The 144,179-nt window shown below is 33.4% G+C and overlaps 1 protein-coding gene and 1 pseudogene across 1 annotated transcript; one reads left to right on the top strand and one right to left on the bottom strand.

Moving 5' to 3' along the window:
- Window positions 1-55,104: 55,104 nt before the first annotated feature.
- Window positions 55,105-59,793, top strand: LOC139867696 (patatin-like protein 7). The gene is made up of 2 exons (XM_071856062.1): window positions 55,105-55,996; window positions 59,288-59,793. Exons 1-2 carry the CDS (start codon window positions 55,139-55,141, stop codon window positions 59,639-59,641), a joined length of 1,212 nt encoding a protein of 403 aa, XP_071712163.1. The 5' UTR covers window positions 55,105-55,138; the 3' UTR covers window positions 59,642-59,793.
- An 11,648-nt stretch (window positions 59,794-71,441) lies between these two features.
- Window positions 71,442-103,761, bottom strand: LOC139868518 (uncharacterized; annotated as a pseudogene).
- Window positions 103,762-144,179: the final 40,418 nt, after the last annotated feature.

Genomic DNA, 144,179 nt, shown 5'->3' with positions numbered 1-144,179 from the left:
CGTGTGAACTTATATCTTCTTGGATTCTTTCCGGTAATCCTTTCACAAATGCGTCGATCTTCTCTTCCTCATCTTCGAATGCTCCCGGACACAATAGGCACAATTCTGTGAATCGTCTTTCGTACGTGGTAATATCAAATCCTTGGGTTCGTAACCCTCTAAGTTCTGTCTTGAGCTTATTGACCTCGGTTCTGGGACGGTACTTCTCGTTCATCAAGTGCTTGAATGCTGACCACGGTAGTGCGTACGCATCATCTTGTCCCACTTGCTCTAGATAGGTATTCCACCATGTTAACGCAGAACCTGTGAAGGTATGCGTAGCGTACTTCACTTTGTCCTCTTCACTACACTTACTTATGGCAAACACCGATTCGACCTTCTCGGTCCACCGTTTCAATCCGATCGGTCCTTCGGTTCCATCAAATTCCAAAGGTTTGCAGGCAGTGAATTCTTTGTAGGTGCATCCTACACGATTTCCTGTACTGCTAGATCCAAGGTTATTGTTGGTATGTAGCGCAACCTGTACTGCGGCTATGTTTGAAGCTAGAAAAGTACGGAATTCCTCTTCATTCATATTCACGGTGTGTCGAGTAGTCGGTGCCATTTCCTTCAAAATAGTCAAATGGAACAAGTTAATCATACAGAATATTAAGAGTAGTTAATAGTATTTTGTAGCATAATATGAACTCATTTATAAAAGCTTTTTCTTCATATTAGCGTTTTATAAGTTTAAATTCGGGTAGTACCTACCCGTTAAGTTCATACTTAGTAGCTAATATACAATTCATCTACTACAATTCTATATGAAAAACTGATTATAATAATATTTCGCGTTCAAACTTTTATACAATATTTTACAAACTTACAATACCGTTTATTTTACATAAAGCATGAAATATAGCACACAATAACTTTGATACAAGATAGTTGTGAAGATAATTCTAGCTAGTACACAAGTCGTTCAGCAAAGGCAATAAAGACACGTAATTCATACGTCCAGAAACAAGTCATGCATTCTGGTTTTACTAGGACTACTTCCCATCCTTGGTCTTGTGGAACATAACCGTTATGGCCGTTGATAAGACAGCGTGTTGTAACATCGTCAAAAGGACGAGGGTTACGTAATGTCTAACAGTCCCGTAACAATCTAAAAACCTCATTTCTTACCCCAATTACCGACTCCGTCACTTGTGGAAACGTTTTGTTTAATAGTTGTAGCCCGATGTTCTTGTTCTCACTTTGGTGAGAAGCGAACATTACTAATCCGTAAGCATAACATGCTTCTTTATGTTGCATGTTAGCCGCTTTTTCTAAATCACGAAGTCCAATATTCGGATATATTGAGTCAAAATAATTTCTTAACCCATTGCGTAAAATAGCATTTGGGTTCCCCGCAATATATGCGTCAAAGTAAACACATCGTAACTTATGGATTTCCCAATGTGATATCCCCCATCTTTCGAACGAAAGCCTTTTATAAACCAAGGCATTCTTGGAACGTTCTTCGAATGTCTTACAAACTGATCTCGCCTTAAATAGTTGTGCCGAAGAATTCTGACCGACTCTAGACAAGATTTCATCAATCATGTCTCCGGGTAGGTCTCTTAAAATATTGGGTTGTCTATCCATTTTGTGTTTTTATACTGTAAAATAGACAAGAGTTAGATTCATAAAAAAAATATACTTATTAATACAAGCAATTTTTACATATATCATAAAGCATAAGCACACTATATTACATATATTACACCACACGAATACAACTATCTTATTCCGACTCGCTTGTTTCTTCTTCTTCGGTTTTGGTTCGTTTTGCCAAGTTTCTAGGGATATATGATGTTCCCCTAATACGAGCCATCGTGATCCACATTGGTTTAGAAAAATCTGGTGGTTTAGAGGTTCCCGGGTCATTGTTACAACTTAAGGACTTCGGGGGTTGACGATACATATAAAGTTCATCGGGGTTGGAATTAGATTTCTCTATTCTTATGCCCTTTCCCTTATTATTTTCTTTTGCCTTTTTAAATTCAGTTGGGGTAATTTCTATAACATCATCGGAATTCTCGTCGGAATCCGATTCATCGGAGAATTGGTAATCCTCCCAATATTTTGCTTCCTTGGCGGAAACACCATTGACCATAATTAACCTTGGTCTGTTGGTTGAGGATTTTCTTTTACTTAACCGTTTTATTATTTCCCCCACCGGTTCTATTTCTTCATCCGGTTCCGATTCTTCTTCCGGTTCCGATTCTTCTTCCGGTTCCGACTCTTCTTCCGGTTCCTCTTCGGGAACTTGTGAATCAGTCCACGAATCATTCCAATTTACATTTGACTCTTCATTATTATTAGGTGAGTCAATGGGACTTGTTCTAGAGGTAGACATCTATCACATAATATCAAACACGTTAAGAGATTAATATATCACATAATATTCACATGTTAAAAATATATAGTTTCCAACAAAATTTGTTAAGCAATCATTTTTCAAGTAAACACGGTCGAAGTCCAGACTCACTAATGCATCCTAACAAACTCGATAAGACACACTAATGCAAAATTCTGGTTCTCTAAGACCAAGGCTCGGATACCAACTGAAATGTCCCGTTCTTATTGATTAAAAACGTTCCATATTAATTGATTTCGTTGCGAGGTTTTGACCTCTATATGAGACGTTTTTCAAAGACTGCATTCATTTTTAAAACAAACCATAACCTTTATTTCATAAATAAAGGTTTAAAAAGCTTTACGTAGATTATCAAATAATGATAATCTAAAATATCCTGTTTACACACGACCATTACATAATGGTTTACAATACAAATATGTTACATCGAAATCAGTTTCTGGAATGCAGTTTTTACACAATATCATACAAACATGGACTCCAAATCTTGTCCTTATTTTAGTATGCAACAGCGGAAGCTCTTAGTATTCACCTGAGAATAAACATGCTTTAAACGTCAACAAAAATGTTGGTGAGTTATAGGTTTAACCTATATATATCAAATCGTAACAATAGACCACAAGATTTCATATTTCAATACACATCCCATACATAGAGATAAAAATCATTCATATGGTGAACACCTGGTAACCGACATTAACAAGATGCATATATATAAGAATATCCCCATCATTCCGGGACACCCTTCGGATATGATATAAATTTCGAAGTACTAAAGCATCCGGTACTTTGGATGGGGTTTGTTAGGCCCAATAGATCTATCTTTAGGATTCGCTTCAATTAGGGTGTCTGTTCCCTAATTCTTAGATTACCAGACTTAATAAAAAGGGGCATATTCGATTTCGATAATTCAACCATAGAATGTAGTTTCACGTACTTGTGTCTATTTTGTAAATCATTTATAAAACCTGCATGTATTCTCATCCCAAAAATATTAGATTTTAAAAGTGGGACTATAACTCACTTTCACAGATTTTTACTTCGTCGGGAAGTAAGACTTGGCCACTGGTTGATTCACGAACCTATAACAATATATACATATATATCAAAGTATGTTCAAAATATATTTACGATACTTTTAATATATTTTGATGTTTTAAGTTTATTAAGTCAGCTGTCCTCGTTAGTAACCTACAACTAGTTGTCCACAGTTAGATGTACAGAAATAAATCGATAAATATTATCTTGAATCAATCCACGACCCAGTGTATACGTATCTCAGTATTGATCACAACTCAAACTATATATATTTTGGAATCAACCTCAACCCTGTATAGCTAACTCCAACATTCACATATAGAGTGTCTATGGTTGTTCCGAAATATATATAGATGTGTCGACATGATAGGTCGAAACATTGTATACGTGTCTATGGTATCTCAAGATTACATAATATACAATACAAGTTGATTAAGTTATGGTTGGAATAGATTTGTTACCAATTTTCACGTAGCTAAAATGAGAAAAATTATCCAATCTTGTTTTACCCATAACTTCTTCATTTTAAATCCGTTTTGAGTGAATCAAATTGCTATGGTTTCATATTGAACTCTATTTTATGAATCTAAACAGAAAAAGTACAGGTTTATAGTCGGAAAAATAAGTTACAAGTCGTTTTTGTAAAGGTAGTCATTTCAGTCGAAAGAACGACGTCTAGATGACCATTTTAGAAAACATACTTCCACTTTGAGTTTAACCATAATTTTTGGATATAGTTTCATGTTCATAATAAAAATCATTTTCTCAGAATAACAACTTTTAAATCAAAGTTTATCATAGTTTTTAATTAACTAACCCAAAACAGCCCGCGGTGTTACTACGACGGCGTAAATCCGGTTTTACGGTGTTTTTCGTGTTTCCAGGTTTTAAATCATTAAGTTAGCATATCATATAGATATAGAACATGTGTTTAGTTGATTTTAAAAGTCAAGTTAGAAGGATTAACTTTTGTTTGCGAACAAGTTTAGAATTAACTAAACTATGTTCTAGTGATTACAAGTTTAAACCTTCGAATAAGATAGCTTCATATATATGAATCGAATGATGTTATGAACATCATTAATACCTTAAGTTCCTTGGATAAACCTACTGGAAAAGAGAAAAATGGATCTAGCTTCAATAGATCCTTGGATGGCTCGAAGTTCTTGAAGCAGAATCATGACACGAAAACAAGTTCAAGTAAGATCATCACTTGAAATAAGATTGTTATAGTTATAGAAATTGAACCAAAGTTTGAATATGATTATTACCTTGTATTAGAATGATAACCTACTGTAAGAAACAAAGATTTCTTAAGGTTGGATGATCACCTTACAAGATTGGAAGTGAGCTAGCAAACTTGAAAGTATTCTTGATTTTATGTAACTAGAACTTGTAAAATATATGAAGAACACTTAGAACTTGAAGATAGAACTTGAGAGAGATCAATTAGATGAAGAAAATTGAAGAATGAAAGTGTTTGTAGGTGTTTTTGGTCATTGGTGTATGGATTAGATATAAAGGATATGTAATTTTGTTTTCATGTAAATAAGTCATGAATGATTACTCATATTTTTGTAATTTTATGAGATATTTCATGCTAGTTGCCAAATGATGGTTCCCACATGTGTTAGGTGACTCACATGGGCTGCTAAGAGCTGATCATTGGAGTGTATATACCAATAGTACATACATCTAAAAGCTGTGTATTGTACGAGTACGAATACGGGTGCATACGAGTAGAATTGTTGATGAAACTGAACGAGGATGTAATTGTAAGCATTTTTGTTAAGTAGAAGTATTTTGATAAGTTTATTGAAGTATTTCAAAAGTGTATAAATACATATTAAAACACTACATGTATATACATTTTAACTGAGTCGTTAAGTCATCGTTAGTCGTTACATGTAAGTGTTGTTTTGAAACCTTTAAGTTAACGATCTCAATTAATGTTGTTAACCCATTGTTTATTATATCTAATGAGATGTTAAATTATTATATTATCATGATATTATGATATATTAATATATCTTAATATGATATATATACATTTAAATGTCGTTACAACGATAATCGTTACATATATGTCTCGTTTCGAAATCCTTAAGTTAGTAGTCTTGTTTATATGTATATAACTCATTGTTAATATACTTATGGAGATACTTACTTATCATAATCTCATGTTAACCATATTTATATCCATATATATGTCATCATATAGTTTTTACAAGTTTTAACGTTCGTGAATCACCGGTCAACTTGGGTGGTCAATTGTCTATATGAAACATATTTCAATTAATCAAGTCTTAACAAGTTTGATTGCTTAACATGTTGGAAACATTTAATCATGTAAATATCAATCTCAATTAATATATATAAACATGGAAAAGTTCGGGTCACTACAGTACCTACCCGTTAAATAAATTTCGTCCCGAAATTTTAAGCTGTTGAAGGTGTTGACGAATCTTCTGGAAATAGATGCGGGTATTTCTTCTTCATCTGATCTTCACGCTCCCAGGTGAACTCGGGTCCTCTACGAGCATTCCATCGAACCTTAACAATTGGTATCTTGTTTTGCTTAAGTCTTTTAACCTCACGATCCATTATTTCGACGGGTTCTTCGATGAATTGAAGTTTTTCGTTGATTTGGATTTCATCTAACGGAATAGTGAGATCTTCTTTAGCAAAACATTTCTTCAAATTCGAGATGTGGAAAGTGTTATGTACAGCCTCGAGTTGTTGAGGTAACTCAAGTCGGTAAGCTACTGGTCCGACACGATCAATAATCTTGAATGGTCCAATATACCTTGGATTTAATTTCCCTCGTTTACCAAATCGAACAATGCCTTTCCAAGGTGCAACTTTAAGCATGACCATCTCTCCAATTTCAAATTCTATATCTTTTCTTTTAATGTCAGCGTAGCTCTTTTGTCGACTTTGGGCGGTTTTCAACCGTTGTTGAATTTGGATGATCTTCTCGGTAGTTTCTTGTATAATCTCCGGACCCGTAATCTGTCTATCCCCCACTTCACTCCAACAAATCGGAGACCTGCACTTTCTACCATAAAGTGCTTCAAACGGCGCCATCTCAATGCTTGAATGGTAGCTATTGTTGTAGGAAAATTCTGCTAACGGTAGATGTCGATCCCAACTGTTTCCGAAATCAATAACACATGCTCGTAGCATGTCTTCAAGCGTTTGTATCGTCCTTTCGCTCTGCCCATCGGTTTGTGGATGATAGGCAGTACTCATGTCTAGACGAGTTCCTAATGCTTGCTGTAATGTCTGCCAGAATCTTGAAATAAATCTGCCATCCCTATCAGAGATAATAGAGATTGGTATTCCATGTCTGGAGACGACTTCCTTCAAATACAGTCGTGCTAACTTCTCCATCTTGTCATCTTCTCTTATTGGCAGGAAGTGTGCTGATTTGGTGAGACGATCAACTATTACCCAAATAGTATCAAAACCACTTGCAGTCCTTGGCAATTTAGTGATGAAATCCATGGTAATGTTTTCCCATTTCCATTCTGGGATTTCGGGTTGTTGAAGTAGACCTGATGGTTTCTGATGCTCAGCTTTGACCTTAGAACACGTTAAACATTCTCCTACGTATTTAGCAACATCGGCTTTCATACCCGGCCACCAAAAATGTTTCTTGAGATCCTTGTACATCTTCCCCGTTCCAGGATGTATTGAGTATCTGGTTTTATGAGCTTCTCTAAGTACCATTTCTCTCATATCTCCAAATTTTGGTACCCAAATCCTTTCAGCCCTATACCGGGTTCCGTCTTCCTGAATATTAAGATGCTTCTCCGATCCTTTGGGTATTTCATCCTTTAAATTTCCCTCTTTTAAAACTCCGTGTTGCGCCTCCTTTATTTGAGTAGTAAGGTTATTATGAATCATTATATTCATAGATTTTACTCGAATGGGTTCTCTGTCCTTCCTGCTCAAGGCATCGGCTACCACATTTGCCTTCCCCGGGTGGTAACGAATCTCAAAGTCGTAATCATTCAATAATTCAATCCACCTACGCTGCCTCATATTCAGTTGTTTCTGATTAAATATGTGTTGAAGACTTTTGTGGTCGGTATATATAATACTTTTGACCCCATATAAGTAGTGCCTCCAAGTCTTTAATGCAAAAACAACCGCGCCTAATTCCAAATCATGCGTCGTATAATTTTGCTCGTGAATCTTCAATTGTCTAGAGGCATAAGCAATCACCTTCGTTCGTTGCATTAATACACAACCGAGACCTTGCTTTGATGCGTCACAATAAATCACAAAATCATCATTCCCTTCAGGCAATGACAATATAGGTGCCGTAGTTAGCTTTTTCTTCAATAACTGAAACGCTTTCTCTTGTTCATCCTTCCATTCAAATTTCTTCCCTTTATGCGTTAATGCAGTCAAGGGTTTTGCTATTCTGGAAAAGTCTTGGATGAACCTTCTGTAGTAACCAGCTAGTCCTAAAAACTGGCGTATGTGTTTCGGAGTTTTCGGGGTTTCCCACTTTTCAACAGTTTCTATCTTTGCCGGATCCACCTTAATACCTTCTTTGTTCACTATGTGACCGAGGAATTGAACTTCTTCCAACCAAAATGCACACTTTGAAAACTTAGCGTACAATTCTTCTTTCCTCAATACTTCTAACACCTTTCTCAAATGTTCACCGTGTTCTTGGTCATTCTTTGAGTAAATAAGTATGTCATCAATGAAAACAATGACAAACTTGTCAAGGTATGGTCCACACACTCGGTTCATAAGGTCCATGAACACAGCTGGTGCATTAGTTAAACCAAACGGCATGACCATAAACTCGTAATGACCGTAACGTGTTCTGAAAGCAGTCTTTGGAATATCATCTTCTTTCACCCGCATTTGATGATACCCGGAACGTAAGTCAATCTTTGAATAAACAGACGAGCCTTGTAGTTGATCAAATAAGTCATCGATTCTCGGTAGTGGGTAGCGGTTCTTGATGGTAAGTTTGTTCAACTCTCGGTAGTCGATACACAACCTGAATGTACCATCTTTCTTCTTGACAAACAAAACAGGAGCTCCCCACGGTGATGTGCTTGGTCGAATGAAACCACGCTCTAAAAGTTCTTGTAATTGGCTTTGCAGTTCTTTCATCTCACTGGGTGCGAGTCTGTAAGGAGCACGAGCTATTGGTGCAGCTCCTGGTACAAGATCTATTTGAAATTCAACGGATCGATGAGGGGGTAATCCCGGTAATTCTTTCGAAAATACATCGGGAAATTCTTTTGCGACGGGAACATCATTGATGTTCTTTTCTTTAGTTTGTACTTTCTCGACGTGTGCTAGAACAGCATAGCAACCTTTTCTTATTAGTTTTTGTGCCTTCAAATTACTAATAAGATGTAGCTTCGTGTTGCCCTTTTCTCCGTACACCATTAAGGGTTTTCCTTTTTCTCGTATAATGCGAATTGCATTTTTGTAACAGACGATCTCTGCTTTCACTTCTTTCAACCAGTCCATACCGATTATCACATCAAAACTCCCTAACTCTACTGGTATCAAATCAATCTTAAATGTTTCGCTAACCAGTTTAATTTCTCGATTCTGACATATATTATCTGCTGAAATTAATTTACCATTTGCTAATTCGAGTAAAAATTTACTATCCAAAGGCGTCAATGGACAACTTAATTTAGCACAAAAATCTCTACTCATATAGCTTCTATCCGCACCCGAAACAAATAAAACATAAGCAGATTTATTGTCAATAAGAAACGTACCCGTAACAAGCTCCGGGTCTTCCTGTGCCTCTGCCGCATTAATATTGAAAACTCTTCCGCGGCCTTGTCCATTCGTGTTCTCCTGGTTCGGGCAATTTCTAATAATGTGGCCCGGTTTTCCACATTTATAACAAACTACATTGGCATAACTTGCTCCGACACTACTTGCTCCGCCATTACTCGTTCCGACACCATTTGTTCCTTTCGTTCTATTAACCCCTGGTCCGTAAACCTCACACTTCGCCGCGCTATGACCATTTCTTTTACACTTGTTGCAAAATTTGGTGCAGAACCCCGAGTGATACTTTTCACACCTTTGGCATAGCTGCTTCTGATTGTTGTTGTTGTTGCGGTTATTATTGTTGTTGGGATGATTGTTGTAGTTGTTGTTGTTGTTGTTGTTGTTGTTGGGCCGTTTGTTGTAGTTGCGATTGATGTTGCGATTGTTGGGGTAATTGTTGCGATTATTGTTGTAATTGCTGTTGTTGTTGTATTGGTGATTCTTATCACCATTTTCCTTCCACTTTCTTTTGACTTGCTTCACATTGGTCTCTTCAGCAGTCTGTTCTTTAATTCTTTCTTCAATCTGGTTCACTAGTTTGTGAGCCATTCTACATGCCTGTTGTATGGAGGCGGGCTCGTGTGAACTTATATCTTCTTGGATTCTTTCCGGTAATCCTTTCACAAATGCGTCGATCTTCTCTTCCTCATCTTCGAATGCTCCCGGACACAATAGGCACAATTCTGTGAATCGTCTTTCGTACGTGGTAATATCAAATCCTTGGGTTCGTAACCCTCTAAGTTCTGTCTTGAGCTTATTGACCTCGGTTCTGGGACGGTACTTCTCATTCATCAAGTGCTTGAATGCTGACCACGGTAGTGCGTACGCATCATCTTGTCCCACTTGCTCTAGATAGGTATTCCACCATGTTAACGCAGAACCTGTGAAGGTATGCGTAGCGTACTTCACTTTGTCCTCTTCACTACACTTACTTATGGCAAACACCGATTCGACCTTCTCGGTCCACCGTTTCAATCCGATCGGTCCTTCGGTTCCATCAAATTCCAAAGGTTTGCAGGTAGTGAATTCTTTGTAGGTGCATCCTACACGATTTCCTGTACTGCTAGATCCAAGGTTATTGTTGGTATGTAGCGCAGCCTGTACTGCGGCTATGTTTGAAGCTAGAAAAGTACGGAATTCCTCTTCATTCATATTCACGGTGTGTCGAGTAGTCGGTGCCATTTCCTTCAAAATAGTCAAATGGAACAAGTTAATCATACAGAATATTAAGAGTAGTTAATAGTATTTCGTAGCATAATATGAACTCATTTATAAAAGCTTTTTCTTCATATTAGCGTTTTATAAGTTTAAATTCGGGTAGTACCTACCCGTTAAGTTCATACTTAGTAGCTAATATACAATTCAACTACTACAATTCTATATGAAAAACTGATTATAATAATATTTTGCGTTCAAACTTTTATACAATATTTTACAAACTTACAATACCGTTTATTTTACATAAAGCATGAAATATAGCACACAATAACTTTGATACAAGATAGTTGTGAAGATAATTCTAGCTAGTACACAAGTCGTTCAGCAAAGGCAATAAAGACACGTAATTCATACGTCCAGAAACAAGTCATGCATTCTGGTTTTACTAGGACTACTTCCCATCCTTGGTCTTGTGGAACATAACCGTTATGGCCGTTGATAAGACAGCGTGTTGTAACATCGTCAAAAGGACGAGGGTTACGTAATGTCCAACAGTCCCGTAACAATCTAGAAACCTCATTTCTTACCCCAATTACCGACTCCGTCACTTGTGGAAACGTTTTGTTTAATAGTTGTAGCCCGATGTTCTTGTTCTCACTTTGGTGAGAAGCGAACATTACTAATCCGTAAGCATAACATGCTTCTTTATGTTGCATGTTAGCCGCTTTTTCTAAATCACGAAGTCCAATATTCGGATATATTGAGTCAAAATAATTTCTTAACCCATTGCGTAAAATAGCATTTGGGTTCCCCGCAATATATGCGTCAAAGTAAACACATCGTAACTTATGGATTTCCCAATGTGATATCCCCCATCTTTCGAACGAAAGCCTTTTATAAACCAAGGCATTCTTGGAACGTTCTTCGAATGTCTTACAAACTGATCTCGTCTTAAATAGTTGTGCCGAAGAATTCTGACCGACTCTAGACAAGATTTCATCAATCATGTCTCCGGGTAGGTCTCTTAAAATATTGGGTTGTCTATCCATTTTGTGTTTTTATACTGTAAAATAGACAAGAGTTAGATTCATAAAAAAAATATACTTATTAATACAAGCAATTTTTACATATATCATAAAGCATAAGCACACTATATTACATATATTACACCACACGAATACAACTATCTTATTCCGACTCGCTTGTTTCTTCTTCTTCGATTTTGGTTCGTTTTGCCAAGTTTCTAGGGATATATGATGTTCCCCTAATACGAGCCGTCGTGATCCACATTGGTTTAGAAAAACCTGGTGGTTTAGAGGTTCCCGGGTCATTGTTACAACTTAAGGACTTCGGGGGTTGACGATACATATAAAGTTCATCGGGGTTGGAATTAGATTTCTCTATTCTTATGCCCTTTCCCTTATTATTTTCTTTTGCCTTTTTAAATTCAGTTGGGGTAATTTCTATAACATCATCGGAATTCTCGTCGGAATCCGATTCATCGGAGAATTGGTAATCCTCCCAATATTTTGCTTCCTTGGCGGAAACACCATTGACCATAATTAACCTTGGTCGGTTGGTTGAGGATTTTCTTTTACTTAACCGTTTTATTATTTCCCCCACCGGTTCTATTTCTTCATCCGGTTCCGATTCTTCTTCCGGTTCCGATTCTTCTTCCGGTTCCGACTCTTCTTCCGGTTCCTCTTCGGGAACTTGTGAATCAGTCCACGAATCATTCCAATTTATATTTGACTCTTCATTATTATTAGGTGAGTCAATGGGACTTGTTCTAGAGGTAGACATCTATCACATAATATCAAACACGTTAAGAGATTAATATATCACATAATATTCACATGTTAAAAATATATAGTTTCCAACAAAATTTGTTAAGCAATCATTTTTCAAGTAAACACGGTCGAAGTCCAGACTCACTAATGCATCCTAACAAACTCGATAAGACACACTAATGCAAAATTCTGGTTCTCTAAGACCAAGGCTCGGATACCAACTGAAATGTCCCGTTCTTATTTATTAAAAACGTTCCATATTAATTGATTTCGTTGCGAGGTTTTGACCTCTATATGAGACGTTTTTCAAAGACTGCATTCATTTTTAAAACAAACCATAACCTTTATTTCATAAATAAAGATTTAAAAAGCTTTACGTAGATTATCAAATAATGATAATCTAAAATATCCTGTTTACACACGACCATTACATAATGGTTTACAATACAAATATGTTACATCGAAATCAGTTTCTGGAATGCAGTTTTTACACAATATCATACAAACATGGACTCCAAATCTTGTCCTTATTTTAGTATGCAACAGCGGAAGCTCTTAGTATTCCCCTGAGAATAAACATGCTTTAAACGTCAACAAAAATGTTGGTGAGTTATAGGTTTAACCTATATATATCAAATCGTAACAATAGACCACAAGATTTCATATTTCAATACACATCCCATACATAGAGATAAAAATCATTCATATGGTGAACACCTGGTAACCGACATTAACAAGATGCATATATATAAGAATATCCCCATCATTCCGGGACACCCTTCGGATATGATATAAATTTCGAAGTACTAAAGCATCCGGTACTTTGGATGGGGTTTGTTAGGCCCAATAGATCTATCTTTAGGATTCGCGTCAATTAGGGTGTCTGTTCCCTAATTCTTAGATTACCAGACTTAATAAAAAGGGGCATATTCGATTTCGATAATTCAACCATAGAATGTAGTTTCACGTACTTGTGTCTATTTTGTAAATCATTTATAAAACCTGCATGTATTCTCATCCCAAAAATATTAGATTTTAAAAGTGGGACTACAACTCACTTTCACAGATTTTTACTTCGTCGGGAAGTAAGACTTGGCCACTGGTTGATTCATGAACCTATAACAATATATACATATATATCAAAGTATGTTCAAAATATATTTACGACACTTTTAATATATTTTGATGTTTTAAGTTTATTAAGTCAGCTGTCCTCGTTAGTAACCTACAACTAGTTGTCCACAGTTAGATGTACAGAAATAAATCGATAAATATTATCTTGAATCAATCCACGACCCAGTGTATACGTATCTCAGTATTGATCACAACTCAAACTATATATATTTTGGAATCAACCTCAACCATGTATAGCTAACTCCAACATTCACATATAGAGTGTCTATGGTTGTTCCGAAATATATATAGATGTGTCGACATGATAGGTCGAAACATTGTATACGTGTCTATGGTATCTCAAGATTACATAATATACAATACAAGTTGATTAAGTTATGGTTGGAATAGATTTGTTACCAATTTTCACGTAGCTAAAATGAGAAAAATTATCCAATCTTGTTTTACCCATAACTTCTTCATTTTAAATCCGTTTTGAGTGAATCAAATTGCTATGGTTTCATATTGAACTCTATTTTATGAATCTAAACAGAAAAAGTACAGGTTTATAGTCAGAAAAATAAGTTACAAGTCGTTTTTGTAAAGGTAGTCATTTCAGTCGAAAGAACGACGTCTAGATGACCATTTTAGAAAACATACTTCCACTTTGAGTTTAACCATAATTTTTGGATATAGTTTCATGTTCATAATAAAAATCATTTTCTCAGAATAACAACTTTTAAATCAAAGTTTATCATAGTTTTTAATTAACTAACCCAAAACAGCCCGCGGTGTTACTACGACGGCGTAAATCCGGTTTTACGGTGTTTTTCGTGTTTCCAGGTTTTAAATCATTAAGTTAGCATATCATATAGATATAGAACATGTGTTTAGTTGATTTTAAAAGTCAAGTTAGAAGGATTAACTTTTGTTTGCGAACAAGTTTAGAATTAACTAAACTATGTTCTAGTGATTACAAGTTTAAACCTTCGAATAAGATAGCTTCATATATATGAATCGAATGATGTTATGAACATCATTACTACCTTAAGTTCCTTGGATAAACCTACTGGAAAAGAGAAAAATGGATCTAGCTTCAATGGATCCTTGGATGGCTCGAAGTTCTTGAAGCAGAATCATGACACGAAAACAAGTTCAAGTAAGATCATCACTTGAAATAAGATTGTTATAGTTATAGAAATTGAACCAAAGTTTGAATATGATTATTACCTTGTATTAGAATGATAACCTACTGTAAGAAACAAAGATTTCTTGAGGTTGGATGATCACCTTACAAGATTGGAAGTGAGCTAGCAAACTTGAAAGTATTCTTGATTTTATGTAACTAGAACTTGTAAAATATATGAAGAACACTTAGAACTTGAAGATAGAACTTGAGAGAGATCAATTAGATGAAGAAAATTGAAGAATGAAAGTGTTTGTAGGTGTTTTTGGTCGTTGGTGTATGGATTAGATATAAAGGATATGTAATTTTGTTTTCATGTAAATAAGTCATGAATGATTACTCATATTTTTGTACTTTTATGAGATATTTCATGCTAGTTGCCAAATGATGGTTCCCACATGTGTTAGGTGACTCACATGGGCTGCTAAGAGCTGATCATTGGAGTGTATATACCAATAGTACATACATCTAAAAGCTGTGTATTGTACGAGTACGAATACGGGTGCATACGAGTAGAATTGTTGATGAAACTGAACGAGGATGTAATTGTAAGCATTTTTGTTAAGTAGAAGTATTTTGATAAGTTTATTGAAGTATTTCAAAAGTGTATAAATACATATTAAAACACTACATGTATATACATTTTAACTGAGTCGTTAAGTCATCGTTAGTCGTTACATGTAAGTGTTGTTTTGAAACCTTTAAGTTAACGATCTCAATTAATGTTGTTAACCCATTGTTTATTATATCTAATGAGATGTTAAATTATTATATTATCATGATATTATGATATATTAATATATCTTAATATGATATATATACATTTAAATGTCGTTACAACGATAATCGTTACATATATGTCTCGTTTCGAAATCCTTAAGTTAGTAGTCTTGTTTATATGTATATAACTCATTGTTAATATACTTATGGAGATACTTACTTATCATAATCTCATGTTAACCATATGTATATCCATATATATGTCATCATATAGTTTTTACAAGTTTTAACGTTCGTGAATCACCGGTCAACTTGGGTGGTCAATTGTCTATATGAAACATATTTCAATTAATCAAGTCTTAACAAGTTTGATTGCTTAACATGTTGGAAACATTTAATCATGTAAATATCAATCTCAATTAATATATATAAACATGGAAAAGTTCGGGTCACTACAGATGCCCCCTTGTACCATGAAATGGCACTTTTCCCAGTTAAGCACAAGATTAGATTTCTCACACCTTACCAACATCCGCTCTAAATTAAGAAGGCATGAATCGAAAGTGTCACCGAAGACCAAAAATTCATCCATGAACACCTCCATGCAATCTTCTATCATATCATGGAATATGGCCATCATGCGCCTTTGAAAAGTGGCCGGAGCGTTACAAAGGCCAAAGGGCATGCGACGGTATGAAAATGTGCCATATGGGCTCGTGAAAGTGGTTTTCTCTTGGTCCTCGGGCGAGATAGGAATTTGAAAATAGCCCCAAAAACCATCAAGAAAACAATAAAAGCTATTTCCCGCCAACCTCTCTAACATTTGATCCATGAAAGGTAACGGGAAGTGGTCTTTGCGTGTGACGTCGTTTAACTTACGATAGTCAATACAAACACGCCACCCCGTGATAGTTCGAGTGAAAATTAACTCGTTTTTATCATTGGTGGTAACAGTCATACCACATTTCTTAGGTACACAGTGTACCGGGCTAATCCACGAACTGTCAGAAATCGGGTAAATTAGACCAGCATCAAGGAGCTTAATGATCTCTTTCTTCACGACATCTTGCATGTGCGGGTTCAACCTCCTTTGACGTTGCATCACAGGTTTGGAGTTATCCTCCATTAAAATTTTGTGGGTGCAATAGGAGGGACTAATACCCTTGATGTCATGAATTTCTCACGCAATGGCTGGTTTGTGGGCCTTTAGCATGGTCACAAGTTCAGTTTTCTGACCTGTAGTAAGAGAAGAAGAAATAATTACCGGGAGCTTAGATTCCTCCTGCAAATAAGCGTATTCCATATGATCTGGAAGTTGCTTCAATTCTAACTCGGGAGGTTCTTCAATTGAAGACTTGCTCCAGTAATCCACATCACGTTCGAGTTCTTTGAACTCCTCCTCAGTCGGCTCATAGCCGTTTTCCATCAAGGCGGTTAAAATATCCACCTCCTCAACCTGCAACTCCTTATCAATTTCAACCAATGAGCATTCTCCTGAACCCTGTAACTCTAGAAATTCCTGCAAAAACTCAGACTGGACATCCACAGTGTTAAGAAAATAACATGTATCATCAGTGTAGGCAACGTACTTTAAAGCATGGTCGATTGAGAATGTTGCACTCAAGTCATCTATCCTAAGAGTCAACTTTTAGCCATAAACGTCGATGATACACCTAGCAGTATTCAAAAATGGCCGACCCAAAATAAGTGGAATCCTTTCATCCACTTCCATATCCAAAACCACGAAATCAGCCGGAAAAACCAACGACCCGGTCTTAACTGGCATATTCTCTATAATTTCACGAGGGAATTTAAAAGAGCGGTTAGCTAGCTGAATAGCCATACGCGTGGGTTTTAACTCCCGGGGGTCTAGCTGTAAATAAATAGAATAAGGCATTAAATTTATGCTAGCCCCCAGATCCGCGAACGCCATCACATAGTCCAAATTACCAAGTAAACAAGGAATGGTAAAACGCCCAGGATCCTCAAGCTTTTTAGGAAGCTTGTTTGCAACTACCGCTGAACATGCGGCATTCAACCTAACTGAAGACACGTTCTCCAGCTTCTTCCTGTTAGTTAGCAAATCCTTCAGAAACCTTGCATACTTTGGCATACCTGCAATCACATCAATAAAAGGCATATTTATATTAACTTTTTTAATCAAGTCCATGAATTTGGACTTTTCCACCTCAAGCTTCTCCAATCTCTGCTTCCTCAGGAATGGGAGCGGTGGTTGATACTCTTTAACTACCGGTTTAGTAGCAACGGTTTTCGGTACCCTCACAACCTTCTCAATCACCTGTTCCGGCTCCTTTTTCCCCTTTGGTTCACTAACAACAACCGGTTCACTATCCTTAGCTAACGGAACTCACAAATCATACTCATCGGGCTTCCGCGGTGAATCATATGCTAAACCACTAAGGGTGGTGATAGCATTAACGTGCACATTCTTCGGGTTAGTATCTGTTTTACTCGGTAACTCCCCCGGTTTCCTCTCATTACTCTGATTAGCAAGCTGACCAATTTGTTTCTCCAGATTCTGAATAGCTGCTTGTTGATTTCGAAACATTTGATCATTCTTCTCATTGTTTTGAGTAACAGTAGTAACAAGCTGAGTTTGAGACATCACAAGCTTTTCGATCATAGCTTCAAGGTTAGACTTTTTCTCTTGGGCTTGAGGTTTCTGAAAATACCCGGGAGCTTGCTGTTGATATCCTCCACTAGATCCTGGCTGGAAACTCGAACCATGATTACCTTGAGGATTATAGGGATTGTTGAAATTCCTATTAAACTGCGCATGTCCCTGAAACTGATTGTTGTTCTGTTGACTAATATAAGTGATCTCTTCTTTCTGGTTCATAGTCAAACCTGCATCACAATCTTTTCCTAAATGTAATCCCCCGCAAAACTCACAACCAACCTTAATACCATGCATGTCCTTTTCCAACTTCTCCAAGTGTCTACCAAATTTATCTAACTTAGCATTAATAGACCCATAATCATCATACGCACCAGTGGTTTCGATTCTCTTAACTGACGCTGAACGGGTTGACTCATGATCTTGATGCCATTCGTGAGTATAGGCAGCTTGCTCTTCAATTATCTCTAACGCCTCTTCTTATGTCTTATCCATTAAAGTACCACCTGCTGCTTGATCAATACTCTGGCGAGTTGGTATGTCACACCCCTTTTAGAAAATCTGGACCTTTTATAAATCATTCAACCCGTGTTGCAGACACGAGCGTAACATATTAGAATAACGGTCCCAAGCATCGTATAATGTCTCACTGCTCTTTTGTCTGAATTGCGATATATCTGCTTGAAGTCTAGCAGCTCGAGACGCAGGGAAAAACTTCGCTAATAACTTATCTACCAAAACTTCCCAAGAGGTAATCGCTCCCTCTGGTTGCTTATCTAACCATCTCTTACCTTCTCCCTTAAGAGTCTAGGGAAAAAGCCTTGTCTTGATCGAAGTATCGGCAACCTCATGCAGCTTGAATAAGTTGCAAACATCATTGAAAATACGAAGATGCTCGTTAGCATCCTCACTATCCTTGCCATGAAATTGGCAATCAGAAGAAATCAAACTCAGAATTAGACCTGTGATTTGAAAAGGCTAAGTGATGTTTGGTTGAGTAATCGAATTGCCTTGGCCAGCTCGGGTGGCCTTCAACTTTTTTTCCATAGTCTGAGGACGAGGTGGTTCATCGGCCATCTCTTCAGTCTTGAAAATATCTAATGAAACGTAAGAGTCTTCTTCTTCGTGGATTTCAGGTGGTGTATCGGGCACCACAGTCTCAGCACTACTATCCAAATTAATTATATTATCACTTGAAGAAGCTGATGAATCCACTGTAGATTGTTTCACTTGACTTAACGCTTTAAATAACTCTCTTTCAGGTTCGTCAAATGGTTGAAGAATAGGAGAATTAGAAGAACGCGTATGTGGCATGCTCTACCTGTTATCTGCGAAATCACAACTAACAACTGCTAAACGCACTGATTCAACTGAAAATAAATGAAAAGTAATAATAAACTAGGATTAAAACTAAACTAAGAACAGTTAGATAATAATCTTAATTTTCGACACAACTGTCCCCGGCAGCGGCGCCAAAAACTTGATGTGTGAAATCTAGTATATAATTTATCTTGGAAAATGCCGGTTTAAAGATTACCACACACTAACGGGCAGTGTACCCGATCATGCAATAGTATAAAGTTGGTAATTCCGAAATCGTTCCAAGGACAGTTTAAACGTGAGAATTAATATTGCAACTAATGAAAATAAACTAAGTTAATCTATGAAAATTGAAAGTATGAGATAATTTGTTTTGTGGCTATTTAACAATTAGCCAAATCAAGGATAGATTAAAAGTAAAAGACAATATTTTTGTGTTTTTAAGTTTATAGAAAATAAATGCAGATTCAACGAAAAGTAAAGATATTTGAATTCAATAGATAAAAGAATGTTCGCCTAGATCTCCTATTCGCAGTATCGGATGATTTTGTTATTAAGCACTAGTTCAATTTATCAATACATGCAACTACACAGTCGGTTTACCCAGAGTTCTCTTTTAGAAAACATGTCAAACTAGGATTTATTGGCTTAGGGTTTCCTTTCACCAAAGACCTCTTTTGTTTGTGACTTAGTAATTAACTAATTATAAGATTAAGATTCAATTAGTTACGCGTTCGCTCCACATAATTCACCCCTATTTTGTTCAATCTATGTTACCCGGTTTACCCCCTTGGTCCAGTAAGCACCCAATTGGTTAAGACAAAGCAATTGGAAACTAATGCACTAAATTGAAACAGGGTTCCCTTTTGTTCAAACAAGTACACTAATCAACTTAGTAACAATAATCAACACCCACTAGAATGGTTCTTAATCAAAACTCATAATTATCATGCATTAATCAAATTAAACATTAAAGTATCATCCAAACACATACGAATATTCAATCTAGACAAACATTAAAGTGCTTAGCCAACAATCATAGCTAAAGTCAAAATCACAAATAAACAATTAAGAGTATTCATTATGATGATAAGAATAAAACCAAATGAAAATTGTGTTCTTGAATGATAAACGGATCGAGACGCGTTTCCGGAATGATTGATGTGTTAGAATGATCTTGGGATTCCCCAAAAATCACCCTTTTTCATCAAAAAGCTGCTGGAATTCGTCTGGATGCAAGAATGATTAATTAGGGTAAAAATTCGGGCTTTAAATAGGTAAATTCTGAACCCAGCTGAAGGTGGAGCGGCGCTCCATATGTTGAGCGGCGCTCCATATCACTGAAACCTGATCTGTTAACTTCCAAAACCCCTCGAACTAATTTTCATTACTGCTGGAGCGGCGCTCCACCTTTTTGAGCGGCGCTCCAGACCCCTTTTTGCTGATTCCGAGATGAAAACTCACTAAATTCATCCAAACTGGCATCGAACCAATCTCTTTCACTCGTTTCCATACAAAATCCCTAAAACCATCAAATAACTTCAAATTTCATCTCCTTGGTCTTAGAACTCGAACTTTCACAACACTTATCGAAATAACACTAAATCGTATCCAAAAGGACCAAAATGTGATCGATATCGCTAAGGAAAACGTGTATTACATATGCGATATCAAACAACCCCACACTAGAGTTTTGCTTGTCCTCAAGAAATTAAACTCGAAAATAATCTTCTACCATAAAGTAACATCTTCAAAAGTATATGTAGAACCAAACGAACAACCAACAAACCATCATCTAGCATTGGCACGATTTAGAGTAATTACCAACCATACCTTCCACTTGCATTCCCCCGAAATTAACTTCCCAATCCTCAAGCAATCAAATATGAACTAAGTAGCTAAATATAGTCTTGAATAGCGTACCAAATAAAATGAGGCAAAGAATCTCTAACCATAATGTAAGTCTTCAAAGGAACCGGGAATCAAGTGGGAGCCAAACACCAAAGATATGACAATCGAACGCATGTGCCAAAAAGAACGAACGGGCGACCCGCAATTGGTCAAACCAATGCCTCCCACAGTACCTAACATCGTGAGATGTCGGTAAGAAAATAATGTGCTTATGAGGATACACATTATGTCCAGATATCATCGATAATCATGAGGTAATCATCTAATCCGTTAATTCAATCATAAAGATTGAAGCTCATCAGGCTTAAAAGCTGATATCTTACCTTTCCGGAGGTTATCCAACTGGGAATCTGATCAATCACAGAATTGTGTATCATGGTGCGCTTCCCATTTGACGAAATTTCGGGACGAAATTTATTTAACGGGTAGGTACTGTAGTGACCCGAACTTTTCCATGATTATATATTAAATGAAAACTATATTTGCATGATTAAATGTTTCCAACATGTTTAGAAATCAAACTTGTTAAGACTTGATTAATTGAAATGAGTTTCATGTAGACATTTGACCACCCAAGTTGACAGGCGATTCACGAACGTTAAAAACTTGTAAAAACTACATGATGATATATATATATGGTTAACATGAGATTATGATAAGTAAGTATCTTACTAACTGTATTAACAATGAGTGATATACATAAAAATGAGATTATTGAATTAAGAAACTCGAAACGATATATATAACGATTATCGTTATAACAACGTCTTAATAAATACATATGAATCATATTAAGATATAGATACACTATGTTTAACGTGATAAAATGATAATTAAGTATTGATAATGCTAAAAACGAACATATATTTCATAGCATTATTCATCAAGAAAGACAAGCTTTTAGTTGCAATTGTTCTATTTAAAAGTGATATTCGTTTAAATAATAAAAGGCGAAGACAAAAGACAGATTCGACGAATTGAAGACGCAAACGACCAAAAAGCTCAAAAGTACAAGATACAATCAAAGAGGTTCCAATTATTGATAAGAAACATCTCGAAATTACAAGAGTACAAGATTCAGAACGCAAAGTACAAGATATTAAATTGTACGCAAGGACGTTCGAAAATCCGGAACCGGGACCAGAGTCAACTCTCAACGCTCGACGCAACGGACTAAAAATTACAAGTCAACTATGCACATAAATATAATATAATATTTAAATAATTCTTATAATTATTTATATATTATATAAATAAAATAAACCGTCGGCAAGAAAGACTCCAAATTGGAGTGAGCTGTATTTACAAACTCCGCGACTCGCGGAGTTTGAAGGCAAAAAGGGCCGCGAGTCGCGAAAGCCCAAATTCTGAAAGTCCCTATAAAGCCAACCGAATTCTGATCATTTTTCATACTCATATATCCATCTCTCTATCTATATCGTAATATTTATATTTTAATTTTAATTTTAATTTTAATCCTAATAATAAGGGTATGTTAGCGAATATTGTAAGGGTGTAAGTCGAAACTCTGTCCGTGTAACGCTACGCTATTTTTAATCATTGTAAGTTATGTTCAACCTTTTTAATTTAATGTCTCGTAGCTAAGTTAATATTATGCTTATTTAAAACGAAGTAATCATGATGTTGGGCTAATTACTAAAATTGGGTAATTGGGCTTTGTACCATAATTGGGGTTTGGACAAAAGAACGACACTTGTGGAAATTAGACTATGGGCTATTAATGGGCTTTATATTTGTTTAACTAAATGATAGTTTGTTAATGTTAATATAAAGATTTACAATTGGGCGTCCCTATAAATTACCATATACACTCGATCGGACACGATGGGCGGGGTATTTATATGTACGAATAATTGTTCATTTAACCGGACACGGGAATGGATTAATAGCCACTAGAATAATTAAAACAGGGGTGAAATTATGTACAAGGACACTTGGTATAATTGATAACAAAATATTAAAACCTTGGGTTACACTCAGTCGACATCCTGGTGTAATTATTAAACAAAGTATTAAAATCTTGTTACAGTTTAAGTCCCCAATTAGTTGGAATATTTAACTTCGGGTATAAGGATAATTTGACAAGGATACTCGCACTTTATATTTATGACTGATGGACTGTTATGGACAAAAACCAGACGGACATATTAAATAATCCAGGACAAAGGACAATTAACCCATGGGCATAAAACTAAAATCAACACGTCAAACATCATGATTACGAAAGTTTAAATAAGCATAATTCTTTTATTTCATATTTAATTTCTTTATTTTATATTTAATTGCACTTCTAATTATCGCATTTTTATTGTTATTGTATTTAATTGCACTTTTAATTATCGTACTTTTTAATTATCGCAAGTTTATTTTATCGTACTTTTATTATTCGCAATTTCATTATCGTTATTTACTTTACGCTTTAAATTAAGTCTTGTATTTATTTATTATTTTACATTTGGTTTTAACTGCGACTAAAGTTTTAAAATCGACAAACCGGTCATTAAACGGTAAAAACCCCCCTTTATAATAATAATATTACTTATATATATATTTGTATTTTTATAAAAGTAAACTAATATAGCGTTAAGCTTTGTTTAAAGATTTTCCCTTTGGAACGAACCGGACTTACTAAAAACTACACTACTGTACGATTAGGTACACTGCCTATAAGTATTGTAGCAAGGTTTAAGTATATCCATTCTCTAAATAAATAAATATCTTGTGTAAAATTGTAAAGTATTTAATAGTATTTTCCTGCTAAAATTTAATAGGTATTTTATATACACTCCGCTACCACATCAAGTATTTTTGGCGCCGCTGCCGGGGAACTCTTAAACGCCGGAAGCGCAACGCTAATATAAAAAAAAAATTAGTTTACTTTTATTAAAATTTGTTTTTATAAAAATACGTTTTAAATATTTGAAAATATTAAAAGAAAAACAAAAATATAAATATTTTTAGGAGTTTGATAAATATTTAAGTTTTATAAAGTTTCTTTAGTTTGTAAAAATATAAGTTTTATTTAATTTATTTTATAAATATATTTTATAAATATAGAACCGAAAAAAATATATATATATATAAATCTAGTTTTACGATTTTTATTTATAAAATTATAAAATAGTTCTATTTTTATTTTAGTTATTAAATATAAGTTTTTATTATATAAATATTTAGATTTTAAAACAGAAAAATATAAAACAGAAAATAAAAATAAAAAAAAAACGCGTCGAATAAAAAACTGTTCCAGAGTTGAAAACTGGAACCCCGCGACTCGCGGGGTTTGCAGCTTCGGGCACCGCAACCCGCGGAGCCACTCTGACACCGACAGAAACCCTAAACTGCATTTATTATGGATAATTATTAATTATTATTATTATTAACCCTAATTATTATTATTATTATTATTAGTTTTATTTTAAGTTACTTTTTATTTAATTTATATTTTAGTTAAATTAGTTTAATTAAATTGAAAAATTAATAGTTTTAATAAATAAATAATATAAAAATAATATTTTTATAAAAATTGTATTTTTTTTTACAACTTTTTGTATATTTTTATAATTTGTTCCTTTTTAATCGTTTTAGCGTAATATTTGTATTTTTCGCTCATATTTAGTTTTAAACTTAGTTTTTGCCATAGTTATTTTTACTTCTAGATTTTTAGGCTTTGCCGTAGAATCCTTTAAGTGCTTTTTCTTTAGACTAAGATTTAGGTACTTTAGAATTTTGCGACGCCTTTTTAAGTTTTAGTTTCTTTTTAAGTTATTTCCATTTGGGATTTAGTTTTTCCTGTAAGCTTTAATATTTTTAGACGACTTTTACCTATGTATCAATTATCATTCCAATTAGTAATCTCAATTTGCGATTATAATTTTAAGTTAATTGTAGTAATAAGGTTAGGTTAGTCAAGTGTTTTTAAGTGTTATAAGTTTCTTTTATTTTTCCGTCACCTTTTATTTTTCAACCATTTTTCTTTTTCGACCTTTTTCCGACGCGCTCTTTTTCTTTCTTATTTCTCGCTATTCTAGTTTTAGGACATAGATTTTTATTCTACTTCTTATCTAATTTTCTTAAAATTACGAAAATTTATTTTAAGTGGTTAAATTGATAGACATCAAAATTTTCTGGTTCGTAGTAATAGTTGAATTTGTATGTGGACCGGGTTATTGGAGCCAAACAGTCCTCAATTATATTGAGACCAAACGAATCCTGCCCCTCTGCTGCATCTTTTGGCTATTCGAAACGTGGGCAAAATCAGAAAAGTCTATTGATTGGATAACTTAATATAATTTTTCTTTCCTTTTAAAAACTAATAGGATATTCAGTGAATGCACCGAGCAAGACGTTCACCACCATTTGTACGTTCACCACCTTTTGTACGTTCACCACCTGTAACTAGATCAAGACATTTAGCAAATATTACTGCCATTGATTTTTCTTTAGAATCATCATCCAGTCGACCAAGTACTCCAGTTCAAATTTCCGATAATCCATTTTTTGAACCCGACCTCACAATTGAGAATCCGGAGAATATTCAGGAATGATTCGTAGATCCTGAACCACTAAAGTTTCCTCCGGAACCACCAATCATTCAAACAGAGATTGTTGAGGAACGAACCATTAAATCAGAATCCTCTAGTGATTCCGATTCAACAAATTCAATTATGGAGAATCTGGAACCTTTAAGTATGGAAGACCGAATGAGAGTTAAACGCACTGGCCAAGGTCACGCAATTACTCATCCAGACATTAATGCGCCAGATTATGAAATCAAAGGACAAATTCTACACATGGTGACTAATCAATGCCAATTTAGTGGTGCGCCGAAGGAAGATCCAAATGAACATCTACGTACCTTTAATAGGATCTGCACACTATTTAAAATAAGAGAAGTGGAGGATGAACAGATATATCTCATGTTATTTCCCTGGACTTTAAAGGGAGAAGCCAAAGATTGGTTGGAATCGTTACCTGAAGGGGCGATTGATACATGGGGCGTTTTAGTTGAAAAATTTCTTAAACAATTCTTTCCTGCATCTAAAGCCGTAAGACTTCAAGCAGAAATTGTTACGTTTACACAAAAGCCAAATGAAACTCTATATGAGGCGTGGACAAGATTTGGAAAGTTATTAAGAGGATGTCCGCAACATGGTTTAGACACCTGTCAAATAGTACAAATATTCTACCAAGGATGCGACATCACTACAAGGAAAGACATAGATATAGCAGCTGGTGGTTCTATTATGAAGAAAACCGAAACTGATGCTTACAAAATTATTGATAACACTGCTTCCCACTCACATGAGTGGCACCAAGAAAAAGATATCGTTAGATCATCTAAAGCAGCTAGAGCCGATTCTAGCCATGACTTAGATTCCATTTCCGCAAAGATAGATGCTGTCGAGAGACGAATGGAAAAGATGACTAAAGATATTCACTCAATACGAATTAGTTGTGAGCAGTGTGGAGGACCACATTTGACAAAAGATTGTCTCAGTATTGAGTTAACAATGGAACAAAGAGAGAATATTTCATACATAAACCAAAGGCCTGGAAATAATTATCAGAATAATTATCAACCGCCAAGACCTATTTACAATCAAAATCAGAACTATAACCGAAATATTCCATACAACAACCAACAAGGTCCTAGCAATCAACAAGTATCCAATAATACTTACAATCAGCAAAGACCTAATTTTCAAAACAAACCACCACAACAAACCGATGATAAAAAGCCGAATTTAGAAGATATGATGACGAAGCTAGTTGAAACTCAAACGCAGTTTTTCACATCTCAGAAACAAACTAATGAACAAAATGCTCAAGCATTTAGAAATCAACAAGCTTCTATTCAAAATCTGGAACAAGAAGTAAGTAACCTAGCAAGGTTAATAGGTGAAAGAAAATCGGGAAGTCTACCTAGTGATACAAATGCTAACCCCCGGAATGAAACAGCTAAAGCCATTACCACAAGAAGTGGTACAACACTTAAACCACCTGAAATACCTGTAACTTCTGATGAAGCTATTCCTACTCCACAAGAACCACAACCTGATCAAGACAAGGAAAAAGAACCGGTAGTTGAAAAGGTTAATGAAGATAACACAGCTAAGGATAAACCTTATGTTAAACCATACCAACCACCACTTCCTTACCCAAGTAAAATGAAGAAAGAGAAACTTGAAGTCGAGCAATCCAAATTCTTGGATATGTTTAAACAGATAAATTTAAATCTTCCTTTCATTGATGTGATTTTAGGAATGCCTAGATATGCTAAATTCTTGAAAGATCTAATCTCAAATAGAAAGAAAATGGAAGAACTCTCGACTGTTACTATGAATGCTAATTGTTCAGCAGTGCTGTTGAATAAGATACCAGAAAAACTATCTGATCCAGGAAGTTTCACAATTCCATGTTTTCTGGGTAGTCTTAGTTCAATAGAAGCATTAGCAGACTTAGGTGCTAGTATAAATCTAATGCCGTATTCACTATACGCTAAACTAGACCTTGGAGAATTGAAACCAACCAGAATAAGCATACAACTAGCCGATAGATCAATAAAATATCCTAGAGGGATAATGGAGAACATGCTAGTTAAAGTTGGTACTTTAGTATTTCCAGTAGATTTTGTTGTTTTGGACATGGAAGAAGATTCTCAAGTTCCTCTCATATTAGGAAGACCATTCTTAAATACGGCTAAAGCAATGATAGACGTGTTCGGTAAGAAATTGACCCTAAGTATAGAGGATGAGAGTGTTACCTTTTCAGTTGATAGAGCAATGCAACAACCACAATCTGCAGATGATACATGTTATTATATTCAAACTATAGATACACATGCAGAATTATTAGAAGAATTTCCAGAATTACAAGGAACAGGAGAATGTTCTTTAGGAGAAGGTAATGAACCAATTGATGAAGCTGAAATGTTAGCTACACTTATAGCTAATGGATATGAACCAACAACAGAAGAAATTCAAATGCTAAAAGAAGAAGACAGATATCGATACAAATCATCGATAGAAGAACCTCCGAAATTAGAGTTAAAGCCACTTCCAAACCATTTGGAATACGCTTATTTACATGGTGAATCTGAATTACCTGTAATAATATCGTCTTCTCTTACTGAAAATGAGAAATCACAACTCATTTCTGTGTTGAAAGCTCATAAACCAGCCATTGCATGGAACATTCATGATATTAAAGGAATAAGTCCTTCGTATTGCACACATAAAATCCTTATGGAAGAAGGTCATAAAACGTATGTGCAACGCCAACGAAGACTAAATCCTAATATGCAAGATGTAGTTAAGAAAGAGATTATTAAACTGCTAGATGCAGGTCTAATTTATCCAATTTCTGATAGTCCATGGGTAAGCCCAGTTCAATGCGTACCTAAGAAGGGTGGCATGACTGTCATTACAAATGAGAAAAATGAGCTTATTCCTACTAGGACTGTAACAGGATGGCGTGTGTGTATTGATTATAGAAAATTAAATGACGCCACCAGAAAAGATCACTTTCCCTTACCTTTCATAGATCAAATGTTGGAAAGATTAGCCGGAAATAGTTACTATTGTTTTCTAGATGGATTTTCCGAATATTTTCAAATTCCAATAGCACCCGAAGATCAAGAGAAAACCACATTCACATGCCCTTATGGTACTTTTGCTTACAAACGCATGCCATTTGGACTTTGCAACGCCCCTGCAACCTTTCAAAGGTGTATGATGGCGATTTTTCACGACATGATAGAAGAATGCATGGAAGTTTTCATGGATGACTTTTCAGTCTTCGGTGATACATTTGAATCATGTCTAGTTAATCTGGAACGAATGCTTATTAGATGCGAACAATCAAATCTAGTACTTAATTGGGAGAAATGCCATTTTATGGTTAAAGAAGGCATCGTTCTTGGTCATAAAATTTCAAAAGAAGGAATTGAAGTGGATAGAGCTAAAGTAGATGTAATTGCTAAACTTCCACATCCCACCAATGTTAGAGGAGTTAGGAGTTTTCTAGGGCATGCCGGTTTTTACCGACGTTTCATAAAAGATTTTTCTAAAATTGCCACTCCTATGAATAAACTCCTAGAAAAGGATGCTCCATTCATCTTTTCAGATGAATGTATCAAATCTTTTAATATTCTTAAAGAGAAACTCACTAATGCGCCGATCATTATAACACCAAATTGGAATCTATCATTTGAACTAATGTGCGATGCAAGTGATTTTGCAATGGGAGCCGTTTTAGGACAAAGGATTGAAAAATGATTTCAACCTATATATTATGCTAGTAAGAAGTTACAAGGAGCACAAACGAACTATACAACTACTGAAAAAGAACTCCTTGCTATTGTCTTTGCTTTTGACAAATTTCGATCATATCTCGTTCTAGCAAAAACGGTGGTCTATACCGACCATTCTGCTCTTAGATACCTATTTTCAAAACAAGATGCTAAACCAAGATTAATCCGTTGGATCTTACTCTTACAAGAGTTTGATATTGAAATCCGAGATAAAAGAGGAGCAGAAAATCTCGCCGCTGATCATCATTCTCGTCTTGAAAATCCTGAGTTAGAAGTTCTAAATGAATCGGCCATACAAGACAACTTTCCTGATGAATATCTATTGAAGATAGATTATAAAGAAATTCCATGGTTTGCAGACTATGCAAACTACTTAGTTTGCGGATTCCTTGAAAAAGGATTATCGTACCAAAAACGAAAGAAATTCTTCAGTGATATAAAACACTATTTCTGGGAAGATCCACATTTGTTTAAAAGTTGTCCAGATGGAATAATACGCCGATGTGTATTTGGAGATGAAGCTAGTAAAATATTAAACCATTGTCACACAGGACCAACAGGAGGACATTATGGGCCTCAACTAACAGCAAGAAAAGTTTATGATGCTGGATTCTATTGGCCTACAATTTACAAAGACGCACACCTTCTTTGCAAATCCTGTGATGCTTGTCACAGGGCCGGAAAAATAAGTCAACGTGATGAAATGCCACAAAATGTCATCCAAGTATGTGAAATATTTGACATTTGGGGTATTGACTTTATGGGTCCATTTCCAAAATCTCATAATAATCTATATATACTCGTAGCCATTGATTATGTATCTAAATGGGCGGAAGCACAAGCTCTCCTAACTAACGATGCACGAGTTGTAGTCAACTTTTTAAAACATCTTTTTGCAAGGTTTGGAACACCGAAAGCTTTAATAAGTGATCGGGATACTCATTTCTATAATAATCAACTTGAAAAAGTTCTTAAAAGATATAGAGTAACTCATAAAATCTCCACCACATATCATCCACAAACAAGTGGACAAGTTGAAAATACCAACCGAGCTTTAAAACGTATTCTAGAGAAAACCGTAGGATCAAATCCGAAGGAATGGTCCATTAAATTGGAGGATGCACTCTGGGCTTTTAGAACAGCCTACAAAACTTCAATTGGAACCACACCTTTTAGACTTGTTTATGGAAAAGCATGTCATCTTCCAGTAGAAATTGAACACAAAGCATTTTGGGCTTTGAAGACATGTAATCTTGATTTACATGAAGCCGGACGTCTACGATTAAGTCAACTAAACGAATTAGAAGAATTAAGACATGAAGCATACGAAAATTCGTTAATCTATAAAGAAAGAACGAAGAAATGGCATGATAAAAGAATCAGAAGTTCAAAAGAATTTAAAGAAGGAGACAGAGTTCTTCTTTTCAATTCACGATTCAAGCTATTTCCTGGAAAATTGAAATCAAGATGGTCTGGACCATTCATAGTCAAAAGAGTTTTCCCATACGGAACGATAGAATTAATAAATTCAAATGGGATGGAATTTAAAGTTAATGGTCACAGAGTTAAACACTACATAGATAGTCCGATGGAAGTCGACAACGAAGTTAATCACAATTTCGACACCACAGCTAACTAAGTGTGGGGAGAATCAAGTCTTTAAAGGATAATATGTATTTCTGTTAGAGTTAGATTGTCTGTTTTCGTGTAGTTCTCGAAAATGGAACCCGAATGGTCTTTCCCTAGCAGACCCTAAAGAACTAGTCTTCTCCCCCCATTCTGAATTTTTATTTTTTTTAGGTTTTTACAAAATGAAGACTGCCTGTGAACTAAACCATGGTCTAATGCTACACGCTTTGATCACTAAACGTAATAATGACACACTTCCGAGTGAAATAGTATCAGTAATCAGAGAAAGAATGGACGGAGTTAGAAAAGAATCCAGATGCGAAGATAATAAGTTACAATTTGGTAAAGGAAAATCAAAATCCGCAGCGAAAAGAAGAGCACGACACCTAGAAAGATGTCACAAATGCGGAAAATGGTCACATGGAGGTAAATGTTCAAATAATCAAACCTATTCAAACACCGAATTTGTTACTTTATGCAGAGACGGACCGTTCATATGTTTAGAAAAAAAGACACTGAATGCTCGAGGTTACGCCTATGTAGCCATGGAAAACCAATTAAACCGACTATCTTATGAATGGGATAGATCATATAACTAAGAATACTATCTCACAGGTAAGTCTGTACAGTTTTTATTTTTTATTTTTAACCTTTTGATAATAAACGCTAATTTGTTCGCTATAAAGTATTAAATTGGTATTGAATAAAATTAGGTTTGGCGACCGAAATTATTGATATCATTCAAAAATTTATTACATCACTGCGAAATTTAACGTTTATTCTTAAGGTATAAATGTCTTTAATCAATCAACCCAAAATATTTCAAAAATTCGTCATGAGTTAAATTAGGTCTTGGAACCGAAATTACTTTACCGAAAAGAGGGGCGCATATTTTTGATAATATTTGATTGATTAAAGTGGGATAAAAAGCCAAAAAGATTTTTAATTTTATTTTTACCATGTTTTTAAAATTAATATATAAATCTTAAATTAATATTGTAAACTTTGTAAAAACAATATTTTTAAAATTGTAAATATTTAAAAAAATAATATAAGTTTGGTATGAATTTATAATATGAATTTTTAAATTAAGTTTGGTGTGAATTTTTAATTTTTAAAATATGAATTTTAATTTTATGCATTTTAAATTGTAAGTTTGGTGTGAATTTTTAATATTAATTTTAAATTTTATATTTAAGTTGTGTGAATTTAAAAACAAAAATTTACTTTATCTCATTAAGTTAAAAATATGATTTTTAAAATTCGTCGTAAGTTGAAGACTAGGTCTTTGAACCGAAATTGCTTTACCCGAGGAAGGGACGAGAACTTTTATTATCATTATTTTTAATCTTATTGAATTAAAGTATGCCAAAAACATTTAAAAACCCAAAAATCTTAGCTTTTAAAACAATCGCTACAAAAAGACAAATTTTAAAATTTTGTCGAAGGACGGACTAGGACATCGATCCGAAACGACCTCGTCCTAAATAACAAGGGAAACAAAATTTTAAAATTAATTACTTAATTGTTTTAATTAGTATAAGATAAACAAAAAAAAACAAACTCCGCGACTCGCGGAGTTTGAAGGTTTAAAACTCCGCGACTCGCGGAGGGACCTAATTACAGAAAAAAATAAAACGCAAAGAACTGATCAGTCCACACTACCACCCACACATACAGCGAATAACTGCCGAAAAAAATCGCAAAAACACCCCCAAAAATCACAATTTTTAACCGTTAATCATCAAATCTTTTACTAAAATCATGTTGAGAAGGATGCTATCAAGGAATTACTCAAGAAAAATGGTAAATTTCTACACCTAAACACCATTTAATCCGAAAATTAGTGTTCTTGAGCAATTTTTTCCCCAATTTGATTTTGATCCTTTTTAGTGTAATTATTCTTAAATTGTTTATGTATTATGCTTGTATAACCTAGATTGATGCTATTTAACATGATTAGAAGCCTTAAACTTCAAATTTAGAGTAATCTAGGGTTTGTGTTCTTGAGCAAATTTGGGGCTTTTTGATATAAACAGGTTATGACTGATTTTTGTCATGAATTGTTGCTAAATTAAGTAGTGTAACATGTTTAGGTAGTTAAATGATCCAAACTTTGAGCCTAAATATGATTTTGAGAATTAAAGTGAACTTTTTCAAGTCTAAAATTCATGAACTTGATTTTTGAGAGATAATGCCATTTGAAACTTGTTTAATTGCTAGTAATGATTATTTTGACATATTATTTGAGTTGAATGCTTATGAACTTGGCGAACATTTTCGTATGTGCTTATTTGAAAAAGTGTAGATTTGATGAAAATATGAAAATGAGCTTAAGTTTGATATAAATTGATCATGTCATTGCAATTATTTTGATTGATGATTTTGCTGACACTAATGCATATTTGGATGCACAAAAATTGTGTTTGATGTGTTTTGCAGACTGAAAGGGGTGAATCTTCATCCCAAGCTCGCAATGCTCCCGCTGAGAATGCGGAACAACAGGAGGTGGATAACTACTACAAGCAAGATATACCTCATCCAGTCATGACATTTTCTGATATGCACTTGGAAGATTTGCACCCGAACCTGAGATTTGACAGACTTTGGATAGATTATCCAAAGTATCAAAGGGGGTTGCATACTCTTCATTCTAAAGTTGTTGAGGTACCTAGGGTCATAGAATGGGGGCCATTAGAAGCTGTAGAATTGGCCGGGCCAATTAGGGAATTACTTGCACAGAGGTATGGTAATTCTACTTTTAATGACTGGGTACGTTTATTCACCATGCGTAGACCTGTATATAAAGTATGGTGTGAAGAATTATTGTGTAGTATAGAATTAAATGATCGGGTAGCTAGTTTAATCGATCGATCTTTTATTAGATTTTTGTTAGGAGGTTCGATGCACCACATGTCTTTACTAGACATGGCTCAGGCTTTACGTATATATACGCCTGAGGAGTTAGCATCTGCCGATTGTAGAGGGTTGATACTAAATGGTAGAAAGATAGATGAAAATTTTGATACACATGGTGTATGGAGTCAAATGACAAGCCATCACCGATTCAAAGGGGGAAATTACTCTTATTTGGATATAGATAGAGCTGAATTAAGAGTGATTTATAGGTTTTTAGCTAATTCGATTACACAAAGAGGTAAGAACAAGGAAAAGGTAAATGAACAGGATTTGTTTTACCATATGTGTATTCGAGACCCACAAAGCGCTGTAAGTATACCTTATTGTGTGGGTTATTATTTATCAGCTATGGTTAGGGGGATGAGACTGCATAGCATAATAGGAGGTGGTATTTTTATTACTTTGATTGCTGAATATCTCGGTGTGGATATAAGTCGGGGGGGATTATTAGTCGAAGAACCAGAACCCCACGATACTATAGGTTTAAATGTATACCATGGTGCGAAAGTTTTGAAGAGGCGAAATAACGCCGCAGTACAATACCATGGTAGACATCCACAGGTTGAGAGAAACCAACAGCAAGGTAATGTAGGAGGGGGAAATGAAATGCAAGAAATGCAAAGGTTTATAGCTTCACAGGAGTACGAAAATGCTAGACAGAGAGCATTTGAAGATTGGCAAGTTCATCAAAACCAAATCATAGCTCATTGCCAACATATAGGTAGAAACTATATTCCTACTCCAAAACCCATATTCCCTCCCTGGTCTATAGAGATGCAACCACCGTATCCTACGTATAACCCAGCCGAAGCATTCTATAGCACCTATGGTTATGCTTGGAACACCTATTGGTATCAGTATCATCCCTAGTCTACTTAGTTTTATTTATTTTGTAATTTGTAATGTTGATACGTTTAATACTTATGTTAATATTGTAATAGTTTTTATAATTTTCTAACTTTTATTCTTAGATTTTAATAATTTTTGAATGTGGGGTAATATACAAAACTTCAAAAATATGTATATATGTTTGAAGTTTATCTTATGTACACAACAGGGTAAAACAACGCATTTTCAAAGACTGACATTAAGTTCAGCAAAAGCAACTAATTTTGACGACAAGATGCAAAATATATGTGAAATAACAACAAGACGGAATGAACAAATGATGTGCACCATTTATCATTCAGCAAACAAACGCCAATATATTTGGAAACTTTGGTAAAAATTTAATCATTTTCACACAAATCACCCTCAATAATTTAAATTGTTACTGATTTCTTGCAAATGAGGGCATTGCAAGATCTTAAGTGTGGGAAGGGGTTAAATTCTTTCGGATTTTAAAATTTTTATCTTAAACACTGGGTTACCATTAAAAAATACTAGTAAAGCAGTAGTTGTATTAGAATCTAGTGCTCTCTGATAATAAAGAACAGCCCTAGTCTTATATACTGACTACCCAATTCTAGTAAAAATTTTCAAAATTTTCAATTAAATGAACTCAAAATCATGTTTATACATATTTATGAACGATAAAACTAGGTTTTAACACCGAAATTATTGTTACCTCAGAAAGGACATAAATTGAGAAACAAACCAAAATGTTAAAATTCATTTAAAATGGAATAGAGGACGATAAAAAGGAAAATAAAAGCCAAGTGTGGGAAAATTTACCAAGTTATCTTAAACATATGTCACATATATCTGTAACAAATAACTGAAAATACTTTTGCTTTGGACTAAACTAAACTGTTTTACCCGATGAAAGAAAAGAAGAGATGGATCTACACGATGAATCAATTCCATCATTAAAAGGAAGTAAAGTCTTCTGAAAAAGACACGCGCTTCTTGATTTAGGTCAAGAAGTTGTCGTCCAGACCAGCTGTAGGTTGACGAAAAATCTAGAAAAGTCATCACTAAAATCAGCAGGAAATCCACGGACCTCAGCATTAAACAGGGTCGCCAAGTGGTCAGATTTATCCTAACCATGAGAAGGATTTATCTCGTACAATGGGGGGGCACCATGCAAATTAGCTGGATAAGACTAATGAATCAGATCCCCAGAAAGGATAATCTCCTTAAAAGATCAAAAATTAGCTTTTAAGCCTGATATTACTCAATCCTTGAGATTGACCTTAAAGATTGAGAATTACAAACTCATGGAATTCAATGATATCTAAACTCGAGCTTGAACGAGAAAATATTTTGATCAAAATTACAAACCGATTTGTTTTCTGAAAACCCTATTTTCAATGCGTTCATTACCATTGAACGTAAAATCCTAGGAATTCACCTGGAATTCATTAGGTCACCTGAACTAAATTGGGTGTCAACCGTAAGAACGGTGGTTGCATAGTGGTCAAATACAGGACCTTGTACCAGACCGAAAAATCATAAGGGTAAGCTTTACTATTGCTCCTACCAAAGATAGTAATTGCGTCCGACACGTTATAGACCATAATTAAAAGCATGTCAGGGGACATTGCCTTAACAGTTACTTGTTCAACGCTTTCCTTTACAACCGGACGGTAGTTTACCGAAAGGTAATATACGGGACAAGTACAAGATTCAAAACGCAAAGTACAAGATATTAAATTGTACGCAAGGACGTTCGAAAATCCGGAACCGGGACCAGAGTCAACTCTCAACGCTCGACGCAACGGACTAAAAATTACAAGTCAACTATGCACATAAATATAATATAATATTTAAATAATTCTTATAATTATTTATATATTATATAAATAAAATAAACCGTCGGCAAGAAAGACTCAAAATTGGAGTGAGCTGTATTTACAAACTCCGCGACTCGCGGAGTTTGAAGGCAAAAAGGGCTGCGAGTCGCGGAGGCCCAAATTCTGAAAGTCCCTATAAAGCCAACCGAATTCTGATCATTTTTCATACTCATATATCCATCTCTCTATCTATATCGTAATATTTATATTTATAATTTATATTTTAATTTTAATTTTAATTTTAATCCTAATAATAAGGGTATGTTAGCGAATATTGTAAGGGTGTAAGTCGAAACTCTGTCCGTGTAACGCTACGCTATTTTTAATCATTGTAAGTTATGTTCAACCTTTTTAATTTAATGTCTCATAGCTAAGTTATTATTATGCTTATTTAAAACGAAGTAATCATGATGTTGGGCTAATTACTAAAATTGGGTAATTGGGCTTTGTACCATAATTGGGGTTTGGAAAAAAGAACGACACTTGTGGAAATTAGACTATGGGCTATTAATGGGCTTTATATTTGTTTAACTAAATGATAGTTTGTTAATGTTAATATAAAGATTTACAATTGGGCGTCCCTATAAATTACCATATACACTCGATCGGACACGATGGGCGGGGTATTTATATGTACGAATAATTGTTCATTTAACCGGATACGGGAATGGATTAATAGCCACTAGAATAATTAAAACAGGGGTGAAATTATGTACAAGGACACTTGGTATAATTGATAACAAAATATTAAAACCTTGGGTTACACTCAGTCGACATCCTGGTGTAATTATTAAACAACGTATTAAAATCTTGTTACAGTTTAAGTCCCCAATTAGTTGGAATATTTAACTTCGGGTATAAGGATAATTTGACAAGGATACTCGCACTTTATATTTATGACTGATGGACTGTTATGGACAAAAACCAGACGGACATATTAAATAATCCAGGACAAAGGACAATTAACCCATGGGCATAAAACTAAAATCAACACGTCAAACATCATGATTACGGAAGTTTAAATAAGCATAATTCTTTTATTTCATATTTAATTTCCTTTATTTTATATTTAATTGCACTTCTAATTATTGCATTTTTATTGTTATTGTATTTAATTGCACTTTTAATTATCGTACTTTTTAATTATCGCAAGTTTATTTTATCGTACTTTTATTATTCGCAATTTCATTATCGTTATTTACTTTACGCTTTAAATTAAGTCTTGTATTTATTTATTATTTTACATTTGGTTTTAACTGTGACTAAAGTTTTAAAATCGACAAACCGGTCATTAAACGGTAAAAACCCCCCTTTATAATAATAATATTACTTATATATATATTTGTATTTTTATAAAAGTAAACTAATATAGCGTTAAGCTTTGTTTAAAGATTTTCCCTGTGGAACGAACCGGACTTACTAAAAACTACACTACTGTACGATTAGGTACACTGCCTATAAGTGTTGTAGCAAGGTTTAAGTATATCCATTCTCTAAATAAATAAATATCTTGTGTAAAATTGTAAAGTATTTAATAGTATTTTCCTGCTAAAATTTAATAGCTATTTTATATACACTCCGCTACCACATCAAGTATATCATTAAGTGTGTTAACATTGAACTACATATGTAAAAACAAGACTACTAACTTAAGGATTTCGAAACGAGGCATATATGTAACGATTATCGTTGTAACGACATTTTAATGTACATATATCATATTAAGATATATAGATACATCATAATATCATTATAATGTAATAATTTAACATCTCATTAGATATAATAAACAATGGGTTAACAACATTAAATGAGATCGTTAACTTAAAGGTTTCAAAACAACACTTACATGTAACGACTAACGATGACTTAACGACTCAGTTAAAATGTATATACATGTAGTGTATTAAGATGTATTTGTACACTTTTTAAAGACTTCAAGACACATATCAAAGTACTTCTATTTAACAAAAATGCTTACAATTACATCCTCATTCATTTTCATCAACAATTCTACTCGTATGCACCCGTATTCGTACTCGTACAATACACAGCTTCTAGATGTATATACTATTTGTATATACACTTCAATGATCAGCTCCTTAGCAGTCCATGTGAGTCATTAAACATGTGGGAACTATCATTTGGCAACTAGCGTGAAATATCTCACAAAATTACAAAAAATATTATAAATCATTCATGAATTATTTACATGAAAACAAACTTACACATCCTTTATATCTAATCCATATACCAACGACCAAAAACACCTACAAACACTTTCATTCTTAAATTCTCTTCATCTAATTGATCTCTCTCAAGTTCTATCTTCAAGTTCTAAGTGTTCTTCATAAATTCTATAAGTTCTAGTTTCATGAAATCAAGAATACTCTCAAGTTTACAAGTCTACTTCCAAGCTTTCTAATCCATTTCAAGTGATCATCCAATCTCAAGAAATCTTTCTTATTTATAGTAAGATATCTTTCTAATTCAAGGTAATACTCATATTCAAACTTTGGTTCAAATTCTATAACTATAACAATCTTATTTCGAGTGATAATCTTACTTGAACTTATTTTTTTTGTCATGATTCTACTTCAAGAACTTTCAAGCCATCTAAGAATCCTTTGAAGCTAGATCAATTTTTGTCACTTCCAGAAGGTTCACCTACTAAACTTGAGGTAGTAATGATGTTCATAACATCATTCGATTCATATATATAAAACTATCTTATTCGAAGATTTGAACATGTAATCACTAGAACATAGTTTAGTTAATTCTAAACTTGTTCGCAAATAAAGTTAATCCTTCTAACTTAACTTTTAAAATCAACTAAACACATCTTCTATATCTATATAATATGCTAACTTAATGATTTAAAACCTGAAAACACGAAAAACACCGTAAAACCGGACATACGCCGTTGTAGTAACACTGCGGGCTGTAATTAAAGACTATGATAAACTTTGATTTAAAAGTTGTTCTTCTGGGAAAATGATTTTTCTTATGAGCATGAAACTATATCCAAAAAACATGGTTAAACTCAAAGTGGAAGTATGTTTTTCAAAATGGTCATCAAGATGTCGTTCTTTCGACAGGAAATGACTACCTCTTTAAAAAATGACTTGTAACTTGTATTTCTGACTATAAACTTATACTTTTTCTATTTAGTTTCATAAATTTCAGTTCATTATGAAACCATAGGAACTTGAATCACTCAAAACGGATTTGAAACAAAGAAATGACGGGTAAAACAAAATTGGATAAATTTGCTAGTTTTAGCTACGAAAATTTTGTAACAAATCTAGATTAAACATATCCTAACTAATTTATATTGTATTATACATATTATGTAATCTTGGGATACCATAGACACGTATACAATATTTTGACATATCATATCGACCCATCTATATATATATTTCGGAACAACCATAGACACTCTATATGCAGTAATGTTTGAGTTAACTATACAGGGTTGAGGTTGATTCCAAAATAATATATATACTTTGAATTGTTATCTAGCCTGAGACTTGTATACACTGGGTCGTGGATTGATTTGAGATAATATATATTGATTTATTTCAGTACATCTAACTATGGACAACTAGTTGTAGGTTACTAACGAGGACTGCTAACTTAACAAACTTAAATCATAAAAACGTAATAAAAAATGTTGTGAATATATTTAAATCATACTTTGATATATATGTACATATTTTTTATAGGTTCGTGAATCGACCAATGGCCAAGTCTTATTTTCAACGAAGGAAAAATTTATGAAAGTGAGTTATAGTCCCACTTTTAAAATCTAATATTTTTGGGATGAGAATACATGCAGCTTTATAAATGTTTTACAAAATAGACACAAGTATGCGAAACTATATTCTATGGTTGGATTATTAAACCGAATTATTGCCCCTTCAAGTCTGGTAGCCTAAGAATTAGGGAAATGACCCCTAATTGACGCGAATCCTAAAGATAGATCTCTGGGCCTAACAAACCCCATTCTGGAATTTGGAATGCTTTAATACTTTGATTTATATGGTGATTGCGATTGCCAATTTATGACATACTTGTGAGTATGCGGGGAATATTCTATATGCATTATGTTAATGTTGGTTACCAGGTGTTCATCAATGAATGATTTTTATACACTTGTGAGTGTAAGATTATGGAATAAATGAAATCTTGTGGTCTATTATATTAATTTGATAATATATAGGTTAAACCTATAACTCACCAACATTTTTTGTTGACGTTTTAAGCATGTTTATTCTCATGTGATTATTAAGAGCTTTCGCTATTACATACTAAAATAAGGACAAGATTTGGAGTTCATGATTGTATGATATTGTGTAAAAACAGCATTCAAGAAACTTATTTCGATGTAATATATTTTTATTGTAAACCGTTATGTAATGGTCGTGTGTAATCGGTATATTTTAGATTATCATTATTTGATAATCTACGTAATGTTTTTTTTAAAAAAAAACCTTTATTGATAAAATAAAGGTTATGGTTGTTTTAAAAAAGAATGCAGTCTTTGAAAAACGTCTCATATAGAGGTCAAAACCTCGCGACGAAATCAATTAATATGGAACGTTTATAATCAATATGAACGGGACATTTCAGTTGGTATCCGAGCATTGGTCTTAGAGAACCAGAAAATTTGCATTAGTGTGTCTTATCGAGTTTGTTAGGATGCATTAGTGAATCTGGACTTCGACCGTGTTTTCTTTAAAAATGATTACTTAATATTTTTTTGTTGGAAACTACAAATTGTAACATCTAAACATTATGTGATATATTAATCTCTTAATATGTTTGATATTGTGTGATAGATGTCTACCTCTAGTACAAATCTCATCGACTCACCTAATAATAATGAAGAGTCGAATATATATTGGGAAGATTCACAAATTCCCGAAGAGGAACCGGAAGAAGAGGAACAGGAAGAAGAAGAGGTTCCGGAGGAGGAAATATTAGGAACCACAGAAAAACATATAAGTAAAAGAAAACCCTCAATGAATGGACCAAAATTAATAATGGTCAATGGTGTTTCCACCGAGGAAGTAAAATATTAGGAAGATTACCAATTTTCCAATGAATCGGATCCCGATGAGGATTCCGATGATGTTATAGAAATTACCTTAACCCAATTTGAAAAAGCAAAAGAAAATAATAAGGGAAAGGACATCAAAATAGAGAAACCTGATTCCAACCCCGATGAACTTTATATGTATCGTCAACACCCGTATTTCTTAAGTTGTAACAATAACCCGGGAACCTCTAAGCCACCAGGTTTTTCTAAACCATTTGTGAAAACAACGGCTCGTATTAGAGGAACATCATATATCCCTAAAAAATTAGCAAAACGAAACAGGTCCGAAGAGGAAGAAACTAGTGAGTCGGAATAAAGAGTTGTAATCATGAGGTGTAAAATATGTAAAATAAGTGTGCTTGTACTTTTCTTGTTGTATGTGAAAATTGTTTGTATTATTTGATAATTATCTTTTACGAATCTAATTCTCGTCTGTTTTACAGTATAAAAAAACAATGGACGTTAAGGATAGACAACCAAAAATTTTAGAAGACCTACCCGGGGACATGATTGATGAAATTTTGTCTAAAGTCGGTCAGAATTCGTCGGCACAATTATTTATGGCAAAATTAGTTTGTAGAACATTTGAAGAACGTTCCAGTCATGCCTTAATTTATAAAAGGCTTTCATTTGAAAGATGGGGTATATCACATTGGGGACACCGTAAGTTACGCTGTATTTTCTTTAAAGCGTTAAATGCGGGGAACCCAAATGCAATTTTACACTACGGGTTAAAAACCTATTTTGACTCAACATATCCCAACGTAGGACTTCATAAGTTAAAAAGAGCTTCTAACATGCAACATAAAGAAGCATGTTATGCTTACGGGTTAGTGATGTTCGCTTCTCACCAAAGTGAGAAAAACAACATCGGATTACAACTTTTAAATAAAACCTTCCCACAAGTGATGGATTCAGAAGTTGGGGTGAGAAACAAGGTTTTTAGATTATTATGGGGCTGTTGGGCATTACGAAACCCTCGTCCCTTTGACGACGTTACAACATGCTGTCTTGTCAATGGCCACAACGGTTATGTCCCACAAGACCAAGGATGGGAAGTAGTCTTAGTAAAACCAGAATGCATGACTTGTTTCTGGACTTATGAATTACGTGTTTTTATTGCCTTTGCTGAACGACTTGCTTATTAACTAGGATTGTTGTCACAACTGTTTTGTATCAAAGTTATTGTGTGCTATATTTCATGCTATATGTATTATAGCGGTATTGTAAGTTTGTAAAATATTGTATAAAAGTTTGAACGCGAAATATTATTATAATCAGTTTTTCATATAGAATTCTAGTAGTTGAATGGTATATTAGCTACTAAGTATGAACTTAACGGGTAGGTACTACCCGAATTAAAACTATAAAATGCTAATATGAAAAAAAAGATTTTATAAATGAGTTCATATTATGCTACGAAATAATATTGACTACTCTTAATAGTCTATATGATTAACTTAATTCTTTTGGGCTATTTTTGAAGGAAATGGCACCGACGACTCGTCAAAATTTGAACATGAGCGAGGAAGACTTCCATGCTTTCCTTGCAGCAAACATAGCCGCAATACAGGCTGCGATGCAAAATAATGATAACTCTGAATCCAACAATGGAACTATCGCCACGAGAATTCACTGCCTGTAAACCTTTGGAACTCGATGGAACCAAGGGTCCAATCGGATTAAAACGGTGGACTGAGAAGGTTGAATCGGTGTTTGCCATAAGTAAGTGCACTGAAGAAGACAAAGTAAAGTACGCTACGCATATCTTCACGGGTACTGCGTTAACATGGTGGAACACTTAACTAGAACAGGTGGGATAAGATGCTGCTTACGCACTACCGTGGTCAGCATTCAAACACTTAATGAACGAGCAGTACCATTCCAGAAACGTGGTCAATAAGCTCAAGGTAGAGCTTAGAGGGTTACGAACACAAGGGTTTGATATTACCACGTACGAACGACGATTCACAGAGTTGTTCCTATTGTGTCCGGGAGCGTTCGAAGATGAAGAAGAGAAAATTAACGCATTTGTAAAAGGATTACCAGAAAGGATTCAAGAAGATGTGAGTTCACACGAGCCCGCCTCCATACAAAAGGCAAGTCGAATGGCTCACAAACTCATAAATCAGATTGAGGGTAGAATTAAAGTGCAAGCGACCGAAGAAGCCAACACAAAACAAGTCAAGAGGAAGTGGGAAGAAAACAGTGACAAGAGTCACCAATACAACAACAACAACAATAATCGCAATTACAAACGCAATAACTACCACCACAACCGCAACTTTAACCACAACAACAATAACAATCCCAACAACAACTACAACAACTACAATAACCGTTCCAACAATAACAACAACCGCAACAACATCAATCCCAACAATAACAACCAGAGGCAGAAACCATGCCAGAGGTGTGAAGGATACCATCCGACTGGGCTTTGTACGACATCGTGTACTAAGTGTAATAGAAAGGGTCATGGTACGACGGAGTGTGAAGTTTACAGACCAATGGCTAACAAGAATAAAGGAACAAATAATGTCGGAACAAATAATACCGCCATTATTTGTTATGGATGTAGGGAGTCGCGTCATATCAAAAACGAATGCCCAAATCAGGGGAATACTAATGGACAGGGCCGCGGAAGAGTTTTCAATATTAATACGACAGAAGCGCAAGAAGACCCGGAGCTTGTTACGGGTACGTTTCTTATTGATGAAAAACCTGCTTATGTTTTATTTGATTCGAGTGAGGATAGAAGCTATATGAGTAGAGATTTTTGTGATAAATTAAGTAGTCCATTGACACCTATGAATAATAAATTTTTACTCGAATTAGCAAACGGTAAATTAATTTCGGCAGATAAAATATGTCGGAATCGAGAAATTAAACTGGTTAGCGAAAAGTTTAAGATTGATTTGATACCAGTAGAGTTAGGGAGTTTTGATGTGATAATTGGCATGGACTGGTTGAAAAAGGAGAGAGCAGAGATCGTATGTTACAAAAATGCAATTCGTATTGTACGAGAAGAAGGAAAACCCTTAATGGTGTACGGAGAAAAGAGCAACGTGAAGCTAAATCTTATTAGTAATTTGAAGGCGCAAAAGCTAATAAGAAAAGGTTGCTATGCTGTTTTAGCACATGTCGAGAAAGTACAAACCGAAGAAAAGAACATCAATGATGTTCCCGGTGCAAAAGAATTTCCCGATGTATTTCCGAAAGAATTACCGGGACTACCTCCACACCGATCCGTTGAATTTCAAATAGATCTTGTACCAGGAGCTGCACCAATAGCTCGTGCTCGATACAGACTCGTACCCAGTGAAATGAAGGAACTCCAAAGCCAACTACAAGAACTTTTAGAGCGTGGTTTTATACGACCAAGTACATCACCATGGGGAGCTCCTGTTTTGTTTGTCAAAAAGAAGGATGGTACATTCAGGTTGTGTATCGACTACCGAGAGTTGAACAAACTTACCATCAAGAACTGTTATCCACTACCAAGAATCGACGACTTATTTGATCAACTACAAGGCTCGTCAGTTTATTCGAAGATTGATTTACGTTCTGGGTATCATCAAATGCGGGTGAAGGAGGATGATATTCTGAAGACTGCTTTCAGAATGCTTTACAGTCATTACGAGTTTATGGTTATGCCGTTTGGGTTGACTAACGCACCAGCTGTGTTCATGGACCTCATGAACCGAGTGTGTGGACCATACCTTGATAAGTTTGTCATTATTTTCATCGATGACATACTTATTTACTCAAAGAATGATCAAGAGCACGAAGAACATTTGAGAAAAGTGCTAGAGTTGTTGAGGAAAGAAAAACTGTACGCTAAATATTCAAAATGTGCATTTTGGTTGGAAGAAGTTCAATTTCTCGGTCACATAGTGAACAAAGAAGGTATTCAGGTAGATCCGGCAAAGATTGAAACCGTTAAAAAGTGGAAAACCCCGAAAACTCCGAAGCATGTACGTCAATTTTTAGGATTGGCTGGTTACTACAGAAGATTCATCTAAGATTTTTCCAAAATAGCAAAACTCTTGACTACATTAATGCATAACGGGAAGAAATTTGAATGGAAGGATGAGCATGAGAAAGCGTTTCAATTGTTGAAGAAAAAGTTAACTACGACACCTATATTGTCATTGCCTGAAGGGAATAATGATTTTGTGATATATTGTGATGCCTCAAAGCAAGGCCTCGGTTTTGTATTAATGCAACGAACAAAGGTAATTGCTTATGCGTCTATACAATTGAAGATTCACGAGCAAATTTATACGACGCATGATTTGGAATTAGGCACGGTTGTTTTTGCATTAAATACTTGGAGGCACTACTTATATGGGGTCAAAAGTATTATATATACCGATCACAAAAGTCTCAACACATATTTAATCAGAAACAGCTAAACATGAGCCAGCGTAGGTGGATTAAGTTATTGAATGATTACGATTTCGAGATTCGTTACCATCTAGGGAAGGCGAATGTGGTAGCCTACGCTTTGAGTAGAAAAGACAGAGAACCTATGCGGGTAAAAGCTATGAATATAATTATTCGTACTAACCTTACTACTCAAATAAAGGAGGCGCAGCAGGGAGTTGTAAGAGAAGGGAATTTGAAGAATGAAATACTCAAAGGATCGGAGAAACACCTTAATATTCGGGAAGATGAAACCCGATATAGAGCTAAAAGAATTTGGGTGCCAAAGTTTGGAGATGTGAGAGAAATAATACTTAAGGAAGCACATAAAACCAGATATTCAATACATCCCGGAGCGGGAAAGATGTACAAAGATCTCAAGAAACACTTTTGGTGGCCGGGTATGAAAGTCGATATTGCTAAATACGTAGGAAAATGTTTGACGTATTCTAAGGTCCAAGCTGAACATCAGAAACCATCAGGTCTACTTCAGCAACCTGAAATCCCAGAATGAAAATGGGAAAACATTACCATGGATTTCATTACTAAATTGCCAAGGACTGCAAGTGGTTATGATACTATATGGTTAATAGTCGATCGTCTCACCAAATCAGCACATTTTCTGCCAATGAGAGAAGATGACAAAATGGAGAAGTTGGCGCGATTATACTTGAAAGAAGTTGTCTCCAAACATGGAATACCAATCTCTATTATCTCTGATAGGGATGACAGATTTGTTTCAAAGTTTTGGCAGACATTACAGCAAACATTAGGAACTCGTCTAGACATGAGTACTGCCTATTAACCACAGACTGATGGGCAGAGCGAAAGGACGATACAATCGCTTGAAGACATGCTACGAGCATGTGTTATTCATTTTGGAAACAGTTGGGATCGACACCTACCGTTAGCAGAGTTTTCCTACAACAACAGTTACCACTCGAGTATTGAGATGTCACCGTTTGAGGCACTTTATGGTAGAAAGTGCAGGTCTCCGATTTGTTGGAGTGAAGTTGGGGATAGACAAATTACGGGTCCGGATATTATTCAAGAAACTACCGAGAAGATCATTCAAATTCAACAACGGTTAAAAACTGCCCAAAGTCGACAAAAGAGCTACGCGAACATTAAAAGAAAAGATATAGAATTTGAAAAGTGGAGATATGGTCATGTTTAAGGTTTCACCTTGGAAAGGTGTTGTTCGATTTAGTAAACGGGGGAAACTAAATTCAAGATACATCGGGCCATTCAAGATTATAGATCGTGTCGGACCAGTAGCTTACCGACTTGAGTTACCTCAACAACTTGCGGCTGTACATAACACTTTCCACGTCTCGAATTTGAAGAAATATTTTGCTAAATAAAATCTCACTATTCAGCTAGACAAAATCAAAATCAATGAAAAACTTCAATTCATCGAAGAACCCATCGAAATAATAGATCGTGAGGTTAAAAGGCTTAAGCAAAACAAGATACCAATTGTTAAGGTTTGATGGAATGCTCGTAGAGGACCCGAGTTCACATAGGAACATGAAGACCAGATAAAGAAGAAATACCCGCACTTATTTCCAGAAGATGCATCAACACCTTCAACCGCTTAAAATTTCGGGACGAAATTTATTTAACGGGTAGGTACTGTAGTGACCCGAACTTTTCCATGATTATATATTAAATGAAAACTATATTTGCATGATTAAATGTTTCCAACATGTTAAGAAATCAAACTTGTTAAGACTTGATTAATTGAAATGAGTTTCATGTAGACAATTGACCACTCAAGTTGACCGGCGATTCACGAACGTTAAAAACTTGTAAAAACTACATGATGATGATATATATATATATATATATATATATATATATATATATATATATATATATATATATATATATATATATATATATATATATATATATATATATATGGATATATATGGTTAACATGAGATTATGATAAGTAAGTATCTTACTAAGTGTATTAACAATGAGTGATATACATAAAAATGAGATTATTGAATTAAGAAACTCGAAACGATATATATAACGATTATCGTTATAACAACGTCTTACTAAATACATATGAATCATATTAAGATATAGATACACTATATTTAACATGATAAAATGATAATTAATTATATCATTAAGTGTGTTAACATTGAACTACATATGTAAAAACAAGACTACTAACTTAAGGATTTCGAAACGAGGCATATATGTAACGATTATCGTTGTAACGACATTTTAATGTATATATATCATATTAAGATATATTCATACATCATAATATCATTATAATGTAATAATTTAACATCTCATTAGATATAATAAACAATGGGTTAACAACATTAAATGAGATCGTTAACTTAAAAGTTTCAAAACAACACTTACATGTAACGACTAACGATGACTTAACGACTCAGTTAAAATGTATATACATGTAGTGTATTAAGATGTATTTGTACACTTTTGAAAGACTTCAAGACACATATCAAAGTACTTCTATTTAACAAAAATGCTTACAATTACATCCTCATTCATTTTCATCAACAATTCTACTCGTATGCACCCGTATTCGTACTCGTACAATACACAGCTTCTAGATGTATATACTATTTGTATATACACTTCAATGATCAGCTCCTTAGCAGTCCATGTGAGTCATTAAACATGTGGGAACTATCATTTGGCAACTAGCGTGAAATATCTCACAAAATTACAAAAAATATTATAAATCATTCATGAATTATTTACATGAAAACAAACTTACACATCCTTTATATCTAATCCATATACCAACGACCAAAAACACCTATAAACACTTTCATTCTTAAATTCTCTTCATCTAATTGATCTCTCTCAAGTTCTATCTTCAAGTTCTAAGTGTTCTTCATAAATTCTATAAGTTCTAGTTTCATGAAATCAAGAATACTCTCAAGTTTACAAGTCTACTTCCAAGCTTTCTAATCCATTTCAAGTGATCATCCGATCTCAAGAAATCTTTCTTATTTATAGTAAGATATCTTTCTAATTTAAGGTAATACTCATATTCAAACTTTGGTTCAATTTCTATAACTATAACAATCTTATTTCGAGTGATAATCTTACTTGAACTTGTTTTCGTGTCATGATTCTACTTCAAGAACTTTTAAGCCATCCAAGAATCCTTTGAAGCTAGATCAATTTTTATCACTTCCAGTAGGTTTACCTACTAAATTTGAGGTAGTAATGATGTTCATAACATCATTCGATTCATATATATAAAACTATCTTATTCGAATATTTGAACATGTAATCACTAGAACATAGTTTAGTTAATTCTAAACTTGTTCACAAATAAAGTTAATCCTTCTAACTTGACTTTTAAAATCAACTAAACACATGTTCTATATCTATATGATATGCTAACTTAATGATTTAAAACCTGCAAACACGAAAAACACCGTAAAACCGGACATACGCCGTTGTAGTAACACCGCGGGCTGTTTTGGGTTTGATAATTAAAGACTATGATAAACTTTGATTTAAAAGTTGTTCTTCTGGGAAAATGATTTTTCTTATGAACATGAAACTATTTCCAAAAATCATGGTTAAACTCAAAGTGGAAGTATGTTTTTCAAAATGGTCATCAAGATGTCGTTCTTTCGACAAGAAATGACTACCTCTTTAAAAAATGACTTGTAACCTGTATTTCCGACTATAAACTTATACTTTTTATGTTTAGTTTCATAAATTTCAGTTCATTATGAAACCATAGCAACTTGAATCACTCAAAACGGATTTGAAACGAAGAAATGACGGGTAAAACAAAATTGGATAAATTTGCTAGTTTTAGCTACGAAAATTTTGTAACAAATCTAGATTAAACATATCCTAACTAATTTATATTGTATTATACATATTATGTAATCTTGGGATACCATAGACACGTATACAATGTTTTGACATATCATATCGACCCATCTATATATATATATCGGAACAACCATAGACACTCTATATGCAGTAACGTTTGAGTTAGCTATACAGGATTGAAGTTGATTCCAAAATAATATATATACTTTGATTTGTGATCTAGCCTGAGACTTGTATACACTGGTTCGTGGATTGATTCGAGATAATATATATTGATTTATTTCAGTACATCTAACTGTGGACAACTAGTTGTAGGTTACTAACGAGGAATGCTAACTTAACAAACTTAAATCATAAAAACGTAATAAAAAATGTTGTGAATATATTTAAATCATACTTTGATATATATGTACATATTTGTTATAGGTTCGTGAATCGACCAGTGGCTAAGTCTTATTTCCAACGAAGGAAAAATCTGTGAAAGTGAGTTATAGTCCCACTTTTAAAATTTAATATTTTTGGGATGAGAATACATGCAGCTTTATAAATGTTTTACAAAATAGACACAAGTATGCGAAACTACATTCTATGGTTGGATTATTAAACCGAATTATTGCCCCTTCAAGTCTGGTAGCCTAAGAATTAGGGAAATGACCCCTAATTGACGCGAATCCTAAAGATAGATCTATGGGCCTAACAAACCCCATTCTGGAATTTGGAATGCTTTAATACTTCGATTTATATGGTGATTGCGATTGCCAATTTATGACAAACTTATGAGTATGCGGGGAATATTCTATATGCATTATGTTAATGTCGATTACCAGGTGTTCGTCATAGAATGATTTTTATACACTTGAGAGTGTAAGATTATTGAATAAATGAAATCTTGTGGTCTATTATATTAATTTGATAATATATAGGTTAAACCTATAACTCATCAACATTTTTTGTTGACGTTTTAAGCATGTTTATTCTCAGGTGATTATTAAGAGCTTCCGCTATTGCATACTAAAATAAGGACAAGATTTGGAGTCTATGATTGTATGATATTGTGTAAAAACTGCATTCAAGAAACTTATTTCGATGTAATATATTTTTATTGTAAACCGTTATGTAATGGTCGTGTGTAAACGGTATATTTTAGATTATCATTATTTGATAATCTACGTAATGTTTTTTTTTAAAAACCTTTATCGATAAAATAAAGGTTATGGTTGTTTTAAAAAAGAATGCAGTCTTTGAAAAACGTCTCATATAGAAGTCAAAACCTCGCGACGAAATCAATTAATATGGAATGTTTATAATCAATATGAACGGGACATTTCACCTGGTAGATTTCCAGTCGATGTTAGGAATGACTTTTCAAGACTTTTCGTCACCCTACAACTGGTCTGGACTACGACTTCTGAAATAAATCAGCAAGTGTGTCAATTTGGAGACTTTACTCCTCGGGTTATACAAAGTGGTCGGGTGCAACATTGTCCTTGTTAGGAGAAATAATGTGGATCGTCCTATTAAAGTTTTCGATCTAGCGCATGGCCCGGTTTTGACCACACGATACAATCACCGTTCATACGGTTGACACCCGCCTTGGTGCAAGTGACCTACGATTGAATTGTTAAAGAATTCGTAGGATTTCACATTCAATGGTAATAAACGTGGTTGAAATTAATTTCAAATTGCCTACTTCCCACATGACAAGCTTTTCTGCTTGTTTTAAGAAAGGCAGGAAGTAGATACTACCCTTCCGATAAATTCCAAAAACCTTTGGGTGCCATAGCTTTTGACTATGGGTTGTGTTGTCTAAGCAAACACAAGCACGTAGCTATTGTTCCTAAAAAGGACAACACTGGTGAAGCTCAAGGCTCCTCTTCCCACAGTATCACACCATTAGATGATGTAATAATAAAATGGTATAGTTTCGGAAGTCTGCTATACCAAGTAACCAAAAGTTTTTGATCTGGCACGTGATTCGGTCACAATCACGCTATGCAATCACCGCTCTCTCACGGTTTACACCCGTTTTGGTACAGGTGACCTACTATTGAGTTTCCCGAACTCGTAGGATTTCATGTCCAAGAAAATGAACATGTGAAATAATTTTGGCTTCTTTGAAATCATGAAATATGCCATAAAATACCAAACCATATCAAAACCAATTTTCATAACAAAGGTTTTGGCCGAATTTTCAATTGTTTTCTACTTTTTTTTTTTATTTTTAAACTAACTTTTCTATTTTTTTTATTTTTCCCTAATTTTTCAATTTTTTTTTGTTACGACCAAAACCCGTGAAATGTCAAGGCTTTTTAGATTAAAACTACTATGATGATGATTCCGTTAACAACCAACCCGAGAGATTTTACATCCCCGGCAGCGGCGCCAAAAACTTGATGTGTGAAATCTAGTATATAATTTATCTTGAAAAATGCCGATTTAAAGATTACTACACACTAACGGGCAGTGTACCCGATCGTGCAATAGTATAAAGTTGGTAATTTCGAAATCGTTCCAAGGACAGTTTAAACGTGAGAATTAAGATTGCAACTAATGAAAATAAACTAAGTTGATCTATGAAAATTGAAAGTACGAGATAATTTGTTTTGTGGCTATTTAACGATTAGCCAAATCAAGGATAGATTAAAAGTAAAAGACAATATTTTTGTATTTTTAAGTTTATAGAAAATAAATGCAGATTCAACGAAAAGTAAAGATATTAGAATTCAATAGACAAAAGAATGTTCACCTAGATCTCCTATTCGCAGTGTCGGATGATTTTGTTATTAAGCACTAGTTCAATTTATCAATACATGCAACTACAGAGTCGGTTTACCCAGAGTTCTCTTTTAGCAAACACGTCAAATTAGGATTTATTGGCTTAGGTTTTCCTTTCACCAAAGACCTCTTTCGTTTGTGACTTAGTAATTAACTAATTATAAGATTAAGATTCAATTGGTTACGCGTTCGCTCCACACAATTCACCCCTATTTTGTTCAATCTATGTTACCCGGTTTACCCCTTGGTCCAGTAAGCACCCAATTGGTTAAGACAAAGCAATTGGAAACTAATGCACTAAATTGAAACAGGGTTCCCTTTTGTTCAAACAAGTACACTAATCAACTTAGTAACAATAATCAACACCCACAAGAATGGTTCTTAATCAAAACTCATAATTATCATGCATTAATCAAATTAAACATTAAAGTATCATTCAAACACATACGAATATTCAATCTAGACAAACATTAAAGTGCTTAGCCAACAATCATAACTAAAGTCAAAATCACAAATAAACAATTAAGAGTATTCATTATGATGATAAGAATAAAACCTAATGAAAATTGTGTTCTTGAATGATAAACGGATCGAGACGCGTTTCCGGAATGATTGGTGTGTTAGAATGATCTTGGGATTCCCCAAAAATCACCCTTTTTCGTCAAAAAGCTGCTGAAATTCGTCTGGATGCAAGAATGATTAATTAGGGTAAAAATTCGGGCTTTAAATAGGTAAATTCTGAACCCGACTGAAGGTGGAGCGGCGCTCCATATGTTGAGCGGCGCTCCATATCACTGAAACCTGATTTGTTAACTTCCAAAACCCCTCGAACTGATTTTCATGCCTACTGGAGCGGCGCTCCACCTTTCTGAGCGGCGCTCCAGACCCCTTTTTTGCTGATTCCGAGCTGAAAACTCACTAAATTCATCCAAACTCGCATCGAACCAATCTCTTTCACTCGTTTCCATACAAAATCACTAAAACCATCAAATAACTTCAAATTTCATCTCCTTGGTCTTAGAACTTGAACTTTCACAACACTTATCGAAATAACACCAAATCGTATCCAAAAGGACCAATATGTGATCGATATCGCTAAGGAAAACGTGTATTACATATGCGATATCAATACCCCAGCATGTTCCTTTATAATAAGTGAATAATAAATAAAAATAAATAAAGATTAGAGAAAAATAGATGTATACTAGTTTGGGAAATATGTTTCAAGGGACATGCATTTAGTAATGGATACTAAATAATTAATCATCATTATTTATATTTATTTATATATTATCTAATAGACAAAAATGATGAATAGTAACTAGGGGTATTTTCATCTTTTCACATTTTTTTTAATTCGACAAAAATGGTGAATAGCTAACTAGGGGTATTCTCATCTTTTCACCTTTTTTTAATTCTAATTAAATTTTACTACACCAACAAATACCCCACACTTTTTCCAAATATTCAAATCGACCCCCCAACCAGGGGTGTAAAGTGTCAAATATCCATTTTCATAAAAAATCTTAAATAAACTTCACCCAAATATTCAACGGGTCATATCTTCTCGCTCGCAACGAGTTAAATTTTTCCAACAACATTGTTAAACTTGAAATAATTTTAGGAACACAATGTCACTAACTATACGCAAAAAGGACGCTTTTTTAAAAAATGCTAAATATTTGGGGTACTTTTCATACACGTTGATTTTGCGTTAAATTTTTAAAAGTCGATAATTACATAGTTAAACGCGGAGATGAACATATATTGTTAATTTAAAATAAAACATTTAAATCTTTTACGGGTTATACCTTTTAGTTCGACTCGAGTTGTGCTTCAATGACATTATTCTTTAGCCACGAAATAATTTTACAAACTAAATGCAATAAAATACATTGAAAACCGAACCTCCTTGCGCGGGTTCAACAACTAGTTTTAATAGTAATACAGAGTATTAAATATGGAATTGAAACTTTTACTATTGTTTGGCAATTATTTGCATCTACTTTATATATATTTATTATTTATTATTACTATTACTATAATTTATTAATTTATCTATAAATGATATAATTATAACTTTTATATTATTTTTTACACTTTATATACTTCACGTACACAAAACGTACCAACATTTCCACTCAATTCACATCATATATAACATCCCTCAACTCTTTAATTTTTTTTTTCGTACCTTTCATTTTTTTTTTTTTTTTTACGAGGAACCTTTCATTTTCACCTTCAACAAAAAATGGCATCACCTTCCTTACTTCAATCCAACCCTCAAATGGACAAACTTACCTCCCAAATCTTCTCCGTTCTCGAAAACAACTTCTTATTCCCACCTATCAGACATTCCACAAATGCTAAAATTCGAATTCTCTCAATCGACGGCAGTGGGTCCACTAACGGAATCTTAGCCGCTAAATCAATCCTTCATCTCGAATCCACTCTGCGTCATAAATCACATAACCCTAACGCTCATATTTCAGATTTTTTCGACGTTGTTGCTGGTTCCGGTGTCGGTGGTGTACTTGCAACTTTATTATTCACAAAAGGAAAAAATAATCGCCCATTATTCACTGCTAATGAAGCACTTAAATTTGTCACAAAAAATGGGACAAACTTTTGTAAACAAAATATTATGCAGAGAATGTTCAAGTCACGTGTAAATATTTTTGACAAAATATTTGGTGATTTGACATTAAAAGACACAGTTAAAACGGTTTTAATTCCGTGCTATGATCTTACGGTAGGCGCGCCAGTTGTGTTTTCACGCGCGGATGCTGTTGAAATGGACGGCTGTGATTGCAAGTTGAGTGATGTATGTGCTGCTACAACTGCAGTTAGTGGGCCCTTTAAAACGGTTTCTGTTGACGGAAGAAATAATATAACAGCTGTCGGTGGTGACGTGGCAATGAATAACCCCACGGCTGCCGCGGTTACTCATGTGTTGTATAATAGACAGGAGTTTCCGTTTGTTAACGGCGTGGAGGATTTGTTTGTTGTGTCGTTAGGTAACGGAGAGCCGTTATCTGTCGTTGGTGGTAACCAAACGCCGTCACGAACGGCGTTAGTTAAGATTGTCGGTGAAGCAGTCTCAGACACGGTAAGCATTTTCGCATTAAGATATTTTTGACTAATTTTGAACGACCACTTATTATGCGGGCATTTCGCAGTTATTACTAAAGAACCTTCATGAACACGAGGGAAATACATTATATCATAAACGTATTTACATCATAAATTATTATTATCCCTATATACTAAAGTTGGCGAAAGTTGTAGTTTCAATTATTTTTTTATTGTTGCTTTGAGTTTATGTTCACACTACAAACGACACTTCAAATTCGTCTCAATTTAGACCACGGTTCCTCAACTTTACATTTTTCAGGGGTAAAAAGCGTAAATACATAATTTTATTAAAATAAAAAAAAATCATTCCACCCGAATTTTTAACGGGACCTATCTTCTTGCTCGGTGCGAGTTAAATTTTTTCGAAATCGCCGTTCAACTTGAAAAAATCTAACGAACATAACGGGACTAACTACGCGCGAAACGGATATCGTTAAAAAAACACTAAATATTTCGGGATATATTTCATACATATACATACACGTACAACAAACAACTCAACCTATTAGATATATTAGGTACCAAAAAAAATATATCCAAATTCGACAGAGCGTTGAATACAAACGCAGCAACGCTCGGTCGAATTTTTTCTAGTTTATACCATAACAGCAATGAATTTATCATTATTATTATTATAAATTATAAATTACTCTGAATATTATTTTCCTACATCTTTATTTCAGACCCACAAAATAAATAAATCTGTGGGGACAAGGCAAAGAAAGTGAGCCAGAGTATATTGTATCAACCCAATTCTGGTAGGTTCCATTAGAGTGGTTGCAATAATATAAGAATATAAGATAAGAATAAGAATAATGATATAAAAATACTAGTATAATAACAATTATTTGAGAGCTACCAACAATTTTTAGTATTTTCTATGAAATTTAAAAGAATAAAACTTTATCAGTTTGTCAGGATAAAAAGGGTTTAATGTATTTTACGTTTACTTGTTTTTTTTTTTTTTTGTGAAAAAACGAAAACTTTATAACTTCTTTATCTTGGAAAGAGACACAGAAAACAAGAAACTACAAGATAACCACAGACGAACACCAAGTCTAACGATGAAACCTTGAATTAAAGCTAAACTAAACCATAGCCACGTTAAGAACTAACGATACAACCACAAGAAATGACATAAATGACACTACAAAATCGAACAAAATCGACCCCATTAGCTGACAACATCATCCTTACCATCATCTGTTTACACGTTTTATTCTTGTGTCCAATTTAAAAATATTCATTGATTGTAATCAATTTTAGAAAAACTAAATTTATATGCGTTTGGTTGCATATTCTGAAGATCTTTTTTTAAAAGAAATTTGAGTTCGAAATGATTATATTAATTTAAACAAGCTTGAGAAACTATCTCAACCACCCTTGATAGATTAATGTAATTATCTCAATTGTAAGTAAGTGTCTTAAAGGATGTTTATTTATTTATTTTTTTAAATTTGTCTTTATTTCTATTTGTCTCTTATTATTGAGGGGTGTCTGTAACCATGTCTCCTGAAAACACATCAATTTTAAGATTAAGTGACAGATTAAGTATAAAAAAAACAGCTTTACTTACTGAATTAAGAGTTGTACGAAAACAAACAATTAAGTGGTAAGTAAACATACCCTTATTTTTTAATAAAATTAGCCATGCTACACTATACTTTTTATTTATTAGCATAAACACCTACTCCATCCTTCTCAATATAATAGTTTCTGTTTGACTTTTCAAATTTTTCTTAACCAACTTTGACTTAAAATATCTTTGAACATTTTATATATTATCTAATAAAATTTATATAAATGAAAACACATTTAAAGCCCAGTACATTCATATAAAATTCACTAAATAAATAATATAGCAAAAAATGATTAAAAAAAGACTTTAAAAGTCAAAGAATGACTATTAAATTGAGACGGATGAGTATTATATTTAAATACTTCCCCCCTCCCAAAATTATTGTCCTAATTTGACTTCTTAAGTATTTTTCATTACAACATCGACTTTCAATATTTTCGTTTGTGTTATATAATATTTGATAAAAGTTAAATAAATGAAAACACATTTTAAAATCGAATATATTCATATAATTTTTATTAAATATTATATGGCACAAATCAAAATATTTAAAGTCAAAATATAAAATAAGATACTTTGAAAAGTCTAGCAGGACAGTTAATTTGCGATGGAGGGTATAAAAGTTTTGTTTAAAGATCCAACTAGTGAATTATTAGATCCTGAAATACAAATTATGAAAATAAAATTTGATGTCATTCTCGAATTTCTCTAAAGATTCTTTTTAGTTGTTTTTTAACAATTCCATTACCAATATTTTTTTGTGTGTTTAATACATACTACAAAAATTATGAACGAAATTTATTAAATATAAAGAAAATGAAAAGAAAAAAAAAATGAAAAGCTTATTACATTTGCGAGTCTTTTTAGAAAAAGAAATTAATAATATTTTTTTATATACTTACATTTAAAATTAGTCGATTAGAAAGAAATAATATGTCTTTTTATAATTACATATAAACGAAAGAGAATATTTATCGACAAAATTACTCAGGTCGTCCTTGAACTTGTACTGAAATCACTAGAGTCGTCCTTAAACTTTTTTTTTTTCACTGAGGTCGTCCATGTACTTTGAAAAAGTAACTCGTGTCGTTCTTCCGTCTATTATCTGTCTATTTTTCCGTTAAACTGAAGCATGTGCATATCACATGGGGGTAAATTGGTCTTTCCATCGTTTTTTCCTTTCAAATACCTTTAAATAATTATATTATTTTATATTATTATATTATTTATAATTATTTATAATAATAATAAAATAATAATATAATATTAATATTAAATTAATATATCATATATTATATCATATATGCTTATCAGATCCGGATCTCATATTGCACCTTCTTCACCATGCTTCACCATCCGGATCTTAGCGTTCAGATCTAAGCTTGTAGATAGGTGCATTAATGGGTCAAATCTTGATCAATTTGATTACTGGTCCCAAACCAATTTTTTTAAGGACGACGCGAGTTACTTTTTGAAAGTATAGTGACGACCTCAGTGAAAAAAAAAGTTTAAGGACGACTCTAGTGATTTCGGTACAAGTTCAAGAACGACCTGAGTAATTTTGTCAATATTTATCCTAATTTTTTTATAAATACGTCAAGACTTTCTTAACTTAAAATTTAGCACCACCTATGTGTAACTATATATATGATCTTAGCGTTTTTACAATGAATGTCATGATCTTAGGTTGATCAAGCAGTGTCAATGGCATTTGGGCAATTTCGAACAACGGGTTATGTACGTATTCAAGCAAACAAAGGTGCATTAGGTGCTGAAAAACACAAGAAAGGCGATAACATGTTGAGGCTAGTAGATGAAATGTTGAAACAACAAAATGTAGAATCCGTATTATTTCAAGGCAAAAGATGCAATAGTACGAATATCGAGAAGTTGGAGTTTTCAGCAAATGAACTTCTCAAGGAAAAGGAGAGGCGTAAAACTGATATGTTACCTATAGTTTTACTAAACCAAACAACAACTTCGTCTTCATCAAGAACATCGTCGGCCACTACCTTATCCACCACCTCATCGTCAAATTAAATTATTATGTTTGTTATGTTTAAGTTGCCGCCGACACTGGTAATGATATGGTGTCCGTGCTGCGAAGATTGATTTTCTATTTATTGTTTTGCTCGAGTATTGTATTCGTGTATAGCTATTTTAAGAGTGGTCTAGGTGAGAACTTATATCACCAAGGGTTATGTTTTGTCCGTTCTTGATTCATTACTAGAGTGAAATTTGAGAAGTTTTGAATTGGAACATGATGATTCTTGTTTTACAGGATCCTTCACTGTTTGTTATGTTTTTTTAAAGATAGATAAAACCCACGCACCCCATCACATAATCACATAATACGAATATATCCATATATGTTTGTCACATAACTTGAACCTCAATATTGTAGTTGAAATGACACCATCATATATACCGCTAAACAAAGAGCATTTGGAGTTTGTAGTGTAAAATATCACTGTATATATTTGTTGCAGTCAGTGGCGGATCCAGAGATTTGCATCGTAGGGGCAAAAAAAACTACGACAAATTTACGAGTAAAAAGAACAATAAAATTACATATTATTTTGTTAAACAACATTATAATAACGAAAAATGACTGCACATTAACATCGTTTTATCCAATTGTACAAACCTTAAAGTAGATTTATGAAGATTAGAAGTCTTTATATGAAAGAATTGGATAACATGAGAGTGAAGTTCATACTTTAGACCACTCCCAACCATGACGTACTTCTTTCCCAGGACACACCGCCATATCAGCGCCACATCAGCTTCTCTCTCCATATTTTCACTTCCTCTTCATCACACACCACTACCAACCATGACATCCTCTCTCCCCATCACATGGCCCCACATATTTTATTAATATTTATTACTACTACTACTATTATTATTATTATTATTATTATTATTATTATTATTATTATTATTATTATTATTATTATTATAAACTTAAAAGTATTAAAGCTTACAAAAAATTAGTGGGAAGCCTAGAGACAATCTGGGCCCCCACACCTCTAGCAATAGCAAAACCTATCCTAGTAAAAATATGAGCAGCAGCACCGGCACCAATATCTTGCGCCATCGAACTCTTCTGAACCCGCTTTAGCAAAGAAACATCATCCTTTTCTAATTCCCCAAGGGAAGAAAATGAGAAAGGAATGAAACCATAACCAATCGCCTGACAGCTAGATTCGTACTTGACCCGCTTCCGACGAGCCGCATCAACCACAGCACGTCCAGGGACAAAGTCAGAAAGCCCAGACTGTGTCAAAGGAGAAGACCCTGTCAAGTCAACACAAACATCGCGACCACAATCCCAGGAATAAAGTAACACATCTGCAGGTCTGAGGGCCCTGTCGTTCCCTCCAGACAACCCAATGTCAACCTCCTTTCTCGCTGAAATCCCAGATCGATAACAAACATCAACAAGGGAATCCCGAACAACATTATTGTAAGACCCAAATATTGATTGTACATAATGTATTTATGGTGTATGATGCGTGTATGAAGTGTACGTGTTGCTTGCTCGAACGTCGAAGGAAACTGGACGTTGTCCGAAGTGACAAGGTGTGTACGTATCTTTTCAACCCCAAATAAAGTTTGAGCTGATGTTTCAAAGCCTTACCATTGGATAGAATATCTTATTACGTTTCCAACGATATTTGATTCATCAAAAACGGAGTTATGGTCGAAAAGTTATGGCCAAAACAAGTTGCTGAAACCTGTTTTGGGCTCGACCACAATTTCCAGTTATTTGGAGCGGCGCTCCACCTTCTGGCGCGGCGCGCCGATTGCTGCAGAGGCAATTTTCAGCCTTTTTAAAAGGTTTAAATGAAGGGCAATTGGGTAATTTCACTTGGGGCCGGATTTGTGAGCCATATTAGCTGGTTTGGATCAGTTTTGGATCATTTTCACATCCATTCATCACTCTCAAACTATTTTAGAGAGAGAGAGAGAGATTCTAGAGAGAGATTTAGGGTTTTGGTGAAGAAGGAGGCCGAATTGATCAAAAGCTCGAGTTCTAAAGTTGTTCCTTTCGTTCCTAGCTACGTTGTGGTGGTATTGGTAAGCTCAAACTCCGAATTTCATCTATTTGATTTGATATTCAAGTTAGGGTTTGAGTTAGTTTGATGAAAAACCCTTTTAGATGATGAAATGGGTTTAGTGATGCTAGTAATTGGGTTTATTGTTAATTGTTGGTGAATTTTGGGTTGGTGAACTAATTGGCCATGTTTAGGACTTGAAATTGAGTTTAATAACTTAAGTTAGTGATTATGGAAGTATTGAAACCCATTTAAGGTTATTTGGTTGACTAATTGTGACTTTGGGTCAAATTAGGGTTTGGTGGTGATTATGACCCATTTGGCGATTTAATGAGGTTTATAAACTTGAAATGGATTAAGTTGAAGTATAAAACCAAGTTAAATGTGTTTTGGTGTCAAAACTTGTAAATGGTGAGATTTTGACCTTATGGGTCAAAATTAGGGTTTAAGTGTCAAAATGGGTATGACACGTGTTTAACACTTGAGTTTGGGTTTAATTGGCGTATTAGGACCATTCTCACTTGTGTTAGTGATTATTGGTTAGTTTTGGGCACGGTTTGTGCTTGGAAGTGCATTTGGGTCGAAATTGCACTAAGTGACGAATTGGGTTGATTTGTAAATCCACTCTAAGTGTATTGTTGTAATTGTGATAATGGAATAGGTATTTTCCATTGGCGAGTTGCGGTTTACTTGGAAGCTTTCTTCAAGACTTCAAGGTGAGTGATAATATCCTATGTACATATGTATGTGTAGGATGGGTGCGGGTCGGGTGAAGTGATTCTCGGCTATAGAGCTCACTTCACATATAGATGGATTTGATGGACTTTTGTATGAGTCCAATTGGCACGGTTGTGCGTTTTGGTTGACCATCTTTGGCGAAGTACGCGTTCGCGTGTACATTATCACACGTGGTTGTGATGTGGTTGATATAACCCCAATGGCGAAGGGTATAATGTTGAGAAGTGAATCGCGTGTGTATCCGGATTCACGATGACGCGTGTGGTTTCGGTCATCTTATTGTATTGTGGAAATGAATCTCGTGTAGTTCGGATTCATGGTGGCTCGTGTAGTTCGGTCATCTTATTGAGGTAGTAATCTCGTGTGGTTTCGGATTACTAAGGCTCGTGTGGTTTAGCCAACCTCGATGTTGTGAAGATAGTAATCTCGTGTGGTTTCGGATTACTAAGGCTCGTGTAGTTCGGCCAATCTTCATTGTGGTATTTGGTTCTCGGTATTGGGTTAAGGTGTTAACCTTGTTCGTTTATATTGTTATATATTAATGTATTGTTGTGTTGTAGCTAACCCTCCGGGTGTAGCTATTTGGCATTGTTCACATCGTCATTGGTGAACTTATATTGTTGTTGTATCTTTAGCTCATTGCTTAGAGATCGTACGGTATGCTTAGTGTAGTGCCTTATATATGGATGCCTCGGTATGCGGTATTTGTTATTTTGTGGCGTGTCCATTTTATACATATATATGTATGTAGTATATTATCATTCACTAAGCGTTAGCTTACCCTCTCGTTATTGACTCTTTTTATAGATTGCATGCGGACGGTGGCTCGGGTAAGCGCGGGGACTAGAAGACTTGCATAGTTGCTTTAGAGACTTGCTTTTGGATTTATTAGGATTGGGTAGCGTATCCCCAATCGCCATGCTCGGCTTTGTTTTGTATTAAAAGTCTTATGGTCGAAAATTGTATTTTGGTACTTAAGGGGTAATTTGGGTCAATGTGGGCCCCGCTTCGTAAACTAAATTTTATTAATGGAACGCGCTAGTTTTCATATATTGAACATGCGGTTAAAAGCGTTTTGTCTAAATACGTCGGGAACTAGTCAAACATTTTCGCATTTAAGAACTTTTTGGACAGTCCACTTTGGCGCGCCGCGCGGCCTATATGGCGCGCCGCGCAACATGCTGTTCAGGAATTTTTTTTTTATTTTGCTGTTTTCACGTGGTTTTGTCGTTGGATGGTTTGGGTTGTTACAAGTGGTATCAGAGCATGGTCTAAGGAATTTAGGTGACTTGAGATAGGTGCCTTGACTTAGACTTGTGTGTGCTTAAATTGTTGCGGGACTTGTAGGATTACGGGTCGGAATGGGTTTGGTTAGTGCCTTGGCTATAGGTTGACTAACGTTTATATTAGTAATGCGGATATTATTAATATGTTGTTGTGTTGTGATAATAATTCTCGCGTGTGTTTGTGCCGCGTAGAATTTTGGTTGTGTTTGTGTATATCATCGAGCGAGACGGTCGTTGTACTAACGAGTCGATGCGGCATGTGTGCGTAATAAGAACTTGCAAACCTTATTACGGGTGCAAATCGTGTCTAACAAGTGATGTACGATGAGTGTTTAGCAAGATGTGTCGTGCGTACGGTTTTACACGTTCGTGGACTAATCGTTTTGCATTCTTTAGAATGACGACGCGAAACGAGACCGAGGCTAATGACGCGGAGTTTAACACTAGGGTTGCGGCCGCCGTTGCGGAGCAAATGGGTGCGTTAGAAGAAAGAATGGAAAGGAGGTATTCCGAACTTCAAAGTAGTGGTGAAATGGAGCGTTATCTTAAAAGTTTCACGAGGACTAAACCCCCGATGTATGACGGAAAGCCGGATCCTTTGGTAAGCACAACTTGGATTTCGGACGTCGAAGGGTGTTTCCGTACTATTGATTGCCCTCCCGAGAGAAAGACGAGACTCGCTACGAGTTTGTTGCGGGGTAGGGCAAGGGATTGGTTGGATGGTAAGATTGATCTTGTCGGTGGCGAGACGTTTATGGCTTTATCGTGGGACGACTTTAAGGAGGAATTCTTCGAGGAGTTCCGGACTTCGGCCGATTTGTGGGAATTGCGTAATGAGTTGCGAAATTTGCGACAAGGATCTATGGATTTGAGTACTCTCAAGACGACCTTTATGGCGAAGGCTCGTTTTTGTCCGGAGTATTTGGGGAATGATCGTTTGTTGCTGGGAGATTTCTATCGGACCTTGAATGATGACTTGAAAAGTAAAATTAGCCGGGGTCAAGCGAAATCGTTTTCGGAATTATTCGACTTGGCTAGAGGTTTCGAGTCGTATTCACGATCGAAAAAGGGTGAACCTTCAAGTGAGCGAAGGGTCATTTCTTATGGTGCTCCGAGTAAGAGGGCTAAGGGTCCGAGTGTGAGCACGGGTGGTACGCGAGCGGGTATGTCGGATTCTAGTGCGGCTAGATGTTACAATTGTGGCGTGAGGGGTCACAAGTCTTGGGAATGTTCGGTACCAAAGGGTGATGGTATGGTGTGCTTCAATTGCCAAAAAGAAGGACATCGTAAGTCGGAATGTCCCAAGTTAGCGGGGACGGGTGCGGCCAGGAGACGTTAAGGTACGTTTAATTTTGATAAATATGTCTTTTGATTATTTATTAAATGCCGTTTGAGTTTGAGTTGCGTGCCTTTGTTGTGCATGTTATGCTATGGGTGACGTTCCTAATGGAAGTACCCTATGTTGATGATTGATTGACGGGCGAAGGGCGTAAGACTTGGTGCAACCAAACATTCCTTAGTATTTGGGAAACGTTTCTACCAAGCCACGGAAATGGTTTTGGTGTTTGGTTGTTAAGCGCGTGTTCGCTTTGATGTTGAAAGTGACGAATCATGAGGTTCGTCGGTTGGTTGGAACCCTTGAGATCGAGTGTTTTAAATCTCGATGTGTGTTGGTAATGGAGTCTTTATGACGCGACATTAGGTGCCTCTTTTATACCTACTAGCGTGGTGTTCGACTCCGATTGTGTTGCGGTACACTTTTCGTACAAAGTGTTTAAGGGTTGGTTAAAATCCTTCGTGTGCTCAAGGTTGGAGCAAGATGTGGTAATGGGTCGTGTGAGCCCAATTGTTGGTAAAGTCTACCTGTGGTAGCATTGTGCGGTTGTACGAGTTGTGGATATGGAACGTGGTTCTAAGTGGGGGAGTTACACTCCCGCACGAGGAAGTTTTAGTATGAGATTTCGGATGATGCTATTGGTAGATCCGAAAAATGTTGTCGCGACCTGGTTGGGTCGATTTGTGGTAGAGTACAATTTCGGATAAATTGTACTTATGGTTTGGATTTGAATCATCACCGAGGTGGTAGCGTGGTAAATCTCGTTGAGAGATAATGGACGTGTTTGGCGAGCAAGGTGAAATCCTCCGGTTAAGGGAGGTGTGTGTCGGGTTCTCTTGTGGAGAATTATTGTTTGGTACCTATGTTTGGTATAGGTGGTTCTTGCTCGATTATGGTATGGTTGTTTGATGAAGCATGATCTTTAGGGTCCGCTGACTTCATCATGGGAATACGTGATTGGTGGAGCATGAATTTTGGGGTCCGCTGACTTCATCATGAGCGTGGTGTTATATCGGTGAAGCATGATCTTCGGGTCCGCTGACTTCATCCGGTGTTGAGATTGGTGGAGTATGACCTTCGGGGTCCGCTGACTTCATCAAGGGAGTAGTGTTATGTCGGTATGGTGTAACACTATCGGGAAATGCGAGTACCGGTGGGAAATGCGAGTACCATTCCTATGTTGAGATTGTGAATCGCTTGTGGTTTCGGATTCACGATGACGCGTGTGGTTTCGGTCATCTTAACTAAATGAATCTCGTGTAGTTCGGATTCATGGTGACTCGTGTAGTTCGGTCATCTTATTGAGGTAGTAATCTCGTGTGGTTTCGGATTACTAAGGCTCGTGTAGTTCGGCCAACCTCGATGATGTGGAAGTGAATCTCGTGTAGTTCGGATTCACAAATGACTCGTGTGGTTTCGGTCATTATTGAGGAGTGAGTCTCGTGTAGTTCGGATTCACAAATGACTCGTGTAGTTCGGTCATTCCTCCGGGATAGTGACTCTCGTGTAGTTCGGATTCACTATGGCGCGTGTAGTTCGGCCATTCCCGATTGTTGTTGTGGTGAAGGTAGTGAGTCGCGTGTAGTTCGGATTCACTAGGGCGCGTGTGTTTTCGGCCAGCCTTTGTGTCGTGTGATCTATTGGTTGTTTGATACACCAATGGTAGGGTCGTAAGGACCATGTTGCGGGAACTATCGGTCGTTTTATACGTCGATGGTGGGGTCGTGAGGACCATGTTGTGGGATTAGTGAGGCGATAGCCGTGTTTCGCTCACATGTTTGTTACGGGTGTGACGATGGTTGATTTCGTACACCTTGGGTTTTGCGTTTCCATAGTCGTTTTGGGCGCTATCGGTTCTAGCCGTTGGATTATGATGTTACGGTAGTTGTGTATTGGTCGTATGGCGCACTACAAGGGATGTTTAGTGATTGGTGTAATCCGTAAGGGTTCGTTTGGTTCGGTCTTCATCGTTTCGGGTTGTTGACCTTAGGTCGATATTTGGTTGTTTGTAGCATTGTACTTGGAAAGGGTACACTATAGGGTTGATATCTCGGTACGAGATCGGTTGAGTTTTCCTGATGAATGGGGGATTGAACAGGTTTTAGTGCTCGGATTTTAGTTTCGATAAAATTGCGGTTGACGATTTTAGTTGTTAAAGGCGATTCATTGGGAAGAATTGCTTAGAAAAGTCGGATTGGGACTTATAATTGAGGACCGTTGAGTAGTTCCGAATTGGTTAAGTGGAGAAGATCACGAGGACGTGATCGAGTTTAAGTGGGGGAGAGTTGTAAGACCCAAATATTGATTGTACATAATGTATTTATGGTGTATGATGCGTGTATGAAGTGTACGTGTTGCTTGCTCGAACGTCGAAGGAAACTGGACGTTGTCCGAAGTGACAAGGTGTGTACGTATCTTTTCAACCCCAAATAAAATTTGAGTTGATGTTTCAAAGCCTTACCATTGGATAGAATATCTTATTACGTTTCCAACGATATTTGATTCATCAAAAACGGAGTTACGGTCGAAAAGTTATGGCCAAAACAAGTTGCTAAAACCTGTTTTGGGCTCGACCACAATTTCCAGTTATTTGGAGCGGCGCTCCACCTTCTGGCGCGGCGCGCCGATTGCTGCAGAGGCAATTTTCAGCCTTTTTAAAAGGTTTAAATGAAGGGCAATTGGGTAATTTCACTTGGGGCCGGATTTGTGAGCCATATTAGCTGGTTTGGATCAGTTTTGGATCATTTTCACATCCATTCATCACTCTCAAACTATTTTAGAGAGAGAGAGAGATTCTAGAGAGAGATTTAGGGTTTTGGTGAAGAAGGAGGCCGAATTGATTAAAAGCTCGAGTTCTAAAGTTGTTCCTTTCGTTCCTAGCTACGTTGTGGTGGTATTGGTAAGCTCAAACTCCGAATTTCATCGATTTGATTTGATATTCAAGTTAGGGTTTGAGTTAGTTTGATGAAAAACCCTTTTAGATGATGAAATGGGTTTAGTGATGCTAGTAATTGGGTTTATTGTTAATTGTTAGTGAATTTTGGGTTGGTGAACTAATTGGCCATGTTTAGGACTTGAAATTGAGTTTAATCACTTAAGTTAGTGATTATGGAAGTATTGAAACCCATTTAAGGTTATTTGGTTGACTAATTGTGACTTTGGGTCAAATTAGGGTTTGGTGGTGATTATGACCCATTTGGCGATTTAATGAGGTTTATAAACTTGAAATGGATTAAGTTGAAGTATAAAACCAAGTTAAATGTGTTTTGGTGTCAAAACTTGTAAATGGTGAGATTTTGACCTTATGGGTCAAAATTAGGGTTTAAGTGTCAAAATGGGTATGACACGTGTTTAACACTTGAGTTCGGGTTTAATTGGCGTATTAGGACCATTCTCACTTGTGTTAGTGATTATTGGTTAGTTTTGGGCACGGTTTGTGCTTGGAAGTGCATTTGGGTCGAAATTGCACTAAGTGACGAATTGGGTTGATTTGTAAATCCACTCTAAGTGTATTGTTGTAATTGTGATAATGGAATAGGTATTTTCCATTGGCGAGTTGCGGTTTACTTGGAAGCTCTCTTCAAGACTTCAAGGTGAGTGATAATATCCTATGTGCATATGTATGTGTTGGATGGGTGCGGGTCGGGTGAAGTGATTCTCGGCTATAGAGCTCACTTCACATATAGATGGATTTGATGGACTTTTGTATGAGTCCAATTGGCACGGTTGTGCGATTTGGTTGACCATCTTTGGCGAAGTACGCGTTCGCGTGTACATTATCACACGTGGTTGTGATGTGGTTGATATAACCCCAATGGCGAAGGGTATAATGTTGAGAAGTGAATCGCGTGTGTATCCGGATTCACGATGACGCGTGTGGTTTCGGTCATCTTATTGTATTGTGGAAATGAATCTCGTGTAGTTCGGATTCATGGTGGCTCGTGTAGTTCGGTCATCTTATTGAGGTAGTAATCTAGTGTGGTTTCGGATTACTAAGGCTCGTGTGGTTCGGCCAACCTCGATGTTGTGAAGATAGTAATCTCGTGTGGTTTCGGATTACTAAGGCTCGTGTAGTTCGGCCAATCTTCATTGTGGTATTTGGTTCTCGGTATTGGGTTAAGGTGTTAACCTTGTTCGTTTATATTGTTATATATTAATGTATTGTTGTGTTGTAGCTAACCCTCCGGGTGTAGCTATTTGGCGTTGTTCACATCGTCGTTGGTGAACTTATATTGTTGTTGTATCTTTAGCTCCTTGCTTAGAGATCGTACGGTATGCTTAGTGTAGTGCCTTATATATGGATGCCTCGGTATGTGGTATTTGTTATTTTGGGGCGTGTCCATTTTATACATATATATGTATGTAGTATATTATCATTCACTAAGCGTTAGCTTACCCTCTCGTTGTTGACTCTTTTTATAGATTGCATGCGGACGGTGGCTCGGGTAAGCGCGGGGACTAGAATACTTGCATAGTTGCTTTAGAGACTTGCTTTTGGATTTATTAGGATTGGGTAGCGTATCCCCAATCGCCATGCTCGGCTTTGTTTTGTATTAAAAGTCTTATGGTCGAAAATTGTATTTTGGTACTTAAGGGGTAATTTGGGTCAATGTGGGCCCCACTTCGTAAACTAAATTTTATTAATGGAACGTGCTAGTTTTCATATATTGAACATGCGGTTAAAAGCGTTTTGTCTAAATACGTCGGGAACTAGTCAAACATTTCGCATTTAAGAACTTTTTGGACAGTCCACTTTGGCGCGCCGCGCGGCCTATATGGCGCGTCGCGCAACATGTTGTTCAGGAAATTTTTTTTTATTTTGCTGTTTTCACGTGGTTTTGTCGTTGGATGGTTTGGGTTGTTACAATTATGTCGATGCTTAACACCCACCATACCAGCACAAGACACCGCGTGATCCCCGAAAATATCCCCAGTAAAAACCCTTGAACAGGCAGAGCATGCCGTCGAGATAGAGAACAATGGAACACCCAACCGGTAGCACAACACACATCGGTAAGTCTTTGCGTTCATCATCTGACCCAACCCCAAAATAGGGACTTCCCTTAGCCAAGCAGAGGTGTGATCACCCTGCTGCGATTTCCATAAGGCCGATTGTCGGGGAGATAATGAAAAAGTGGATTCTGCAGAAGCGGTAACCTTTGTGAAATAAACATCTGCCAATTTCTTCATGAGTATGGGGGCAGCGACCTCACTCTGATTACCTAAAATATCAAACCCAACCGTTTTATTAAACAGACCCAATGCATCTTCAAAAGCACGACCAAGACCAACAATACCCGCATGACGTAGGAGCTTGGTCTGCAACCCAGCAGACTGTAATCGAGAAGCCAGAAAAGCATAATGACGAACATCTCCCGCAGAATAAACACCAAGCCCTCCAAATGCAAATGGCAAGGTGGCAAGCCGCCACTGCCAATCACCAAACCCAGGCCCTGAAGCAGTAACAATACGCTTCAAGGAAGATCGAAGGGCTCCATCGAAAGCGCGTTGAGCCGCCTCAAATATACTAGGAGGACAAGTACGCAAGGTAAAGTAGATTTTAGAAACTCCCGTACATGCCCTAAGCAACAACAACTCACACTGAGGATCATCAAGCTTATCAACCTTATCCATAAGCGCAATGGACTTGGTCACCCTTTGCATCACCAGTTCACAACTAAAACCAAGATCGAAACTTGCGGGGGCCCCAAGCAACTTAACACCATTTAAAGGTCGAGCAATATTAGGAGGAAAGACACCCACTTGCCTGCTGCGAGGGTCCTCCGTAGGCCAGAAAATTTCCGTTTTTTCAACGTTGAGATGAAGCCCAAAACGAGGCCCATCCCCCATAATCAAATGCAAAACCTTCCCCACCACCAAAGTGTCCCCAATAATAGTGCCATCATCCAAATACCACGCCTGAAGACAAACCTCAAAATTATCTCTGATTTTAGAAACCAAGGGTTGTAAGACCAAAGCAAAAAGCAACGGACCAAGGGGATCACCCTGTTGCACCCCCTGAGAAGACCATAAGGTGTGGTTCCCATAATACAATCTTGCTGGATTAGAGTAGCAAAATTCAACCCACTGAGAAATGCTCGGACAAAGGCGGCGAACTTCATGTAACATGAACGTACGATCAACATTATTATTATTATTATTATTATTATTATTATTATTATTATTATTATTATTATTATTATTATTATTATTATTATTATTATTATTATTATTATTATTATTATTATTATTATTATTATTATTATTATTTCGAATATAATTATTAAAATCTATTTTTTCGAATATATATTTTTTTGAACAACACTTTTATTAAATAACATTAATACGGTAACATTTATTTAAAAAAAAATACATAATCAAAAGTTACATTAAGTAAACATAAATTAAAAATTATGAATCTATGCGTTATCTTTGTCCAAGTCCACGTCTTCATTTTCATTTTCATCGTCGCTTTCGTCCTCGTTTTCTTCAACATCTTCGGCGGTGTTGGAAGTTTCAGCTTCTGGAGCGGCTCGGGCATGTGGAACGTGTCGAACACGAAAATTAGCCGGAAGATTCCAAATGTGTTCGATGAGCTTTTGTCGTAGTAGACGATGAATGGACGAATCTCGCAATTCTTTATTAATGCGCATGTGTGCTTCAACCCTTTCCTAGAATGAGCGATTTGGATGACGAGCTGGCTTGTAATTCTCTTCAAGTGAACACATTGCATGTCCATTGTCTTCAGTGATCATATTATGCAAAATAACACAAGCGTGCATAATTCTTCGGATTCTTTCGACATAGAATTGTCGGCACGGGTTTTTTATTATTTGCCATCGACCTTGAAGCACACCGAATGCCCGTTCAATATCTTTCCGAGCAGATTCTTGATATTTTTTAAATTTTGCTGATCTTAGGTCAGGCGGACTTTTGAAAGACTTAACTAATGTCGCCCAATCCGGATATATCCCATCGGTTAGGTAGTAACCTTTATTGAAATTACAACCACTAACCGAAAAATTACAAGGTGGAACCGTGTCTTGAAGTAACTCGTTAAATAAATCAGATTGATTAAGGACATTGATGTCGTTGTTTGAACCAGCGGGTCCAAAATAAGCGTGCCAAATCCATAAATCATAAGATGCCACAGCTTCTAACATGATTGTTGGATAGCCATGATCGCCTCTAGTATAATGACCTTTATATTTATATGGACAATTTTTCCATGCCCAATGCATACAATCTAGGCTACCCAACATTCCCGGAAAACCATGTAATTCTGCATGTGCGGATCCAAGACGTGCTACGTGTAGTGACCAGAACTTTTCCATGTTTATATATATATTAAATGAAATTGTTATTTACATGATTAAGTGTTTTCAACATGTTAAGAAATCAAACTTTTTAAGACTTGATTAATTGAAATAGGTTTCATATAGACAATTGACCACCCAAGTTGACCGGTGATTCACGAACGTTAAAACTTGTAAAAACTATACGATGACATATATATGGTTATATATATAGTTAACATGATTTTATTATAAGTATGTATCTCATTAGGTATTTTAACAATGAGTTATATACATAAAAATGAGACTATTAATTTAAGAAACTCGAAAACGATATATATAACGATTATCGTTATAACAACGTCTTACTAGGTACATATGAATCATATTAAGATATTGATACACTTGGTTAATTATATTAAATGATAAGTAAATATATTATTAAGTGTATTAACAATGAAAGACATATGTAAAAATAAGACTACTAACTTAATGATTTCGAAACGAGACATATATGTAACGATTATCGTTGTAACGACATTTAACTGTATATATATCATACTAAGATATATTATATATCATAATATCATGATAATATAACAATTTAACATCTCATTTGTTATAATAAACAATGGGTTAACAACATTCAACAAGATCGTTAACCTAAAGGTTTCAAAACAACATTTACATGTAACGACTAACGATGACTTAACGACTCAGTTAAAATGTATATACATGTAGTGTTTTAATATGTATTCATACACTTTTGAAAGACTTCAAGACACTTATCAAAATACTTCTACTTAACAAAAATGCTTACAATTACATCCTCGTTCAGTTTCATCAACAATTCTACTCGTATGCACCCGTATTTGTACTCGTACAATACACAGCTTTTAGGTGTATGTACTATTGGTATATACACTCCAATTATCAGCTCTTAGTAGCCCGTGTGAGTCACCTAACATATTTGGGAACCATTATTTAGCAACTAGCATGAAATATCTCATAAAATTACAAAAATATGAGTAATCATTCATGACTTATTTACATGAAAACAAAATTACATATCCTTTATATCTAATCCATACACCAACGACCAAAAACACCTACAAACACTTTCATTCTTCAATTTTCTTCATCTAATTGATCTCTCTCAAGTTCTATCTTCAAGTTCTAAGTGTTCTTTATAAATTCCAAAAGTTCAAGTTTCATAAAATCAAGAATACTTTCAAGATTGCAAGTTTTCTTCCAAGTTTTCTAAATCCATTCCAAGTAATCATCCAAGATCAAGAAACCTTTGTTACTTACAGTAGGTTATCTTTCTAATACAAGGTAATAATCATATTCAAACTTTAATTCAATTTCTATAACTATAACAATCTTATTTCGAGTGGAAATCTTACTTGAAATTGTTTTCGTGTCATGATTCTGCTTCAAGAACTTTCAATCCATCCAAGGATCCTTTGAAGCTAGATCTATTTTTCTCATTTCTAGTAGGTTTATCCAAGGAACTTGAGGTAGTAATGATGTTCATAACATCATTCGATTCATACTTATAAAGCTATCTTATTCGAAGGTTTAAACTTGTAATCACTAGAACATAGTTTAGTTAATTCTAAACTTGTTCGCAAATAAAAGTTAATCCTTCTAACTTGACTTTTAAAATCAACTAAACACATGTTCTATATCTATATGATATGCTAACTTAATGATTTAAAACCTGGAAACACGAAAAACACCGTAAAACCGGATTTACGCCGTCGTAGTAACACTGCGGGCTGTTTTGGGTTAGTTAATTAAAAACTATGATAAACTTTGATTTAAAAGTTGTTATTCTGGGAAAATTATTTTTATTATGAACATGAAACTATATCCAAAAATTATGGTTAAACTCAAAGTGGAAATATGTTTTCTAAAATAGTCATCTAGACGTCGTTCTTTCGACTGAAATGACTACCTTTACAAAAACAACTTGTAACTTATTTTTCCGACTATAAACCTATACTTTTTCTATTTAGATTCATAAAATAGAGTTCAATATGAAACCATAGCAATTTGATTCACTCAAAACGGATTTAAAATGAAGAAGTTATGGGTAAAACAAGATTGGATAATTTTTCTCATTTTAGCTACGTGAAAATTGGTAACAAATCTATTCCAACCATAACTTAATCAACTTGTATTGTATATTATGTAATCTTGAGATACCATAGACATGTATACAATGTTTCGACCTATCATGTCGACACATCTATATATATTTCGGAACAACCATAGACACTCTATATGTGAATGTTGGAGTTAGCTATACAGGGTTGAGGTTGATTTCAAAATATATATAGTTTGAGTTGTGATCAATACTGAGATACGTATACACTGGGTCGTGGATTGATTCAAGATAATATTTATCGATTTATTTCTGTACATCTAACTGTGGACAACTAGTTGTAGGTTACTAACGAAGACAGCTGACTTAATAAACTTAAAACATCAAAATATATTAAAAGTGTTGTAAATATATTTTGAACATACTTTGATATATATGTATATATTGTTATAGGTTCGTGAATCAACCAGTGGCCAAGTCTTACTTCCCGACGAAGTAAAAATCTGTGAAAGTGAGTTATAGTCCCACTTTTAAAATCTAATATTTTTGGGATGAGAATACATGCAGGTTTTATAAATGATTTACAAAATAGACACAAGTACGTGAAACTACATTCTATGGTTGAATTATCGAAATCGAATATGCCCCTTTTTATTAAGTCTGGTAATCTAAGAATTAGGGAACAGACACCCTAATTGACGCGAATCCTAAATATAGATCTATTGGGCCTACCAAACCCCATCCAAAGTACCGGATGCTTTAGTACTTCGAAATTTATATCATATCCGAAGGGTGTCCTGGAAAGATGGGGATATTCTTAAATATGCATCTTGTTAATGTCGGTTACCAGGTGTTCACCATATGAATGATTTTTATCTCTATGTATGGGATGTGTATTGAAATATGAAATCTTGTGGTCTATTGTTACGATTTGATATATATAGGTTAAACCTATAACTCACCAACATTTTTGTTGACGTTTAAAGCTTGTTTATTCTCAGGTGAATACTAAGAGCTTCCGCTGTTGCATACTAAAATAAGGATAAGATTTGGAGTCCATGTTTGTATGATATTGTGTAAAAACTGCATTCAAGAAACTGATTTCGATGTAACATATTTGTATTGTAAACCATTATGTAATGGTCGTGTGTAAACAGGATATTTTAGATTATCATTATTTGATAATCTACGTAAAGCTTTTTAAACCTTTATTTATGAAATAAAGGTTATGGTTTGTTTTAAAAATGAATGCAGTCTTTGAAAAACGTCTCATATAGAGGTCAAAACCTCGCAACGAAATCAATTAATATGGAACGTTTTTAATCAATAAGAACGGGACATTTCAGTTGGTATCCGAGCGTTGGTCTTAGAGAACCAGAAAATTTGCATTAGTGTGTCTTATCGAGTTTGTTAGGATGCATTAGTGAGTCTGGACTTCGACCGTGTTTTCTTTAAAAATGATTGCTTAACATTTTTGTTGGAAACTATATATTATTAACATGTATATATTATGTGATATATTAATCTCTTAACATGTTTGATATTGTGTGATAGATGTCTACCTATAGCACAAATCCCATTGACTCACCTAATAATAACGAAGAGTCGAATATATATTGGACTGATTCACAAGTTCCCGAAGAGGAACCGGAAGAAGAATCAGAACCGGAAGAAGAATCAGAACCGGAAGAGGAGGAACCGGAGGATGAAATAGAACCGTTGGAAGAAATAATAAAACGGTTAAGTAAAAGAAAATCCTCAACCAACCGACCAAGGTTAATTATGGTCAATAGTGTTTCCGCCAAGGAAGCAAAATATTGGGAGGATTACCAATTCTCCGATGAATCGGATTCCGACGAGAATTCCGATGATGTTATAGAAATTACCCCAACTGAATTTAAAAAGGCAAAAGAAAATAATAAGGGAAACAGCATAAAAATAGAGAAATCTAATTCCAACCCCGATGAACTTTATATGTATCATCAACCCCCGAAGTCCTTAAGTTGTAACATTGACCCGGGAACCTCTAAACCACCAGGTTTTTCTAAACCGTTGTGGAAAATGACAGCTAGTATTAGGGGAACATCATATATCCCTAGAAACTTGGCAAAACGAACCAAAACCGAAGAAGAAGAAACGAGCGAGACGGAATAAGATAGTTGTATTCGTATGGTGTAATATATGTAATATAGTGTGCTTATGCTTTATGATATATGTAAAAATTGCTTGTATTAATAAGTATTTTTTTTTTATGAATCTAACTCTTGTCTATTTTACAGTATAAAAACACAAAATGGGTAGACAACCCAATATTTTAAGAGACCTACCCGGAGACATGATTGATGAAATCTTGTCTAGAGTCGGTCAGAATTCTTCGGCACAACTATTTACGGTGAAATCAGTTTGTAAGACATTCGAAGAACGTTCCAAGAATGCCTTGGTTTATAAGAGACTTTCGTTTGAAAGATGGGGGATATCACATTGGGAAACCCATAAGTTACGATGTGTTTACTTTGACGCATATATTGCGGGGAACCCAAATGCTATTTTACGCAACGGGTTAAGAAATTATTTTGACTCAATGTATCCGAATATAGGACTTCATGATTTAGAAAAAGTGGCTAACATGCAACATAAAGAAGCATGCTATGCTTACGGGTTAGTAATGTTCGCTTCTCACCTAAGTGAGGAAAAGAACATCGGGCTACAACTATTAAACAAAACGTTCCCATAAGTGACGGAGTCGGTAATTGGGGTAATAAATGAGGTTTTTAGGTTATTACGAGACTGTTGGTCATTACGTAACCCTCGTCCCTTTGATGACATTACAACACGCTGTCTTATCAACGGCCATAACGGTTATGTTCCACAAGACCAAGGATGGGAAGTAGTCCTAGTAAAACCAGAATGCATGACTTGTTTCTGGACGTATGAATTACGTGTCTTTATTGCCTTTGCTGAACGACTTGTGTACTAGCTAGAATTATCTTCACAACTATCTTGTATCAAAGTTATTGTGTGCTATATTCCATGCTTTATGTAAAATAAGCGGTATTGTAAGTTTGTAAAATATTGTATAAAAGTTTGAACGCGAAATATTATTATAATCAGTTTTTCATATAGAATTGTAGTAGTTGAATTGTATATTAGCTACTAAGTATGAACTTAACGGGTAGGTACTACCCGAATTTAAACTTATAAAACGCTAATATGAAGAAAAAGCTTTTATAAATGAGTTCATATTATGCTACGAAATACTATTAACTACTCTTAATATTCTGTATGATTAACTTGTTCCATTTGACTATTTTGAAGGAAATGGCACCGACTACTCGACACACCGTGAATATGAATGAAGAGGAATTCTGTACTTTTCTAGCTTCAAACATAGCCGCAGTACAGGCTGCGCTACATACCAACAATAACCTTGGATCTAGCAGTACAGGAAATCGTGTAGGATGCACCTACAAAGAATTCACTGCCTGCAAACCTTTGGAATTTGATGGAACCGAAGGACCGATCGGATTGAAACGGTGGACCGAGAAGGTCGAATCGGTGTTTGCCATAAGTAAGTGTACTGAAGAGGACAAAGTGAAGTACGCTACGCATACCTTCACAGGTTCTGCGTTAACATGGTGGAATACCTATATAGAGCAAGTGGGACAAGATGATGCGTACACACTACCGTGGTCAGCATTCAAGCACTTGATGAACGAGAAGTACCGTCCCAGAACCGAGGTCAATAAGCTCAAGACAGAACTTAGAGGGTTACGAACCCAAGGATTTGATATTACCACGTACGAAAGACGATTCACAGAATTGTGCCTATTGTGTCCGGGAGCGTTCAAAGACGAGGAAGAGAAGATCGACGCGTTTGTGAAGGGATTACCGGAAAGAATCCAAGAAGATATAAGTTCACACGAGCCCGCCTCCATACAACATGCATGTAGAATGGCTCACAAACTAGTGAACCAGATTGAGGAAAGAATTAAAGAACAGACGGCTGAAGAGGCCAATGTGAAGCAAGTCAAAAGAAAGTGGGAGGAAAACGGTGATAAGAATCACCAATACAACAACAACAGCAATTACAATAATAATCGCAACAATTATCCCAATAATCGCAACATCAATCGCAACTACAACAAACGGCCCAACAACAACAACAACAACAACAACAACAACAGCAACTACAACAATCATCCCAACAACAATAACAACCGCAACAACAACAACAATCAGAAGCAGCTATGCCAAAGGTGTGAAAAGTATCACTCGAAGTTCTGCACCAAATTTTGCAACAAGTGTAAAAGAAATGGTCATAGCGCGGCGAAGTGTGAGGTCTACGGACCAGGGGTTAACAGAACGAAAGGAACAAATGGTGTCGGAACGAGTAATGGCAGAGCAAGCAGTGTCGGAGCAAGTTATGCCAATGTAGTTTGTTATAAATGTGGAAAACCGGGCCACATTATTAGAAATTTCCCGAACCAGGAGAACACGAATGGACAAGGCCGCGGAAGAGTGTTCAATATTAATGCGGCAGAGGCACAGGAAGACCCGGAGCTTGTTACGGGTACGTTTCTTATTGACAATAAATCTGCTTACGTTTTATTTGATTCGGGTGCGGACAGAAGCTATATGAGTAGAGATTTTTGTGCTAAATTAAGTTGTCCATTGACGCCGTTGGATAGTAAATTTTAACTCGAATTAGCAAACGGTAAATTAATTTCAGCAGATAATATATGCCGGAATCGAGAAATTAAACTGGGTAGCGAAATATTTAAGATTAAATTTGATACCAGTAGAGTTAGGGAGTTTTGATGTAATAGTTGGCATGGACTGGCTGAAGAAGGTGAAAGCAGAGATCGTATGTTATAAAAATGCAATTCGCATTGTACGAGAAGAAGGAGAACCCTTAATGGTGTACGGAGAAAAGGGCAACATGAAGCTACATCTTATTAGTAATTTGAAGGCACAAAAACTAATAAGAAAAGGTTGCTATGCTGTTCTAGCACACGTTGAGAAAGTACAAACTGAAGAAAAGAGCATCAATGATGTTCCCGTCGCAAAAGGATTTCCCGATGTATTTCCGAAAGAATTACCGGGACTACCTCCACATCGATCTGTTGAATTTCAAATAGATCTTGTACCAGGAGCTGCACCAATAGCTCGTGCTCCTTATAGACTCGCACCCAGCGAGATGAAAGAACTGCAAAGCCAACTGCAAGAAGTATTAGAACGTGGGTTCATTCGACCAAGCACATCACCATGGGGAGCTCCTGTTTTGTTTGTCAAGAAGAAGGATGGTACATTTAGGTTGTGTATTGACTACAGAGAGTTGAACAAACTTACCATCAAAAACCGTTATCCACTGCCGAGAATTGACGACTTATTTGATCAACTACAAGGCTCGTCGGTTTATTCGAAGATCGATTTACGTTCTGGATATCATCAAATGCGAGTAAAGGAGGATGATATTCCAAAAACTGCTTTTAGGACGCGTTATGGTCATTACGAGTTTATGGTTATGCCGTTTGGATTGACTAACGCACCAGCTGTGTTCATGGACCTTATGAACCGAGTGTGTGGGCCATATCTTGACAAGTTTGTCATTGTTTTCATCGATGACATACTTATTTACTCAAAGAATGATCAAGAGCACGAAGAACATTTGAGAAAAGTGCTAGAAGTATTGAGGAAAGAAAAACTGTACGCTAAGTTTTCAAAGTGTTCATTTTGGTTGGAAGAAGTTCAATTTCTCGGTCACATAGTGAACAAAGAAGGTATCCAGGTGGACCCGGCAAAGATCGAAACCGTTGAAAAGTGGGAAACCCCAAAAACTCCGAAGCATATACGTCAATTTTTAGGATTGGCTGGTTACTACAGAAGATTCATCCAAAATTTCTCCAAAATAGCAAAACCCTTGACTGCATTAACGCATAAAGGAAAGAAATTTGAATGGAAGGATGAACAAGAGAAGGCATTTCAATTATTGAAGAAAAAGCTAACTACGGCACCTATATTGTCATTGCCTGAAGGAAATGATGATTTTGTGATTTATTGTGACGCATCAAAGCAAGGTCTCGGTTGTGTATTAATGCAACGGACGAAGGTGATTGCTTATGCGTCTAGACAATTGAAGATTCACGAGCAAAATTATACGACGCATGATTTGGAATTAGGCGCGGTTGTTTTTGCATTAAAGACTTGGAGGCACTACTTATATGGGGTCAAAAGTATTATATATACCGACCACAAAAGTCTTCAACACATATTTAATCAGAAACAACTGAATATGAGGCAGCGTAGGTGGATTGAATTGTTGAATAATTATGACTTTGAGATTCGTTACCACCCGGGGAAGGAAAATGTGGTAGCCGAAGCCTTGAGCAGAAAGGACAGAGAACCCATTCGAGTAAAATCTATGAATATAATGATTCACACTAACCTTACTACTCAAATAAAGGAGGCGTAACAAGGAGTTTTAAAAGAGGGAAATTTAAAGGATGAAATACCCAAAGGATCGGAGAAGCATCTTAATATTCGGGAAGACGGAACCTGGTATAGGGCTGAAAGGATTTGGGTACCAAAATTTGGAGATATGAGAGAAATGGTACTTAGAGAAGCTCATAAAACCAGATACTCAATACATCCTGGAACGGGGAAGATGTACAAGGATCTCAAGAAACATTTTTGGTGGCCGGGTATGAAAGCCGATGTTGCCAAGGACTGCAAGTGGTTTTGATACTATTTGGGTAATAGTTGATCGTCTCACCAAATCAGCACACTTCCTGCCAATAAGAGAAGAAGACAAGATGGAGAAGTTAGCACGACTGTATTTGAAGGAAGTCGTCTCCAGACATGGAATACCAATCTCTATTATCTCTGATAGGGATGGCAGATTTATTTCAAGATTCTGGCAGACATTACAGCAAGCATTAGGAACTCGTCTAGACATGAGTACTGCCTATCATCCACAAACTGATGGGCAGAGCGAAAGGATGATGCAAATGCTTGAAGACATGCTACGAGCATGTGTTATTGATTTTGGAAATAGTTGGGATCGACATCTACCGTTAGCAGAATTTTCCTACAACAACAGCTACCATTCAAGCATTGAGATGGCGCCGTTTGAAGCACTTTATGGTAGAAAGTGCAGGTCTCCGAATTGTTGGAGTGAAGTGGGGGATAGACAGATTACGGGTCCGGAGATAATACAAGAAACTACCGAGAAAATCATCCAAATTCAACAAAGATTGAAAACCGCCCAGAGTCGACAAAAGAGCTACGCGGACAGTAAAAGAAAAGATATAGAGTTTGAAATTGGAGAAATGGTCATGCTTAAGGTTTCACCTTGGAAAGGCGTTGTTCGATTTGGTAAACGGGGAAAACTAAATCCAAGGTACATTGGACCATTCAAGATTATAGATCGTGTCGGACCAGTAGCTTACCTACTGGAGCTACCTCAACAACTCGCGGCTGTACATAACACTTTCCACGTCTCAAATTTGAAGAATTGTTTTGCTAAAGAAGATCTCACTATTCCGTTGGACGAATCCAAATCAATGAAAAACTTCAATTCATTGAAGAACCCGTCGAAATAATGGATCGTGAGGTTAAGAGACTTAAACAAAACAAGATACCGATTGTTAAGGTTCGATGGAATGCTCGTAGAGGACCCGAGTTCACCTGAGAGCGTGAAGATCAGATGAAGAAGAAATACCCGCATTTATTTCCAGAAGATACGTCAACACCTCCAACTGCTTAAAATTTCGGGACGAAATTTATTTAACGGGTAGGTACTGTAGTGACCCGAACTTTTCCATGTTTATATATATATATTAAATGAAATTGTTATTTACATGATTAAGTATTTCCAACATGTTAAGCAATAAAACTTGTTAAGACTTGATTAATTTAAATAGGTTTCATATAGACAATTGACCACCCAAGTTGACCGGTGATTCACGAACGTTAAAACTTGTAAAAACTATACGATGACATATATATGGTTATATATATAGTTAACATGATTTTATTATAAGTATGTATCTCATTAGGTATTTTAACAATGAGTTATATTGATGTTATGCGAGGTGTATATAAAATAGTTATTAATTTTAGCAGGAAAAACTATTAAATACGATACAATTTTACACAAGATATTTATTTATTTATAGAATGGATATACTTAAACCTTGCTACAACACTTATAGGCAGTGTACCTAATCGTTCAGTAGTGTAGTTTTTAGTAAGTCCGGTTCGTTCCACAGGGAAATCTTTAAGCAAAGCTCAACGCTATATTAGTTTACTTTTATAAAAATACAAATATATATATATAGGTAATATTATTATTATAAAGGGGGGTTTTTACCGTTTAATGACCGGTTTGTCGATTTTAAAACTTTAGTTGCAGTTAAAACCTAATGTAAAATATAAAATAAATACAAGACTTAAATTAAAGCGTAAAGTAAATAACGATAATGAAATTGCGAATAATAAAAATGCGATAAAATAAAATTGCGATAATTAAAAAGTACGATAATTAAAAGTGCGATTAAATAAAATAACAATAAAAATGCGATAATTAGAAGTGCAATTAAATATAAAATAAAGGAAATTAAATATGAAATAAAAGAATTATGCTTATTTAAACTTCCGTAATCATGATGTTTGACGTGTTGATTTTAGTTTTATGCCCATGGGTTAATTGTCCTTTGTCCTGGATTATTTAATATGTCCGTCTGGTTTTTGTCCATAACAGTCCATCAGTCATAAATATAAATTGCAAGTGTCCTTGTCAAATTATTATTATACCCGAAGTTAAATATTCCAACTAATTGGGGATTCGAATTGTAACAAGGTTTTAATACTTTGTTTAATGAATACACCAGGTTATCGACTGCGTGTAAACCAAGGTTTTACTACTTTGTTAACAATTACACCAATTACCCTTGAATGTAATTTCACCCCTGTTTTGATTATTCTAGTGGCTATTAATCCATTCCCGTGTCCGGTTAAATGAACGATTATTCGTACATATAAATACCCCGCCCATCGTGTCCGATCGAGTGTATATGGTAATTTATAGGGACGCCCAATTGTAAATCTTTATATTAACATTAACAAACTTTCATTTAGTTAAACAAATATAAAGCCCATTAATAGCCCATAGTCTAATTTCCACAAGTGTCGTTCTTTTGTCCAAACCCCAATTATGGTACAAAGCCCAATTACCCAATTTTAGTAATTAGCCCAACATCATGATTACTTCGTTTTAAATAAGCATAATAATAACTTAGCTACGAGACATTAATGTAAAAAGGTTGAACATAACTTACAATGATTAAAAATAGCGTAGCGTTACACGGACAGAATTTCGACTTACACCCTTACAACATTCGCTAACATACCATTATTATTAGGATTTAAAATTAAAATTAAAATTAAAATATAAATATAAATATAAATTTTACGTATGAAGAGGAAGGAAAAAGATATTAAATTTGATCAGAATTCGGTTGGCTTTATAGCCAGAGTTGAAAATTGGGGCTCCGCGACTCGCGGCAAAATGCCCTTCAAACTCCGCGAGTCGCGGAGATAGAAATTACAGCTCACACCCTTGGAGTTTCTCTGCCGACGGTTTTTATTATATATATATAATATATATATATAATTAATATAATTAATTATATATTATATTATATTTATATACATAGTTAACTTGTAATTTTTAGTCCGTTGCGTCGAGCGTTAAGAGTTGACTCTGGTCCCGGTTCCGGATTTTCGAACGTCCTCGCGTACAATTTAATATCTTGTACTTTGCGTTTTGAATCTTGTACTCTTGTGATTTCGAGACGTTTCTTATCAATAATTAGAACCTTTTTGATTGTCTTTTGTTCTTTTGAGCTTTTTGGTCGTTTGCGTCTTCAAATCGTCGAATCTGTCTTCTGTCTTCACCTTTTATTATTTAAACGAATATCACTTGTAAATAGAACAATTGCAACTAAAAGCTTGTCTTTCTTGAGGAATAATGCTATGAAATATATGTTCGTTTTTAGCATTATCAAATATTCCCACACTTGAGCGTTGCTTGTCCTCAAGCAATATTGTCTTGAAATACTAGAATCACTTCTTTATTCTTCACACTTTGTACATCAGTGATTTCTATATGGCGGTATAAACAATGGTAGTAACGATATGGTTTACAGTCCCACATGACTATAAAAATTTAGATCCATTAAGGAAATTGGATCTTTATGAAAACATTTGATCTTTTGAAAATTAAATCTAGTTTTTACCCTAGATAAGTTTTCCGGAATAACCCTTTACCGGTGTTTGCAAAATATTTTTGTGGGTTTGGTGGGTTTCAGATTTGAAAATTTTAGCTCAAAACTTGCGGTTTTGTGTCACCCACTTGCTAACCTTGTATTTGGAAAGCAACACGTCCAGTTTACTTGTTCCGTATATTACCTTTCGGCAAACTACCGTCCGGTTGTAAAGGAAAGCGTTGAACAAGCAACTGTTTAAGGCAATGTCCCGTGACATGCTTTTGATTATGGTCTATAACGTGTCGGACGCAATTACTATCCTTGGTAGGAGCAATAGTAAAGCTCACCCTTATAATTTTTTCGGTCTGGCACAAGGTCCTGTCTTTGACCATGCTATGCAACCACCGTTCTTACGGTTGACACCCGATTTAGTTCAGGTGACCTAATGAATTCCAGGTGAATTCCTAGGATTTTACGTTCAATGGTAATGAACGCATTGAAAATAGGGTTTTCAGAAAACAAATCGGTTTGTAATTTTTTTTTTTTTTGATCAAAATATTTTCTCGTTTAAGCTCGAGTTTAGATATCATCGAATTCCATGAGTTTGAATTCTCAATCTTTAAGGTCAATCTCTAGGATTGAGTAATATCAGTCTTAAAAGCTGATTTTTAATCTTTAAGGAGATTATCCTTTCTGGGGATCTGATTCATTAGTCTTATCCAGCTAATTTGCATGGTGCCCCCCCATTGTACGAGATAAATCCTTCTCATGGTTAGGATAAATCTGACCACTTGGCGACCCTGTTTAATGCTGAGGTCCGTGGATTTCCTGCTGATTTTAGTGATGACTTTTCTAGATTTTTCGTCAACCTACAGCTGGTCTGGATGACAACTTCATGACCTAAATCAAGAAGCGCGTGTCTTTTTCGGAAGACTTTACTTCCTTTTAATGATGGAATTGATTCATCATGTAGATCCATCTCTTCTTTTCTTTCATTGGGTAAAACAGTTTAGTTTAGTTCAAAGCAAAAGTATTTTCAGTTATTTGTTACAGATATATGTGACATATGTTTAAAATAACTTGGTAAATTTTCCCACACTTGGCTTTTATTTTCCTTTTTATCGTCCTCTATTCCATTTTAAATGAATTTTAACATTTTAGTTTGTTTCTCAATTTATGTCCTTTCCGAGGTAACAATAATTTCGGTGTTAAAACCTAGTTTTATCGTTCATAAATATGTATAAACATGATTTGAATTCATTTAATTGAAAATTTTTACTAGAATTGGGTAGTCAGTATATAAGACTAGGGCTGTTCTTTTTTATCAGAGAGCACTAGATTCTAATACAACTACTGCTTTACTAGTATTTTTAATGGTAACCAAGTGTATAAAGTAAAAATTTTTAAAATCCGAAAGAATTTAACCCCTTCCCACACTTAAGATCTTGCAATGCCCTCATTTGCAAGAAATCAGTAACAATTTAAATTATTGAGGGTGATTTGTGTGAAAATGATTAAATTTTTACCAAAGTTTCCAAATATATTGGCGTTTGTTTGCTGAATGATAAATGGTGCACATCATTTGTTCATTCCGTCTTGTTGTTATTTCACATGTATTTTGCATCTTGTCGTCAAAATTAGTTGCTTTTGCTGAACTTAATGCCAGTCTTTGAAAATGCGTTGTTTTACCCTGTTGTGTACATAAGATAAACTGCAAACATATATACATATTTTTGAAGTTTGGTATATTACCCCACATTCAAAAATTATTAAAATCTAAGAATAAAAGTTAGATAATTATAAAAATGATTACAATATTAACAAAAATATTAAATGTATCAATAATTACAAATTACAAAATAATAAAAAATAATAAGTAAACTAAGGATGATATTGGTACCAATAGGGGTTCCACGCATAACCATAAGTGCTATAGAATGCTTCGGCAGGGTCATACGTAGGATATGGTGGCTGCATCTCTATCGACCAAGGAGGGAAGACGGGTTTCGGTGTAGGAATATAGTTTCTACCTATATGTTGGCAATGCGCTATGATCTGGTTCTGATGAACTTGCCAATCTTCAAATGCTCTCTGTCTAGCATTTTCGTATTCCTGAGAAGCTATAAACCTATGCATTTCTTGCATCTCATTCCCCCCTCCTACATTACCTTGTTCCTGGTTTCTCTCCACCTGTGGATGTCTACCATGGTATCGTACTGCGGCGTTATTTCGCCGCTTCAAAACTTTCGCACCATGGTATACATTTAAACCTATAGTGTCGCGGGGTTCCGGCTCTTCTAGTAATAATCCCCCCCGACTTATATCCACACCGAGATATTCACCAATCAAAGTAATAAAAATACCACCTCCTATTATGCTATGTGGTCGCATCCCCCGAACCATAGCTGATAAATAATAACCCACGCAATATGGTATACTTACAGCGCTCTGTGGGTCTCGAATACACATATGGTAAAACAAATCTTGTTCATTTACCTTTTCTTTGTTTTTACCCCTTTGTGTAATCGAATTAGCTAAAAACCTATGTATTACTCTTAATTCGGCTCTATCTATATCCAAATAAGAGTAGTTTCCCCCTTTGAAACGGTGATGGCTTGTCATTTGACTCCACACACCGTGTGTATCAAAATTTTCATCTATCTTTCTACCGTTTAGTATCAATCCTCTACAATCGGCAGACGCTAACTCCTCAGGCGTATATATACGTAAAGCCTGAGCCATGTCCAGTAAAGACATGTGGCGCATCGAACAGCCTTACAAAAATCTAATAAAAGAACGATCGGTTAAACTAGCTACCCGATCATTCAACTCTATACTACATAACAACTCTTCACACCATACTTTATATACAGGTCTGCGTATGGTGAATAAACATATCCAGTCATTAAAAGAAGAATTACCATACCTCTGTACAAGTAATTCCCTAATTGGCCCGGCCAATTCTACAGCTTCTAAGGGTCCCCATTCTATGACCCTCGGTACCTCAACAACCTTGGAATGAAGAGTATGCAAACCCCGTTGATATTTTGGATAATCTATCCAAAGTCTGTCAAATCTCAGGTTCGGGTGCAACTCTTCCAAATGCATATCGGAAAAGGTCATGACTGGATGAGGTACATCCTGCTTGTAGTAGTTATCTACCTCCTGTTGTTCCAAATTCTCAGCAGGAGCATGGCGGGCTTGGGATGAAGATTCACCCCTTTCATTCTACAAAACACATCAAACACAAATTTTGTGCATCCAAATATGCATTAGTGTCAGCAAAATCATCAATCAAAATAATTACAATGACATTATCAATTTATATCAAACTTAAGCTTATTTCCACATTTTTATCAAATCTACACTTTTTCAAATAAGCATATATGAAAATTTTCGCCAAGTTCATAAGCATTCAACTCAAATAACATGTCAAAATAATCATTACTAGCAAATAAACAAGTCTCAAATGGCATTATCTTTCAAAAATCAAGTTCATGAATTTTGGACTTGAAAAAGTCCACTTTAATTCTCAAAATCATGTTTAGGCTCAAAGTTTGGATCATTTAACTACCTAGACATGTTACACTACTCAATTTAGCAACAATTCATGACAAAAATCGGCCATAACCTGTTTATATCAAAAAGCCCCAAATTGCTCAAGAACACAAACCCTAGATTATTCAAAATTTGAAGTTTAAGGCTTCTAATCATGTTAAACAGCATCAATCTAGGTTATACAAGCATAATACATAAACAATTTAAATCTAATTACACTAAAAAGCATCAAAATCAAATTGGGGAAAAATAGCTCAAGAACACCTAATTTCGAATTAATGGTGTTTAGGTGTAGAAATTTACCGTTTTTCTTGAGAAATTCTTAGATAGCATCCTTCTCAACATGATTTTAGCAAAAAATTTGGTGATTAACGGTTAAAAATTGAGATTTTTGGGGGTGATTTTCGGGTTTTTTCGGGGTTTTTTCGAGCTGTATTTTTGCAGTTTTTGTGTGTGGGAGCTGATCAGTTCGTGCAGCTCTTTTATTTTTTTTTTCTGGGTTTTGGTCCCTCCGCGAGTCGCGGAGATTTATGTATTTTTTATTTTTTTTATAATCATTAACTTTTGAAAACAATTAAGAAATTAATTTTAAAATTTTGTTTCCCTTGTTATTTAGGACGAGGTCGTTTCGGATCGATGTCCTAGTCCGTCCTTCGACAAAATTTTAAAATTTGTCTTTTTGTAGCGATTGTTTTAAAAGCTAAGATTTTTGGGTTTTTTAAATGTTTTTGGCATACTTTAAATTAATAAGATTAAAAATAATGATAATAAAAGTTCTCGTCCCTCCCTCGGGTAAAGCAATTTCGGTTCAAAGACCTAGTCTTCAACTTACGACGAATTTTAAAAATCATATTTTTAACTTAATGAGATAAAGTAAATTTTTTTGTTTTTAAATTCACACAACTTGAATATAAAATTCAAAATTAAAAATTAAAAATTAAAAATTCACACCAAACTTAAAATTTGAAATGCATAAAATTAAAATTTCATATTTTAAAAATTAAAAATTCACACCAAACTTAATTTTTGAAATGCATAAAATTAAAATTTCATATTTTAAAAATTAAAAATTCACACCAAACTTAATTTAAAAATTCATATTATAAATTCATACCAAACTTATAATAATTTTTCAAATATTTACAATTTTAAATATATTGTTTTTACAAAGTTTACAATATTAATTTAAGATTTAAATATTAAGATTAAAAACATGGTAAAAATAAAATTAAAAATCTTTTTGTCTTTTTATCCCACTTTAATCAATCAAATATTATCAAAAATATGCGCCCCTCTTTTCGGTAAAGTAATTTCGGTTCCAAGACCTAATTTAACTCATGACGAATTTTTGAAATATTTTGGGTTGATTGATTAAAGATATTTATACCTTAAGAATAAACGTTAAATTTCGCAGTGATGTAATAAATTTTTGAATGATATCAATAATTTCGGTCGCCAAACCTAATTTTATTTAATACCAATTTAATACTTTTTAGCGAACAAATTAGCGTTTATTATCAAAAGGTTAAAAAAAATAAAAATAAAAATAAAAACTGTACAGACATACCTGTGTAATAGATTTCTTAGTTATATGATCTATTATATTCATAAGATAGTCGGTTTAATTGGTTTTCCATGACTGCATAGGCGTAACCTCGAGCATTCATTGTCTTTTCTTCTAAACATATGAACGGTCCGTCTCTGCATAAAGTAACAAATTCGGTATTTGAATAGGTTTGATTATTTGAACATTTACCTCCATGTGACCATTTTCCGCATTTGTGACATCGTTCTAGGTGTCGTGCTCTTCTTTTCGCTGCGGATTTTGATTTTCCTTTACCAAATTGTAACTTATTATCTTCGCATCTGGATCCTTTTCTAACTCCGTCCATTCTTTCTCTGATTACTGATACTAATTCGCTCGGTAGTATGTCATTATTTCTTTTAGTGATCAAAGCGTGTAGCATTAGACCATGGTTTAGTTCACAGGCAGTCTTCATTTCGTAAAAACCTAAAAAAAATAAAAATTCAGAATGGGGGGAGAAGACTAGTTCTTTAGGGTCTGCTAGGGAAAGACCATACGTGTTCCATTTTCGAGAACTACACGAAAACAGACAATCTAACTCTAACAGAAATATATATTATCCTTTAAAGACTTGATTCTCCCCACACTTAGTTAGCTGTGGTATTGAAATTGTGATTAACTTCGTTGTCGACTTCCATCGGACCATGTATGTAATGTTTAACTCTGTGACCATTAACTTTAAATTCAATCCCATTTGAATTTATCAATTCTATCGTTTCGTATGGGAAAACTCTTTTGACTATGAATGGTCCAGACCATCTTGATTTCAATTTTCCAGGAAATAGCTTGAATCGTGAATTGAAAAGAAGAACTCTGTCTCCTTCTTTAAATTCTTTTGAACTTCTGATTCTTTTATCATGCCATTTCTTCGTTCTTTCTTTATAGATTAACGAATTTTCGTATGCTTCATGTCTTAATTCTTCTAATTCGTTTAGTTGACTTAATCGTAGACGTCCGGCTTCATGTAAATCAAGATTACATGTCTTCAAAGCCCAAAATGCTTTGTGTTCAATTTCTACTGGAAGATGACATGCTTTTCCATACACAAGTCTAAAAGGTGTGGTTCCAATTGGAGTTTTGTAGGCTGTTCTAAAAGCCCAGAGTGCATCCTCCAATTTAATGGACCATTCCTTTGGATTTGATCCTACGGTTTTCTCTAGAATACGTTTTAAAGCTCGGTTGGTATTTTCAACTTGTCCACTTGTTTGTGGATGATATGCGGTGGAGATTTTATGAGTTACTCCATATCTTTTAAGAACTTTCTCAAGTTGATTATTACAGAAATGAGTACCCCGATCACTTATTAAAGCTTTCGGTGTTCCAAACCTTGCAAAAAGACGTTTTAAAAAGTTGACTACAACTCGTGCATCGTTAGTTGGGAGAGCTTGTGCTTCCGCCCATTTAGATACATAATCAATTGCTACGAGTATATATAAATTATTATGAGATTTTGGAAATGGACCCATAAAGTCAATACCCCAAATGTCAAATACTTCACATACTTGGATGACATTTTGTGGCATTTCATCACGTTGACTTATTCTTCCGGCCCTTTGACATGCATCACAGGATTTGCAAAGAAGGTGTGCGTCTTTGTAAATTGTAGGCCAATAGAATCCAGCTTCATAAACTTTTCTTGCTGTTAGTTGAGGCCCATAATGCCCTCCTGTTGGTCCTGTGTGACAATGGTTTAATATTTTACTAGCTTCATCTCCAAATACACATCGGCGTATTATTCCATCGGGACAACTTTTAAACAGATGTGGATCTTCCCAGAAATAGTGTTTTATATCACTGAAGAATTTCTTTCGTCTTTGGTACGATAATCCTTTTTCAAGGAATCCACAAACTAAGTAGTTTGCATAGTCTGCAAACCATGGGATTTCTTTATAATCTATCTTCAATAGATATTCATCAGGAAAGTTGTCTTGTATGGTCGATTCATTTAGAACTTCTAATTCGGGATTTTCAAGGCGAGAAAGATGATCAGCGGCGAGATTTTCTGCTCCTCTTTTATCTCGGATTTCAATATCAAACTCTTGTAAGAGTAAAATCCAACGGATTAATCTTGGTTTAGCATCTTGTTTTGAAAATAGGTATCTAAGAGCAGAATGGTTGGTATAGACCACCGTTTTTGCTAGAACGAGATATGATCGAAATTTGTCAAAAGCAAAGACAATAGCAAGGAGTTCTTTTTCAGTAGTTGTATAGTTCGTTTGTGCTCCTTGTAATGTCTTACTAGCATAATATATAGGTTGAAATCGTTTTTCAATCCTTTGTCCTAAAACGGCTCCCATTGCAAAATCACTTGCATCGCACATTAGTTCAAATGGTAGATTCCAATTTGGTGTTATCATGATCGGCACATTAGTGAGTTTTTCTTTAAGAATATTAAAAGATTTGATACACTCATCTGAAAAGATGAACGGAGCATCCTTTTCTAGGAGTTTATTCATAGGAGTGGCAATTTTAGAAAAATCTTTTATGAAACGTCGGTAAAAACCGGCATGCCCTAGAAAACTCCTAACTCCTCTAACATTTGTGGGATGTGGAAGTTTAGCAATTACATCTACTTTAGCTCTATCCACTTCAATTCCTTCTTTTGAAATTTTATGTCCAAGAACGATGCCTTCTTTAACCATGAAATGGCATTTCTCCCAATTAAGTACTAGATTTGATTTTTCGCATCTAATTAGCATTCGTTCCAGATTAACTAGACATGATTTAAATGTATCACCGAAGACTGAAAAGTCATCCATGAATACTTCCATGCATTCTTCTATCATGTCGTGAAAAATTGCCATCATACACCTTTGAAAGGTTGCAGGGGCGTTACAAAGTCCAAATGGCATGCGTTTGTAAGCAAAAGTACCATAAGGGCACGTGAATGTGGTTTTCTCTTGATCCTCGGGTGCTATTGGAATTTGAAAATATCCGGAAAATCCATCTAGAAAACAATAGTAACTATTTCCGGCTAATCTTTCCAACATTTGATCTATGAAAGGTAAGGGAAAGTGATCTTTTCTGGTGGCGTCATTTAATTTTCTATAATCAATACATACACGCCATCCTGTTACAGTCCTAGTAGGAATAAGCTCATTTTTCTCATTTGTAATGACAGTCATGCCACCCTTCTTAGGCACGCATTGAACTGGGCTTACCCATGGACTATCAGAAATTGGATATATCAAACCTGCATCTAGCAGTTTAATAATTTCCTTTTTAACTACATCTTGCATATTAGGATTTAGTCTTCGTTGGCGTTGCACATACGTTTTATGACCTTCTTCCATAAGGATTTTATGTGTGCAATACGAAGGACTTATTCCTTTAATATCATGAATCTTCCATGCAATGGCTGGTTTATGAGCTTTCAACACAGAAATGAGCTGTGATTTCTCATTTTCAGTAAGAGAAGACGATATTATTACAGGTAATTCAGATTCACCATGTAAATAAGCGTATTCCAAATGGTTTGGAAGTGGCTTTAACTCTAATTTCGGAGGTTCTTCTATCGATAATTTATATCGATATCTGTCTTCTTCTTTTAGCATTTGAATTTCTTCTGTTGTTGGTTCATATCCATTAGCTATAAGTGTAGCTAACATTTCAGCTTCATCAATTGGTTCATTACCTTCTCCTAAAGAACATTCTCCTGTTCCTTGTAATTCTGGAAATTCTTCTAATAATTCTGCATGTGCATCTATAGTTTGAATATAATAACATGTATCATCTGCAGATTGTGGTTGTTGCATTGCTCTATCAACTGAAAAGGTAACACTCTCATCCTCTATACTTAGGGTCAGTTTCTTACCGAACACGTCTATCATTGCTTTAGCCGTGTTTAAGACTGGTCTTCCTAATATGAGAGGAACTTGAGAATCTTCTTCCATGTCCAAAACAACAAAATCTACTGGAAATACTAAAGTACCAACTTTAACTAGCATGTTCTCCATTATCCCTCTAGGATATTTTATTGATCTATCGGCTAGTTGTATGCTTATTCTGGTTGGTTTCAATTCTCCAAGGTCTAGTTTAGTGTATAGTGAATACGGCATTAGATTTATACTAGCACCTAAGTCTGCCAATGCTTCTATTGAACTAAGACTACCCAGAAAACATGGAATTGTGAAACTTCCTGGATCAGATAGTTTTTCTGGTATCTTATTCAACAGCACTGCTGAACAATTAGCATTCATAGTAACAGCCGAGAGTTCTTCCATTTTCTTTCTATTTGAGATTAGATCTTTCAAGAATTTAGCATATCTTGGCATTCCTGAAATCACATCAATGAAAGGAAGATTTACATTTATCTGTTTAAACATATCCAAGAATTTGGATTGCTCGGCTTCAAGTTTTTCTTTCTTCATTTTACTCGGGTAAGGAAGTGGTGGTTGGTATGGTTTAACATAAGGTTTATCTTTAACTGTGTTATCTTCATTAACCTTTTCAACTACTGGTTCTTTTTCCTTATCTTGATCAGGTTGTGGTTCTTGTGTAGTAGGAATAGTTTCATCAGAAGTTACAGGTATTTCAGGTGATTTAAGTGTTGTACCACTTCTTGTGGTAATAACTTTAGCTGTTTCATTCCGGGGGTTAGCGTTTGTATCGCTCGGTAGACTTCCCGGTTTTCTTTCACCTATTAACCTTGCTAGGTTACTTACTTCTTGTTCCAGATTTTGAATAGAAGCTTGTTGATTTCTAAATGCTTGAGCATTTTGTTCATTTGTTTGTTTTTGAGATGTGAAAAATTGCGTTTGAGTTTCAACTAGCTTCGTCATCATATCTTCTAAATTCGGCTTTTTATCATCGGTTTGTTGTGGTGGTTTGTTTTGAAAATTCGGTCTTTGCTGATTATAAGTATTATTGGATACTTGTTGATTGCTAGGACCTTGTTGGTTGTTGTATGGAATATTTCGGTTATAATTCTGGTTTTGATTGTAAATCGGTCTTGGCGGTTGATAATTATTCTGATAATTATTTCCAGGCCTTTGGTTTATGTATGAAATATTCTCTCTTTGTTCCATTGTTAATTCAATACTGAGACAATCTTTTGTCAAATGTGGTCCTCCACACTGCTCACAACTAATTCGTATAGCATGAATATCTTTAGTCATCTTTTCCATTCGTCTCTCGAAAGCATCTATCTTTGCGGAAATGGAATCTAAGTCATGGCTAGAATCGGCTCTAGCTGCTTTAGATGATCTAATGATGTCTTTTTCTTGGTGCCACTCATGTGAGTGGGAAGCAGTATTATCAATAATTTTGTAAGCATCAGTTTCGGTTTTCTTCATAATAGAACCACCAGCTGCTATATCTATGTCTTTTCTTGTAGTGATGTCGCATCCTCGGTAGAATATTTGTACTATTTGACAGGTGTCTAAACCATGTTGCGGACATCCTCTTAATAACTTTCCATATCTTGTCCACGCCTCATATAGAGTTTCATTTGGTTTTTGTGTGAATGTAACAATTTCTGCTTGAAGTCTTACGGCTTTAGATGCAGGAAAAAATTGTTTAAGAAATTTGTCAATTAAAACGTCCCATGTATCGATCGCCCCTTCAGGTAACGATTCCAACCAATCTTTGGCTTCTCCCTTTAAAGTCCAGGGAAATAACATGAGATATATCTGTTCATCCTCCACTTCTCGTATTTTAAATAGTGTGCAGATCCTATTAAAGGTACGTAGATGTTCATTTGGATCTTCCTTCGGCGCACCACTAAATTGGCATTGATTAGTCACCATGTGTAGAATTTGTCCTTTGATTTCATAATCTGGCGCATTAATGTCTGGATGAGTAATTGCGTGACCTTGGCCAGTGCGTTTAGCTCTCATTCGGTCTTCCATACTTAAAGGTTCCAGATTCTCCATAATTGAATTTGTTGAATCGGTATCACTAGATGGTTCTGATTTAATAGTTCGTTCCTCAACAATCTCTCTTTGAATGATTGGTGGTTCCGGAGGAAAGTTTAGTGGTTCAGGATCTATGAACCGTTCCTGAATATTTTCCGGATTCTCAATTGTGAGGTTTGTTTCAAAAACTGGATTATCGGAAATTTGAACTGAAGTACTTGGTCGACTGGATGACGATTCTAAAGAAAAATCAACGGCGGTTATATTTGTTAAACGATGTCTTGATCGAGTTACAGGTGGTGAACGTACAAAAGGTGATGAACGTCTTGCTCGGTGCATTCACTGAATATCCTATTAGTTTTTAAAAGGAAAGAAAAATTATAATAAGTTATCCAATCAATAGACTTTTCTGATTTTGCCCACGTTTCGAATAGCCAAAAGATGCAGCAGAGGGGCAGGATTCGTTTGGTCTCAATATAATTGAGGACTGTTTGGCTCCAATAACCCGGTCCACGTACAAATCCAACTATTACTACGAACCAGAAAATTTTGATGTCTATTAATTTAACCACTTAAAATAAATTTTCGTAATTTTAAGAAATTTAGATAAGAAGTAGAAAAAAATTCTAAGTCCTAAAAACTAGAATAGCGAGAAATAAGAGAGAAAAAGAGTTCGTCGAAAAAGGTCGAAAAAGAAAAAATGGTTGAAAAATAAAAGGTGACGGAAAAATAAAAAAAAAAAACTTATCAAAACTTAAAAATACTTAACTAACCTAACCTTATTACTACAACTAACTTAAAATTATAATCGCAAATTGAGATTACTAATTGGAATGATAATTGATACATAATAAAAGGTCTAAAAATATTAAAGCTTACAGGAAAAACTAAATCCCAAATGGAAATAACTTAAAAAGAAACTAAAACTTAAAAAGGCGTCGCAAAATTCTAAAGCACCTAAATCTTAGTCTAAAGAAAAAGCACTTAAGGAATTCTACGGCAAAGCCTAAAAATCTAGGAGTAAAAATAACTATAGCAAAAACTAAGTTTAAAATTAAATATGAGCTAAAAAATACAAATATTACGTTACAACGATTAAAAAGGGACAAAATATAAAAATATATAAAAAGTTGTAAAAAGTACAATTTTTATAAAAATATTATTTTTTTATATTATTTATTTAATAAAACTACTAATTTTACAATTTTAATAAAACTAATTAAAACTAAATACAACAAATTAAATAAAAAGTAAAAATAAAACTAAAACTAAAACTAATAATAATAATAATAATAATTAGGTTTAATAATTAATATTAATAATAATCCGTAATTAATGCTCGATTAGGGCTTCCTGTGCGCGTGTCAGAGAAGCTCCGCGAGTTGCGGTGATTAAAGAAGAAAACCCCGCGAGTCGCGGGGTTCAGAATTTGAGCTGACAGATTTATCTTTTTACGCGTTTTTTTTTTTTTTTTTTTTTTTTCTGTTTTCTGTTTTTTAAATAAATAAAAGATTTTAAAATAAAACTTATATTTTTATAAACTAAAATAGAAATAAAGAAACTTATAAAACTTAAATATTTAACAAAATCTTAAAAATACTAATATTTTTGTTTTTCTTTTTATATTTTTCAATAATTAAAACGTATTTTTACAAAAACGAATTTTAATAAAAGTAGATAAAAATCTTTTTTTTTTTTTTATTTTAGCGTTGCGCTTCCGGCTTTTAAGATAGCTTCCCCGGCAGCGGCGCCAAAAATACTTGATGTTATGCGAGGTGTATATAAAATAGTTATTAATTTTAGCAGGAAAAACTATTAAATACGATACAATTTTACACAAGATATTTATTTATTTATAGAATGGATATACTTAAACCTTGCTACAACACTTATAGGCAGTGTACCTAATCGTTCAGTAGTGTAGTTTTTAGTAAGTCCGGTTCGTTCCACAGGGAAATCTTTAAGCAAAGCTCAACGCTATATTAGTTTACTTTTATAAAAATACAAATATATATATATATATAGGTAATATTATTATTATAAAGGGGGGTTTTTACCGTTTAATGACCGGTTTGTCGATTTTAAAACTTTAGTTGCAGTTAAAACCTAATGTAAAATATAAAATAAATACAAGACTTAAATTAAAGCGTAAAGTAAATAACGATAATGAAATTGCGAATAATAAAAATGCGATAAAATAAAATTGCGATAATTAAAAAGTACGATAATTAAAAGTGCGATTAAATAAAATAACAATAAAAATGCGATAATTAGAAGTGCAATTAAATATAAAATAAAGGAAATTAAATATGAAATAAAAGAATTATGCTTATTTAAACTTCCGTAATCATGATGTTTGACGTGTTGATTTTAGTTTTATGCCCATGGGTTAATTGTCCTTTGTCCTGGATTATTTAATATGTCTGTCTGGTTTTTGTCCATAACAGTCCATCAGTCATAAATATAAATTGCAAGTGTCCTTGTCAAATTATTATTATACCCGAAGTTAAATATTCCAACTAATTGGGGATTCGAATTGTAACAAGGTTTTAATACTTTGTTTAATGAATACACCAGGTTATCGACTGCGTGTAAACCAAGGTTTTACTACTTTGTTAACAATTACACCAATTACCCTTGAATGTAATTTCACCCCTGTTTTGATTATTCTAGTGGCTATTAATCCATTCCCGTGTCCGGTTAAATGAACGATTATTCGTACATATAAATACCCCGCCCATCGTGTCCGATCGAGTGTATATGGTAATTTATAGGGACGCCCAATTGTAAATCTTTATATTAACATTAACAAACTTTCATTTAGTTAAACAAATATAAAGCCCATTAATAGCCCATAGTCTAATTTCCACAAGTGTCGTTCTTTTGTCCAAACCCCAATTATGGTACAAAGCCCAATTACCCAATTTTAGTAATTAGCCCAACATCATGATTACTTCGTTTTAAATAAGCATAATAATAACTTAGCTACGAGACATTAATGTAAAAAGGTTGAACATAACTTACAATGATTAAAAATAGCGTAGCGTTACACGGACAGAATTTCGACTTACACCCTTACAACATTCGCTAACATACCATTATTATTAGGATTTAAAATTAAAATTAAAATTAAAATATAAATATAAATATAAATTTTACGTATGAAGAGGAAGGAAAAAGATATTAAATTTGATCAGAATTCGGTTGGCTTTATAGCCAGAGTTGAAAATTGGGGCTCCGCGACTCGCGGCAAAATGCCCTTCAAACTCCGCGAGTCGCGGAGATAGAAATTACAGCTCACACCCTTGGAGTTTCTCTGCCGACGGTTTTTATTATATATATATAATATATATATATAATTAATATAATTAATTATATATTATATTATATTTATATACATAGTTAACTTGTAATTTTTAGTCCGTTGCGTCGAGCGTTAAGAGTTGACTCTGGTCCCGGTTCCGGATTTTCGAACGTCCTCGCGTACAATTTAATATCTTGTACTTTGCGTTTTGAATCTTGTACTCTTGTGATTTCGAGACGTTTCTTATCAATAATTGGAACCTTTTTGATTGTCTTTTGTTCTTTTGAGCTTTTTGGTCGTTTGCGTCTTCAAATCGTCGAATCTGTCTTCTGTCTTCACCTTTTATTATTTAAACGAATATCACTTGTAAATAGAACAATTGCAACTAAAAGCTTGTCTTTCTTGAGGAATAATGCTATGAAATATATGTTCGTTTTTAGCATTATCATATATACATAAAAATGAGACTATTAATTTAAGAAACTCGAAAACGATATATATAACGATTATCGTTATAACAACGTCTTACTAGGTACATATGAATCATATTAAGATATTGATACACTTGGTTAATTATGTTAAATGATAAGTAAATATATTATTAAGTGTATTAACAATGAAATACATATGTAAAAATAAGACTACTAACTTAATGATTTCGAAACGAGACATATATGTAACGATTATCGTTGTAACGACATTTAACTGTATATATATCATACTAAGATATATTATATATCATAATATCATGATAATATAACAATTTAACATCTCATTTGTTATAATAAACAATGGGATAACAACATTCAACAAGATCGTTAACCTAAAGGTTTCAAAACAACATTTACATGTAACGACTAACGATGACTTAACGACTCAGTTAAAATGTATATACATGTAGTGTTTTAATATGTATTCATACACTTTTGAAAGACTTGAAGACACTTATCAAAATACTTCTACTTAACAAAAATGCTTACAATTACATCCTCGTTCAGTTTCATCAACAATTCTACTCGTATGCACCCGTATTCGTACTCGTACAATACACAGCTTTTAGATGTATGTACTATTAGTATATACATTCCAATGATCAGCTCTTAGCAGCCCATGTGAGTCACCTAACACATTTGGGAACCATCATTTGGCAACTAGCATGAAATATCTTATAAAATTACAAAAATATGAGTAATCATTCATGACTTATTTACATGAAAACAAAATTACATATCCTTTATATCTAATCCATACACAAACGACCAAAAACACCTACAAACACTTTCATTCTTCAATTTTCTTCATCTAATTGATCTCTCTCAAGTTCTATCTTCAAGTTCTAAGTGTTCTTCATAAATTCCAAAAGTTCTAGTTTCATAAAATCAAGAATACTTCCAAGATTGCAAGTTTTCTTCCAAGTTTTCTAAATCCATTCCAAGTAATCATCCAAGATCAAAAAACCTTTATTACTTACAGTAGGTTATCTTTCTAATACAAGGTAATAATCATATTCAAACTTTAATTCAATTTCTATAACTATAACAATCTTATTTCGAGTGGAAATCTTACTTGAAATTGTTTTCATGTCATGATTCTGCTTCAAGAACTTTCAAGCCATCCAAGGATCCTTTGAAGCTAGATCTATTTTTCTCATTTCTAGTAGGTTTATCCAAGGAACTTGAGGTAGTAATGATGTTCATAACATCATTCGATTCATACATATAAAGCTATCTTATTCGAAGGTTTAAACTTGTAATCACTAGAACATAGTTTAGTTAATTCTAAACTTGTTCGCAAATAAAAGTTAATCCTTCTAACTTGACTTTTAAAATCAACTAAACACATGTTCTATATCTATATGATATGCTAACTTAATGATTTAAAACCTGGAAACACGAAAAACACCGTAAAACCGGATTTACGCCGTCGTAGTAACACCGCGGGCTGTTTTGGGTTAGTTAATTAAAAACTATGATAAACTTTGATTTAAAAGTTTTTATTCTGGGAAAATGATTTTTATTATGATTATGAAACTATATCCAAAAATTATGGTTAAACTCAAAGTGGAAGTATGTTTTTTAAAATGGTCATCTAGACGTCGTTCTTTCGACTGAAATGACTACCTTTACAAAAACGACTTGTAACTTATTTTTCCGACTATAAACCTATACTTTTTCTGTTTATATTCATAAAATAGAGTTCAATATGAAACCATAGCAATTTTATTCACTCAAAACGGATTTAAAATGAAGAAGTTATGGGTAAAATAAGATTGGATAATTTTTCTCATTTTAGCTACGTGAAAATTGGTAACAAATCTATTCCAACCATAACTTAATCAACTTGTATTGTATATTATGTAATCTTGAGATACCATAGACACGTATACAATGTTTTGACCTATCATGTCGACACATCTATATATATTTCGGAACAACCATAGACACTCTATATGTGAATGTTGGAGTTAGCTATACAGGGTTGAGGTTGATTCCAAAATATATATAGTTTGAGTTGTGATCAATACTGAGATACGTATACACTGGGTCGTGGATTGATTCAAGATAATATTTATCGATTTATTTCTGTACATCTAACTGTGGACAACTAGTTGTAGGTTACTAACGAGGACAGCTGACTTAATAAACTTAAAACATCAAAATATATTAAAAGTGTTGTAAATATATTTTGAACATACTTTGATATATATGTATATATTGTTATAGGTTCGTGAATCAACCAGTGGCCAAGTCTTACTTCCCGACGAAGTAAAAATCTGTGAAAGTGAGTTATAGTCCCACTTTTAAAATCTAATATTTTTGGGATGAGAATACATGCAGGTTTTATAAATGATTTACAAAATAGACACAAGTACGTGAAACTACATTCTATGGTTGAATTATCGAAATCGAATATGCCCCTTTTTATTAAGTCTGGTAATCTAAGAATTAGGGAACAGACACCCTAATTGATGCGAATCCTAAAGATAGATCTATTGGGCCTAACAAACCCCATCCAAAGTACCGGATGCTTTAGTACTTCGAAATTTATATCATATCCGAAGGGTGTCCCGGAATGATGGGGATATTCTTAAATATGAATCTTGTTAATGTTGGTTACCAGGTGTTCACCATATGAATGATTTTTATCTCTATGTATGGGATGTGTATTGAAATATGAAATCTTGTGGTCTATTGTTACGATTTGATATATATAGGTTAAACCTATAACTCACCAACATTTTTGTTGACGTTTAAAGCATGTTTATTCTCAGGTGAATACTAAGAGCTTCCGCTGTTGCATACTAAAATAAGGACAAGATTTAGAGTCCATGTTTGTATGATATTGTGTAAAAACTGCATTCAAGAAACTGATTTCGATGTAACATATTTGTATTGTAAACCATTATGTAATGGTCGTGTGTAAACAGGATATTTTAGATTATCATTATTTGATAATCTACGTAAAGCTTTTTAAACCTTTATTTATGAAATAAAGGTTATGGTTTGTTTTAAAAATGAATGCAATCTTTGAAAAACGTCTCATATAGAGGTCAAAACCTCGCAACGAAATCAATTAATATGGAACGTTTTTAATCAATAAGAACGGGACATTTCACTACGTCTTGTGGAGTCGGTTTTCTCATGTACTCCGAACCGTACAAGTGAATCACGCTCTTACAAAAATTATTCAAACAATCGTATGATGTTTGTTGGCCCATATGTAAGTACTCGTCAAAAGCATCAGGTGCAGTACCGTATGCTAATTGGCGTATTGCGGATGTACTTTTTTTGAAAAACATTAAAACCCAACAACCCGGTAGCATCCCGCTTTTGATGAAAATATAAAAAATAATCGAGAATAGGTTCTTGAGAGTAATTCATTATACCTTGGCATATGCGTATAAACAATGGTCGCCTCATCCTATAACGGCGACGAAAATAATCTCCGGGAAAAGTGGGATTCTCGGAAAAATAATCATTCCATAAACGCATCGCGGTTCCCTCTCTGTCTCTATGAATAAATCTTCGAGGCGCCCTTGGAATTGGTTGAACGACTTCTTCCTCTTCGTCTTTATCTATCTAATCAAGTAGATCGAATGCGACGATATTGAAATTAGAACTTGCAATATCTAACGCATCTTTCGTAAGACTATCCAAAATTTTTTTAGGCATTTTTAATGGAATTGAATAAATATTGTGATATAAAAGTAGAGATTGTATGAAGTGATAGTGTAATGGTATAGAGGTATATATAGTGGGGGTTGGAAAAAAAAAAAAGTACCAACGGCATTATAGCCGTTTGAAAAAATAAATATAATCAATAAATGGCTTTGATTCCCGTCCTCAAAATATTATACACACGACATCCACCAGCACGGAACCAGGAGAGAGGATTGAGGGCGGCCGACGGCGGGATGAATGCCATCGGCGCCCTCGAGGGCGGAGGTGATGACAGTGTGAGGGCGTCCACCGTTGGGAATGGTCTTAGAAACAAGAGATAGAAGTAGATTGCTAATACATTTATATCTATATCTATATTTATTTATATTTATATTACTCCTATATATTACAGTAGTATATACAAATTGTAAATAGTGTAATACTCTTTTGTATTCATTCGGCTTTTGAGAATAGCATGAACCTACCAAGTGTAGAGTAGTCTTCTGTATCCAGCTTTTGGGAATAGCATGAGAGCATAAATTGCTTTACACTGGGGGCATAGACCAAAATATGGATAACTATACACTATTAATTTTTGGGTCATAGGGGGCGTCTGACCCCACTTGACCCGCCCCTGTTCCTATCCCATAACTCAAAGACCATGAGGAGAACCATTGGACTATGGCCGCAAGTTCAAGTTGTAACACATATTGTTTCAAATACTCCGTAAAAAAGTTAAGACACTTATTTTAAAAAATAAAATAAAAGGCAAAGTGGACACTTTTTTGTAAGTTTGACTTATACTTAATGTAAGTTTCGACTTAATTTATTTAAAATTTAAAATATAAATGATTAGAAGTAATAAATGAATGTAAATTGGAGAGTTTATTAATACTTAATAGTCATTTTTTATAATTGGTCAATTTTTTTGGGCCGTATATAATTGGTAAGGTGAGCATTTTTTTGACGGACCTATTATGGTGGGACAAGTTTAAATGTCGAAATGATAACTTATTTTGAGACTATTATTTTGAGATAGTTCAAAATTAATACTTAATCGTTTAATTGATACAAAGGGTATTTGCTATTGTTAATCATAGATTTTATATTACTAAATAAAAAAATTTATTTGTCAAATGTGAAGAGATACAAAGTACTTATTTTTGTATTAGAAAACAAAATAACCAAGAAAAAAAAACTAAAGAAATACAAACAATATTAAATTAAATTTGAATTGAATGAATGATGGTGAATTGGCTGATATGACAAGGGGTAAGGCGTAGGCTACAGGGATTTCTAAGCAAATTATGGAGGTTTTTGGATAAAATCCGAAGGTTTTTTGGTAAAATTTGAAGGTTTTGAGGTAAAAGTTGAAGAAATTTGGGTAAAATTTGAAGGTTTTAGGGCAAAATATGTAGGTTTTGAGGAAAAAAAAATTCACTGGGACAAAATCGAAAAATCTAAAATTTTTACACTGAAAGTTGCAAATCCACCGAGGGCGGGCGCCCCACCCTGCCCCCAAATAGTTTCGCCCCTGGTTGGAGTTCTTGGTCGTTTGACACTCATTTATCATTCAATTTTTATTTGTCATTTACTAGTTAATTTGTTACAGTTCTTTTTGTTTAACAATCTGAATAGGGAATAATTTATTAGGCAGCAGCGGGTTATGCAACTGTGAGAGATGAACGTGTGGGTTGTTAAGTTCTCTAAGTGATCCCGAACTGTCGTTAAAAAAATAGAAATTTTAATTTGGGGTTTAGTAGTGAGTTAGACTAATTGATTCCATCATGTTGTTTCCATTATTGTGCCTAGTTACACCTAATTATTATTATTATTATTATTATTATTATTTTATTATACATATATTATTTTACGTGTGAATTTGGGTCGTTTGCACAAGGTGAAAATGACATCTCAAACCCTTATTTACAATCTCGCCCCCTCAACTATCGTTCAAACTACAATTTTTCAGAGGTATAAACCGTCAAATCATTATTCTATTAAAATTTTTTCAACCAAACTTCACCAAAACATTTACCGGCCCGTATCTTCCTGATCGCCGAGCGTTAAATTTTTTCGGCACCATCGTTCAACTCGGAATAATTTTATGAACACAACGCAACTAACTATACGCGAAACGGACATCTTTTAAAAAAAGCTAAACACACCGACATGTAAAACAGAGCTTAACACATGGGCGGTTTTCGCTTATGTAAATACATAACTGTTGGTCCCTTGATTAACAACAAAAGTATTGTAGAGGGGGGAGGGGGGAGGGGGGGGGGGGGTTGAATACAATTTCTTTTAAATTAACTTACCAATTAATCACAGTTTAGTATTCAAGCATGTAATTTAAGTAGAGTCAAAGGTAATTTTTAAATGTTATTCTTTATTGATTAAATCACAAAGAATTACAACTATCCTTGGCAGAACGATAGTTGGTTGATACAGATTTACCTAGATTATAGCTATGAGGATAAACTTAAAGCTATTACACGTTTTGGACTCTAAATAACAAAACTCACACAACTAGTTGTTACAATAGTGGATACAACAATTTATAGTAGTCCTTTTATCCGTGTAATTGCTCCATTGTCCACTGGTACATAGGATGTCTGTACATGTGGGGACAACTGCATCAGAGAGCGTGCTCTCCTTTTTCCTCTTTGGTAGCTATTTGCAGGAACACCCCAATTTGATTTGACACCACTATTTGTTTAAACAAATAGAATGTTGTGTTCTCTAGGCATTGACAAAGTATAACACATGTCTGCACATGCGTTAAACTTCTGCATTCCCATGTGGTCTTGTAAGGTCACTTGTCAGCCGCCGACGCGTGTCCTTTCCTGTTCAACTTTGTCTTTGACTTCTGTTGAATAGTATAATTGATGTAGACCACTCAAGAAACTACTATGCTTGTAATGGAGCATAGCTGTCTTGTGTAGTAAGCTGCATTTCAGCTGTGCTGGTTCTTCATTGCTGAGACACTTGATATTCTTGAATTGCTGAGTACACATCCTGTGCTAACTGAAGAACACTGTCTACCTTGTGCTGGTAGACTGAGCAGCAAACTAAACACTCGACACAGCAATATTTGCTGTCTATACATAAACAAACTTGTGCTGGCTGCACATAATATTTTAGTGTAAATAAATTACAGTTTTGTCATAATTAAATCCTTAATTATTTTGGGGACTCAACAATCTCCTCCAATTTGATGATGACAAAACATATGACATTAAGAGAAACACTAAAGCCAGCACTAAGGGACCTAATGAAAAATAGGCAGTAAATTTGTCCCTTTTAGGTTTGTTTTGGGATCTTTTGCTGAGTTATCTATATCTTATAAAATGATATGATTTTGAAGATAAGCTCATTTCATTTTCACTACAACAGACTATATACATACATTTATAAAATAGTATAATGAAAAATGAAATAACAAAAGATACAATTATAACACAAGAAGGCTATCTGTCTTTATCTTTGAAACAACCCAACCCGTATTCCATACGATAATTTTTTTTTAATAATACACATTTACGCGCCAATTAAACGTGTAATCCATTCCACAAAGTTCATTTAAACGTACAATAATTTAAATGTTTACAAAAGGTACGAAGGCCATTAATTAAGTTCAATACAAGTTTGACCCACTACAAATGATAGTTTATAATCCAAACGACACTTGAGCATGGTTTGAGACTAAACTACCCAAAACGTTAGGCCAACTTCCAAGCTTCAACAAAACATCATCAAAGGCCACCTAATGACCGATAACCCCTTTGCCCTTATCCGCACCTGCGACTAAAAAGATAAACAACGAGAGGGGTAAGCTAACGCTTAGTGAATGCAATAATTATACATATTCATATATAACCTACTTACTTGCATCACTTACACAATACCGTACACAAGCTAGCAATTCGACAACTATGCAAACATTAAGCATAAACCAAGATCCACAATTCACAAGAAGCTAGCGTCAATAGTAGCATATAGTTCACAATGTAATATACTAAATACACATTCACACAACCATGGTTATCCAATCATACAAGGGAACGGTACATGAAAGCCCGTTGGAGTTCATAACATCCATTAGTGTTACTTAAACACCGTGTATTCACTAATCCCCCGGGTGATGTCTTGAACACCGCGACTAACTCACCCTCATGATAATGTGGCGTCTTAAACACCGCGATGAATCCACACGTCAATCAAAACAATGAGTGGTGTCTTGAACACCGCGACTATTCCACTCTCATGACAATGTGGCGTCTTAAACACCGCGGCAATACCATATGTCAATCAACAATGAGTAGTGTCTTAAACACCGCGACAATACTACTCGCTACTAGAATGTGGTGTCGTGAACACCGCGACAATTTCACATTCATACCACACAAATAAATACATTATATACGTACACGCATAATTATTCCACTCACCTTGACACAAGGATGATGACTATGCACTTCCGAACTTCAAAGCAATGTACCTAATACATTAAGTACAATTTCAATACACCAACTAGTGGAATTAACCACATTACACATACTTGAGCATTTAATGACCCAATTCGCATTAAATGACTCGACCACACCAATACCGCCCTTAAATGGCCAAGACCCGACTTTAATCACTAAAGCTAGTGCATTAAAGTCTACTAACTTCAGTTAACACAAACTTAGGGTAATTCATACCCATTTCACCCAAACTAGGTCAACTAGTACATTTTGACCCATTTTAAATTACTTAGCCTCACAATCAAGCCAAACTTACCCATTAACACTTCTTTCATAATCTAAAAGTGTATTAGTGACTAGCAACACCATTTGACACTTACAACCCCAAATCACAAGACCAAAACCCTAGTTTGTGGCCATTAGGGTTTTATTACAACAACATAACCCAAATTCACCCATTTTACCCTCAAATGGGTCACCCAAATCTCTAGTAACCAAAACCCTAACCATTAACCAATTAAACTCAAAACTTAGAGTTAGAACTTACCGAGACTATCAACGTGTAGTTAGAGACACAAGGAACAAGTTTAAATCTTGTTCCAAGGTTTGATTCACAATTCTCCGACTCCAAATCTTAAATTTAATCTAAATGGGTTTTGTGTTTTGGGAGAGAAAATGGAAAGAAAAGAGAAAAAGAAATGAATTAAATGAACAAGTGGTGGAGATTTAATGCTCCCATCAGATCTACACGTTAAATTACCAATTTGCCCCTTGAAATCCCTTAAAAAGAGCAAGGTCCGGAATCTGTCCAGCAGGACTGTCGCGGCGCGACCAAATTCTCGCGGCGCGGCGAATAACAGGAAAACAGACCCTTCTTAACTCAACTTCTGATCCAGATTTCCTTTGTATGTCGCGTCGCGGCCCAGATCGCCGCGGCGCGACATTAGCCTATGCCTGAATAGTTCGACTACCTAAAACACATTTCGATTTTATTTAATTCGTACACTTAAATCCCGCTTCCTATATTCGCCTAACCCTCAACAATAGTCTCACAAGACTTAACGCTATCAAAACCCATGTATAAACTTGTATATGCACCCATTATCAAGTATGTATATATATAATATATACATATATATATATATATATATATATATATATATATATATATATATATATATATATCTACACCTATATTCATACATTTACGCATAAGCTAACGAGTTATAAACGTATAAATGATTAAGTATGTACCTTTCAATATGTACGGGAGAATAAACATGCTTTCAAGCGTCAACCAAAAGGTTGGTGAGTTCATTAGTTTATCATAAACAATCATTTTCATTAATTTAATAGACCACAAGATTTTCATTCCCATTTCTCATAAATAAACATCCCATACATAGAGATAAAAATCATTCATATGGATTGAACACCTGGTAATCGACCTTAACAAGATGCATATAGAATATCCCCATCATTCCGGGACTCCCTTCGGACATGATAAATTCGAAGTACTAAAGCAGTTTAAATTCTCTGACTGGGGCTTGTTAGTGCCCATAGATATATCTTTAGGATTCACGTCAATTAGGGTGTATGTTCCTTAATTCTTAGATTACCAGACTAAAAGGGGAATATTCGATTCGATAATCCAACCATAGAATGTAGTTTCGATCACTTGTGTCTATTTCGTAAAATATTTATAAAAGCAGCGCATGTATTCTCAGTCCCAAAAATATATATTGTAAAAGCATTTAAAAAGGGAGCAAATGAAACTCACGATACTGTATTTTAAAAAATACATATGACGACATTGAACAAGTGTAGGGTTGGCCTCGGATTCACGAACCTATATCAATTGCATATATATTAACACATATCCCATTTAATTCACTAAGTTTACTTATATTTTATAATTTATTAAAATTAATAACTTTATATATAATTATACTTATAATAAATATATGGTATATAATTTAATTAATGTTATATCAATATAAATGGTAATATATATTAGTTAGTATATTAAAAACATATTAGTATGTAATATTAGTTGATTTGTAAGATATTTTTATATAGATAACAATTGTTTGCTAAAAATAATAATTATAATAATACTAAAATAATAATAGTAATGATAAAAATAATAATATTAATAAAAATGATAATACTTTTAATAATAATAATAATACTTGAAGGTATTTCGTATGCCCGAGAGACATATTAAATTAATGTGGCTAATGTGTTATGATCCAAGTCGGGTCATACCCAATAACAAGCTTACCAACACTTTATATGTATTTATTTTAACGGTTGGATTGTTAAATAAATACGCGACACTTGAACTTTAGAAAAATCGATTTTCTAAATAATAATCACTTGAGATAAATTACTTGGATAATTTATATATGATGTGGATTTAATTATTTATAGGTTTAAATAATTTTGTTATGTTATATTTTATAAAATGGTTTATAAAATTATTGCAAGTAACAAATACATGTTTATTTTATACAAGTTTTATAAAATTATTACAAGTTTTATAAAATCATTCTTGTTATAAAATAATGGATGGTGGGAAGATTTTGGAGCCCCAAGAAAGTCTATCCCATGCTTATTCTTGTTGCTTTCCATAACACAATTCCACATATACATGTCCTTTGACTAGTAGCAAGACATACATGCAATTGTACATCAAAATTCTGCACAAAACTCTCCTAAAACCCAGCTGAATTTTGTGGCCTTTTGGGAGGAAGAAAGGGTTCTTCATTTGGTTATTGCAAGCTCAATTCAAGTGTTATTAAATCCTAACCAAAGGCTAGGTGTTGGTGCAAAAGCTTGGGGTATTTCTCCTTGAGGTTTCATCACTTTGAAGCTCCATTCTTCATCATCTTCATCATCTTCTTTTGAACTAACCCTCAACTAGCTTGAGGAGGTATAAACTCTAAACCCACTCTTAGTTTGTAAGTATGTTTCACAACTTGATCCTTATTGGGATTTAACTTTAATTGGTTAAAGATTTACAAGTTTCAAAATGTTAATCTACATGCTTCCGCTTTCTTAATTCTTAAAATGGTTTAAGTATATTTTGAACTTGTTAAAATCCCAACAATACTAACAATAAAATGATAAAAATGTTGTATGTTAATAATGATAATAATAATAATACAAATGATAAAAATAATAGTAACAATGATAATCTATTAAATTGTATTATTTATAATATTACTAATATTAATAGCTATAATAAAATAATAATAATGATAATAATAATAATAATAATAATAATAATAATAATAATAATAATAATAGTAATAATAATAATAATAATAATAATAATAATAATAATAATAATGTGAAAAATAATAATAATAGTTATAATAATAATAATTTTACTAAAAATTACTTTTGTTAATAATAATAATTTTAATGATAATACTAATAATATGTATAATATTTATATTAGTCTAATAATAATAATAATAATAATAATAATAATAATAATAATAATAATAATAATAATAATAATAATAATAATAATAGTGTTAAAAATTTTGTATTAAAAACCATAATAATAAAAATAGGAAAAAAAAATTCTTATACCATTCACTATCATTCTCATTCATGATCATTATCATAATCCTATTTATCTAGACATTCATTATCTTTAATCATATTAGTAATATTAGTAACAATGATATTAATAATAATAATAATAATAATAATAATAATAATAATAATAATAATAATAATAATAATAATAATAATAATAATAATAAAATAATTCAGATACTACCTTAAAAGTGAAAGCTTCAAAAAAAAAAAAAAAAAATGCCTCAATCCGGAATCGAACCCGCAACCTCCCATTAACCTAGCAACACCAAAAACCACTCATCCATTTGTGTTTTTCTGAAATTATTATCACTCTACTTAATTTTAACCCGTCATTATTCTGTATATCATCATCATCAAATGAACAAACAATATCGACGGTGGGTTTTCAGATGGCCAATGACAGATTACTCTCGGCCCAACAGATGGGTTAGCCTCGGCCCAACATATCTACATTACACAGTCCAAAAATAGACCCGATCCAAAAGAAAAATGAGATTTGGGTTTGGTAACTTTAATTGGCAGTAGGAGTAATAATAAATAAAAAAATGTGGTTATCACCTTCATCACTTATCCCGTATCATCTAACATCAAACCGTCATATTCATTTGTAGAGATCCATCCTAATCCATCTGGACGAATACATTACAATTGATTACATTGCGAGGTACTTGACCTATATATGATACATTTTACAAACATTGCATTCCTTTTTAAAAGACTAACTTTCTTTACATTGAAGGTTAACGACATGCATACCATTTCATAATATATCCAACTATAATTGACTTAATAATAATCTTGATGAACTCAACAACTCGAATGCAACGTCTTTTGAAATATGTCATGAATGACTCCAAGTAATATCTCTAAATTGAGCAAATGCACAGCGGAAGATTTCTTTCATACATGAGAATAAACATGCTTTAAAGTGTCAATCAAAAGGTTGGTGAGTTCATTAGTTTATCATAAATATTTATTTTCATCTTTTTAATAGACCACAAGAATTTCATTTCCATTTCTCATAAATATACGTCCCATGCATAGAGACAAAAATCATTCATATGAATTGAACACCTGGTAACCGACCTTAACAAGATGCATATAAGAATATCCCATATCATTCCGGGAAATCCTTCGGACATGATAAAAACAACATCGAAGTACTAAAGCATCCGGTACTTTGGATGGGGTTCGTTAGGCCCAATAGATCTATCTTTAGGATTCGCGTCAATTAGTAGATCGGTTTACTAATTCTTAGGTTACCAAGCAAAAAGGGGCATATTCGGCTTCGATCATTCAGCCATATAATGTAGTTTCGATTACTTGTGTCTATTTCGTAAAACATTTATAAAAATTTCGCATGTATTCTCAGCCCAAAAATATAAAGGGTAAATGGGCAAATGAAACTCACAATACTGTATTTTGTAGTAAAAATACATATGACGACATTGAATAATGCAGGGTTGGCCTCGGATTCACGAACCTATATCATTCATATATATATTAACACATATAATCGTAATCGAACAAGTTTATATATTATATCTTAAATTATATATTATACTTATCTAGTTTGTGTATATATTCAAAATGTTTAATATTTATATAGTTATATTGATATATATTTGATTAGTAAAAATAATAAAAAAATAAAAAAATACCTAACATGTTATATAAGAATATTTATATAAACTTTGTTAATTTGGTTAAAAACATACTTACAACCTTAATAATATCTTTAAAACTTTTATTTTCATAAACGTAATTATTCTTAATAATGTTGATATAGGTAATGATGATAACAATAATAATGATAGTTTTAATGAAAACAAAATAATAATTTTGGTAAACATAATCATAGTAATAATAATAATAATAATTATATTAATAATGATAATATCAGTAATTTTTAATATAATGAATAATTTAATAATAATAATGATACTAAGGATGTTACTTTTAATAATAATACAAATAATAATAATATCTATGATAATAATAGTATTAGTAATAATTTTAATATTATACCATAACACTCCCATCTTATAACTTAATACTAATTTCATTATAACATTTACAAAGATCACCTCTTCTTAGTTAATATAAATCTTAACATCTTTCAATTTATATTCATCTTTTTACAATCTCAATCTTAATTATCATAATAGTGAAACTAAATAATAATAAGTATACTTGAGATTCATATTCATAATAATAATAATAATAATAATATATTAACCAAATAATGATAATCATAATCATAATCATAATAATAATATAGGAATAATAATAAAAGTGCTACCTCAAGAATAGGCTCAAAAAAATATAACACCACTGCTCAGGCTCGAACCCGAGACCTCTCGTTTCACCAACACATACCTAAACTACTTAACTGCTTGCCCATTTTCGATTTAACTCTTGCTTTAAATTATATTACACCGAATATACATGTTTTCTCATCATCTCCATTTCCCGAAATCAGATTGATACAAGCCCACAATACGAATTAGAAGCCCAACTAAATAATGTAGTCCAATTAAAATATCATGGATGTTTGGGATCCACAGGCTGCTTGACCGAAAGTCGTTCATACAGCAGCCTAAACAACTTATTCGGTGGTCAAACATTCTTGTACAAGTCATCCCTATTTATTTTAAACAAACAAGTGGCTTAATTTAATAGAAAGGGTGTCGGCCAATTTTAAATAAAAGGGAACCTGCCCACTTTCAAGACCCAAATATCTTATTTGCATGCTTCTCAATCCAAACTAATACTGAGACTAGATATAAAGGGTATAGTGTCGGTTCTTCACTACCATTATTCTAATCTTGATTCATCATCACGTCCCCCTTTTTGTCAACCATGAAGTGTCCATTTGATCCACTTGCAACAAAAAAGAAAACACTATATAGTATTCTATATTTGACACAACCCCAATTATCTATGTGGTACCACTTCTTTCTACTTTTTGTTTTGCAAGATCGTGAATCGACAACGAACTCATATTTGTTTCGTATTAAATAGTCGAGAATGAACAAGAATGCAGCAGGAGTAATAAGGCAGATACAAGTGGTTTCAAACAATAATAGAAGAGGTATAGCAGTTTAATGGTGGCGGTTTTGATGTAGTTGTTCATGGGTTAGCCCGAAGCAGGCAACTAGCAGATGTGGGTATAGGTTTGAACAGAAAAAACCGATTGTATCAGTAGGTGCTGCAGTCCAATAGAAACAAAAGTAAAGAAGAGAAAGGTTTTATATATCTATGTCTATTACATTTTCTTCTATGCATATGTTATATATGTAGTTAGAGAAAGGTGATCGAATATTAGACAAGAAGAAAGAAACAATATTAGTGAGAATCTCGAGCTGAAGAAGAGTTCAAAAGAAAGAAAATAAATAAATAAATAAAAAGTATAACAGCAGATTGAGACTCTAAACAAATTTTGGATTTTGTTGGTGTTTGTTTCCTGGTTCGTACGAGAGTAGGAGCTGAAGAATCAATTAAGCAGACAGATTACACAGATATAACAACGACATGCAACTGAATTTCGTATTTATCTCATATTTATTTGTATATACCGTATTTTTATACTTGTATATATTTGTATGTATTTATATATGAATCTGTATTTTGTAATTATATAGTAAATATATATATATATATTCGTATTTTCAATTTATAATGAATCATAATAATATCATTATTTATATAAATTTTAACATCTAATATTAATAATAATACTATTAATAACAATAATTTATAAGAGTAACAATATTGATATCAATAATAAGCTTAATAATAATTTTGATAATAATTCTATTATTAATGATACTAATAAAATTAGTTATAATAATATTAATATTATTAAATATAATATAATGACTTATACATATCTAGTTCTTATATATACATTTATATCCCATCTCAGAATTAATAATATCAATAATACAAGTATTAATATCAATATTAACATTTAGCAATAATAATGAAATTATTAATAATAATATTTATATATCATTTATATTTTAACTTGTAAATACAATTAATATATTAACTTTACACTATATTATATAATGTCATTTATTAAATATTATATATCACCATATATTAATAATTATTAATAGAAATCATATATAGACTTGTAATAATATATATGTATCATAGTAATTTATTTATTCTATTTATTGTTTTACATATTTAATCACTAATGATTAAAGCATACTTTATTAATTCAAAATAGTATATATGCACTTGTATATATATATATATATATATATATATATATATATATATATATATATATATATATATATATATATATATACATTTTTATTTACACACAGTTGTTCATGAATCGTCGGGGATAGTCAAAGGTTAAATGATTTCATGAGACAGTTCAAAAATTTCGAGATTCTAATTAACAGGCTTTACTTATTATGTCGAAATCAAATACGAATTAAGTTTAAATTTGGTCGGAAATTTCTGGGTCGTCACAGTACCTACCCGTTAAAGAAATTTTATCCCGAAATTTGAGTAAGGTCATCATGGTTAACCATAAAAATGTTTTCATGACGAGTATGAGTTGATAAATAGAGTTTTATCGCCTTTGAATATTAAGGAAAAACAATTCGATTAATCAAAGCGTACGTGTGAGGATATCACAAAAGAAAGATATATATAAGGTAATAGATATTCGTCTTTACTTTTGACGTAGTCATGGTTGAATTCCGGAATTCAAGGTATTTAAAGAAAATCTTCGAAATCTAAAAGATTTGATTCTTTGACGAGTAAGGAAATTAAGATCTCTATAATTACATACGGTGATCTGCCTCAATTACTCTGTCTGATATTTTCATTATAAATTAAACTTTTTTTGTTCCATTATTCTCACCATTCCTATACTTTTTTTCTTAGTTCATACATCCAAAAGATTGTGAAAATGTTTAATCCATTTCTAATCCTTGATATTTTTCTAATTATCATTTCTGTCATCCCTCTTTTCAATCTTTCCACCAGAAAAATCTGTTTACTTCTACTATTACCTTGGGGTGATAATATTCTTAATTCTACCGTGTCCTTATATTGCTATTCATATTAATATCCATAGTTTGTAACCTCTGTGTTGTTATTGGGCTTTATATTTTCTTTTATATTTTGAATCTCTTTCCCTTTTTATTATCCTCTCGACCTCTAGTAAAGCGAGCAACGGTCCAGAATTCATAAGTGTGGAGTTTCGAATGAACTTAATGTTCTAACCAAGAAAGAACGTAATCGTACGATTTGATTTGTCAAATTATCAGAATCATTGAGAATAGAACTATCAAGAATATACTTTCTTGATATGTTCAGAAGTTAAGCAGAATGAAAGAGTCATGTAACATGGCACATGATGACGTTATGATCTGTGAATCATCACGTTTCATTAGAAACTCAGTATGACTTACTGTAATATAATCACGTTGATCAAGTGTCACTATATTATACTAATTCATGCATCAATTTCTTTACATTTCTCCAGGATTCATTCATAAATTAAACTTAGATTTTACAGAAGTTTCCAATATAATGAAACTCAGGAAGCACGAAGAGGTATATCATTTCGGGGGAGAATATTTATGAAAATATCTTCAGAAATATCAAAGATATTTATGATGATATTTTGGAAATTTCAAGTTCGAAGGTTGATGAAGAAAAATTTTTCCGCAAGATTTTAACATGACTTCGGAGCAAGATATTCTCTAAAGATTTCAACGGATCCAAAATTACCTGGATTCTTTGAATATATGGTATGGTTCTTGTATTTGTCCTTGGTCTCCTTCGTGGTTAGCTCAATCCGTTTTCCAGTTCCAACTTTTCTGAGCTTTTCCAACATACTATTCTTTATCATCAAACTTTCGACGATTAAGGTCATTTACGGTTGCCTACCGTTTCTGCTGCTTCATTCAACCTTTTCAAAGTTCAATGTTTTGATTCGTAGGCTGGGTGCTTTTCAAAATTTCAGAATTGAAGATCGTAATTCTAGGAGATAATTGTTATATGTATATATATAACTATTGATGTAGAAATGCTACGAGATTCGAAATACTGATTACCGATTCTCGGTAATTGGTATGCCAATTATTGTTACAGGGTATAGATGAATACACATTGGGGTTTCAATGAATATTATGATTTTTCGAAAAGTCCAAATTCATTGAAATTGTTGGTAAGTTTACTGCTAATGTGGTAGAATATAAACGGTTCCCCGGTAACGATGACGACAGGCAAACTTATATATTGAGGTTATAATAAGGCTAATTCGAATGGAATTCGAAGTTGAATAGCTGAAGCTGTGACAAAATTAGCTAATTTGAAAAGGAATTGCAAAGTTATTTTCGATAATAACAATGCCAAAGGAGTTAACACCGATACGTGTTAAACATTTATTTAGGTTCCGAGTGTTTTTAGGTGTATAACTATATGCATCAATCTTTTCTTTCCAAAGATGAAGTGCGGTTGGTTCATTTTCTCGCTTGAGGTGTTTTCAAGAATCATGAAAGGTTTGAACGCAGATTGTAATCGTCAAGATACAAACGAGGTTTAAGATGAACTCAAGTGGCAAACTTAAAAAATTGTTTAGTTTTATATGTTATAATTAATATTTTAATTCATTTTAATTGTCCAATATTGGTAGTCCACAGTTAGCAATTTAACAATTCATATATAGTTTAGTATATAATATTTGAATTAATTAATACGTATTCGTGACCCATTGTATACATGTCTCAGACTCGATCACAACTCAAAGTATATATATTATTATAGAATCAACCTCAACCCTGTATAGCTAACTCCAGCATTACTGCATATAGAGTGTCTATGGTTATTTCAAATAATATATATAGATGCGTCGATATGATATGTCAAAACTTTGTATACGTGTCCCGATATTTAAAGTGCGTAAAATAAATAACAGAAATTAAATGACTATAAATAAAATTGCTAGAATTAAATTGCGATAAAATAAATTGCGATCATTAAATTGCGATAAATAAATTGCGATAAATAAAATGTAATCAGTTAGCTAGGAACAGTTAGCGTGGATTTTTAACAAAATTTTTCTCATAGTTAATTTGTTTGTTTCTAACAAATTTTATTTTGTCCAATGTTTTCTTCATTATGCCACTTGTTGGATTCTGATATGTAAAAATCCAAATATGAATTTGGATGAAAATGGTTATTCTGTGGTGAACGGATTCGTATATCTGTGGATGCAAGTAGAATATTAAATGACTGTTGAATCAGCTTCGAAGAATGTACAGTGTAACTTATTAAGGTGAAATCTAAATATTCCTCTGGTATTACCTACCTGTTAAAATATTTTTACCATTAACGGTTTGTACGGAATAATTTTTAATTTCCATCTTTATGAAAACATATATACATATATATTTTCTTCAGATATAATCATGGATTTAATGAGTTAATATGATATTACGCTCATTTGATTTTCGGTTAGCACTAGAATACATAATCTCAAAACATTAGAGATTACATAATCGTCATGACAAACGAAGATAAATGAGGTATAACGATACGTAGAACGAAGATAATCGATGTGGGATGTCTTGTAGTACGATGATTATGCTGGAGGTACAAAATGAGATGTCGAAGCTGGTGATGCGGATATTGTTGTTGGTGGTACTAGTGCTGTTGGTGCTGAGGCTGGTAATGTTACTGGTGTTGGTGATACTGCTGGTGCTTGCAAATTGTGTACCATGCTCTCTAAAGTGAACACTCGAGCTCGGAGTTCTTTAACTTCTTCTACTAACCCTGGTTGGTTATCAGTGTGAGGTAGAGGTCAGATATCTTCTCTAGTTCCGTTAATGGTAGCCTCAAGACGAAAAATTCTTGTAAAAAGGGTATAAACGGTGTTGCGAACAGGTTCGTCTGTGAGCGGGTCGAGTACTCCAAGGTTAGGTGGTAGATTCGGTTCATGATATGGAGTACCTTCTTCCCTTCTCCATAGGGTGAGTATGTCACGAACCCACCCCCATTTTATCCAGTAATCACGGTAGTTGATTGGTTGGTGTGCTCCTATCACGCTGTCTTCGGAGTCAGAGGAACGTGGTCGATTCGTAGAGGCCATCTTACACGATCACAGAAAAGATTTTTGGTATGAAGAGCTTAGTGACAACAATTGATAGTTGGATGTATTCTCAATGCATAATATGCATAGATATATATAGTATCAGGATCCCTTAAATTATGAAGAAATTTACGAGAGATATCAGGCAAGGTCTACAGTAACAGATATGCTAAGATATGAATTGCCAGATATGCTAAGATATGAATTTTGTCTATACACTATTCATGCAGTCAATGCAGTAAAACATGTCTAGACTAAGAATAATGAGCAGATAATTTCCTAAGGATGATAAGCAGATGATTTCCGACAAAAATGATAAGCAAAACTTTTGACATGCAGACACGGTCGAAGTCCAGACTCACTAATGCATCCTAACGACTATCAGTTAGACACACTAATGCACGACCTGGTTTGCTAATACCACTGCTATGATACCAACTGAAGAGACCCGTCCTAATCCATCTGGACGAATACATTACAATTGATTACATCGCGAGGTACTTGACCTCTATATGATACATTTTACAAACATTGCATTCGTTTTTAAAAGACAAACTTTCTTTACATTGAAGGTTGATGGCATGCATACCATTTCATAATATATCCAACTATAATTGACTTAATAATAATCTTGATGAACTCAACGACTCGAATGCAACGTCTTTTGAAATATGTCATGAATAACTCCAAGTAATATCTCTAAATTGAGCAAATGCACAGCGGAAGATTTCTTTCATACCTGAGAATAAACATGCTTTAAAGTGTCAACTAAAAAGTTGGTGAGTTCATTAGTTTATCATAAATATTCATTTTCATTATTTTAATAGACCACAAGAATTTCATTTCCATTTCTCATAAATATACGTCCCATGCATAGAGACAAAAATCATTCATATAGATTGAACACCTGGTAACTGACCTTAAAAAGATGCATATAAGAATATCCCCTATCATTCCGGGAAATCCTTCGGACATGATAAAAACAACATCGAAGTACTAAAGCATCCGGTACTTTGGATGAGGTTCGTTAGGCCCAATAGATCTATCTTTAGGATTCGCGTCAATTAGTAGATCGGTTTACTAATTCTTAGGTTACCATGCAAAAAGGGGCATATTCGGTTTCGATCATTCAACATATAATGTAGTTTCGATTACTTGTGCCTATTTCGTAAAACATTTATAAAAATTTCGCATGTATTCTCAGCCCAAAAATATAAAGGGTAAAAAGGCAAATGAAACTCACAATACTGTATTTTGTAGTAAAAATACATATGACGACATTGAACAATGCAGGGTTGGCCTTGGATTCACGAACCTATATCATTCATATATATATATATATATATATATATATATATATATATATATATATATATATATATATATATATATATATATATATATATATATATATATATATATATATTAACACATATAATCGTAATCGAACAAGTTTATATATTATATCTTAAATTATATATTATACTTATCTAGTTTGTGTATATATTCAAAATGTTTAATATTTATATAGTTATATTGATATATATTTGATTAGTAAAAATAATAAAAAAATAAAAAAATACCTAACATGTTATATAAGAATATTTATATAAACTTTGTTAATTTGGTTAAAAACATACTTACAACCTTAATAATATCTTTAAAACTTTTATTTTCATAAATGTAATTATTCTTAATAATGTTGATATAGGTAATGATGATAACAACAATAATGATAGTTTTAATGAAAACAAAATAATAATTTTGGTAAACATAATCATAGTAATACTAATAATAATTATATTAATAATGATAATATCAGTAATTTTTAATATAATGAATAATTTAATAATAATAATGATACTAAGGATGTTACTTTTAATAATAATACAAATAATAATAATATCTATGATAATAATAGTATTAGTAATAATTTTAATATTATACCATAACACTCCCATCTTATAACTTAATACTAATTTCATTATAACATTTACAAAGATCACCTCTTACTAGTTAATATAAATCTTAACATCTTTCAATTTATATTCATCTTTTTACAATCTCAATCTTAATTATCATAATAGTGAAACTAAATAATAATAAGTACACTTGAGATTCATATTCATAATAATAATAATAAAAATAATAATAATAATAATAATAATAATAATAATAATAATATATTAACCAAATAATAATAATAATCATAATCATAATAATAATAATAATAATAATAATAATAATAATAATAATATAGGAATAATAATAAAAGTGCTACCTCAAGAATAGGCTCAAAAAAATATAATGCCACTGCTCAGGCTCGAACCCGAGACCTCTCGTTTCACCAACACATACCTAAACTACTTAACTACTTGCCCATTTTCAATTTAACTCTTGCTTTAAATTATATTACACCGAAAATACATGTTTTCTCATCATCTCCATTTCCCGAAATCAGATTGATACAAGCCCACAATACGAATTAGAAGCCCAACTAAATAATGTAGTCCAATTAAAATATCGTGGATGTTTGGGATCCACAGGCTGCTTGACCGAAAGTCGTTCATACAGCAGCCTAAACAACTTATTCGGTGGTCAAACATTCTTGTACAAGTCATCCCTATTTCTTTTAAACAAACAAGTGGCTTAATTTAATAGAAAGGGTGTCGGCCAATTTTAAATAAAAGGGAACCTGCCCACTTGCAAGACCCAAATATCTTATTTGCATGCTTCTCAATCCAAACTAATACTCAGACTAGATATAAAGGGTATAGTGTCGGTTCTTCACTACCATTATTCTAATCTTGATTCATCATCACGTCCCCTTTTTGTCGACCATGAAGTGTCCATTTGATCCACTTACAACAAAAAAGAAAACACTATATAGTATTATATAATTGACACAACCCCAATTATCTATGTGGTACTACTTCTTTCTACTTTTTGTTTTGCAAGATCGTGAATCAACAACTAACTCATTTTTGTTTCGTATTAAATAGTCGAGAATGAACAAGAATGTAGTAGGAGTAATAAGGCAGATACAAGTGGTTTCAAACAATAATAGAAGAGGTATAGCAGTTTAATGGTGGTGGTTTTGATGTAGTTGTTCATGGGTTAGCCCGAAGCAGGCAACTAGCAGATGTGGGTATAGGTTTGAACAGAAACAACCGATTATATCAGTAGGTGCTGTAGTCCAATAGAAACAGAAGTAAAGAAGAGAAAGGTTTTATATATCTATGTCTATTACATTTTCTTCTATGCATATGTTATATATGTAGTTAGAGAAAGGTGATCGAATATTAGACAAGAAGAAAGAAACAATATTAGTGAGAATCTCTAGCTAAAGAAGAGTTCAAAAGAAAGAAAATAAATAAATAAATAAAAAGTATAACAGCAGATTGAGACTCTAAACAAATTTTGGATTTTGTTAGTGTTTGTTGCCTGGTTCGTACGAGAGTAGGAGCTGAAGAATCAATTAAGTAGACAGATTACACAGATATAACAACGACATGCAACTGAATTTCGTATTTATCTCATAATTATTTGTATATACCGTATTTTTATACTTGTATATATTTGTATATATGTATTTATATATGAATCTGTATTTTGTAATTATATAGTAAATATATATATTCGTATTTTAAATATATAATGAATCATAATAATATCATTATTTATATAAATTTTAACATCTAATATTAATAATAATACTATTAATAATAATAATTTATAAGAGTAACAATATTGATATCAATAATAAGTTTAATAATAATTTTGATAATAATTCTATTATTAATGATACTAATAAAATTAGTTATAATAATATTGATATTATTAAATATAATATAATGACTTATACATATCTAGTTCTTATATATACATTTATATCCCATATCAGAATTAATAATATCAATAATACAAGTATTAATATCAATATTAACATTTAGCAATAATAATGAAAGTATTAATAATAATATTTATATATCATTTATATTTTAACTTGTAAATACAATTAATATATTAACTTTACACTATATTATATAATGTCATTTATTAAATATTATATATCACCATATATTAATAATTATTAATAGAAATTATATATAGACTTGTAATAATATATATGTATCATAGTAATTTATTTATTCTATTTATTGTTTTACATATTTAATCACTAATGATTAAAGTATACTTTATTAATTCAAAATAGTATATATGCACTTGTATTTATATATATATATATATATATATATATATATATATATATATATATATATATATATATATATATATATATATATATATATATATATTTACATTTTTATTTACACACATTTGTTCGTGAATCATCGGGGATAGTCAAAGTTTAAATGATTTCATGAGACAGTTCAAAAATTTCGAGATTCTAATTAACAGGCTTTGCTTATTGTGTCGAAATCAAATACGAATTAAGTTTAAATTTGGTTGGAAATTTCCGGGTCATCACATCATTCACATCGTGCTAATCTTCATCATCATCATATGATTATCATAGTATAGAATTAAAACCAGGAAATAAAATGTTGCGGTTCACGAGCAGTAACAGTAATACATTATAAACTACACGGATCTTGTGCTTTATTTCATGAAGCTCGTAATTTTTGTAACCAAAATACGTGAACCGCATAAGGTTTTACACGAAACGCGTAATCACCTACGTGAAATCTCCATGCCATCAATTACTGTAGAATTGTTCTCGCTACAGTTGGAGTTTAATGGTTATTGGGTTTTCGATCAAATAGAAACACAGCATCGTAGCAGTAACAGTAACATAAAATATAAGTAGTAGTAGGTTACAGTGGAACGAGTAGCAAAAATAGAAGTGGTTTGAGCAGTGATGGTGGCGGTTTTAAAAGAAATAACAGTAGCAACAATGGAGGGTTTATGGTTGTTATGCTGGTTAGTGATGGAGATTGTGGCGGTTGAAGTGGGTGATGAAGGGTTCATGAATGGTGGTGGGTTTACGGTGGTGATGTGGTTTCAAATTAGTGATACCGAGGGTGCTCGAATGAAACCGAAACATAATATGCAAGTGTCCTTGGTTTGGGTTTGTACTAAAAAATAAATGAAGATGATGGTAGGATAGTGGCGGTTGAGGTGATTCATGATGGTGGTGATTTTGTGTTTAGATAATGGTGATATAAGATGTTGGTTAATGTACACATGTATATATAAGATTTATAGACTAGTTAAAAAGTAATTAAAGTAATCAATTTAAAACAGTTTTAATCAATCATAAACAGTAGTTTGGGTTGAATCTTTCAACAAGTGGGTTTGCAGAGAAAACATAAAGTAGTAATAATATTATAATATAATTTAGAAATAATAAACGTGCCTATGATAGTTAAGAGCCTCAATTAAGTTACCGACAGTTTTCACGGACTGTGTATCGTGCACTATTTGAAATTAGTGGCGGATAAAAGTCTTCAGAAAATTCCCATATTTTTAAATTAAATGTCTTTATTTATTTTGGTCATTATGGTATAGAATTCAGTCACTAACTATTAAATAAAAATTACATTAATTATTCACTCCAAACCCTAAGTAAAATATAAAAAGTTTTAAAATTCAACAAAATAGTTTCTAAATATATTTTAAATAAGCCTATAATTTATATTACACATTTTCGGATCACCGTTTATTTTAAAATAATATAAGTTTGAATTTAACTTCTCTAAATAATAATCGAAACGTTCAAAAAGTATTACAATCATTAAATAATTATATTTAATATACTCTATACATATATTTATATTTATTTTTATATGTATACACATTTATTTACAAATAATGGTTCGTGAATCGTCGAGAATGGTTGAAGGTCAATTGAATAAATGAAACAGTTCAAAATTTTTGGTCGGAAATTTTCGGGTCGTCACAGTACCTACCTGTTAAAGAAATTTCGTTCCAAAATTTGATTGGAATGGTCATGGCTGACAATAAGTATGTTTTCATGACTCATACGAACTAAAAATTAGAGTTTTATCATCATCGAGTAATATTGATAAAACAATTTGATTTGTGAAGAGTACGAGTGAATCTATCACAAAAGAGTGAAATGAGTAAATGTGAGTTCGTCTTAACCGGTGACGTAGTCACGGTTGATTTTCAGAATTCAAGGGATTTAGAGAAAATCTTCGTATTAAGATTTGGTTCTCCGGTAATTAAGGAAATTAGAATCTTCTTTGATTAAATGCAATAATCTGTTTCGATTGCTCTGTCGGATATTTCATTATAAATGAACTTCTTCCGGCCCATTATTTCCACAACTCTCATCTTTTATACTTCAATTCATATTTCTGAAACATTTGCCAAATTATCAGAAGTCACTGGAAAAGATAGAATTATCAAGAAAATATATTCATGATTTTGTTTAAAGATTTAGTAGAATGTAAGAGTCGTGTAACATGGTACATGATGACGGTGGGTCTGTTAATCATCACGTTCCATTAGAAACTCAGCATGACTTACTGTAATATAATCACGTTGATCAAGTGTCATAATATTATACTAACTGATGCATCAGTTCCCAACACTACTTCAAAAACATTCAAATTTTAAATTCGAATTTTTCAGAATTTAGAAACTTAAATAGTTTCCTTTCTGATGTAACACTGACATCGCGAAGAGATAAATTATTTCAGATAAGAATAGTTATGAAAATATCTTCAGAAATATATAGGATATTTATAATGAAAGATACGATGATATATTAGAATTTCTAATGTCGATGAATGATGATGAAGATTTGTTCGTAAAAGTGTAGAGTCAGGTGCAAGGTATTCGTTAATGACTTCAGCAGATACTGAATCATTTGGATTCTTTGAAGGCAGGTTTAGTCTTTGTGATTTGTCCACAGCGTCCTTCATAGTTTGCTCAATCCGTTTTCCAGTTCCAACTTTTTTTTAGCTTCTTCAGCCATTATTCTTTATCATTAAACTTTTGGTTATTAAGGTCGTTTACAATTTTTGCTGCTTCATCAGCATTTTTCAAAATTTCCAGAACTAGTTCGCAGTCTATGGTGTTTTTCAGAAACTTCACACTCAGAGTATGTAAGTCTTGGAGATAGACGTTATACGTATATATATAACTATTGGCGTAGGATTGCTACGAAATTTGAGAATGATTCAAACTTTTTGGTATGGCAACTACCATTACAAGATACAGATGAGTACTTGATAGGGTTTCGATAAAGATAATGATTTTTCGGAGAATTTAGGATCAATGAAATTTCTGGTAAGTTTACTGCTAATGCGGTGGGATATAAAAGGTTCCCCGGTAACAATGACGAAAGGCAATCTTATATATCAAGGTTATACTAAGGCTAATTCGTATGAAAAGTCAAAATTGGTTTGCTGGAGCTGTGATAAAATTGGTTAACTTGGATAGGGATTGTATAGTTATATTCGGTAATAACAACGCCAAAGGAGCTAGCACAGATACATGTTAAACATTTACTCAGGTTCCGAATGTTTTCAGGTGCATATCTATATGCATCAATCTTTTCTTCCGTAGATGAAGTGCGGTTGGTTTATCCTCTCGATTGAGGTGTTTTCAAGATCATGAAAGGTTTGAACGCAGATTGTAATTGTCAAGATAAAAATGAGGTTTAAGATCAAGTGGGAAACTTGAAGAATTGTTAGTTTCATATGTTATAATCAATATTTTAATTCATTTTAATTATCCAATGTTGGTAGTCCACAGTTAGTAGTCCATAGTTAGTAATTCAATAATTCATATATAGTTTAATATATAATATTCGAATTAATTTAATACGTATCGTAACCCATTATATACATGTCTCAGACTCGATCACAACTCAAGGTATATATATTATTTTAGAATCAACCTCAACCCTGTATAGCTAACTCGATCATTACCGCATATAGAGTGTCCATGGTTATTTCAAATAATATATATAGATGACGTCGATATGATATGTCAAAATATTGTATATGTGTCCCAATTTATCCGATGATATTTAAAGCGTAAAATAAATAACAGAAATTAAATGACGATAAATAAAATTGCGAGAATTAAATTGTGATAAAATAAATTGCGATAAATAAAATGTAATAAAGAATTAATAGTTAGCTAGGAACAGTTAGCTAGGATTTTGTTAGCGTGGATTCTTAACAAAATTTCTCATAGTTAATTTGTTTGTTTCTAATAAATTTTATTTTTGTCCAATGTTTTCTTCATTATGCAACTTGTTGGATTCTGATAAGTCAAAATTCAAATATGACATTGAATGAAAATGGTTATTCTGTGGTGAACGGATTCGTATATCTGTGGATGTAAGTAGGGTAGTAAATGACCGTTGAATCAGATTGAAAGAATGTACAGTGAAACTTATTAATGTGAAATCTAAATATTCCTCGGGTATTACCTACCCGTTAAAATATTTTCACCATTAACAGTTTGTTCAAATGAATTTTTAATTACAATCTTTATGAAAACATATATACATATATATATATATATATATTTTCTTCAGATGTAATCATGGATTTAATGAGTCAATATGATATTAAACTCATTTGATTTACTGTTAGAATAAGAATATATAATCTCTAAAACATTAGAGATTACATAATTGCCATGTCGAACGAAGATAAATGAAGTAGAACGTCATGTAGGACGATGATTATGCTCGAGGTACAGATTATGATGTTGAGGTGTGGGGTGCGGATGTTGTTGTTTATAGTAATGGTACAGTTGATGTTGTTGATGGTGATACTGTTGCTGCCGGTGCTGCTGCTGGTGCTTGTAATCTTTGCACCATATTCTCCAAAGCCAATACTCGAGCGCGAAGCTCGTTGACTTCTTCTACTACACCGGGTTGATTGGCGGTTCGGATGAGCGGATGAATAAGATCTAGAATTTGAGTTAGTATATAATCATAACGAGATACTCTGGAAATGAGAGAGAAAATGGTATTACGAACAGGTTCGTTGGTAAGTACTTCAGGTTCTTCACCAATAGTGCAGGTTAGTGGGTGGAAAGGATCCCCTTCTTCTCGTCTCCATCGGTTAAGTCGACTACTAACCCATCCCCAATTCATCTAGAATTGAAGATGACTAGTTGGTTGATCCATTTCATTTACACTGCTTTCGGAGCTTAGGCGAATATCCATGTCGGAATAGCTATCGGAATCTGAGGGACTCGAACTAGTTGAGGGATTCATCTCGTACGATCAGATGAAGGATTTTCGATAAGAAATAGATTATAGGATGTAGATTAGTACCCTGCAATACATAGTTTACATATGCATATATAATACTAAAATCCCATAAGTTACGGAGGAATCTACGGAAGCTGTCAGGCAAAGGTTACAATAATATATACATTAAGATATGAATTTATCTATTCACTATCTATGCAATAGAGGTAGTAAGACGTGTCTAGACTTAAGAATGATAAGCAGGTAATTTTCGACATGAAATGATAAGCAAAACTTTTGACATGCAGACACGGTCGAAGTCCAGACTCACTAATGCATCTTAATAACTATCAGTTTAGACACACTAATACAAGATCTGGTTCGCTAAGACCACCGCTCTGATACCACCTGTAGAGACCCGTCCCAATTCATCTGGAGGAAGTCATCAACATTTGGTCCCATTGCGATGATTGACTCCAAGTAATGTCCTTAAAATGAGCAAATGCACAGCGGAAGATTTCTTTAATACCTGAGAATAAACATGCTTTCAAGTGTCAACCAAAAGGTTGGTGAGTTCATTAGTTTATCATAAACAATTATTTCCATTAATTTAATAGACCACAAGATTTTCATTCCCATTTCTCTTAAACAAACATCCCATACATAGAGATAAAAATCATTCATATGGATTGAACACCTGGTAATCGACCTTAACAAGATGCATATAGAATATTCCCATCATTCCGGGACTCCCTTCGAACATGATAAATTCGAAGTACTAAAGCAGTTCAAATTCTCTGACTGGGGCTTGTTAGTGTCCATAGATCTATCTTTAGGATTCGCGTCAATTAGAGTGTCTGTTCCCTAATTCTTAAATTACCAAACTAAAAGGGGCATATTCGATTCGATAATCCAACCATAGAATGTAGTTTCGATTACTTGTGTCTATTTCGTAAAACATTTATAAAAGCAGCGCATGTATTCTCAGTCCCAAAAATATATATTGCAAAAGCATTTAAAAAGGGAGAAAATAAAACTCACGATACTGTATTTTGTAGAAAAAATACATATGACGACATTGAACAAGTGTAGGGTTCGCCTCGGATTCACGAACCTATATCAATTGCATATATATTAACACATATCCCATTTAATCAACTAAGTTTACTTATATTTTATAATTTATTAAAATTAATAACTTTATATATAATTATACTTATAATAAATATATGGTATATAATTTAATTAATGTTATATCAATATAAATGGTAATATATATTAGTTAGTATATTTAAAACATATTAGTATGTAAAATTAGTTGACTTGTAAGATATTTTTATATAGATAACATTTGTTTGCTAAAAATAATAATTATAATAATACTAAATTAATAATAGTAATGATAAAAATAATAATATTAATAAAAATGATAATACTTTTAATAATAATAATAATACTAACAATAAAATGATAAAAATGTTATATGTTAATAATGATAATAATAATAATACAAATGATAAAAATAATAGTAACAATGATAATCTATTAAATTGTATTATTTATAATATTACTAATATTAATAACTATAATAAAATAATAATGATAATAATAATAATAATAATAATAATAATAATAATAATGTGAAAAATAATAATAATAGTTATGATAATAATAATTTTACTAAAAATTAATTTTTTTAATAATAATAATTTTAATGATAATATTAATAATATGTATAATATTTATATTAGTCTAATAATAATAATAATAATAATAATAATAATAATAATAATAATAATAATAATAATAACAATAACAATAATAATAATAATAATAATAATAATAATAATAATAATAATAATAATAATAATAATAATAATAATAATAATAATAATAATAATAATAATGTTAAAAATTTTGTATTAATAACCATAATAATAAAAATAGGAAAAACAATTTGTTATACCATTCACTATCATTCTCATTCATGATCATTATCATAATCCTATTTATCTAGACATTCATAATCTTTAATCATATTAGTAATATTAGTAACAATGATAATAATAATAATAATTATTATTATAATAAAATAATTAGGATACTACGTTAAAAGTGAAAGCTTAAAAAAAAAAACTGCCTCAATCCGGGATCGAACCCGCAACCTCCCATTAACCTAGCAACACCACAAACCACTCATCCATTTGTGTTTTTCTGAAATTATTATCACTCTACTTAATTTTAACCCGTCATTATTCTGTATATCATCATCATCAAATCAACAAAGAATATCGACGGTGGGTTTTCAGATGGCCAATGACAGATTACTCTCGGCCCAACAGATAGGTTAGCCTCGGCCCAACATATCTACATTACACAGTCCAAAAATAGACCCGATCCAAAAGAAAAATGAGATTTGGGTTTGGTAACTTTAATTGGTAGTAGGAGTAATAATAAATAAAAAATGCGGTTATCACCTTTATCACTTATCCCGTATCATCTAACATTAAACCATCATATTCATTCCCATCGTGCTAATCTTCATCATCATCTTATGATTATTATAGTATAGAATTAAAACCAGGAAATAAAACGTTACGGTTCACGAGCAGTAACAGTAATACATTATAAACTACACGGATCGTGTGCTTTATTTCACGAAGCTCGTAATTTTTGTAACCAAAATACGCGAACCGCATAAGGTTTTACACGAAACGCGTAATCACCTACATGAATCGCGTAATCTCCATGCCATCGATTACTGTAGCATTGTTCTCGCTACAGTTGGAGTTTAATGGTTATTGGGTTTTCGATCAAATAGAAACACAGCATCGTAGCAGTAACAGTAACATAAAATATAAGTAGCACCAGGTTACAGTGGAACGAGTAGCAAAAATAGAAGTGGTTTGAGCAGTGATGGTGGCGGTTTTAAAAGAAATAACAGCAACAACAATGGAGGGTTTATGGTTGTTATGGTGGTTAGTGATGGAGATTGTGGCGGTTGAAGTGGGTGATGAAGGGTTCATGAATGGTGGTGGGTTTACGGTGGTGATGTGGTTTCAAATTAGTGATAGCGAGGGTGCTCGAATGAAACCGAAACATAATATGCAAGTGTCCTTGGTTTGGGTTTGTACTAAAAAATAAATGAAGATGATGGTAGGATAGTGGAGGTTGAGGTGATTCACGATGGTGGTGATTTTGTGTTTAGATAATGGTGATAGAAGATGTTGGTTAATGTACACATGTAAATATAAGATTTATAGACTAGTTAAAAAGTAATTAAAGTAATCAATTTGAAACAGTTTTAATCAATCATAAATAGTAGTTTGGGTTGGATCTTTCAACAAGTGGGTTTGCAGAGAAAACATAAAGTAGTAATAATATTATAATATAATTTAGAAATAATAAATGTGCCTATGATAGTTAGCAGCCTCAATTAAGTTACCGACAGTTTTCACGGACTGTGTATCGTGCCCTATTTGAAATTAGTGGCGGATAAAAGTCTTCAAAAAATTCCCATATTTTTAAATTAAATGTCTTTATTTATTTTGATCATTATGGTATAGAATTCAGTTACTAACTATTAAATAATAATTACATTAATTATTCACTCCAAACCCTAAGTAAAATATAAAAAGTTTTAAAATTCAACAAAATAGTTTCTAAATATATTTTAAATAAGCCTATAATTTATATTACACATTTTCGGATCACCGTTTATTTTAAAATAATATAAGTTTGAATTTAACTTCTCTAAATAATAATCAAAACGTCCAACAAGTATTACAATCATTAAATAATTATATTTAATATAGGGCAAATTTCATAAAAAGTAACTATTTTACCTCATTTTCCTAATAAAGGTAACCTATTTCATTTTGATTCGTTTAAAGGACTATTTTAACAAAAGTTAATTAAAAAGGGGGATTTCGTTAACTTTGTCCGTTAAATGACCATCGTCATCATCTTTAACCCATTCATCGTTAATTTTGTCTGTAATTCAAATCCAGATCGAACCAAATCTATAAGACACATATTAACAAATTCAGATTTCTCAAGTTATTCACTGTAAGTATGCATCAAGTGCTCAAATTATCAAATCTTCATTCAATAATTCTCAACACAAATTGAGTTCCAAAACATGATTCTTACATCCTACTAAACATTCGTGCATCATCTGAAGCTTCAAACAAAAATAGATTCCTTGAATTTTAGATCGAGTTCGTCATTCGTGTTCATCGAGGACCAATTTAGTCTCCGGATCAATTCAGAGTCCTATAGCCAAAAGTAAAAATGCAGACCTATTCTAAATCATGTCGTGATGCTTTCTGGAAATCTATAGATCCTAATTTCATTATATGAACTCGAATATGAAAAGTCAAAGTTCGGCTTCAAAGTGGACAATAAATTCAGAGATCAAATTCGAAAGTTTCAGGCTGTTAGAGGCTATGATTTCGAGTCACGAAGTTAAGGAGAATGATATAGAACATTTTTCATGAAGGATTCATCTCCTAAAATGCAACGAAAATCGATTTTAGTTTTTGGAGTTCATATTGTGATGGCGAAGCTATTCATAATGATTCTGTTAATCTAAAGTTGTTTTGATGAATAAATTTTCCATATATCATCTAATCGCAGCATATGGATCATGTTTTGATCAATTTTGAGTGCTATTGTGTTCGAATTCAAGTTTCTATGAAAATTGTTCTTGGCGGCTATGGTGATGATGATGAACTAATTTGCAGGTCTGGTTGGAAGGAAATTGGATGGAGGGACCAATAAAATTAGGGTTTGTAAACATGAGGGACGAATGATGTAATTAAAATAGTCCTTTAACGGACAAAGTTAACAAACCCCGTTTTTAATTAACTTTTGTTAAAATAGTCCTTTAAATTAACGAAAGTGAAATAGGTTACCTTTATTAGGAAAATGAGGTAAAATAGTTACCTTTTTATGAAATTTTCCCTTTAATATACTCTATACATATATTTATATTTATTTTTAAATGTATACACATTTATTTACAAATAATGGTTCGTGAATCGTCGAGAATGGTCGAAGGTCAATTGAATAAATGAAACAGTTCAAAATTTTTGAGACTCGACCTAACAGACTTTGCTTATCATGTTAGAAACATGTAAAGATTAAGTTTAAATTTGGTCGGAAATATCCGGGTGTCACAGATATGATCAGTGTATTCATTGTGAGAGATGATTCACCTTTTTAGGTTCTCCTCTTCTTCATGGTGTTGGAAAATGGCATTCACCGTAAGATCGGCAAAAGCACATACTTGTTTGAGCTGGGCTTCAATAGTGGAAGTTGTAACATCCCCAGCTCTGCGTATGGCTTCAGTCATTCGATCAATAAGAGTAGTGCGGATGGTTCTTTGTAGATCTGGTGTGATTCTGGCTACCGTACGATAAACAGTCAGTGTGGAAATAGTAGCCACCTCAGTAGGATCAAAACTACTGGTTGAGGGGCGATCACTAGCAACGACAATAGGATTACCTCCATGAGGTGGTGGAGGTGAAAGGTCAGAATCTGACTCATCACCATGATCACCATCATTTTTACCTTCACCCGAAGGTTTAGAACCACTGGTATCCTTGTCAGCATCATTATCAGCATCATCAGTGAGATCCACTAGTGTGTCTTTGGAACCAGTCACATTATTAGTCACATTATCATGAGGGACTGGCTCGCCCTTACCAGTACCTTTATCAGCATCACCATCAGATGAAGAAGATGATGAGGAAGAACCTGAAGAATCAGAAGGTACTGGCGAATCAGGGACATTCTGCATCACACACTTACCAGTAGTAGGATCGATGATGAACTTGAGAGGCCTCCAAGTACCAGGCCATGGAGAAGCAGCTGGAGCCATACCAAAGTAATGGTAGTATGGCTGCTCATTGATTTGTTGCAGGGTGGCCAGCCTCTCATAAACCTCTTCTCTTGCTGGTCGATCAAGCTGAGACAATAGGTCAACCAGCTCTTCCCTTGGTAGCTTGCTGACTGAGATTAAAGCACTTTGAGGATCAATAGTCAGTTGATCCACCGGCAAGGCAATCTTGGGAGTAATAGAAGCTCCCCTGAAGATGAAGTTAGGGACAACTTCATCAGGATCTGGTACCTGACACACATATGGTTTCTTCTTAGCAGAAGCATTAGCCTGAGAAGAATCAGTGGTAGCGAAAGCAGAGGTACCATCATCCAAAATAGATTCAGTAGAACCAGTGACATGTGTAAAATAGGCAGCATTTGCTGCGATAAGCGCATCAGTAAGCACCATGTCATCCTGGTCACCACCTGTAGTAATATCCTCAGTAGAAGCAGGGGGAGTAATAGTGGTAGTGCCAGCAGTATCAAAATCAAGAACCTCTTGAACAATATTATCAATAACCTTTTCAAGTGCAGGAGGAGATTCTATTATCATCTCATCAACCACTTCAGAATCAGTGGTTGAAGTAGCAATACCGGAGACTGTAGGAGGAGCAGCAGAAACATCAGCAGTAGCTAGCTCCTCATGAATAGTAAGATCTGTGGAAACAGCATCCACAATGTCTCTAGTAGAGCCAGCAGCAGTAGAAGCAACAACACTAGTATCAGTACCACCAGTAGACAAATCAGTAGCACCAACACCAGTAGCAGAAACAGAGAGCTCATCAGTAGAAACAATAACATCCTTTTCATGCCCCCCCTGCCTGTTCATCCACCCTGCTAAGAACTGAAACAAGAGAACATTTTATGTTAACAACTGTAGAACCAAATAAATTTGACTCAACAATTGCATCTGTTGATGGTCTTTGGGGACAGACTGGTGATTGAGTCAGCCCTTTAATTGAGACAGAGTTAGGTATCTGTAAGTGAATTTGTGACTCTGCTGACTCATTGGCAACACATGTTGACCCAGATAGTGTAAGAGTTCTGACTGGTAATAATGTAGGAGTGTGACTCTTATCATGATCCAAGTAACATTTGGGCTGTGCAGTAGCCTGAGCTGATTCAACACGATAAGGAGCCAACTCAAGTCTGCTTTGGGTGTCAGGTATGTTCTCTGTTGGTTGTACTATCAGCAGAGGATATTTCATGAAGTATAATTTTGAAAAATGTGGAAGTGCCTAGTTAGAAGAGTATGGGTTGCTACTCTTCTTAACACTAGTTTTAAAACTAGTCAACTTTGGAGCTAAGGTTGTGCCTTTAATTCCACTTTCAATTTCAAGTCAGCAGTTTAAATATTTTTAATTAAGTTAGAGATTTCTACTGTTTGGTCTAGAGACGCACCAGGTTCCATAGCTGCTTTCTTTTCAGAAGCAGCAGTTGAGACTGGGGCAATCCCTCCTGTAGTTTGCTTGGAGCCAGCTTTAGCTCATTTGGATTTGCCTGTTACCAAAAAATAGTTAAGCAACGGGTTCCAATACTAGAAGTGGGTAGTTAATATATAAAACTAGGGCTGATCTTTATTATCAGAGAGCACTAGATTCTAATACAACTACTGCTTTACCAGTATGTGAGACGGTGGATGTACTAGTTGAGGTAGCTGGCTTCTTCTTTTTCACCGTTGGCTTGCGCTGAGGTCCCTCCCCCTCAGCTGGTGTAATACCAGAAGTAGTCGTTTGGTGAACTCCACCCCGAGCAGCAAGATACTTGAGCATGTCTGGTGTTAAACCAGTATATGGAGCAGTAAGAGCATCTTTTGGCATCCCTCCTTGCTTTGGAGGCAGGTCGAATGATTCATCAGAAATCTGCTGGTAAGCTTCACCCAGCTCATTTTCAAAAACAAGGCTCAAGAACCTTGGAAAGGGGATTAAGTGTGTTCGTTTGGGTGCAAGCACCATTTCCCTTATTCGCAAGAAAATTTCACCGGCATAATCAATATTGCGGTTAAACAGTAACCCGTGACCAATCTTCAGCTCAAAATCTGAGCACTGGTCAAAACTCCCTGACTGCTGGATGATGCATTGAGTCAGCAATCCAAAGAAATAATACCATAGAGGTGGCATATGCTTCCTTAAGGGCGTATGAGCCACTGGTCGATTGAACTGTAACACCCCGTCAAAATCGACATTGACGGAGATGTTAACTCTGGTCCCAGTGCATGACTTAACTTCTAAGTACATCAAAGTTCTACAACTGAAGCATAATATATAAGTACCTGAGACAAAACATGCTTAAAAGTGTCAACCAAAAGGTTGGTGAGTTCATAGGTTAATCATAAACAATGATTTTGATAATAATGATAGATCACAAGATTTAGTTTAAAGTTGATTGATATAGAAATATCAATCTAAAAGTGTTGCTGCAGTTTGTAATATCGCTACTAAACAAAATTTACCATGTGACACCTTGTACTGTCAGTATCGTGGAATCATTATTATGTAACCAAAGATCAGCGGTCAAATGGTTAGAGACGTTACTCTCAATATATGACGACCCGGAAATTTCTGACCAAATTTAAACTTAATCTTTATATGATTTCGACACGATAAGCAAAGTCTGTTAGGTTGAGCCTCAAAAAGTTTGAACTATTTCATATATTCAATTGAACCTCTGACTGTGCCCGATGATTCACGAACAATTATTTGTAAATAATATTATATATTATAAGTAATAAATATTAAAGATTCAATATATTATAATTAGTAAATATGATAAAATTTATAAATTGTTATAATATTGTTATTCACACTGTCTTCATTATAAATGTTAATATTAATATTTGTATTATTAAAATTTCTAATTTTTTTTATATAAAATATATATATATATATATATATATATATATATATATATATATATATATATATATATATATATATATATATATATATATATATAAAATTGTAACATTAATATATTAGAAGTAATTACAAGTTAATATAAAGTTATTAATAATATTATTATTAATTTCATTATGATTAAAAATAAATATTAATATTAATATCAGTATTATTAATATTATTAAATAACATATAAATATAAAATTGATACATTTAAATTATTATATTAATGTTACTAATATTATTGTTATCATTATTAATTTCATTATTATTATTATTAATTATCATTATCAATACTAATATTATTATTAATATTTTTAGTATAATCAGTATTACTAAAATCAGTAAACTATTATAATTATTGTTATTATTAATATACAATTTGTTATTATTATCATTAATATGATTAATATTATTATTTATAATATTGATTAATAATTAACATTATACTTGCTGTTAATATTATTATTGTTATTTTTATTGAAAGTATTATTATTATTAATATTATGACTATTAATTGTATTATTATTAATATATATATATATATATATATATATATATATATATATATATATATATATATATATATATATATATATATATATATATATATATTTGTTAGTAATATTAGTATAAATATAAATAAATAAATAAAAAAAGAAATCCTATCCCTATCTGATTGGCTTTTTCTTCTTCTTCCCTGTTCGTTTATTTTGTTTTTCTCTTCTACTCGTGATAATCTATCGAGCAAATTATAGCTATCAAACAAATTTAGATTTAATATTATACTACATAAATCCTTCAATTACGCCTTTAAACTTACCTATTGAAGTCCATAAATCACAGAATTTAAAGAAAACCCATTTATCCTCTTTACGTTTATCTTTTTGGCCAAAATTCGATTTCGAAGCAATCTTCAAAATCTTTAAATGCAGATGTCTTAGGAATCATCCCTTTAATCTCTCTGTAAATTCTCAATTTTTAATTCCTCAAATCAAGTACGAATTTCAAAGTCAAAGTTTAAGATTTAAAAAGTCAAAATGTGTTCTAAGATCAAAGTAAAAAGTTCTGTGATGATTCGATCTAAATGGATGATTTCAATAGATTCTATTAATGATTCACAAACTATTTCCTGTTATAACCTTTAGCTATAGCATTATAATTTGCGAAAATAAAAAAAAATAAATTTGTTCAGCGTCGACAAGCAGGAGCTGTTACAGCTCGATATTTTTTTTTTTCATTTATTTAACTCAATTAAAAAAAAAGGGTTACAAGTCGTTTTAGTTTTGTTTGATAATCCTAGAATCACATAATTTAATCATTGATTAAATGGATAAATTTTCTGTTGGATTAAACGAAGAAGAGGAGGAAAAATGGAACCAGTTTTAATACGGGTTGTATAGATATAGATTCTATAATAAACCAGAAAATGGGTAATAGCCCAACGATCTAGGGTGTTTGACGATTTACAAGAGGTCTCGGGTTCGATCCCTACTAGTGACATCTTATCTTTTTAAAGCTTGTTTTGAGGTAGTTCTCTTTATTAAAAATTATTATTATTATTGTTATAAATTATTATTGTTATTATTGTTATTATTAGTATTAGTATTATTATTATTATTAAGTATTAGTGTTATATTTGATATTATTATTATTATTATTATTATTATTAAGTATTATGAATATCATTTATTATAAGTAATAGCAATTAAAACTTACTAGTATTATCATTACTAACATTATTATTACTAGTATTGTTATTATTGTTATTATTACTAGTATCATAATTATTGTCATTGTTATTAATATTATGATTAATTATTATTATTGTTGATATTTATAGTATTATAGTTGTTATTAATAATATCATATTTAAATTTATTAGACATGTTATTAACATTAATATTATTAAGATCATTATAAACTGAATCATTTAAGTATTATTATTATTATTATTATTAATAATATTAACATTAAGATTTTATTGAAAATAAAAGTTAAGGATATTATTAAGATTATAAGTATGTATTAATCATATAACAATTTTTATATAAAAATGCATAAATGACAAGTTAGATATTATCAGAATAATACTAATATGAGATAAATATAACTACATATATATTAAACATTTTGAATATATACACAAACTAAATAAGTATAATATATAATTTAAGATATAATATATAAATTTATTCGATTACGATTATATATTTTAATATATATACCTGATATAGGTTCGTGAATCGGAGGCCAACCCAGCATTGTTCAATATAGTCATATGTATTTTTACTACAAAATACATTAGGTGAGTTTCATTTTCCTTTTTACCCTTTATATTTTTGGGCTGAGAATACATGCTCAATTTTTATAAATGTTTTACGAAATAGACACAAGTAATTGAAACTACATTATATGGGTGATTGATCGAAGCCAAATATGCCCCTTTTGCTTGGTAACCTAAGAATTAGTAAACCGATCTACTAATTGACGCGAATCCTAAAGATAGATCTATTGGACCTAACGAACCCCATCCATGGTTGCAGATGCTTTAGTACTTCAATGTTGTTTTATCATGTCCGAAGGATTTCCCGGAATGATAGGGGATATTCTTATATGCATCTTGTTAATGTCGGTTACCAGGTGTTCACCATATGAATGATTTTTGTCTCTATGCATGGGACGTATATTTATGAGAAATGGAAATGAAAATCTTGTGGTCTATTAAAATGATGAAAATGATTGATTATGATAAACTAATGAACTCACCAACCTTTTGGTTGACACATTAAAGCATGTTTATTCTCAGGTATGAAAGAAATCTTCCGCTATGCATTTGCTCATATTAGAGATATTACTTGGAGTCATTCATGACATATTTCAAAAGACGTTGCATTCGAGTCGTTGAGTTCATCAAGATTATTATTAAGTCAATTATAGTTGGAAAAATTATGAAATGGTATGCATGCCGTCAACTGTCGATGTAATGAAAGTTTGTCTTTTAAAAACGAATGCAATGTTTGTAAACTGTATCATATAGAGGTCAAGTACCTCGCGATGTAACCAAATGTAATGTATTCGTCTAGATGGATTAGGACGGGTCACGACACAATAGATCTATTCACAATAATTAAGTTTGCATTTAAACGTAGCAATTAACGATATTACGGTAGGGATTTAGCAAGAATTAAAGCATGACAGCATAGTTAACAATTTAGTACTTGTGTCTAAGCGTAAAACAGTTATAAAGCAAGCATGTGTCTCACCCCAAAAGTTGTAAAACAGTTATGAAATAGTAAAAAGTGGGGCTATGAAGTTCACCTTAGTAGCAAGTAAGTTATTCCACGCAAAGAAGAATGAACGGAGTAAGTGATCGGAGATCTTAACCTAGAGATATAATCTTTGATTAGTTAATATCTAACAGACATAAAGTTTTTTTATTAATATAGCAACTATATTAACAGTGACGGTTTTCGAGAAAAGTTCCTATTTCTCAAAAGTTTCTATTTTTGGAAACCTACTATTTAGGGAAAGCTTCCACTTATAGTAAGCTCCTAGTTTAAAGAAGTTCGGGTTATAATTCTTCACAAAGATGTTGTACAATCTTACCCAAATTTCGTTGCTATCATGCAAGTCACTCGAATGATCTGTTGTTACCGGGCGCCCAGGATTCTTGATCAGAATCTAAGTCATGGCATTCGAAATCCACAAGCGGTTCCCATAAGACAACAAGGACCACCCTAGGCCACAAGTAGCGGCGAGGTTCGTATAAAGTGCACGTTATCTTTTAATTATAACCTTCACGTTATAGGTGTATACACACAACGAATTATTAATGTACTTAATAATTATATATGTGATAATATAACCTAAGTATTATTTAATATTCAGTTATTATACCTTAGTATGTTTTATATATATTAAATATAATTACCTTTAAATAAATACCTAAATTACTTCAAAAATAATAGTGTTTTATTAATCGAACATTATCCAAAAATGTCTAAATAATTAATTAAATATCTAAAAATTATATACATAATTTTTATAGTTTTAGTTAATCATATAGATTAGTATAAAAATTTAAGAAAACGTTTTTATTATATTTTTGTATTTATTTTTGTTGTTACCTTAATTTATTCACAAAACAAGTTTAATTCTACATAATTACTAAATAAAACCAAAAAATTATTTTTATAATTTTTATAAGTTTCTATTAGTCTAATAACCTGTAGTAAAAAAATTAAAAAATAGTTTTTATTATTTTATTTTTATTCTTAATTTACCTTCGAATTACATAATAATAGAGTTTAATTATATAATAATTACCAATTAGACCCAAGTAATTATTTTTATAGTTTTTGCAGATCTATATAAGTTTTATAAACTCAAAAAAAATTATATATATTTTATTTTTGGTTAAAAATATTTATTACGAATCTTATATTGTTTTTACGTTTAAATACTACATAATTCGTATTTAATTATAAATAATATTCCATAAATTATCAAAATTATTTTTATACATCATAATACTAATTATAACATATAAACGTAATTAATTTCGAATTTTACAAAGAATATACAATAAATATAAATATAATCGACAATATTAAAAAAAATAATAAAAATAGAAAGTACCTCAAATTTTCTTCAAGGTTTTGAGAGAATAACTTAAGTTTTTATTTTTGGCAAGAAAAAATGAATGAGGAGCCATGTATTTATAGGTAAAAATAGTTGTTGAAAAGAAAAATAAATAAAATAAAATAAAGGTGCCAATTTTGACAAAAAAAAAAAGAAAAAATGTTAAAAATATTTTTCATAAGTTTTATCTTTGAAAATATTTAGTCAAAATTCATGGGCTCATTATTTAATTTATAAAAAATTCTTTTTTATAAGCTAAAAATATATATAATGATTAAAATAACTTATCATTTAATTAATAATTATGTTACATATAGTTTTAAATATAATACACATTAATATTAATATTAACTAAAGTTATTTTATATAATTAGTGTAAACTTTAGTTAACAAAACGTGTTGACTAAAAATAAATATTTGATCAACGTTGAATTTAATTATATATTACGTATGGATAACAACCCTATAGGCAAATTAGTCAATTCAAGTATGGAAATGTGAGGGTTGTTATAGTACCTCCCCGTTAAAGAGATTTCGTCCCGAAATTTGATTGTGGTCATCATGGCTAACAATAAAAATGTTTTCATGATGAATATGAGTTGAAAAAAAATATAGAGTTTTATCACTTATTGAGTAATATAACAGTTCGATTACGTGAAGAGTATGAGTGAAGGTATCACAAAAGAGTGAAATGAGAAAATTAAATGTTCGCCTTAACTTTTGACCTAGACACGGTTGATTTCTGGAATTCAAGGAATTTAAAGAAATCTTCGTGATCTTTACAAGATTTGATTCTTCGGTAATTAAGGAAATTAGGATTTTCTTTAATTAAATTCGTAATCTGTCTCGATTACTCTGTCTGTTATTTTCACTATAAATTTGCCTCTTCCGTTCCATTATTTTTACCACTCCTATACTTTCTTCCGCAATTCCTACTTCTAAAACATCGGTCAATATGCTTCATCCAGTTCTGATCATTGATATGTTCCTAACTATCGTAACAATCATCCTTCTTTTCCAACTCCTACCGGAGGAATCTGTTTACTTTTATTTCGCTCTTGGGGTGGTGATTTTCATATTCCTTCCTTGTATCTTTCTTTCCATAATTATCGGTATCCAGGGTTAATGATCTCTCCTATTTGCTGTGATTTGTACTCCTATTTATTTTTTGGAGCTTCATGCTTTTGTTTTCTCTTCTCGACTTTACGTACAACAAGTAATGGTCCAGAATTCGTAGGTATGAATTTCAGAATGAGCATAACTAATGTTCAAAGAAAGAAATTGTAATAGCACGATCTGATTAGTTAAATTACCAGAATTCAAGGGAAAAGATAGAACTATCAAGAAAATATGTTCTTGATATGTTTAGAGATTGGTATAATGTAAGAGTCGTGTAACATGGCACATGATGACGGTATGGTCTGTAAAATCATCATGTTCCGTTAGTTAGTTAGCATGACTTACTGTAATATAATCACGTTGATCAAGTGTCATTATATTATACTAACTCATGCTTAAATTCCCAACACTACTTCGGAAACATTCATATTTTAAATTCGAATTTTTACAGAATATCGAAACTAAACAGTTTCTTTTATGATGTAATAAAGATAGCACAAAGAGATAAGTGATTTCAGACAAGAATAATTATGAAGGTATCTTCAGAAATATTGAGGATATTTATACTTAAAGATACGATGATATCTTAGAATTTCTAAGATCGAGGGATGATGAAGAAGATTTGTCCGCAAGGGTTTAGAGTAAGGAGCAACGTATTTGCTAAAGACTCCAGCACACACCGAATCATTTGGATTCTTTAAAGGCAGGTTTAGTCCTTGTGATTTATCCACATCCTCCTTTATGGTTTGCTCAATCCGTTTGTAGTACCAAACCTTCTCTTTTTCTGAGTTTTGCCAACACACTATTCTTTATCATTAAACTTTTAGCTGTTAAGGCCGTTTACAGTTTTTGCTGCTTCATCAGCATTTTTTAAACTTTCGAGAACTAATTCGTAAATTGGGGTGCTTATTCAAAATTTCAGACTTGAAATACATAAGTTCAGGAGATAGACGTTATATGTATATGTATAACTGTTGACATAGAAACGCTGCGAAATTCAAAATAATGATTGATGGTTCCTGGTTTTTGGTATGGCAATTATCGTTACAAAATGCGAAT

Source organism: Rutidosis leptorrhynchoides, chromosome 9, assembly GCF_046630445.1.
Source record: "Rutidosis leptorrhynchoides isolate AG116_Rl617_1_P2 chromosome 9, CSIRO_AGI_Rlap_v1, whole genome shotgun sequence".
NCBI classification, from domain to species: Eukaryota; Viridiplantae; Streptophyta; class Magnoliopsida; order Asterales; family Asteraceae; genus Rutidosis; species Rutidosis leptorrhynchoides.
Note: the sequence above shows the minus strand (reverse complement) of the source record. Positions and strands in the feature narration are given on the sequence as shown.

Coding starts and splice junctions, on each gene's coding strand:
- LOC139867696 (XM_071856062.1), top strand. CDS start 55,139: ATGGCATCACCTTCCTTACTTCAATCCAACCCTCAAATGGACAAACTT. Junction 55,997..59,287: donor GTGAAGCAGTCTCAGACACG/GTAAGCATTTTC, acceptor TCATGATCTTAG/GTTGATCAAGCAGTGTCAAT.